Source organism: Panthera pardus, unplaced genomic scaffold (assembly GCF_024362965.1).
Source record: "Panthera pardus isolate Hobbes unplaced genomic scaffold, ASM2436296v1 HiC_scaffold_25, whole genome shotgun sequence".
NCBI lineage: Eukaryota > Metazoa > Chordata > Mammalia > Carnivora > Felidae > Panthera > Panthera pardus.
This window is the reverse complement of record NW_026526821.1, coordinates 31,760,281-31,904,459: the sequence shown is the minus strand read 5'-3', so window position 1 is coordinate 31,904,459 and position 144,179 is coordinate 31,760,281. Positions and strand designations below refer to the sequence as shown.

The following is a 144,179-nucleotide window of genomic DNA, read 5'->3' as shown; positions in this document are numbered from 1 at the left end:
GGAAAACAATGTGGAGGTTCCTCAGAAAATTAAAAATAGACCTACCCTATGACCCAGCAATAGCACTGCTAGGAATTTACCCAAGGGATACAGGAGTACTGATGCATAGGGGCACTTGTACCCCAATGTTTCTAGCAGCACTCTCAACAATAGCCAAATTATGGAAAGAGCCTAAATGTCCATCAACTGATGAATGGATAAAGAAATTGTGGTTCATATACACAATGGAGTACTACGTGGCAATGAGAAAGAACGAAATATGGCCCTTTGTAGCAACGTGGATGGAACTGGAGAGTGTGATGCTAAGTGAAATAAGCCATACAGAGAAAGACAGATACCATATGTTTTCACTCTTATGTGGATCCCGAGAAACTTAACAGAAACCCATGGGGGAGGGGAAGGAAAAAAAAAAAAAAAGAGGTTAGAGTAGAAGAGAGCCAAAGCATAAGAGACTCTTAAAAACTGAGAACAAACAGGGCTGATGGGGGGTGGGAGGGAGGGGAGGGTGGGTGATGGGTATTGAGGAGGGCACCTTTTGGGATGAGCACTGGGTATTGTATGGAAACCAATTTGACAATAAACTTCATATATTGAAAAACAAAACAAAACAAAACTTCAAAAAAATATAATTTTGAGATAAAAAAAAGAAATTGTGGTTTATATACACAATGGAGTACTATGTGGCAATGAGAAAGAATGAAATATGGCCCTTTGTAGCAACGTGGATGGAACTGGAGAGTGTTATGCTAAGTGAAATAAGCCATACGGAGAAAGACAGATACCATATGTTTTCACTCCTATGTGGATCCTGAGAAACTTAACAGAAACCCATGGGAGAGGGGAAGGGGAAAAAAAAAAAAAAGAGGTTAGAGTGGGAGAGAGCCAAAGCATAAGAGACTCTTAAAAACTGAGAACAAACTGAGGGTTGATGGGGGGTGGGAGGGAGGGGAGGGTGGGGGATGGGTATTGAGGAGGGCACCTTTTGGGATGAGCACTGGGTGTTGTATGGAAACCAATTTGACAATAAATTTCATATATTGAAAAAAAAAAAGAAAGAAAGAAAATGTCCAGAGGGGTGCCTGGGTGGCTCAGTCAGTTGAGCGTCCGGCTCTTGATTTCAGCTCAGGTCATGATCTCAGAGGTGTTAAGATTGAGCCCTGCATCAGGCTCTGCACTGAGAATGGAGCCTGCTTAAGATTCTCTCTCTCTCCCTCTCCCTCTGCCCTTCCCCTGCTCACACTCTCTCTTTCTAAAATAAAAAAGAAAGAAGGAAAGAAAGAAACAAGGAAAGAAAGAAAATGTCCAGAAAGCAGATCCTCAATTCTACTTCTAAGCCTCTTCTCTTGCCAACCTCTGATGCAATCCTACTGAATTTCTTTCAGGATATGCTCCTCTACCTTCAAGCCTATGCCCATGCAGTTCCCTCTACCTGGAAGATTTACCCACCTAATACCTCATTCTCATGCCCTTACCTTCGGTTTATTCCTGCTACTCCCTCCCATCCTGAAGTCTCAGTTTAGAAGACACTTCCTTCAGAAAACTTCAAATTACCCCCACCAGAGCTGGTTATGTGGTTTTCATGTTTACTATATGCCATAGTAGAGAGAACAATGCCATGAACTCCCTCTAACCTGTCACTCAACTTCATTTGATGATGGAATATCATCAAATATTCTATCAGTGTTTAAATTCCCTTAATTGTCTCATAAGTAACTTAAACAAGTTTATTTCTTTGAATCAATATCCAGAGTTCACATTTTGCAAAATAACACTTAGAGTTTTTCACTGAATTAATATATATAATATGTATCGAGCGCTCATCCCTTGCTACATTGGTTGAATCACAGGGTATTGTCTGTACTTGCATACACCCCCGGCCACACACCTGGGGTGCAAACTCACGGTTCGCATTTATATTTGCAGAGCTAACTCCAGCCACAAACTACGACTGACGTTGTCCCCCCAGAACTAACTCACCCAAATGTATTGACAGACAGCCCAGATAGACCATCGGTGTGGTCACTGTCAGCACAAACTAGCTTCGTTGTAGTGCCCTTCAAAGCTGGAAAACAGACCGTGAGCTTTAAAGGAAAAGAAGGGAAAGGCTGTGTGATGCTGCAGTCGACCAGCACAGCCTCTGAGGGCATCTCAGGCAGTTCATAATAAGCCAGATGAAATGTGTGAGTGCACCCTGTGAGACATACTGCACCAAAGGCTGGATCTAAGTTTAGGTGGATTCCAAGATCTTCCCTCTCCTAAGATCCCCTAAAAATAGCTTCTCTGTTACTGAGGAAATCTGTGCTGCTCCTGAGCACAAACATGCTTTGATTTGACTCCAACAGAAAAAGGCATTACTGCCTGCAAGAAAAAACAGGGCTCTTAGTGAGGGTAGGGAACACGGATGGGTAACGTGCACGATCTGCAATTAACATTCCTTGCCTTTTAGAATATACGTGATGCTCCTCTACCCCCGTTTCTGTGTTTCGGGCTGAAAACACAGAGGATGGGGGCTTCACCATTGCAGTTTGGGGAGTGTTAGGAGGAGGGAGATACAAGCAGTGTTCCCAGTGCTGCTTTGTGACACAGAACGTGTCAGAGAGAGAAATGCTAGAAAACAGAGAGGAAATAGGGGAGGATTTATATTTCCATGCTGGCAGCTGATCACATTCAGTCTTATTCAGGAAGCTGCTTCAGTGCCTGTTGCCATGGGAACCAGACATGATTAAGTAGTTTATTGGATGCGGCTTCCATGGACCAAATTTCTGAAGCTGGGTCAGGTTTTGATCCTCACGTCAGGTGTTGTAAAGCTACCAGGGTGTTTTCTTCCCATAGGTGTGTTTCTCATTTCATCACCCGTGATGTTTGGATTCACATCCAAAACATCTGAAATAAAATGGCCACGTGCACGAACCTAATATCCGTAACATTTTTGACTATTTGGTCAGGAATGAAATAAGTTGGCAAATTTGCCCGAAGAAGGCTGCGATTGTAAATTTTGGCTGTGTACATGCTGCATTCTGCATCATGATGTACAAAACTCTGCGAGATCACCAAAGCCATCCCTGATTCGCGGTCTTCTCTTTCCTGACTGTGCTGGGTCAGAAAAACATTCATCACCGTAGTGACTTCTTTGTAACCTTTCCAGATTCTTTACGTGCCTCTTTTTTTTCAAAGCCAGCAGTTCTCTGGTGTGAGTCTGGCCAGTCATCTGGTCTCCCTACCCACCCAGGGAGGTGTAGCAACACTGATGTCCTCCTCACATCCTGCCCTCTTCCTTACTCACACGACACACACACGTGGATGGGCAGCTGACACTTAGATACTGTGTATCTGGGATTCTTTCCAGAAATACTCTGTAGCAGTCAGTGTGTAGAAATCTGCACACAGCAGACAGGAAGCAACAAGGTGAGAGCTGGGGCAATGCCGGCTAAAAGGCCTGCATGCAGATCTGGGCTTTGCTTCTAGAAGCTGGGTGAATTGCTTCCTTTCCCACACTGTTTCGTGATGACTGGAATGCACCGCCCAGATTCCTCTTCAGGCCAGAAGGACTTATTCTCCCAGCTGCTGGAAGTGTTGTCAGCTGACAGCCCAATCTCTCTCCAGGAATCGCCTTCTCCTGAGAAGAGCCGGCTCCCACAGGGCCCTGCTCCCCGGGCATCCCACAAACAAAGTCTGGTTTCTACAACCAGAGGTGAAGGTGGGGGTGGTGTGAGGGCCCCGCCCCTCATTCCCACTTACCTTATTCCAACTCAAGATACCTCTGAAGGGTCAGCCCGGCACCAGAGCTCCCTGTAGAGTTGGCCACAACCCTTGTTGAGATGTCTTTGCAGTCCGGCTTTTCCTGTGTTCAACCCTGCTTCTTCCTCTTCCCTTCCAAGTTGCTGCTCACAAGGACACCCCCTAACGAACGTGTACATGAATGTCCATCTCAGAATCTGCTTCTAGGATAAAAATCTGCAGCAACGCTAGACTTCCTTTGAGAAGTTCTCTCTCTTTTGCAGTGCAGTTTTGGAATGATTTCTTCTATACTCAGCCTCGAGTTTAGGGCTTTTGGAAAAGTCCATCTGCTCCTCCACCTCCAGGCCACGTTGATGTCTGAATTAGGGCGATGAAGGCTTGAGAAGAGATCTGAGGAAGACTTCAGAAAATGAAGCTTTCCTAATTTTCCAGAAGATCCACCAGAAGGGAGCTTACGTGTCAACGGATATGAACAAGGAAGTATGTGGCCTTTGAGTTGCTGACAGGCATCTAAAGATGATGAGGGGCGCCTGGGCTGGCTCAGTCAGGTAAGCATCCGACTTCAGCTCAGGTCACGATCTCGTGGTTCGTGGGTTCGAGCCCTGTGTCAGGCTGTGTGCTGACAGCTCAGAGCCTGGAGCCTGCTTCAGATTCTGTGTCTCCCTCTCTCTCTGCCCCTCCCTGCTCATGCTCTGTTTCTTTCTCTCTCTCAAAAATGAACCTTTAAATAAATAAATACATAAATACATAAATACATAAAAATAAAATGAAGATAACGAGACATACTTGCTGAGATTGTAGCCAGCATGGGGAAGTGGAGGCAAGAAATAATCACAAGATTAAAACCACTGGCTCAAACCACGTCTACACCAGTTACCAGGGCATTTCTCAACCTACAAAACAATTAATTCACTCTATTGTGTGAGTCCATTTCAAGTTCCCCAACTGTAAAATGGCATCGATGACTGTAGAACCTTCTTCATGAGGACGTTTTGGAGAATAAATTATCAATGTACCCAGCACATCGGAAGTGTCCCATGGATTTTAGTAATTCATATGGATTTCAAAACCCATAGCTAATTTACTTGATGGAAGCATGGGTTTTTCAAAGGTACAAGGGTCTTTACTGGACAACATCTGGGGCTTTCCTTCAACCTGTATTTAGGCTTATTGCAGAGCTAAGATTTTCAATTTTTATGCAGTGGCATTTTTTAAAAAAAAATTTTATATATTGATTTATTTTTGAGAGAGAGACAGAGTGTGAGCAGGGGAGGAGCACAGAGAGAGGGAGACACAGAATCTGAAGCAGGTTCCAGGTTCTGACCTGTCAGAGCCCAACCCGGGACTCAAACTCAGGAACCTTGAGATCATGGCCTGAGCCGAAGTCGGACGCTCAACCAACTGAGCCACCCAGGCGCCCCCATTTTTTTTTTAATGTTTATTTATTTTGAGAGAGAGACAGACAGACAGAGTGCGAGCAGGGGAGGGGCAGAGAGAGAGAGGGAGACACAGAGTCCGAAGCATGTTCCAGGCCCTGAGCTGTCAGCACAGAGCCCGACGCGGGGCTGGAACCCACGAACCGCGAGATCATGACCTGAGTCGGATGCTTAACCGACAGAGCCAGCTAGGTGCCCCTGCAGTGGCATTTTTAAACCTGAAATCTCCCGTGGAAACTGTGAATACATATACACATAATAATCCCCAAAATGTTTAGCACACTTGCTGTGTGCCAGGGACCATGCGTACCATTTCACTTTTACGTTATCTGTGCGTACTTGTGTTATGTACGAACTCACCGGCACCTCCCAACAACCTTGTGAGGTACACACTATCATTGTCATTCGTAGTTTTTGGGGGAAACTTCTCGAATGCATTCCCAATAGTACAGAGAATGGTGGAATTTGATGAGTATGACTGTTTACTCTGAATAATAGACACTGTGAATGCAGTTTGGGGGGGTGGGTCACAAGAGTATAAAAAGCAGGAAATCGAATATATGTAGCAGAAATAGCATAAAGTAATAGTGCGCACACACATTCACACACAGTCACACACACTTATCTCTGAGCTTTAGCTGGCTCTCCGTGTGGCGGAGAACAGTTATTGAGGAATGCAGCCACTCAGTCACAGATCTCTTTCATATTCCAAACAGGCCTGAAAAAAGCCATCTGAAAGGGGGAAAGGGAAGGGAAGGCAGATTAAGGAAAGGAAGGAATGCAACCTTATATAGAGATGTGGAGTTTTATATTCACCGGGGAAAGATAACTATGCCAATTATAGGGTATGTAGGAAAATGTTTAATTTCCTCGTTTTGGTTTAGACTAAGGACTTACGTCTCTCTTTGGGAGACTGTGCATGTGTTGTGTGTGTATGAGGCTTTAGCATCCTGAGGGGCAATGAGAGAATAAAGGGTTTTCTCTGTAACCAGACTGGCAGGGACACTTGGAGTTCAGAGTTAGGACTTAGGGACCCACATCCTTATTGGACTCTTGGAAGAGATTTGGAACACCGATACCTTCAAGAACCATCCTGACACCCATGTCCCCAACCTGTTGACCCAGACCAGATAAATCAGCCTTGAGGCCATGAAACACTCAGGGAGGGACACCTGATGAGGACCCAAGACAAAGTCATATGGGCAGGGGCTGGGTTTGAATGAGCAAAAGAGCTCTGTGTGGCAGTGAAAGAGACTCTTTCACAGACGGTAAAAGATGAGTTGGTGAGGGCAGATTTCAGAACTGGGGTGTGCCAACAGGAAGTCTCAGTGAATAACTGAACTGTTTGGAAAGTTTTCCCTTGAACTAGAGAAAACTTCTTGCCCAGCCTCATCTGAACTCATATCTTTCCCCTCCTATGTGATCTGAGTTTTCCTCAACAGTATGGTGAAATCTGACCCAACGGCATACCTTGTGAGCTGTGACAATCAGGGGGCACAGGACCTGGGGAGACCTGCATCCAAAGCAGAAAAGGGGAGGGGGAGGGCCTCTTAAGACTGGGGGGTTAATGGGGTCCATAATGGATATCGGGAACCTCTTGTGTCCCAAAAGAATGTGCTGGGGGCACCTGAGTGGCTCAGTCGGTTGAGAGTCTACTCTTGATTTAGGCTCAGGTCATGATCCTAGGGTCTTGAGATTGAGACCTGCTTGGAGCCTGCATGAGATTCTCTTTCTCTCCCCCTACCACTTCTCTCTCTCTCTAAAAAAAAAAAAAAAAAAGATGGTGCTGGCCCTCAAAGTGTCCAGAAAACCGACCCTTGAGTTACAATAAGCTTTTCTCCTTAGCAGAGTAATCAAAATGCATTCCAAACATTTCTCTACAGAATTGAAAATATTTGTTCAACATTTCCTGTGGTAGAAATGTGAGATCATGTTAAAGACTGATCAAAGAAGTTGTGGGAGCCATGTATTTCTTAAAGAGAGACATTCAGCACCAGTGGACCTCATGTTACCGTGTGCAGAGGATCCTTTATGCAAGGACCCCGGGTCCATGAAACACAAGCACATTTTAGCAAGAAAAGAGAGTGGTGTACGATGGGAAGCCAAGAGCTCCAGCTTCAACCCACCACCAGCCAGTAGGGTAACCTCCGGCACATCCCCTCAGCCTCTTGGAGCTTCAGGCTTCTCTTGTTCAAAATGAGAGGGTTGCAAAATCTGCCATTAGAGATTCATTCTTTTGGCCTAAAGTGTTTCCTCCTGCTAAAATATATGTACCCCTGAGTGTATGGTCAAAAACCATAATCAGGTATTTATGCTAAAGCGAATTTATTCAAGAACAGGCTTTTAAAAAATTGTTTTTAATGTTTATTTTTGAGAGAGGGGGAGAGTGAGCAGAGGGGGGCAGAGAGAGAGAGAGAGAAAATCTGAAGCAGGCTCAGCGCTGTCAGCATAAAGCCCAACATGAGGCTCGAACCCACAAACTGTGAGATCACGACCTGAGCTGAAGCTGGATACTCACCCCACTGTGTCACCCAGGTGCCCAAGAAACAGGCTTTGATGGAGGAGAAGGGAGATGTGGAGGAGGTCACTGAGTTGGAGAAAAAGTACCAACGGGGGAGGCCGGAGAGGCCAGCATGCGGTTTTGATTGGACCTAATGAGCTAAGAGAAGAACAATGAGGAGTCTTGACATTGTTTCCATGTCAGAGTGAGAGGGAAGTAGAAGGCAGACACACGGCACCACAGTTGAGTTTTACTAAATATTGGCTCTCTTGGTAAACAGTTGCTAGCTGTGCTGGTTAAAACCCCGGGGGGGCAAAACTGGGGTCGTCATATGACTGCCAGGTAGACCTCGGAGTGGGAGAATTAACTAATGCCTTTCTTTCAGATTTCCCCTCTGTAATGTATGTCTGGTGATAGTTTTCCAATTAAATCATTTATTGAGAATGTAGGAACGTTCTACTCTGTTTTATCAACTCCAAACTAAAAGATGAGTCAATGATTTAAAAAAGAAAAAAAGAAAAAAAAAAGGCAGCGTCAGAGGAGGTCAGCCCTCAAGTTCCTTCCTGAGATATTTGGGTTGCCTGTCTTGCCTTGCATCTAGAAAGTGGAGGTATTTGAAGAAGGCCCAGGCCCAGGCCCACAGGACCCAATTAAAGAAGGGGAATGCGCCGTGCTTGGGGCTGACCAATTTGGCTGACTCATGGAGAGCAGAAATTGCACACTGTCGGTATTTACTGAGCAGTAAAAGGAGAGCTGTAAAATAAATAAACAAATAAAAATAAATAAATAAGTCACTGAAGAGCTGTGTCTTGTAGCTGGTGGCATCTCCTAATTTCTTCCAGAAGCAAGGCAGACACTGAGGTAGTGATGAAGCCAATGTCGTTTTCTACCTACAAGTTAAGCTGGTCACCTCAGTGCCGGATTCAGTACAAACAGCTCCCTTTAGAAGCAGCCCAGGAAACGGTCTTAACAAATACAGCATGCATGGATCGGTTAGGACAATCTCTTAATCCAATCATCTGATCCTTACAGTTCACCAAACAAAACAAAAATGCTGCTCTTGATATCATTTAAAAATTTGAATTGGGTCCTGCATACCATAAGGATTGTAATAATTGGCAGAAGAAAATATAAAAGTGGCATTTTGGGGGGCGCCTGGACGGCTCAGTTTGTTAAGTGACTGACTTGGGTCCCAGTCATGACCTCACAGTAAGTTTGAACCCGCATAGGGCAGTCTGCTCTCAGCAGGGGGCCCGCTTCAGATCTTTCTTCTGTCTCCCTCTCCCTCTGCCCCTTCCCCGATTGCCCTCTGTCTGTCTCTCTCTCTCAAAAAACAAACAAACATTTAAAAAAACTTTTAAAAAGTGGCATTTTTGTCACTAAAATAAGCTTTCTTCCTCATAGAAACAAATACAAACTGGGCACATTTCCTCTTCAGAGTTTCCTCAAGGAAAAATGAGCTTAGGACCTTTGACCCTTGAGTATCTGATGACTCACTCTCTACAGGTAAAAATCTTTTTAACTGTCTGAAGATTGGCCAATACAAGCCTATTCCCTGGAAAATACATTTCTTCCCAGAGAATTTTATCCACACACTTTTTTATGATTTATTTTGAAGCACTTGAAACATTTTTGGTTCTTTGGGTGGGGGATTGGGGAGGATGACCTGAATTCACTTAACATAGGCTGAACTTTCCAGATCTGTAACTTGACAAAAGGGATTTATGGCTTTTATGAATGCTGGAAACTAGGAGTTTCTGTGGGTTAAATTCCACTGATAACTTGCCGGTAATTTGTACCCAGCATTTAGTGATTTATTAACAAAACAGAAGGGGAGCTGTTTAAGGTGTTAGAGCAGGATTCAAATCCTGAGTCAGATGTAGCCAAGTAAATGACAGCTCCCAGTTGCATAATTATTAGACCTGTTGTCTGGCTCAGAGAGCATAACACAAAGTGGCTGTAGACTTAAAAGCGAGACATAGGACTTTGAAGGGTCTATTTCCTTAATGTTAATAGCTTCTATGAAGGTGAGAGTTTAAAGTGCCAGAAGCTCATCTGGAATTTCATTCATGCGCTCATCCACATGAGTTTAAGCCGAGTTCGAACCTCCTTTTCTTACTCTATTTCCCAAGACTTCAATCTTAGGGGCAGAAAAAAGAGAACAACAGTCAACTCCAATGAGAAACACAGGAAATGAGACTTGTGAGAAAATTCTTTCAGTCTCTGCATGTTAAGTTGAACGCAGCTGTGTGTCACTGAGGGCCAAGACCGCAGCAAAACAGGAACTGCTTAGTGAAACACTTCCCACTGAAGGGCTCTCAAGAATGTCCTTATTTTCGCTTTCAGATGCTGATTCACCTTATCAATGTTTAGATATGGATACTATTGGGGGTGGCTGGTCACATCCAGCAGGATCCCCAGAGAGGAGAGAATTCATTGTTTATGTCGCCTTTGGTTTGTTTCAAATCTAATAAGTTTCCTTAAAAGTTTCCCAGTGTCATTCATGGAAAAATTGAGCTGGCAGTATAACCATGGGAATAACTGTGATGATGGGGGTGGGGAAAAGGAGCCAAGAAGAGAATATAGAGGAAGAGAGAGGCTTACTTTAGATAGAATGGTCTGGGAGGCTTCTTCGAGTGGACAATAATTAAGCTAAGATCCAAAGGAGGAAAAGAAAGTGCTAGGATAAGAAGAGTATGGGAAGAGCTTTCATAAGAAGGTATAGCATGTGCAAAGGCCCTGAGGCTGGACAGGGCCAGTATAGTGAGCCTGAGAGACAGAGGTGTGAAATGACTTGGGGAGGTAGATAGAGGTACTATAGCAGCTAGAGGGCACAGCAAGTTTATATTTAATTCTAAGTGTGGTAGAAATCCATTGAAGGATGTTACATAGATCATGGCACGATGTGATTTTTAAAATCAACCTATTGGGGCGCCTGGCTGGCTCAGCTGGTTAAGCATCCGACTTCAGCTCAGGTCATGATCTCGAAGTCTGTGGGCTTGAGCCCCGCATCAGCCTCTGTGCTGACAGCTCAGAGCCTGGAGCTTGCTTCGGATTCTGTGTCTCCCCTTCTCTCTCTCACTTCTTCCCCCACTCATGCTCTGTCCCTCTCTGTCTCTCAAAAATAAATAAATATTTTAAAAAATCATAAAACATTCAAATCAAATCAACCTATTTAATGTGTAGAGAATGGGTACGATAGGGCAAGGAGATTGGGTGGTAGTGGAGGTGGACAGGTGTGAAGTGGGCTTTGGAGATACAATCAATAGCCATTCTGATGAATTGGATATAGAGAGTGACGGAAAGGATGAATCAAGATACACTGAAGTTTCTCACCAGGAAGACTAAATAAGGGGTGGTACTGTTTACAAGGCAGGTTAGGATTAGGGTGTGGCAACAGATTTGGGAGGTGAGGAACTAAGAGCAGACACATTGTGATATCTGTGAAATTCTCTAATGGGAATATCAAGAAGGAAGTTGGATATAGGAGTCTTGAGTTCCAGGAAGAGATCACGGCTGGAGGTATTAATGTTGGCATTGTTGGTACCTACATGGTGTCAGAGCCGTGGGATGGATAAAGTTATGCAGAGAGACAAGAGAGAAAATTACCAAGTTTAGAGGTTGGATGGTAGAAAAAGAAATTTCAGACATGGTGAACAAAAGGGATTTATGGCCGAAGAGTATTTCCAGAAACAGTGGGATGGTCAACTGGGTCAATGATGCTTAGAGATCAGTTAATACAAGAAACAGAAAAATATCCATCAGATTGGGCAACCAGGAGGTTCGTGTTAACCATGATGAAAGCAGGTTCGATGAAATGATGGGGGCAAAAGCCAGGCCAGAGGGATTGGGGGAGGGGAAGAACTTGAGACAGCATGTGGAGGGCATTCTTCCAAGAAACCTGGCTCTGATGAAAGTAGTTAAAAAGATCTTTGCTTCCATTCATGTTGTGCAAAAACAAAGCTCTAAGATTCTTTTCATATTAGTCTGGTTTTCCCTTCCTGTTTTGATTGCAAAGTCCTCTTTGCTTCAATTTTCAATTAGCACTAACTGGAAAATCACCTCCTTTCATCGCAGCATGAAACCTGGACATTATTGTCCTGTGAAGTAACTACTAATTATGTCGGCAAAAGTAAACTTCCTAAAAGATTGTGTCTTTGCTGAATAAAGATATCATTTAGGCAGCCCTGATTTCTTGTTAGAAGCTGAAAATATTTATCTTCACAAAACCAAATAGTTATTCAGGAGAAATAGTCTCCTTTATGGATCAGCCAAGAAATTGAAAATGACCTTTAAGGGCAGGGACAGTTTGTCTCCCATTGTTAATACGATAATAACTTTGGAGGAGGAGAAATTGGTCTGTCATGCTCCCTTCTGTTTCACTTCTTATCTTCCACAAGATGTGTCAGGGACTATTAGCCCTCAAGACTCTCTACCCCATTTCCAGCTCCCACATGAAAACTATTGCTTGACTTCTCCTTAAAATGCTCCTGGCTTCAATATTACATACATCCTTTGTGTCTTTTTTTCTTTTCCCAATCATCTTTTCCTTAGTTTAACTGAGCTCAGTTTCCAGGATGGCTCCCAATGATCTCTACCTCCTAGTATTTATTCATGTCCTTATGCAGTCCCCTCTTTCATTGAAAAGGGCCAATGTCTGTGACCAATAGGATATTACAGAAATAACAGAGGATGACTTCTGAGGCCAGATCACAAAAAGCAATATGGCCTCCACTTTGCTGTCTCTTGGACTGCTTACTCTGGGAAAAGGCAGCCACCGTGTCAAAAGAACAGCAAACAATTCACTGAGAGGTCCTCAAGGAGAGGAACAAAAGATTCATGTCTATAACCAGGACTATGTGAGTGTGCCATCTTGGAAATGGATCTTCCAACCCAAGTCAAGCCTTCAGATGACGACAGCCCCAGACTACATCTTGCTACAGTTTCCCACAAGACCTGGAGCCAGAATCACCCAGCTAAGCTACTACTGAATTCCTGACCCATGGAAACTATGATATAAAATGCCTATTGTTTTACAACACTAAGTTTTGAAGTTATAAAGCAATAGATGCCTAGTACATCACCAGCCCCTATCTGCTCCAGCCACCCAGCCGAGTGCAAGTAGAGAAGCCATCTTGGACACCTGGTCAGTCTTTTAGCCAGCTCCAGCCCCAGCTGCCATGTCACTGCAACTGCATAAGAAACCTGGGCAAGATCCTCCCAGCTGAGCCCAGCCAGCCAAAAGAACTGAGGGAGATAATATAATGGTTGTTTTACAACACCGAATTGTGGAATGGTTTGTTCTGCAGCAAAAATAATTGGAACAATGAAAGAGGGAATTGATCAGAGAACACTAGGATGTGTTAATGCTGGTCATTAGTTTGTAATGAAGTCATTATCCAGCGGTGTGACCTCCTCCAGCTTGGCATCTCAGGTTCAGGAGTAGAGGGAATAAAGGGTAGGGTTATGCAAGATTAATATTTTGCTACATGGCATGAAGAGACAGAAAACATTCCAGGGGTGATAAAACGGGCATGTAATGACACTGAATTTGATTTAAAAAGGAGAGAAGGAATCCAGAAAATGGAGGTGTGGTTCCTAAAGTCTTGTTGTCTAGGGCCAGTGGTACCCAAAGAATCAAGTTGTTAAAAAAAAAACAACACTACAAAACAAAAAAAGACAAAGCTAATGCATTTTCTCTTCTGAACTCTTTGCCATCTCAGTTCATTCACATTTTTGTGTCTTCCACTGTAATTACTTAGGCACTGAGTTATTTCCAACTATGACATGGTGACTTTTAATAGGGCAATGACCATCTCATTCTTTTGAACATCCTGGTAGTCCCCTGCCTTATGCTTTAATCAGGCCTTCAATAAAAGTTTGTGGCTGCTAGGCATTTAGTTTTTAAGAAGAAACATCAACATCCTCTTAATATTAACATTTTTCTTGATCATGAAGCAGAGTGCTGGAAGCTGTCAAATCCACTAGAGGGGCACCTGGCTGGCTGAGTCAGTGGAGTCTGTGACTCTTGATCTTGGGGTTGTGAGTTTGAGCCCCACATTGGGTGTGGAGCCTACTTAAAACAAAAAACAAAAAACAAAACAAACAAACAAAAAACACTGGAAATATGCTTCCTATCACTGTCTTTGGTCACTTTGATTACTTCTCTTGGTCAGGTCAACCTCCTCATTCTTGGGGTAGCTCTTGACTTTGGTGAGGCTTCCAATGGCAAATATTTCAGACTTGGATATTAGGTACACCACTTAATAATGAAAATGCTTATTCTTCAGGGAGGTAGGGTAAGGCAGGATGTTTTGTTTTGTTTTGTTTTGTTTTGTTTTGTTTTGTTTTCAATATGAGCCTTTGGCAGGGCATCCGGCTGGCAACAAAGTGACATTTAAGACATTATAGAAAGGACCTAGGAGATGAGTGCCCCTAAGCTTATCAAGTGGATGGTTTCTACTAGACGGTCAAGAGTAAGGTGATTTATTTTCAGAAAGCAGGTACATGCTATTAAGAGAATCAATAGGACAAAAGTTTATTCTCTTGACTTGTACGCCTGCTATTTTGAAGGTATTCTACTTGGAGAACAAAATGTGAGACTCATTGTCTGGGATTTCCATAAAAGCAGTCTCAGTGCCTGCTGATAAGTTACAAACTCTACAACAACCACTCCCAGACCATTAAAACAGGCCTGAACCCATCCTGTCTGACAAGTAGCTGATATTTCACAAAACAAAAGTGAGAAAAGTAAATGCAAATAGAGCCCAAGATTGCAACCCATGACTGTGTTGACTGGGCATAGAATATGAAATACCCCTATGTCTACAGCGTTGGGTTTTTAATCTCACTTAATACCCAGAAACTCTCAACATATTTCAAGCAGAGACAATCAAATGTGAATGCCCTCCTGTATCTACCAAAGCCTAAGGATTTAGGGACAGGAGACACCAACTTTCATTTCCCTAAAAAAAGAAAAATACAAAGGTTATTTATTACATACTTTGAAAAAAAAATTGTTGTTTTAAAATACTTTTTAACATCTTAATCTTTTTTGAGAGAGAGAGAGACAGACAGACAGGGACAGAGAGTGAATGGGGTGGAGGGGGGGGGTGGCAAAGAAGGAGACACAGAATCCAAAACAGGCTCCAGGCTCTGAGCTGTCAGCACAGAGCCCAACACGGGGCTTGAACGCGTGAACTGTGAGATCATGACTTGAGCCAAAGTTGGACACTTAACCCACTGAGCCACCCAGGCACCCCTGAAAATTTTTTTTAGATGACTTAATATCTTGAAAAGCAAAGCAGCTATAATTCTGTAATCTCATTGTATCAAATAAATATGTAGGCTATTATATGAATTAAACATTAAACATACAAGTCTTTTTTCTGTCATTTGAAAAACACCTTAAGGGGCGCCTCGGTGACTCAGTCGGTTAAGTGTCAGACCTCAGCTTTGGAAGGTAAAAATCTTTAGTAAGTAAAATAAATTTTAACAGTTATGAACTAAGTGTCCAAATAAACTTTCACCTATCGATGGCAGTTTTTTGTTTTTTTGTTTTTTTGTTTTTAACGTTTATTTATTTTTGAGACAGAGAGAGACAGAGCATGAACGGGGGAGGGTCACAGAGAGAGGGAGACACAGAATCTGAAACAGGCTCCAGGCTCTGAGCTGTCAGCACAGAGCCCGACGCGGGGCTCGAACCCACGGACCGTGAGATCGTGACCTGAGCCGAAGTCGGACGCTCAACCGACCAAGCCACCCAGGCGCCCCTCGATGGCAGTTTTAATACATCACCTTGCAATTGCTGAGATTCTCAGCTATGATTATGCATAGTTTATAAAAATAGCTATCCTTTTAGCACCTGAGACTGGAAATGGCAGGGGATTTTTCCTAAATAATCAAGTTGTATAGAATCTGTAAGCTCAAAAGGAGATTTGCGTAGATGGAAACAACATGGTATAATTTAGTTCAGCCTAACTTCTACCTGACTTGGGGAATTTGTAGAATTTATCTCCGTATTTTTTTTTTTTTTTTCCTTAGAGAGATCACCCAACCCACAGTTTCACAACATCTCTGGTGGGTTGTAAATATTATTGTCTCTACTTACTGGCTGTGGAAATAGCATAAGAAGTTTGGGGATTTATCAAAGGTCTTCACAAACTTGGGGAAAGCTAAGTGAATTTGGAACCAAAGATGTTGAAGATCATCTTGATGTGTGTCATTTACCTTCTAGGCAAATATTTTCCCACTTTTGCTTTGCTTTCATGAGTCATTATGTAAAAGCAACTGCACAAAGGTGGGGTGTGGATTATCAGCTGGCCTCTGCTGGCGGGGTGACCTGATTGATGGCAGGGGTGGCCAAGCCATGCATGGCTGAGGGAATTCAATTCACCTGAGGCAGATCAAAGGCTCTAGAAGTTTAGTGAATACACCGCAAGGGAGCAGTGGCCCACTGGTCAGCTAGGGCTTATGGATATTTTGAGGTGGGTCATCGAATGGGCCTGTTTGCATTCAGCCAGGAGGTTGGGGGTCACTGTGGGGCCCTTTACCTTACTCAGGTTTCCATTGCTCAAGCCTATTGCCTAAAAGCAGCCTCTACAGGGGAGGCAATTTAAACCCAGGGTTGCAGGGGTGTCTGGGTGGCTCAGTCGGTTGAGTGTCTGACTTTGGCTCAGGTCATGATCTCATAGTTTGTGGGTTTGAGCCCCGCGTCCAGCTCTGTGCTGACATCTCAGAGCCTGGAACCTACTTCAGATTCTGTGTCTCCCTCTCTCTTTTTCCCTCCCCCACTCACACTGTGTCTCTCTCTCTCTCTCTCTTAAAAATAAAATAAACATTAAAAAAAAATTTTTTTTTTAAACCCAGGATTGCAGTATCAGGTCATGTGCAGGGACAAATGCTTTTGTTTAAGAGGCAACCCTATGATTTTAGGTGTTCATGTAATTTTTTCATGACTCGCATTGGCATCACCTTGAAAGCTAGTTGGTGTTCCACCATCTAGAGCTCCTGAAAATACCTGATCTAACCCAAGAACGTTAGGTGAGAGAGGAATCACAAAAGGCTTACGAAATGACCTATTCCTTGAGTATTACTCCACTGTGGCTAGACTGTGTGAACCTCAGTGGTGATTTGAGGGTAAGTTAAAGTTTGAGAGGCACTGATCTAGGCCCTAGGTTCCAGGCCATCCCATTATTGTATTTAATTGCCTCAAATTATCCAAAGACCCATGACACCTCTCTCCGTCTCACTTCCACACATCTCTCTTCTGTTCTCTTTATCTCTTCACCCTCCTTCTCCTTCTTAGTCTCTTTCTCTCTCGTCCTCCCGCCTCCCTCTCTCCTTTTTCTTCCCCCTCTCTCATCTATAGAACATATGCTAGGAAAATAGAGACCTTCAATTCAAGCATTTCTATGTGTATTTGCAAAGCCAAATAACCCAGCCCACATGGAGCATAAATCTGTAAAGAAACTGAGACTGGGGCATGGAAAGGTAGTGGTTCTGGTTGTTTCTGCCGAGTTGGAGCCTCTCTCTCTTCAGCAGCAGAGCAAGGAAGGAAAAGGCAGGTGGACCGTGGCAAAAGGGGGGTTTTGCCTCCCTCCTCTGCTAGCCTGACATTGGTCACTGAGATGTCATCACTTAACTGAAGTTATTGAAGAAGAGGCAAGGTATCATGACTCTGTACCCTTGCCCCTTTGTTTTCTTTTGTTACTGTTTTATTTTGATATAATTTCAATCTTAAAGAAAATTGCAGGGGCGCCTGGGTGGCTCAGTCGGTTAAGGGTCCGACTTCAGCTCAGGTCACGATTTCGCAGTCTGTGAGTTCGAGCCCCGTGTCGGGCTCTGGGCTGATGGCTCAGAGCCTGGAGCCTGCTTCTGATTCTGTGTCTCCCTCTCTCTCTGCCCCTCCCCCGTTCATGCTCTGTCTCTCTCTGTCTCAAAAATAAATGAAAACATTAAGAAAAAAAAATTTAAAAAACTTGCAAAAAATAATGCAAAGAACTTCTGTATATTCTTTATCCAGATTCTTTTTTTTTTTTTTTTTTAAGTAAACTCTATGCCCAACATGCAGCTTGAACTCACAACCCCAAGATTAAGATTCACATGCTCTAGTGACTGAGCCAGCCGGGTGCCCCCAGATTCACCTTTTTTTTTTTTTAACGTTTATTTATTTTTGAGACAGAGAGAGACAGAGCATGAACGGGGGAGGGGCAGAGAGAGAGGGAGACACAGAATCTGAAACAGGCTCCAGGCTCTGAGCCATCAGCCCAGAGCCCGACGCGGGGCTCGAACTCACGGACCGCGAGATCGTGACCTGAGCTGAAGTCGGACGCTCAACCGACTGAGCCACCCAGGCGCCCCAAGATTCACCATTTTTAACATTTTACTATATTTGCCCTGCTCCCTCTCATTCTCTCTGTACACACACACACACATGCACACGCACACACACACACATGAATTATTATCTCAGTAGGCTGTATCCATTATGTCTCTTACTCTTATCCCCATTTTTTTAATGTGGAGCAGACAAGGATCATACCATATTTTCGCAAACTTGTGATTTGAATTTTATGATTTGGGAGATTATCCTGATTGTTTAGTAGGAAAAAAGAAATTCAAAGTTCTCAACATTAAAAAGCTTGCCTTGTCCATGAATTCCACTCTTAGATTAATTAGGCTTCTGTTTTGTTTTTCCTCTATGCCTGTTTACATACTCTATCATCCTTGAGAACAAATAGCCACATTTAAGCTGTCTTTTCTAATCATTTTTATATGTATTTTTTTGATATGTCTGTAGGGAAAACTAGCAAGAGCTAACCACATTTTGCATTTGAGTGTGTGTGGGGTTTTTTTTCCAGCTTATTGAGATAACTGGCATACAACATTGTATACCTTTAAGGTATACACATTGTTGATTTGATACACTTCTATATTGCAAAATGATTGTCACCATAGCATTAGCTAAAACCTCCATCCTATTACATAATTACTATTCCTTTTTTGTGGTCAGATCTACTCTCTTAAAAACTTTTTTTTTCAACATTTATTTATTTTTGAGAGAGAGCGGGAGCGGGAGAGGGGCAGAGAGAGAGGGAGACACGGAATCCGAAGCAGGCTCCAGGTCCTGAGCTGTCAGCACAGAACCAAATTGGGTCTTGAACTCACTAACCGTGAGATCATGACCTGGGCTGAAATCAGACACTTAACCGACTGAGCCACCCAGACACCCCACTCTCTTAACTTTCAAGTACACAATACAGTGTTATTAGCTTTAATCACCATGCTGTACATGAGGTCCCCATGTACATCAGATCTCATAACTGGGAGTATGTTCCCTTTGACTAATAGTTCCCCATCTCCCACATTCCCCAGCCCCTGGTAAACACCACTCAATTCTGTTTCTCTACTCCTAATACTTTAGTGTGTATTTCCTAAAAACAAGAATATTCTCTTATGAAATTAAAGTATAAGTTATCAAATTCAGAAATTCAACATTGATAGAATACTATTACCTAATGTATAGTCCATATTCCAGTTTTATTAATTGTCCCAAAATGTCCTTTATAGAAATTTTTTTTCTGGAACAGGATACAGCCCGGGAGCACATGTTATGTTAGATGGTCATGTCTCTGTAGCATTGTTTAATTTGGAACAGTTCCTCAGCTTTTAGACAAAGAAAGATGGGGTGACATTTTAGAACAGTATAGACCAATCATTACTTTTACATTATTAGACTCAGATTATACATTTTTGGCTTGAATACTCCACATGCTATTATGCCCTTCTGCTTGTGTTTATTCTAAATGACAATCGGGAAGTTTTAGAAAGCTCACACAAGAGATGTTTTAACAACTTTGAGTCTAAGGTTTCAGTATAAAAATTTCAGATTCTCTATATCAATACTCCTTTCCCTGTAGGCTAAAATATTTTCCATGCCCAGGTTGGAACAACCAGAAAGTTCTGTGCAATAGTAGAAATGGTCTGCCCTTTAGATACCAGCATGGACTTGGGAAATGCAGAAAACTTGTGGGGCCAGACTCTTAACAGACATGACTCAGCAAGGCCATGGCCAGGCACTGGCCTCTTAGGAGGTGTCTTGGGGAAGGGAATATGAAGATTAATCAGAAAGGGTGGCCCTGGTAGTAGTTAATAGTCTTCAGGCTACTAATAACAAAAACCTGACTCTTCTTATCTTGTAAGAAAGGGAATATATTGGACTATACTAATGAATATATTAGAGCCTCACTACTTAAAAGTGTGGTCCCTGCACCAAGAGCATCACCATCACCCGGGAGCTCATTAGAACTGCAGAGCCTCAAGCCTCACCTTGGAACCACTAAATGGCAGTCTGCAGTTTAACAGGATACCCAGGTGATTCACCTTCGTGTTCAAGTGAGAAGCACTGACATGGGTGGGGCAGGGGTCTCAAGGAGATGGAAATAGCTGCACACCAAGCGCTGAGAGGCAAGAGCCAGGGCAATTCTGGAGCTGTAGGGGCACATGACTCTCCTGTTGGAGTCCACTGTCAGGACGACTTAACACAAAGTCACGGAGATGAAAAGCACAGCATAGGGAATATAGTCAATAATATTGCAATGATGTCGTATGGCGACAGATGGTGACTACACTTGTCGTGGTGAGCAGTAATATACAGAGAGCTGTGAAATCGTTATGTTGTACACCTGAAACTAATATAACATTGTATGTCAACTACACTTCAATAATACGATTTTTTTTAATTAAAAAAAAAAAAAAGACTCAGCCCAAGTACGCCCTAACTCTGGTCTCTGTGTTCAAAACTCCCAGTTCCCAGTGAAGTAGTTTCTGTTCATACCCTAACCATGGTCCTCAGCTTCTCCCAGAGATCATCTGCACACCATTCCCCAATGTTCATGGCTTCCAGCGCCTTCTCTTTGTCCAGAGGTGTTCTCTGGCCACCTGCCTCAAGTGCGGCAAGCCAGCAGGTATGCAAAGCTCATGCCCCCAGAAGCAGCCCTCAGAATGAGAGATGGACTTGGGATAAAAGCCTCAGCCTCCTCACCCCTCAGCAGGACAGGGTGGTCTTCTACACAGCCTCTGTGCACCCCAGGAGGATTGAGCCCTGGTTGCCCACAGCGGTCACTCCCTCTCGTGTGATGGGCTGGAGACATGTTCTACTGGCCCTTGAGAGCGAATTGTTAAATTTTCAGAAATGTGGCAAGCTTAGAACCATGATTAAAATAAATTATATTAAAAACAAAGGTAATACATACTCAAACTCACTTCCTAATTGCTTTCGAGGTTATTTACACCTATTGTATTTGTATGATGGAAATGCTGTATAAGGGCATGCAATTGTGTGTTTCATCCCAGCTCAACATTCAATGATGTTAAGTTGGTAGGTGAAAATGGCCATGGTGGGGGTATTGATACTATGGAAATTGGCAGATGCTGTAAATTAGATTTTCTTTTTCCTTCTGGAGGGTCAATACCATGAACTTACACATTCTTTACTGGCTCTTCTCCATTCCTTGTCCCCTTCCTCACTCCCTCATAATACTTTCTGAGATCACTATGCAAACAAACTACTTGTATACAAATCTTGGTCCCAGAGTTTGCTTTTGGAGAAATGCAAACTCAAACAACAGGAGAGAAGGGCGCCTGGGTGGCTCAGTCAGTTAAGCGTCCAACTTCAGCTTAGGTCATGATCTCAAGCTTAGGTTCGTGAACTCAAGACCCACATCCGGCTGTGTGCTGACAGCTCAGAGCCTGGAGCCTGCTTCGGATTCTGTGTCTCCCTCTCTCTCTGCCCCTCTCCCACTCCCACTCTGTCTTTTTCTCTCTCTCTCAAAAATAAAAATAAACATTAAAAATAATTTTAAACAACAGGAGAGAAAAAATTTTTCCAAGCTGACACCGCTGCTCATCTCTGGATCAATTAGCTATAGCCAGGGAGGCTGGGTCTCTTAACACAAAGCTGCAACCATGTATCCACCCTTACAGTTTTCAAGCAATGAAGAATCCTTGTGAGCCCTGTAGTCACTGCAAAGGAGGCCTGATGGAACTCTCAGCCTGGTGAAAATGTATTTCAAAGGAGACATTAAGGGGAAAAGGAGCTGATGTGGGCTTCATTAGAGAAAGGAACTGAATTCCCTACTCGGCAAAGCTTGTGGGTGTTATGTGTATGGAATTCATGGGTTTTAGCACAGGTCAGTGGCTATCAGACTTTTAGAAATTTTAATCCAACAAGGTCAATTTAAAATAAAATTCTGGATCTAGACATAGGATTGCCAGTTTTTAACATTGCCAAATAGAGCATTATGAAACATCTGCCTTTTACTAGCCATGTGACCTCAACCTCCTTATGCCTCAATTTCCACAGTATTATATGGTAGTAAGAATCTACCATTGGTAAAAGAAAAAAATATATATAAAACAAAACAAACTACTGTCATTTCAATTTTAATGCTATTTTAACCTTTAAAAAGTAGAATAAATAGTATTTATTACAGGATATCTTTTTGTGGGATAAATTTGGCTTCACGGAGAATTAATGACACTTCCTTTGGGTTTCTCATTTCTCTTCTGACTAGTGAACGTGCCTCCAAGGAATCATTGCTTGGGGAAATCATTCTTCTGATCAGAGTTCTAATGGTTTTACAATATACAAAGAGACAGTCTCTGAAGTGAACAAACATAAAGAAGGAAATGAGTGGTTTAATGGCAAGGATGCAGTGGAGATCACATGGTCCATATTTCAGACATTTTTCCTTCTGCTTCCTTCTGTACATCTATCCTGCCTGTCTGTTCTTTCCACTGCCTTCTCCTGTTGACTCATCTTGGACTCGGCCTGAGTATTTACAACCTCCTGGCCTAAATGTACAGCACTTGCTGAGGACTTCCTCCTCAGTGTCTGTTATGGGATGAACTGTGTCCCACAAAAAGATGAGTTCAAGTCCAACTCCCACATCTGTGAATGTGACCTTCTTTGGAAATGGGGTCTTTGCAGATAAAATCGAGTTAGGATGAGGTCGTTAAGGTTGGTATGAATCCAATATAACCCGTATCCTTAGAAAAAGAGGAGAAGAAACACAGACAGACACACAGGGGAGCATGCTGTGTGAGGACAGAGGCAGAGACAAGAATGAACCACCTACAAGTCCGCAATGTCGAGGATTGCTGGCAACACCAGAAGCTAAGAGAAAAACATGGAACAGATTCTCCTAGTGCCTTCAGAGACAGCATGGTTCTTCTGCTGGCTCTTCTGGCTTTCGGAACTGTGACAGAATAAATTTCTCTCATTTTAAGGCACTAAGAGTGCAGTACTTTGTTACAGGAGTCCTAGGAAACTATTATAGTCTGCTAGCCGAAGTTGCTGAGAGAAGCCTCTCGGGTGTCTAACTCTGGTCCACTCAGAGGCCAGCTTTGCTTCCCAGCCTGAGTAACTCTGAGTGGGGCAGTTTGACCTACGTGTCTAATATAGGAAGGCTGGCAGTCTAGGACCCACTGGAGAAAGACCAGTGAGTGTGGCCAGTGGCTTGAAGACATACGGGGAAGCAGGACTCTTACCCTCAATCTTCATTGACTTGCATTGGCTTTTAGAAGGGGACAATGAACCCCAAAGTCTCTCATTTCTTCAGCCATAATGAGAACCTCTCAATATTTTATCATGGGAGAAAGGGAAGCTTTCCAGGGTTGAATACCAATCGCTAAAATAATGCTGACCAATACTGCCTTATTTTGATAAAATACCTTAATTTCTCCATGCCAGGCATTCTTGCAAGATATGGTTCCACAGGAGAAGAAACACAGCCTGATTAATAAACTAGCTGTTCCAAGGCACAAATATGCCAAACAAAATGGACTATTCATAAAATTATTAATCTGGGCCCTTTCTGGCACCAATAAGCAGGGTAGAGAGTCAAAAGAAAAAGAAGAAAAAAAGCTCACATCAACACCCAAAGATACTGTATGTGGTGTATTGTTTCTCTAATCAGATTGAAGCAGCTGAAATGGGAAAAATCTTTTTCTGGGGCTTTTTTGCCATTCTTGAAATTCCTCCACATTGCACTGGGAAAATAGACCTCATGACATGCAGAGCCAAGTGATGAATCATTTGCCATAAATAAATAAATAAAACCTGAATTTGAGCCAAACCAGTAAATCCATTATCTTTCAATCTAGGAGCTGTGGTGTGTTGGTAAATATCCAACAACCAAGTCTCCAGAGGGAAATGCTCTGGTTTGCAGCCCTTGCTGGTTTCTTACTCCCACCATGACTTTATTTCCAGTCACCACCCTAAAGACAGTGAACTTGAAGTTGGGAAGAGGTGTCTACAACTGACTTGTGAGCTAGCTCCTGCACGCTATTGCTTAGGAGTTTATTTTAATAGTTATACTTGACATCTGTAGAGAACCTAAAAAAAGATGTTTTCTTTATACGGGGTGTTTCACAGAAGAACTCCTTCACAGTTGACGTCCTTTTTTAATCCTTATACTTGATGAGGTCGATGCTATCTTAGGTTTATAGGCCATAAAATTGAAAGCCTCAGAGAATGAGGTGTTTAGATGAAGCCAGGTAGCGGAGCTGAACCAGGCAAGTTATTTAATCTCAATGCCCTTTGTTTCCTTTGCTGCAAAGTGGTTTAATAAGAGGATCTCAAAGATGGTGGGGAGGGTTTAATAAAATAATGCATGTAAAATTCTTAGCACATTGCCTGGTGTGCAGTTCTTCTCTATTTCAAATGCGATAAATATTCATTGTAGAACATTAGAAAGTACCAATAGGCAAAAAAGGAGAAAACTTAAAATATAAAAATTCCCATTTAAAATATTATAACAACATTGGTGCAGAATTCTGGTTCTGGCTTCATACGACTTAGGAAGGGCAGGCTGAACATATGAAATATTTTTTCGGTGATGAAGTATCTGAACAATCGTTGAGTGCAATTCTGTTTGGTTCATCATGGGAGCTTAGGTCGCATACCGATGTATGCAAATTACTTTTTAAAATAAGTTAGAGCCGGAATAATAATGTTGTTGTCACTGGTGTGTGCTATGATGTCCTCTCTGGAGTGGGAATCCTAAGGAAGGAGATGTAGCTGGGGCCACAGGCTGGGACATGGGGACACATGGTGGTTGTAAACTATACCCCCATGAATATTGCAAGAGAGATGGGGAGAGAACAGAGTCAGCTAAATTCATAGTTAGGGGGAGCTAATGTGTTTCTTCCAAGCCTGCTCATTGGTAAATGCTCTGTATGCTGTGTGCTACGTTGCAAAGGACAGCAAGGCCTGTCCTCTGAGGGGGGCAGCAGGCTGTGTGTGCGGCAAGCTTACCATGGAGAGGAGGGGGAGCGGTGATTTGCATGCCAAGGACATGCTATTTTTGGTAGGTGGCAGTTCTCTCTCTGAGTTGACTGAGGATTTTCAGTGGAAACATGAAGTGATACTTTTCTTTTGTTCCCCAAATTTTACATTCTCTTGTCTCGCTTTTGTTTCCTTTGTTACCGTAACTCAGTATTTAGAAGATGGGCTGGTAGTTTAGTGTGCTTGTGTATGAAAGAATCTTTCCTGTTGTTCTCAGGCATGATAAAAAAATTAACACATATTCACATCTAATATTTGAAAAACTGAGAAAAATGAAAAAAAAAAGCAACAATGTCACATAGCTTCACTGCCTTTTTGTGCATTTCTTCAGCCTTTTAAAAAGTGTTCTAGCCACTAGGAGGAATTTATCTAAGGGATACAGGAGTGCTGATTCATAGGGGCACATGCACCCCAATGTTTATAGCAGCACTCTCAACAATAGCCAAATTATGGAAAGAGCCCAAATGTCCATCAACTGATGAATGGATAAAGAAGATGTGGTTTATATATACAATGGAATACTACTTGGCAGTGAGAAAGAATGAAATTCTGTCATTTACAACGATGTAGATAGAACTGGAGGGTATTATGCTAAGTGAAATAAGTCAGTCAGAGAAAGACAGATATCATATGTTTTCACTCATATGTGGAATTTGGGAACCTTAGCAGAAGACCATGGGGGAAGGGAGGGGAAAAAAATAGTTACAAACAGAGAGGGAGGGAGGCAAACCATAAGAGACTCTTAAATACAGAGAACAAACTGAGGGTTGATGGGGGGTGGGGGAGAGGGGAAAATGGGTGATGGACAATGAGGTGGGCACTTGTTGGGATGAGCACTGGGTGTTGTATGTAAGCGATGAATCACAGGAATCTACCCCCGAAGCCAAGAGCACACTGTATACACTGTATGTTAGCTAACTTGACAATAAATTATATTTTTTTAAAAAGTGCTATAGCGGGGCGCCTGGGTGGCGCAGTCGGTTAAGCGTCCGACTTCAGCCAGGTCACGATCTCGCGGTCCGTGAGTTCGAGCCCCGCGTCAGGCTCTGGGCTGATGGCTCGGAGCCTGGAGCCTGTTTCGGATTCTGTGTCTCCCTCTCTCTCTGCCCCTCCCCCGTTCATGCTCTGTCTCTCTCTGTCCCAAAAATAAATAAAAAACGTTGAAAAAAAAAATTAAAAAAAAAAATAAAAAGTGCTATAGCAACATCTATTTCTGTAGATATACATATATCAACATATACTTCTCAAAAAGCGGGATCATACTATGCACCTACCACTTGCTTTCTTTTACTTAAAAATAGACTGAACATCTTTCCAAGTCAGTTCGTAAGGAGTAATCACATTCTTTCAGTTATGTATCACTTATATATCCATTACCATACTTCCAACTGAAGGGTGTTTACATTGATCTACTTTTTTTTTTTGAAAATTTTTAAATATTTATTTATTTTTGAGAGAGAGAGATACAGAGAGTGAGTGGGGGAGAGGCAGAGAGAGAGGGGGGGCACAGAATCCGAAGCAGGCTCCAGGCTCTCAGCTGTCAGCCCAGACCCCAATGTGGGGCTCAAACCCATGAACCAAGAGATCATGACCTGAGCCAAAGTCGGATGCTTAACAGACTGAGCCACCCAGGTGCCCCGATTTACTTTTTTTTTTTTTTTAATGTTTATTTATTTTGAGAGAGAGAAAGAAAGAAAGAGCATGAGCGGTGGAGGGGTGGAGAGAGAGAGAGAGAGAGAGAGAGAGAGAGAATCCTAAGCAGGCTCCCTGCTGTCAGCACAGAGCCCACATGGGGTTCAATCCCACAAACCATGAGATCATGACCTGAGATGAAATAAAGAGCCAGATGCTTAACCAACTGAGTTACTCAAGTGCCCCTACATTGTTTTACTTTTTACTTTTGTTTTTCGTTTCTGTGTGTGTGTGTGTGTGTGTGTGTGTGTGTGTGTGTGGAGTTTTTTCTTTTTGGCAATTTCAAGCTATGCTACGTGAATATTCTTGGTATATCTTTATGTGCCTGTATTAGTATTTTTGTAAATATATATTTCTAGAAGTACAATTTGTGGGTTGAAAGCTATGCACACTTCAATTATTCATAGCTATGATCCAAATATTCTCCAAAAAAGGGTTATCAATGAATCTGATAAGGATTAATATGCCAGAACACTCATTTCCTCACATCCTTCCAACAATGGGTATTACAAACCCTTATCACAGAAACAGGTAAGTTTCCATGATTTCCTCCTTATTAAGGATTCTTGGAAAGTGAGGAGGTTGAAGGCCACAGAACTACAGATGGGATGGAACAGATTGCTGCATGGGCTGCTAGGAGAGGTCTTTGGACCTAGAGTCAAAGGGGGCCATCCTAGGATCTGGGACTCACGCTTGCCCTCAGACCTCAAGGACTAAAGCGCTACACACAGTGTAGGCCTGTGGTGGCAGTAGGGTGGCATCGTAAGATGGTAGGTCCCAGTATTTGGCTCAGAGCAGCATCTCTTGTACGAGAAACAGGATGGGGAGCTAATGTGTACTGGAAACAGGATAGGAGGAGTTTAGTGCTCAGTCCCGTGCCAAATTTAAGTAGTCCTGTGAGATTAAAGATCTGTGATTCTGAAATCCCTTTAAACTCTATTAAAGATTAGATGATCCTTTAGGTGACTGAGTCTAAGTACAAGACAGGGTGGGCTGGGCTTTAGAAGGCAATCTTTTATTTCCTCAGGCAACATAATCCATCAATGCTATCTTATAGGCATTGTTCTAGGTACTGGGACTTCAAAATAGAAATAAGATAAGGTTCCTGACTCCAAGGAGTTTCTACTCTAGCTGGGGAGTGCAGAGGAGATTGAAAACCAGAAACCAGTACCTTTCCTGGAGTTCAATCCAGGCGTGAGGAACATTTGCTTATGTAAACTTCTCCCATATAAATTTTTGTCACACCCACAGAGGAAGAACTAAGGAGGGAGGAGGATGTTTGGAAGGATAATGCTTCCAAGATGAGTAGCAGATCACTCGATTGCTTCTTGGAGCTAATTTTACATTGGTTCAAGTAGGTGGGTGGGTGGCCAGTGAAGAAGGGTCTTGTAAGAGATTTTCTCAAACTTTGTACACGTGAATCCCTGGAGTTCTTGTTAAAATGTAGGTTCTGAATCAGCAGGTCTGGGGTGAGGCCCAAGAACATTTCTAACAAGCTCCCAGTGAATGTCAATGCTCCTGGCTCAAGAATCATACTTTGAATGGCAAAGTTCTAGACTGAGGAGGTCCTGAATCCTTTAGTATGACTGGGAAGGAAAGAAGTGGCTTGGGTCAGATATAAAGTTTGAGAGGTAGGTGGGAGATAGCTGAAGAATAGCTATCTAATTGTGGGGAGCCATTGAGACACTAAAAAGAGGAGTGATGAGTTGGGGAAGGTCGTGGAATCTAATTCAGAGAAGCAGACTATGGAGAATAAATCTCCTGCTTCCTCCCTTTCTCCTTCTCCGTCTAAGAATTGTTCTTCCTCTCCTCCTCCTTATCTTCCTCCCTTCTCATTATCATCATCATCATCTTGCACTGAGGCCATAAAAGTGGAGAATTACTTGAAGCAGGCAAAGGAGATTTCTAAAACTATAGATTCAACTTGGCCGATAGAACACAGACGACATATGCCAGCAGTATTTACAAAGAGGTGAATAGATACCCTGGAGGGAACCTTGGTTTGGTTGAGTTTGGCACACAGTGAAATCAGCACTATTGTGAAGACAAAAAAGAGATCTTTGGCTATTACAGGATTCTTAGGTCTCTGAATTCCTTAAAATTTCCAAGGTGAGTTTTTACCTATAAAACAATTTTGGGCTATTTGCCTTACACACTGGGTGTCTGCTTTGAGTGTAATTCTATGATTTGAATAGTGAATTAGTGAGTCGACAGTGGCTTCTCTGGACTGTGATCTGATACCTGAAATAATCACTGATTTTACTGACAAGTTTTCTCAGACTCTGAGTCCATTTTCCTATAGAACTTTTCTGTAATAAACTCTCTACCTGGAACTTCTCTCCCCAAACTCAGTAAAATCAACATCTGTACAACCAAATAGTTGAATTTATCAATGCTCAATTTCTGTAGTTGGCTGGGCAATACAATAATTCGGGAGACAATTTCCATTTCTGATGGTCTTTGGTTGACACACTAAAAATTAGTCCTCTAACCATGAATCATAGACATGATGTTTGTATTAAATAAAGGAAGGCCACTTACTCAGATTAAACAACAAAAAATGCCTAGTAGTTTGTTAAATCTGGAGGAAAAAGATGGCCTCAAAATTCTAGCTTCCATCACTTTCATAGGTCTTTAGAGTTTTCTTTCTTTCCTTTAGGAAACGATTTTGATTACTTTAATCTTTGATGGCTTAGCATTTTTATGTACAGTCACATTAATTGATTGCATGGTGAAGCTGATGAATCCCAAGTGGTTTGAATGATTCTCACCCTCTATACTCCTTGGGTTGGGACTTATAATTGCTTTTTTTTTTTTTTTTTTTTTTTTTAAAGGAAAATGCAATAAGGAACACAGCCATAGCATGCACTTATTTCCATGAAAGGAAGACAAGGTTCTCTTGAGCCCCGCTGGACTAGGATAATCCAGCTGGGTTGCCTTGGAATCCAAACTCAGAGGGCTATCTGGGCCAGGAAAGACAGAAGTTGTAGGATGAGGACAATGGATAAGTAATAGGGAAAGGTGGGGCCTGTGTCGGGCTGGGGTGTGCATTCAAAATTTAAAAAACCAAAAACCAAAAAACCAACACTGTATGAGCCATATATCCATGGCTGTAGGTCAGAATGTTATCTAACTAAATGTCAGTGTTGATAATCAGAGCAGTAATCCTGTAAGACAAGTGAGTGAGTGATGTGAGTGCAAGGAGAGGCCATACAATGGAACCCATAGCAACTGAATCCCTGCTTCTCCGGTGGGTATACACAACATTGCTCATCATTAAATACTGACTTCTAGAACTGATAAACTCACTTAATACTTTTTCCTAAAATTTTCAGTGATTTCCATAAGCGTGTTTATACCTGTTATGTGCCAAGCACTGTGCTGGGATATGAAGGTCGATAATACGTAATCCCGGCCCTCGAGAGCCTGATTACAGGAGGGCAGAATAGCACTATCACAGATAAAAGCAATCAAGTGGAAGTTCTCACTCTCATTTTCGTTTTATAGGAAAAATAACAATGGTATGGTGTAAGCCAACAAGTCAAGAGTAAGATAAAGGGCAGAATCATTGCCTCTAATCTCCCCCATCTAAATCATTCACATAATAGATGCACCACTATTGCCAAGAACCTCTGCCTTCCTGACTTCAATCCCGGCTCTCTGGCGTGTTGCCAGCCTCCAGTGAGCAGCTGGGATTTTGAGGCTGCTGTGTGGTAGCAGTGCTGTTAGAGTCCTTTTGTTCAAAGTAAGGATATGCCCTGAAAACAACAGCTCATTCTGTGGACAGTCATCAGTATTTTCACTAAAATGATAAAATGATAGCCAGTCGACTGCTGAACAATTTGAGCAGTAAAGGGAATTCCCTTGGGGAATCCATTCTGATGCAGAATGCACAAGACCGAGAGGCATTTAGAAAGACAAAAAATAATGAGAAGAGGCTAAAAACAAAATGGCTCAGTTCAGCGTTTTCTGAAATAACTTGTGCTTGTTAGTTTTACGAGGTCTTGTCTCCTAGAGTCCATAAGATAGATGCCTTCTAGAGTTGTAATCATGTTAAATTACGTTACATGTAGTAATTTTTCTTTAGACATATTTAGATGATATCCAGTTTTACCAATGTACATTTACAAATGGTATTCTACTCTCCTAAATATGAAAATTAGAGCTAACATTTATATAGGGTTGGTAAATGACCCCAAATGGGGCCCACACATGACTTATTTATAGATGAAAAGTTACTTTAGTCAAAATTGAATTGAAGATGTCCTCAATTACTTATGAAAAATGGTTATTTATATTCAATGATTTATACTCAAAATGTCAGATGGTGAGGGGTAGGTTTCAAGTTGAAGTCTGGCCCCTAAATCTAGAGCTTTTCCATCAATATCATTACCTTAACCCAGCAAACGTGAGTTGGCTCCTTGGTGAGTCACAGAAACTGCACCGGTTGAGTTGATACACAAAGAAAAAAACCCTTTATTTGCAGCAAATAAGGAGATCACTTGGAATAGCTTGCAAAGCCATGACTCCCCGAGAGAGGGTGAATGGGTACCTTCTGTGTAGGATTATGATGAATATTTCCATAGGGAAGCTTTGTCATCAGATGTAGAGGTGGACATAAGGTCAAGCATGCGCCTTAAGGAAACATCATATACATACATCGTATGTTATGTAAATGAGGCTGGGGCTCATTCCTTGGGAGGAGATTTACCTTTAATGAGTTAAAGGTCATGGTAGATTGTTCCAGAGGTCACTCCACGGCCCATCTGTGCAGGCTGGAGTTGGGGTTTAGCTCAAAGGGTGCAGGTGGTCTGGGCCAGTGGGAGGTCTTGTCAAGGCAGTTGCTATCACCTGAGGGGTGGTTTTGAGTTTCACTGGCCTGAGATAAGAGGTAAGTTGAAAGAAGAGCTTAAGGAAAAATGCAAGACTATGGTTTGTGAGTACAAGCAAGTGGGCAGTAAAGGTCAGGTGTTGGGATCTAGCTGATGACATCACCACCTTTAAAAAAATTACAGTATAAAGTGAGATCATGCAGTGTTGATTTTAGACGAATGAGGTACCATATTTCATTATGTAATCAAATAAGATGTTAATATTTTGTAATATTCAATATATATGGAGCTCTTCTGGAAATAATGAGTAAATCAATCTCATTAATGATGTTTTTAAAAAATAATAACATTCCACAGAAGTGGCAGGAGGAAAGAATGTTTTATATTCTACCTGAATATCTCAATCAGAATGGGGCATATATGATGTAATCTAAAATATCTTGCACTATTAAAGAGTTTTTAAGCAAGGTTTTTTAATGTGGCATCTCCAGGAGTACCTTCTTCCCCTGTGTGGGCCCAGGTTTTTCTGTCCTTATTCTTCTTCCAATCATCTAATGCTATTGGCTTGTTTTAGATCTTGTAGAAATTCAACTTCCAGCCCACTGATGGCATCTTTCGAATCTATGTAATGCTTCTATAATTTCAATAGGATTTAGGGAAGGAACACAGACTGGGTCCATCAACTTGAACCATGAACATCAGCCAATAATAACTTGACTAAGTGGTGATTACAGGAAAACAAAGATCTATTACACACATTTAAAGGAAGCAAACTTGGGGTGAAGAAATCCACCGCTCAAGTATGACTCACAACAGAAAGAAATGATATAAACTCCAAGCTATTAAGAAATGTACAATAGCAGACTTTAGCAGATAATGGTACATAATTAGGAGGAAATTTTAAGTCTTTAAGAAATTTGGGATTAAAATGAGCACTATCAAAAAACCACTGCATCCTGTGCCTAACACAAAGCAGGCACTTGATAATTATTTATTAACTGAATGGGTGACATTGTCATTAGAGCCCTGGGATCTCATCCAAGCTCAAACATCAAATGTGGTCGTGAGCAATTTGATTTATAAAACTAGAAACTTTCTAAAGCTAGCGTTTATCCGGTATAAACGCTTTTTTTCAACCAACTTGCGACTCGGAGCTATGTCTTAACTGCAAGAGTCCTTCAACATTCACTAAAAAGGTAGTTCTTTAATTGTCAGCACCTCACTTGATTTAAATGAAATCTGCTAACGTAATTTTGTATTAGAGGTTAACCAGAGGTTAACTTTGATGCCGGGCAGGTAACAGTTTAAGTTAGGTAAGTGGCAAATGCTGATTAATATTTCTGGGACCATCAAAGGAGAGAAAAAACTTCACTTTTTTTTTTTTTTCTTGTAGGGTCGATTTTTCAGAAAACAAAAAAGTACTACGTTTGCTGAGAGGGTCTTTCCTGCTCTAGGAAAAGTTCCTTTAAACTTTAATTTGCCTACAAATAACCTGGGGATCTCGTTAAACGCAAATTAGATGAGGGCTGAAAAGGTCCTGAGAATGCGAATTTGACAGTTCCCAGGTGACGCTGCTAGCTCTGTAATATAAACGCTCAAACATCTTAGGTCACCTAATTCTCGTTTTCAACTTTAAAGGTTTGGTCCAAATGTGCTTGCTGTTTTGTAACGAAAGAAAGTTTCCAGAAAACCTTAGGCCTGCTAATTTCCATCACTTTTGAATGGCAAAAAATGCAACTCAGAACTGCGGTTCCGGCCTCCACATTCGGTCGTCCTAAGGCGGCTTCGGGAACCGACTAAGGAACGCGTCTAAGTCTCGAGCCCGGGTGTCTGCGCGGCATCCCGCCTCGGCTCGAGGTCTGCGGAAAATGCTCACGGCGGGAACTCCGGGGATGCCCGGCCGCCCCCGGCCGCCGATTCCCTTTCCAGGAACGCGCGAGCCCGCCCCCCGCGCGCGGCCGCCGATTGGCCAGGACGGCGCCGGCGTGACGTCACGCCCCGCCCCGCCCCGCCGCCCCTCCGGCCCCGCCCCGCGGGGTGGCCTGGCGGTTTGGTCTGGAGCAGCTGAAACCGGTTTGAGCGGAGCCGCTTCCTGCCGCTCGGCGCCGCCGCGGGCTGCCTGGGGGAGCGCTGGCGAGGCGCTGACGGCGGGTGCCGGGCATCTCGGCCCGCGGCCCTCGCTCTCGGGCGCAGCGGTAGCGACGGCGACGGCGCGGACCCGCGGACCTGGCAGGTGAGGCGGGCCGCCAGAGGCCTGGCCCGGCGCTCGGTACGGGGGCCGCGGCGGCAGCTCACGTGGCGGTGGAGCTGTCAGGGCGGCCCGGCCGGGGACGTGGCGGGGCGAGGGGTGGGCAGGGTGCCCCGGCCCCGGCGGGCACTGCCCACCCCCCTCCCGGGGGGGGTGTGTGTGTGCAAACAGCGGCCTGGACCTTGGCGCCCGCACGTCGGTGGGCAGTCTCTGTTTATTCGACTTGTATTGTTTGCTGCCACGATTCCGCTGGCCTGCCTGGTGCTTAGTTCCCCTCTGAAAAATGTGTGAAGTCTCTTCCATGCAGCAGAAGGCATGGAGCGTAAGACCACCACGAGGAGACGAACTTAAGGAACGAAGAAACACAAATTGGCGCTGAAGGCGTTTGCGTACCCCTAACCCGCAGCGTGTCCCTCGCCGACCACCTCTCGATCCGTCCATAAGTAATTCCCGGTGTTTTGGCAGCTGCTTGTTTTCTGAAATTGCCCAACCGCATAGTGGAAGGCATGCTTGTGTAATTCAGCTGTATTCCAAAAAAAACCCCAAAGTGCCTTCCTGTCCTGGGAAGAGGTTCCAGGAATAGACATCTGTGCTGTCCATGCAGTTTTGGGAGAGCTGCACCTTGTCGCCAAATTTGTACTTTTCCCAGAGCTGTTCGGATTGCCTTGATGACTTCTGCGCCAAAGCCCCCCTCCTACCCCACTGCCCGCTTAGAAAGGGAATCATGCATGCGTTCAGTCATGAATCGTAGAGAATTGTTTCATTTTGAGGCCGCCGTGCCGTGCCGTCTGATGCAGTGATAACGTAGAACAAGATCCAACCAAGCAGGATGTTTCGACCTGATGATGTTTTCTTCATACTGTGCTGTGGGGCTCTCTGTGTGTCCCCAGCAGCTCCCCTCTCCGCTGCCCCTGCATGTGTCTCCATCTTGCTACATTTCTGACAGTTGTGACTTAGCTAAGAAGTGAATACAAGCTATCGGTCCTCTGTCAACTCCTGATGTTCTGGAGATGAGGAGTGAGTCAGGATGAAGCAAACAGGTCAACCTGCACATGGCCTCATCTGTTCTGGACCTAAGGACTAGGGAGAACCAGTATTCTGGACAAAGTAAGATTTAGGAAAAAGTTGTGTTCAGAAAAATAGTGACCACGAAAGAAGTCTTACAGCGGCAGAGTGGGTAAAATTTGATAATTACAGAATCTAGGTTGATGAATCAAATCTTTTTGTATGTAACTTCGCCAGGAAAAGTATGTGGGTTATACGTGAAATAATACCAAGACCAAGTGAGATGGAAAACATTTGGAAAAGTTTTACTGCATTGTTTACAAAGTTGAACAAGGAATTAACCTGAGTGAAATCTCCAGAAACGCTTTCTTTTATGAAAGTCCATTCATGTCTGCATACGTTTGATTAAAATATTGGCTCAACTGTACTGGGGTCAGAATAGTGGGGGGATCCTACGACAGGGTGAACAGAAATGAACTCTGAAAAACCTAGGCATTTCATATATTCCTTATGGCCAGTTATGAGGACCAGAGCTGCTGGCGTCTAAGAAAGAGCAAGACTTGGAAATGGCTTTTTTTTCTTTTTGAAGGAAAACAGAGATGTTCTTTTTGGCCAGAAAAACACACTTTAGCTAAAAATATCTATGACCTCAATTTAGCTCTAAACTAAATGTCCCTGTACCTTTGGTTTGCTTAACTATCCCTTTTGTTCCCCAAGCTGGTAAACCAGTAAGATCATGTGTTGGGATAGTTTATTTGACAAAAAGAATAGAGTAGAATTTATTTTGGCAGATAGTGTAAACTCTGAAGTATTTCTTGAATGTAAATTGCAATGTTATATTTTACTAATTGCTTGTGTCTTTAAAAAACTATTAAAATAGTGTTAAATGCTACTCAAAATCTCAGATAAGAATACTGTTTTATATTTGTCTTCAAAAAGCACAAAATGGAAGTTATATATAAAACAAATTGAGTTGGTTAAATAACATTTACAGTCAGCTCATACACATAAAAAGGACTAGGATTTTTCATCTTGTTTTGTGTATGTCTGGAAGACCTCCCCCCTCCAAGTTGGGGTGGTTTTTTTTTGTTTTGGTTTGGTTTGGTTTAGGGTTTTTTGGCTTGTATGGAAGAAGAAGAAGTGTTGGTGAGTGTGTAAATTTTGCGTTCCATGACAGGACTGTATTTTACTTTGTCACTGTTTTGGTGGTAACTGGGTGTCAAAATTGTACATGCCAGTCCTGCACCAGAATTTTGGCCTCTGTCCACGATCAAGTAAACTGGTGTAGGAGCAGCTCCCCAGGCTTTTATTTGGTATGATATTAAATTGTGGGAGGAAGGGGAGTGGAAATTAAACCAGACTATAGGACTTTTGGCAATCCAAGCAGAAAATGATGCTTTGGTGATGTCCAGGGAGGTTTTTTTGGGTGGTATTTTTGTGGTTGTGTATATAGGTTTGTATAGTACCTTTACTGCAGCTGTTTACAGACAAGTTACTATGGCCACTCTTACAAGCAGCCTTAAGATTGAAAGTCAGTTTTAATAATCAGTTGAATTCTTTTATTAAATTTATTGTGTAAGTTCCCCATTTAATGCAGTAGAAATTTAGAGGTAATTTTGTACTAGTTGTTGATTTTAATATATAAGAATAATTATATTTGATTTCCCTAAAATTGGCTGAAGTAGATATTTAAAAGTGATCAAAAATAGTTAAGTACCACCTATGTAATTATGTAGACGAGATGATGTAGTCTTAGTTGAAAATTGTGACAGTAAACACTGGGTGAAAGTAACAATTCTAGGTAGAGATTGAGGTTGGTTATTCAGCAGTTTTGCTGGATGATGGGGCTTTTTGCTGTGTCTTTAAATTAATTCAGTTACGTAAAAGCCAAGCTCTTTTGCTAGCCTTGAGGTTTCTTTATATTACATGAATAATTAAATGTAAGATGGCAGTGTTTCAGTCAACTATTTAATTATTAGAAAAGGATTATTCCTACTCTTAGAGTTATACTCAGATATGTCATGTTAAAGGAGAGCTAATAAGATGTTTGGATTGGTTGAGGAGGGGGTAACAATGTAGAGCTATTTTTAGATTTAGAACATTCTTTGCTAGAACTGGATGTATATGCTTTAAATAGATCTTGTTTATTCTTAGACACAGAAAGTGGATTAAGGCATCTTAGAAATTATTTTGATCAAGGACAGGTTTTTCTCCAGCGCACGGTCTTGGGTTTTCTAGCTGAAATAGTAGAGTTATCAAATAGGGAATTCTGTATATAGGTGATATGACACTGACGGGTGGTCTTGCTTAATATGCTTAACATTTCCGTCTTATAATTGATGAAAGTGGGATGATAAATAATACGTAGCTAACATTGAGCCTGGATTCTTGACCTTCATAGCAGCCCCCAATAGATCAGCTTTCTCAAACTCAGCTATATTAATATTTGCAGCTGGGTAATGATTTGTGGAGAGCTCTTCCGTGCACTGCATGTGTTTAGCAGCACTGTTGGCCTCTACTGACTAGATGCCAGCAGTATCGCCCCTAGTGAGAACTGCTGCTATAGATCCACCTTGACTTTGAAGTGTAGTTACTGGAGTAGCAGTGTTCATTAAATGCCCATCGCATAGTTGTGCATGTATTCATGGTGGGGGGGGGGGGTACAGAAAAATGAATAGCTGTGAAAATTACCTTATGATTCTTTAAATAATGTATAAATGCAAATAACATTTATGCTGGTAAATTAATGAAATGATGCAGAGTAGAGCCACTGAAATTCTTTTAGGAACACATTGGTTCACATTGGTGAAATTCAGAGGGAGTTGGAGAAATTATGTGGAATATGATCTACCTTTGTGTAGAGTATGGGTTTTTTCTCTATATAAATTGTGTAACCCATTTTAGAATTGATACTGTATATATTTTTAAAAATCTATTTGTCATCTTCCCTCAGGTACTTAAATTAGGGGATAGTAAACAGATTGGTTTGGGTGGGGAAAACAACCAAGTAATGAAAAATCAACTAAAGAGAAAATGAGGATAGGACATCAAAGGCTTAGGGGTTTAGATTTCTATAAGTAATCAAGCTAATTTCAAGCCAGGGACATGAGGAAGAATATTCTAACTGACATAAATATATTATTGGGAAGACATTTAGAAGCCAAAACACAGGTTATAACGGATACTTAGGAGTTTGAATGAAGTTCAGACTGTAGACAGATAGGCATGGATGTAAGAATCAACAGGATTTGGTAATAGATTGCAGAGTCGAGACTCTAAATTCCAGTCTATAGAACTAGAGTAATGACAGTCCTATGGTTAATACAAAGAAAATCTGAAAAGAATGATTTATGGGGGAGGGGTGTGTTTCATTTTAAGTTATTAGTTACTTAGAAGCAGAATCTCCCTCTTGTTGCAGAACATAACTAGTTTGTTTCAGTGAATGGTACTTAAGTTCTTCAGTTGTTTCCTTGTTATTAAAGTTGAAGCGTTACTGAAGTAGAAATCTTTTCTTGAGCCAAGTTTTTTTCTATCTGTAGTTTTTTTGTTTTTGTTTTGCTTTTTTTTTCTTCTTCATAACATGAGCCTGGTCTGGAAAGATAGGCTGAGTTCAGACCAGCTGCTTATCAGAAGAGAAAGTTTGTAACAAGAGAATCTTGAATCCTTAAAAAAAATGTTTGGACACACCTGTTTTGCAGTCTTTCTGGCCCATACACACAGACTAGGTTTTAACATTAGGCCCTAAAAATTGCTAGGTACTTCTTAAAAAGTCTTTATATGTAAATTTTCTGAAACCTTTTGCTCACAATTGAGATGTATTTTGGGTTTTTTGTTTGTTTTTAATTTGTTTCTTGGAGGTAGCTATCTAGAGATAAGATTTTTATATACTGTAAATGACGTTTTCTCTTCTTCTTTCTAGCACAACATTCTAAAATAAATCCATCAGAATGACACCTTCTCAGGTCACCTTTGAAATAAGAGGAACTCTTTTACCAGGTATTGTAAAGTTTTATTTTAAAACAAAATTTTAAGTTAAATGAGCATTTTTCTTATCTGGAATGTCTTAAATATAGAGTTTGTTAATACAATGGGCCTAATTTTTAGATGAAGATACCTTTAGGGCTTGTCTGATGTCAGAAATGTGCTTGGAGTATAGTAAAGTCATGGAAAAAAAACCATACTTCCCCAAATAGTAAATATCTTAGTCTCATGTTTTCCAAGAAAACTGTGAATGTATTTAATTTTGCATAGACAGTTGGACTATGATTTTTAAGTACTATGAAAATGAGGGAAGTTTTGCTAGTGCAAGAAGTTGGTGAAGTAAAATTAGTTGGCTAAGATAACTTTGTTCCTTTTTTTTTTTTTTTTTTTTTTTTTTTTTGGCTACTTGTATTTCTTGCTGTCTATTAAAGCAGTGTGAAATAATTTTAGTGTAAGCTAGCAAATCAAAACAGTATCATGCCTGGGATATGGATCTCCTTATTTGATATACTCTGGCTAAACTGACCATTTCTCAAATCTGTTACATTCCTTCCCTCTTTTGGGGGCTTTTTCAGATTATTACCTCTGTCTGTATCTTTGACCTCCCTTCTCTCCTTTAACTCTCCTTACTCTAACCCCACATTTAGCTAGGTTAGGATCCCTGTGAAATTCAGAATTTTAGTACCTTTAAGATTTTATTTGAGGAGCGCCTGGGTGGCTCAGTTGGTTAAGCATCCGATTTCGGTTCAGGTCATGATCTCACGATTCATGAGTTCAAGCCCCGCATCGGGCTCTGTGCTGGCAGCTCAGCCTGGAGCCTGCTTCAGATTCTGTGTCTCCTCTCTCTGCCCCTCCCCCACTTGTGCTCTGTCTCTGTCTCTCAAAAATAAATAAATGTAAAAAAAACGATTTTATTTGAGATTGATAGATTGTAACCACTGTGAAAATTTGACCTTGTGTTCATGCTGAGTGCCTGCACTTAACACAGTACCTGGCTCAGAGCTGGTGTAAAATATGTGTTCAAAGAATGAATGAATGGTTCACTTGTGTATATCCAGCATCTTTGGTATAGCAGCCATCAGAGCAGTTGACAGAGTGTGTGTTTGTCCAAGTTCAAAGTCTTAGCCAAGAAGATCTGGTAAAGCTCCATCTCTGGGCAGGATTCTGCAGATTAAAGATTGCTAGTCAGCTGATACGTTGGCTCCTTTGGGTCAAGAGCTCACCTCTAGTCCAGTGTGGAGCCTTCTCTATGGGTAGAAGACTGCAGAAGTGTATTGTACTCTCTCAGGGAATTGTTCACAGGCAGCTTAAACTAGGAGGAGGAGCTTGCGTATACCAGGCAAATGGACCAAGCACAGAATTAGCCACAGAAGGGTCAGCTTGATGAGGGTCTCAATCTTAATGACTAGAGGAAAGATAGTGGCGGATGTGAATGTAGATGAATCTGTAGGTGCAAAAGGGAATATTTGTATTTAGCAACAGTGTTTATCTTTTCTTTTTGTATCAGGGAGGGTAGTGATAACCTAAGTTTACTGCAAAACAAAATCTGGTTACCCTAAAGGATTGGTAAGTATTTTGATGTGAAATCTCTATATGTAACCCCTCTGTGCTTGACAAACATGTATTTAGAACCCCGAAAACTCCTGAAGGACTATCGCATTTGAAACTTTAGTTAAGTTTTAGACAATCCAAGCTTACAGAGTACTCATGCAGGTGGCTGAACCCAACTATAGTTCTCGTTTTACTAGAGTAGTGCCTAGAAGTTACTCAGAATGTGGAGGAGTTTGTCTTGAACTTTGTTCACTTGGGCTCAGTTCATCTTTTTCTTTCATGAATTTTAATTGTAGTAATTCAGAATGTATTGATACATAAGTCAAAGACTTCTTCATACTTCTATCCAAGAAGTTGTAGACTTTTACCGAATATACAAAATTCAGCAAATGTAGGCAATAGCTGTATTTTGGTTTGTCTCTTGATGATAAGTGTTCAGGTAAAGCAGTAGTCATTATTTTAGTAAGGAAAATTAGATTTGTCACACTCTGAGTCTGTTTTGAGTAGTTTTTGTTATTGTTGTTACATCGCTGCTTTCCCATTGATCATTTTCTTGACATTTAGTGTGTTAATAGCCACTGTTTGTCCCTGGAAAATACTGGTTACTATTTCTCTAGAATACTTAACATGCATTTAGTATTTGCCTTTTTAAATTGGAAGCTGCCTTGAAGGTAGGAACTGATCACTCGGACTGATCACTCTGTCTTCTTGGTGCTTGTTATTGGCTCAGTTAAGGAGTTGAACAAACGAAGGATAGTTCATCCCTACACATCCCTCCTTTTCTTTGGCTTTGGTTCTGTAGAGGTAGGTCAAGTTAAGAACGCAGGGTCCGACACATGTCTCTGGTGAGGTTCCTCCATCTGCTAAAGGGGACTCTGTATCCAGGTGATCTAGTGCAACGGACTGTTCTTTTCTTCTTTAAACTGAAATTTGAAACTTTCTTACTTATCCCACTGTAACAGGTTGTTCTGTTTCTTTAGGAGAAGTTTTTGCCATATGTGGAAGCTGTGATGCTTTGGGAAACTGGAATCCTCAAAATGCTGTGGCTCTTCTTCCAGAAAATGAGACAGGTGAAAGGTAAGCAGGAAGACAACAGTTGACAGAGTACTTGTGACATTCACATTATAAACTTAGGGGGGTTATAAGATACCTTCGTATAGTTTCCTCTTCTAGTTTTAATTTTTATCAGTTCTCACATGTGCCAAAGAGTGAGGTAGTTGTACAATATTGGTTGTAAACAAACAAGTTTCTCTGTTTCTCAATTTCTACCTCTCAACCATTTTCAGCTTTTGGCTGGTTCTTTTGGTAGTGACTACCATTTTTCTAAATAACTGGCTTATATTGCTATTTCTTTCTTTTTTTTTTTTTCTTTTTAACTTTTTTTAGGTATTACCTTTTGGCTCTCAGTACATATTCTTTTTTTTATATTTTTATTTTATTTTTTTTTTTTTTAAATTTTTTTTTTCAACGTTTTTTTATTTTATTTTTGGGACAGAGAGAGACAGAGCATGAATGGGGGAGGGGCAGAGAGAGAGGGAGACACAGAATCGGAAACAGGCTCCAGGCTCCGAGCCATCAGCCCAGAGCCTGACGCGGGGCTCGAACTCACGGACCGCGAGATCGTGACCTGGCTGAAGTCGGACGCTTAACCGACTGCGCCACCCAGGCGCCCCTTTTATTTTATTTTTTAATGTTTATTTTTGAGAGAGAGAGCAAGAGTGAGCACGAGCAGGGGAGGGGCAGAGAGAGTGAGTGAGAGAATCCCAAGCAGGTGCTGAGCTGTAAGCACAGAGCCCGACATGAGGCTGAAACCCATGAACCATGAGGTCACGATCTGAACCGAAGTCAGATGCTTAATTGTCTGAGCCACCTAGGTGCCCCTCTCAGTACATGTTCTTGATAAAAGATCTTATTTTTGCTTTAGCCTATAAAATAATTTTCTGTAGCAGAGAGTGGAACAAGTATGTTAGCTAATGTACCAAAATGAATTCACAACCAATATTAAATACAACACTAAACTTAGCATGGGTGTATTGGTGCATTGCCCTAGGGAAAGGAGGGTCTGGGTACTGGTTTCAGTTCTGTAGTTAACTGTGATCTTGGGCAGATCTGATTTCTCTAGGCCTAGGTCACATCTACACAGTAAAGAATCATGAATGTCGATAAAGGTGGGACTTGTTCAGTTGGGGATATTTGGAAGTGTTATGGGTTGTTGAGATGTTATGTGTGGGAGGTAAGGAGATATGAAATCTTAAATAGTATACAAACACATACAATGGCCTTAGGGAGAAGCACCAGATTGTGTGATTATTAGGCTCAAATTCTGTTTTCCTGTCGAGCAGTGCTACTGAAAATGTGGCCTGTGGGCCAGTGCTAGAGAAAAAACTTTATTGTCAGTGCATTATGGGAGAAATACAGAAATTAAGAGCAAGCAATGTTTATAGCAATTTGACATTGCTGGGACATTCATGCATGTCACTGTGGATTCATCTCTGTTGTACTGGATACATAGACCAGAAGTGTTGGTTGCAGGACAGGCAAGCAAACAAAAATTGGTCCTTCGCAGCAAATAGTTTGAGGAGCACCAATGGCGAAGCAAAGGAAAATAACAATACAGTATCATAATGTAAGCTAACAAAAAGAAAAAACATCTATAAAACACTCTTCCCTATTTGTCATTAGTGTAATACATTTTTCAGCCAATTCTCAGCTTTTTTTTTTTTTTTTTTAATGTTTATTTTTGAGAGAGAGAGAAATAGTGCAAGTTGGGGAGGGGCAGAGAGAGAGGGAGACAGAGAATCCAAAGCAAGTGAAGTTTTATTGGTAAATACTGGGATCACAGAGGAATGAGATGTTCATTCCTGTTTAGTGGCTGGTTTTTCCTCCAGTTTCAGATCAGCCATTCTGATCTGAAGTAAAACCTCATGTCTTTCTGAACTTGTTCCTAAAACACAACTCTGCTCTGGATGCTTGAGCTGCCCTGTCACCTGTCTTAAGTCCCTTTCCGCCAACCTGGCCAAAATTATGTGAACAGACAACACTTAACTACATAACTTCAAGGGACCAGCCACTTTTGCCTTACTGAAGTACACTGAAATGTAATTGATTTATATATGTAGGTAAACAGTGTTTCACATGAAGGAAAGAAGATGATGATGATACAAGATGATAGAAAAGACATTTGCCTTGGACACCATTCTTGTATTTTAGAAGAGCGTTTGTTTGGATTTCAGTGTGCTCTGCATTTTTGTTTTTTAAGTAAACTTCAGCCTAGCACGGAGCCTAATGCAGGGCTTGAACTCATGACCCTGAGATTAAGAGTTGGCCGCTGAACCCACTGACCCACCCAGGTACCGCCTCAGTGTGGTCTGCATCTAAGCTCTCTGTACCTCTTTTTTTAGAATCTCTTAAGCCTCTCCATACCTACAGGCTATTAGGATTTTTTTTTTTTCAACTTAAAGATAATTTGAAGGTTGTAGTATTGTTTTCTAATAATGCAGAAAATGTGGGTCACTTGTGGTTTATTTGCTCTTGTAGATTTTATAGTATTTTGGGGCAGGATATGAGGGGGCTATTCAAAATCAGGCAGGTATACTAGACCTCATTGTCCCTGTGTCCTCCCTTTTCTTGAATTTCATCAGATTATGTTCATTTTTGATGTCACTGAACAGTTCTGGTTCATTTTTAACTTTGCAACCTTTATTTAAGGGAAATGGAGTAAAAAAATTCATTGCTTTGTTCTCCCCATCTCTTTTCATTCAGTGGTTCTTAACCAGGGGTGCACATTAGATCCACTTGTGAGGGCTTTAAAAAATACACGTCTAGATCCTACCCCTGGGCAATGAGGAATAAATAATGCTTGAGAGAGGGGCCCAGCACATTTTTCAAAGCTTCCCACTAATTTTATTGTACACATGGGGCTAGTTTCACATAGTCCGGCTGACTATGAATGAAATAGTATTAGAGATTTGCTATTTTTTTTGGAGCAGAGGTGAGAGAGAATTTCACCTCAGAGTTGGTAGAGTCTGCCTGGGGTGCTGTGTTGAAAAGATTCTGAGGCTTACCAGGGAAAAGTAGTGGGGCACGTATGCCAAGCATTTGCTATTCTCGTTTTATAGCAGTGCTTCTCAACCAACCTTACGTGTTCAGATACTCTGTGAAGTTTGATCAGACGCCACATGACCAGGCTCCACCCAGACCTATGAAATCAGAGTCTCCTAGGGTGGAGCCAAGGCATATGTATTTTATTGCTACCAGATGAATCTAATTGTTGACCATGGGTGACAGCTGGTTGTGGATATTTTGTTAGGAACCAGGATTGAGTCAGAGTGAGGTTAATGCCCTAAAGCCTGTGTTGGCAGAGCCAGGTGGGGAGCCGTGCTAGCCATCTGGTGTCATGGAAGAACGTTTGGAGCTGCTGTTTATTCACCGAACTATTCATGCTGAATTAAGGTTTGGGTAACGGCCTATGACGGTGGCTCTCAAACTTAAGTGTTCATCATCAGAGTCACCTGGAGGGTTGTTAAATTACAGATTGTTGGACCCTCCTCCAGAGTTTCTAATTCAGTAGCTCTAGGTGTGGCCTGAAAATTTGGATTTCTAACAAGCTCCAAGGTGATATTGATGGTCCTTGGGTCACACTTTGGATACCACTGGTCTATAACTGGAAGGTAAAAGTCAGTTATCATCATGAATTGTAGTGATTTCTTTCACTGTTGAGTCAAAACTTTTGAACAGCAATAGACTATGTTAGCGTAGCATTGTTCGGAGGAAGACGTTGAGTTGAGACAAGTAAGATACAGATACTGATTGCTTGGCTAAGGGAATGAATAGCCAGAGGCTGGGCGGGACAGTCAGAACAAGGGACAGTTGGGAACATGAGTATAGCTTGCCTGCCTCAGCCCTAAAGCCTCTTAGGCCTGTAACATCTCTGAATAGGTGGCAAGTCAGAGAAGATTCTGACTCTGGCTTCCACCTTTGGGCTACTTTTTCTGTTTGGAACACTCTGGCTCTTTTATGGCTGATTCCTTCTCATCACATAGCACTCCTGTCAGACAATTCTTCCTCATTGAGGCTTCTCCTCCAAAACCTCCTGTCATGTCAGAAAGGTCAAGCAGCCTTACTGCGTATGTTTGGTTATTTGTCTACCTTCGCAAGAAAGCAGTCTGCTTGAAGATAGGGCTCTTTCTGCCTTATTCATCACTGTGTTCCCCCCCGTGCCTGGTGCAGGGTAGGCCTGGAGTAAAATTTTGTGTGGGAATAAATAAATGCTGTTGGTCACAGACCTTGCTTGAGGGATTTTATGAATTGTGAAATTTCTGTGCACTTTAGCTTCGTCTTAATGCTGCTGCTCTAATTCTTTTTTGTCACAGCATGTTATGGAAAGCAACCATTGTACTCACTAGAGGAGTATCAGTTCAGTACCGCTACTTCAGAGGGTGCTTTTTAGAACCAAAGGTATGTTTTCTTTATCTAGTTTCCAGTTTCGTTAACAAACTTACTTCTTTCAAAAGCAACTAATTTAAGTTTGGAAACATTCAAAGTAATATGAGTTTGGATCAAATAATGAAAACAGAACTCTAGCTTAATAATATTTTAGTACTAAAAATCAAGGAAGTAGCCACTTCAGAGGCAGACGATGTCTGCAGTGGAGTTTTAAAAGACTAATAGTAAGTATCTTCTGCAGTATTCTTGTTATGAAATTGGTTTTAATGATAAGTGAATGTTGTCAGTAGCTGTACATTTTCTGTTACTTTTGTAAACCTGTTAGTAACCAGTTACAAGGGTTTTCTTTTTGTTTCATTTTTTTAATCCTTATGTGGTATGAATACATTTGGAGGAATATATAGCCAGCCTTGAGTAATTCTTTAAAAAAATTATTTCATAACAGCCATCTCTCAGTGGCTGCGTTGTTTTAACTCCTATCAAAACTGAAGTCATTCCTCTTTAGATTTTTTCAACGATGGTGTTGATAGATTAGGATCTTTTCTGAAGGCTTTTGGAATATCTGTTAAACCTAATCTGCTTGCTCACAATGATTTATTATTTGGGGATTGTTTTCATATTTGGAAAAGAAAAAAAAATTGATTCTTCCCTCTTATTTTAAAGATGCTTATTTCCTGAAAGGATTCTTTTCCTTCAGATTTTTATCTTTGAGCACACTTGGGCTGCATGTGAACAGGGGTTTAGGCAGGAGTCTAGGAAGCAAAACATGGAATAACCTTTTTAAAAGTTTTATTTCCCTTTGGGATCATTTAATACTTGTTACATGTGAAAAAATGCAAGCAGCCACTGTTAGCTCATTCTTTTAGCCACCATTACAGAAAAGAAAACTGACAAAGCCACTTCAGCTGTCTTTTGCACCTATTACGTTTCTTACTCCAAGAATATATTGTAAATACTCAGTGATTAAAACTACATTATGGTTGATCATTGTGTTGGCTTATCTTGACAATAGTCTCATTTTAATGACTTAAAAGATCGTTTATTTGGCATAGGGGTTATGCATTGTGGCAAAGTTTTTTAGTATAAATTGAACAGTTGTGCAGGGGCAGTAGGTCATAACACTCGTATCATCGAAGGTTTATTTGAGGATCCTGGTATGTGAAATTTGTAATATGTGAAATCAACTAAATTTTACTTACAGGGGTATTTGGACAAGAAAAATCATGAGTCTTTTGGGTGTAGTTTTCTAAAGTAAGACTATTGTCAACATGGATCAAATTAAGCCAACCTACAGTATTTTTCCTCTTCATTAAAAATGTAACCAAAAGCAGCAAATCAGTCCAAATTGCCTTTCTGAAAAAATTGGCAAGAAGTCTGCTTACAGTAAAAAACAAGTTTTTCCCCTTGTAATACTTGCAAAAGTTCACAGTATGTGTTGGTGAGTGTGTTTCTTTAAGTAGGTGCTCTGTATCGTGTACACATGTACCGTGTGATGCAGGGGCTGCCATGGTAAGTATGTTTTTCATGGACTAGAGTAAATAGCTACATAAAATCCCATGCATTATAGCTACAGGGTTTTTTTTCCCACATGCCAGCTTAAAGTGACACTTCCTTTCTTTTAAAAGTTGGTGGCGCTTTTTAAAGTGAAACATTTTAAATAGAAATAATTATGAAACTTTGTCTCCATTGTGCATTGTCAAATGATAAAACTAATGTGCAAAGAGCCTTAAACTGTAAAATGATACAAGGTATTAGGTATATATTTTATGAATATAAAGGATGATAGGAAAGCAAAGTGATTATGAAACATTGAAAATCTGAAATGAGTAATGAGATTAATTTTGCTGAGTCACAAGTTTTAGGAGGTAGTCTACCCAAGCATTTGTAGAGCCTAAGCTAGAAATCTTGTGATCTTGTCACTTGACCTTCATATTTCAGTTTCCTAATTTATAAAATGAAAGGCTTGAACTATAGATTTCCTAGGTCCCTTCCATTGCTAAAATTTTATTGCAAATAAATAAAATTTTACCATTCATGCTTTTTCGTCCATTTTTGCTCTTTCTAGCATATTCCTTTTAGATTAGAGGTTAAGAGTCTTGAAATCCCTTTTCTCTCAATTTTTCATGGCTAGCTATTCTCTTTCACTTTGTAGAATTCTAATAACATGTTAATAATGTTGAATTTTAAAATAATGTCATAAGTGACAAATCAAAATATTATCTTAAACGTAGCACACAAAGGTGGTAGATATTCCTGGAATGAAAACACGGGTGTGAGTCTGCAGATGGTCCATTAATTTCACATCTTCACCTAAGATGATTTTTCAGTGAACATGTAACATTTTTTTATCCATGTCTGTCCCTCTATATTTGTGGCTGGAATTAGGAATGTAACCTTATACTGAAATGTTACCCAATTTTTTATTATATTGTCTTAGAGATTTTTCCTTCATTTCAGTGGAAATAGCTATTTTTCAGCAACTCATCTGCTTCTGATTTTTATAGGTGTTAATGTTTACTCATAATTAGGTCGTTACAATCTCTTACTTTGTTCTTAATCTCCCTAGATTTTTGTTTAAATCCTGTAACAAAAGAATCATCTGTGATAGGCACCTGATTGTTTATTTTTGCAGTAGCCCAGATTCTTGTTTTGTATAGTAGTTTTCTTAATAAAATTTTCTTGGATGTGAAATACCTTCACCTGTTAACCTCAAATTTGAACCATCTCAGAAATGTCTGTCTGCCTCGCTTTCTTCACTTCATGCTTACTTACCCATAGGTGACCATTTTCCTATTGGTCTTATTAAAAATAATTACTAAATAGCTATAGGTCTAGCCTCTGCCATCATAGATAAAAATTGCTCAGAACCCCTTTTTATATGCATCTTTTTTTTTTGATTTTTCAAAATGTGGAAAAACAATAGTCAATAAAGTTTTAGAAGTTTACATTTGCATTTTTCATATTTGAAAGCAGCGATATTGCATGACTAGTTGATAATTTTGCTACATGGTTTGTTCAGAACAAAACAGACCAAAAACCTCAGTCTGCATGTTGTTTCTCTCCATGCTTTTAATATTGCTGAGTGGTGTCAGTCACTGTTTAAGAAAGCAGTCATTATACTTTTTTCTTTCTTTTCAGAAATAGATTATTGGTATTTTTGTTAATATGTATGTTTGGAAACATTTCAGCAACTATCTGATTTAATATATGCTAAATTATGAAACAACTATCAGTAATGGAATACTGTCTTGGACTGATGATGTTATTTTTTTCTTCAAAGATCCACGTACACTTGACTCCAAAGTACTTAAAATTGTGGCAGCCTTTTACAGAATGGAACTGTTCTTTTTTTTTTAAGATCTTGAAGAATGAGTTTATTACAGTTAGCATATTAAAAAAGATTGCATGTTTTGGGGTCATTACTGAGATTTTTAATTTCCCAGTGCTTAAGTCTTAAATTTCTTAAGAATTTCAGTAAGCTAAAATTTAAGATTACCTTCTAAAGTTTAATAAAGAGTCACAACAATTTTGAAAGTTCAGTGTATTTTGAAACTTGGTGGATTTTTTTCTATATTGTAACATTTTGTTGTACCAACCAACATGGATTTGTAGTGTGAACGCTTGTATACACAATAAGTCACCTGTTGAATCAGCTCTTTGGACTGCTCCTCAAATGGTCCATTCTGTCAAGCCTAGGTTATTTTATGCTGGGAGTAGTGGTTTGCTACTAAAGCAGATGAGGGTGGGGTTATTAACATATTCTTAAAATATGTTCTTTATCATATATATTTTATCCATAGGGCTATTCTTACGTGATTAAATGTAGATATTGTAGCCAACACTTTGTAAAGTTCCCCCCCCCCCCACACACACCTGAATTAATACAAAAACAAACTCTTCTATCCACTTCTTATCCCTGCTGATATTTAATATTATGTTCCTGGCACCCTTTGAAGTCACCTGTGGTTTAGTAACTTCTATAAGACTGTAGATGGCACCATCTTTGTAGCAAAGAGGGTATTTTCTGGGAAGGAGGGCATGCAGGGGAACTGAGAAGAATGGAGGAAGGGAATACGTTAGATCTTTCTGGCTGCTGTTTATTGCTAAGAAACATTGTTCCTTTTTTGATATATACATTTGCATCATCTTTTGAGGATTAGAAAGTTTGATGTTTAAAACAAATACAGAAAAATGTGATAGGGAAAAGTTGTAAAAAATGTCTAGCGGATGTAGGGTTAAATGTATCTCCTTTTTTTTTTTTTTTTTTTAATTTAGTGGAAATGAAATTCACCATATTTAAGATGAATAGTTTCACATTAAAAAAAAATTCACGAACATCTGCCCAGTCTACCAGTTCATAAGTGAACCCTTAAAACAGGGAGGTATTCAGCTAGAGAAAATAAGTATTTGCTATATTATCCCAGCATTAATGATTTGAATGAATACCTAATGCTATTTTAGTTTTCAAGTTCAAAAGTTTGCAAGTTTTAAAAAAGATTTCAACCTCTGGTTATTTTTAAGTGGCAGAATTATCTCTTGTGTTTAATTATTTTCTGTGCCTAATTTGTCTCATGCTCATTTGTTCTCATTTGGCACATTTATTACTCATCAATATTGAAATTCTATAAAATGATATAGAAGAGTATTTAATGTTATCTAAAAGCGTACAGTATATAGAGTGAAACTTATATGTTCTGTGCTTTTTAAGAGTATGCTTAGGAAAGGGCTTGAAGATTATGTATGACAACATTGACAGTGATTATCCCTAAGTGGTATGATAATGAATGATTTGTTTTTTCTTTTTGCTTCTTTATATTTTATTAAATGTCTTCTGAAGATGCGAAAAGAAGAGAAATGTAAAATACCTTATGAAGTTACAGTTTGAAATTTTGCTTCTAAAATGTGTACTTAAGGGTTTTGGCACATAAGTTTAGTCAATTTTTTTTTAATTAAAGGGAAATTAGGAAACAGTACTTCAGGCCTTTAGGTGTTGATAGTTCATTTTTTTTTTAATTGCTGTAGATATTAACACATAAAGCTTTATTTTCTTTTTTTAGTAAGAGAGCTTGATAACAGAAGACAATATTAGTTGTCACACTGTATGAGTTTATAAACTCTAAGGCATAGAGTAAAACTAGATGTTAGTTCCCCTTTTATCAAACTTACTCTTCAAAGTTACACATGTACATGTCTTCTATTTTAGGGTTTTCTGTGCTTTTTAGAAACACTGGTTTCTATGAGAAATCTTACGTTCTTCTTGCTGTTTACTTACTATAATAAAGCACTTTATTCCCTCTAGTTCCTTGAGTAACTTGTGATCATTGATCCTGAAGTACTTGTACCTACTGTTCCTACTATCACAGTTTAGGCTTTTTCCAAACACTTGGAGAGTTACTTACGATGAGCTACTTTATTCCTTGACTGCTGACATAACCAAGCCTAAATTATATTTGGTGTTAGTTTAACTTAAGACAGAACATCAGCTAAAGATGAAAATTTCTTTTAAAATATTTTGAATATTGTAGGCAGATTTAAGAATAAGGTTAAGATGGTTTTATGTGCCAGTTTCATCTCATTTTTCTCTGTTTACTGCCTCACCCTCATTTTCTTCCAGCACTCATCATGTTTTGTGACCTGGTACATTCCTGATTTCTGGCATATAACATTGATAAATAACAAGATGAATCTCTTGGTTTCATATTTAGTATAAGACCTAGGCCACAAACATCTAATGGAGTCATGGGTAGAAAATAAGATCTAAGAAATTATTGCAGACGTTTAACTTTTAAATTGCAGACTATCGGTGGTCCATGCCAAGTCATAGTTCACAAGTGGGAGACTCATCTACAACCACGATCAATAACCCCTTTAGGTATGGGCATTAACTGCATCTGTTTGAGGCATATGCATTAAAGTTACTAATATGCTGCACAATGGCTTAGTGGGATTTAATAAATTTTTATTCTAAAGTTTAAGGTCAATGCATTGTCAGTACTGCAAATTTCACTTAGCATATCATGGATCTTTTAAAACTAAACAGTTCTTAATTGCCTTTCTTTATAAACTTTGTTAGAAATGCTTGCCAAGTTATTTGGGGGGTGGTTAGATTGATTTATTGTGGAATATTTATTTTCATTTGGAGTAGTTACAGAGTTTGTAAAATACCATTCTTCTTGACTGAGCATCCATGGCTTTGATTACTTGCTCAGAGAGCTTCAGAGAACATTTGAGGAAAGAATTAATCCAAAACAAAGATTCTTAAATTTTTAACTTTGAATAGTAAGAGCAGTAGAATAAGTTATCCTATTTATTGTGTTTTGTTTTGTTTTGTTTTTAACTAGTAAGTACTTGAATAAGCTTGTATGATTCTGAAATCGCATTCAGATTTCTTGGTGGTAGCAGACGTATTTTCCTCCTAATTTACTTAAATACCTGCTGGCTATGTTTAAATGGATAATCAGTTTTGTTTTGTTTTTTAAACATCATTCAGTTTTCTTGTGCCTAAAAATGGCATTTCTCTTCATACAAGTATTTTTGAATTTTCTTTTCCATACTGAGATTATAAAATTTGAAGTTCATTTCACATACGTAAATTCCCCACTTGGATTCATCTGTAAATTGACTCAGTGCTGAAAACTGTTTCTTTTAGTTTCTAGAGAGAATTAACACTTAAAGATAATAAATGGCTTGCTAGTAGCTATCTTAGATTAGAAAGTAGTGAGAGATCCTGCTTTACCCTGTGGCAAGGGCACATCTTTGTTTAAACAGATATTTCATTCCATCCTCTTTATTGGATTTTCTTTTTTTGTTGTAATACATTTTTGATAGTATATTTAGAATTTTCATGATAGTGTACTTTAGAATTATAATAGTCCCATACTGAGGTTGGAAAATAATTAGGTATTAAAGATTAAAAAATAATTTGCGTTTGGAAGCATCTTGCCGTTAAATATATATTTACTTATTGTGAGAAGTGAGATGTTTGTTTCTGGTCTTCTAAAAATTAATGTTATACTTTTAGAAAACATAACTTCTAAACTTAAGAGCTGCGTGAAATCTACCAAGAATCTTTATTGGAAACTATCACACTTATTTTAAGGAATATATCAGACTTACGTTTATCGTAAAACTGGGAAAGGAAGTAGAAGGGGAGATAGCCTTTTACTCAAGAGGGTGGGGCTTACCAGCTTTTCTTACTTAGCTGAAATTTCTGTTAGAAGGGAATGTGCTAGCACTTATTCTTTTGGTAGTTCCTCACAGCTCTGTATACGCAGGTAAGTTTGTGCTGTTTGTAAAGCTTGTAGCCGGCTATAGAGAATAGTTGGGGTTTGAGGAGAATTACCTTTTAGATAAGTTCAGAATATGCACTACATAAGAATAAGCATTTTAATTGTGCCAAGACCTTTGGTTTAAACAATCAGCCGGGAGATACTGTTGTCCAGCAGCCTGTCTCATAAATTGGTGGGTGCAGAGGTTTGCCCCAGAGCCTCCAGAGCACCTCTCTGAGGAGTTTTCTTTCTCTTCTTGTAACACCACGAATCATCACCAAGTTTGTAAGCATTTTTACCGTTTGAGAGTCTCCTTAAAAGGGAATTCTTTATTGAGGGCTACAATAAATATGCTTATTCACTTTGGGCTGCTTGTAAATTTTAGATTTAATATTTTTAAAAATCCTTAAGGTGGGTGATTTCTCAGTTGTTCACTCTGTATACATCATGAATTTTAACTAAGTTTTTTTATTTTCCTTCAATTCTAGAAAGTGAAATTATTATTGACGACGGACAATTTGGAATCCACAGTAAGTGAGACTGAGTTTTGAAGATCTTTACTACTGATAATTGAGATGTTACTTTACATTTCATTGGAAACAGCACAGGGAACTATGACAGAGCATGATATTGAAAACAGAGACAAGATCCAAGAAACAAGTACATTCTCTTAAGTAATAGTTTCCAATATAATTCTTAAACTTTAAAATTTTATCCTTTCGGTTTGTATTTGACTGATGACTTTGGGTATATGAGTTAATGTACTTAACTTGAAAGTATTATACCTAACTGTTAATATATCATCACTTTTTGACATTTATGTTTGATATTAATGTTTCTAAATGTTCTAAACTCTTCAGCTAAGTTTGTGCATTTTGTGTATGTGTATATGCATTTACAGTAAGATCCAGATTAAACAAAATGTTCCAGTAATTCTCCTGAGATTTTTAACAATTAACTTACAGTATAGTAGACAACGCTTTTTCTTCTGAATATGTTGAAAATGTTACCCATTCATATATTTTTTTGCTTCAGTAAATACTTCATCCTGAGGGTTTAAGTTGTCTTCAATGACTGGAATTCTCACAGTATAATAGCATTATCATGCTAAACTGCATTTTTATTTTAGAACCTATACTGTAGAAGTCAAAGATAGAAGCGGGGGGGGGGGGGGGTGGTGAGCAGAATGTGTGCTTGCAGTGACTGTGAACCAGAGATAAATTGCTGATCCTAGATACTTGTGTTTATGCATTTCAAAAATATACATGCTTTGACAGTATTTGGATAGGAATTTAACTTCTTTTCCTTAATTTTATTTGGGATTACTGTATTTATATTACATTGTAAGGTAGCCTAAAATACTTGAATAGCTTTAGCATGTAGTGTTTTAGAGTCTTGTCTTCTTTATTTACAAAAGATTATATTTTTATGTCACATGTTTTAGAGAGCTTGGTTTATGGAGTAGTTTTCTCATGTCCTTAACTATAGTGCATGACATTACATCCCTCTATTGTATGTTAGTTACTATGTGTAGTTATAAATGTATGGCATTTCTTTCCTCCTTTGTAGTTGTTATTCTCTTAAAACTCAGCTTAAGTTAGCTTTCAGGATGAAAAGCCATTTCTCCAACTTTGTCCATTTCTGAGAAGAGTTTAAAATTAAAAAGGATAATGGTTTCTCTTTATTTTTAAGATTTGAAAATTATTAAACCTTTTAAAGTTATACCTAAAGGAAAAGGTTTCGTCTTTTTTTTTTTCAAGTCCTGTTGATAAAAAAAAAAAAAAAACAACAAAACAACTCACGTTCAGAACAGTTGGTAACTCTCTGGTATTTATGAAACTTTCATTACATATGTTAGCAAGAAATTTCAAGTTAAATAATGCTAACACAGTGTTACCATGATCATGCAATTTATTTATGGCAGAAAATATAAATGTGAGAATACACAATTCACTCACAGTTTTGTCCTTACCTTCTCATGTTTGGAGCTTCAGCTGTAGTGATATGACTAGTTTCACCTGCATAGCTCATGTGAAGCTTTGCAAGTGTGATCCCCAGTGAAACAGCTGCTAGATTAGAGATATTTGGAACATATATTCTTCCAGAAATAGATTTGTATAACTTCGATAATGGATTCAGTGAGAATTTACTTAAGTTTAAATTTAATTTACGTAAGTTGTTACATATGGTTAGTTGTTAATATTCATTTAACTTTTTTCCCCTTAATATAAAAGTGTTTTTCAGTGATAAATTTAAGACTATCTCTGTGTTTGCTTTGGAGAGAACTTCCAGTGATATATAACTTGAGTGTATTAAAATGTGAACATGAACTAGAATTATCAACGTGTGTTGTACTTAACAGATTGCTTCAAAACATATGTATAATAATTACTGTTTTCATATTTACTCTGCCAGATGGTGTTGAAACTCTGGATTCTGGATGGCTGACATGTCAGACTGAAATAAGATTACGTTTGCATTATTCTGAAAAACCTCCTGTCTCAATAACAAAGAAAAAATTAAAGAAATCTAGATTTAGGTATTGCAATGTGTGTATGTTACTTAGACCATTTGTTTTTACTAATGCTGTAGATTTCTTTTTCTTTTTTTTTTTTTTTTTTTAATGTTTATTTTTGAGAGAGTGCACGCACGTGAGAGGGGGACGGGTAGAGAGACACACACAGAATCCAAAGCAGACTCCAGGCTCTGAGCTGTCAGCACAGACCCCGACATGGGGCTCAAACTCATGAACCAGAGATCATGACCTGAGACAAAGTTGGACACTTAACTGACTGAGCCACCCAGGTGCCCCTGACCCATTTGACTTTCAGCCTTTAAGTGTATAAACTAAGAACATAACACACCTATAGATAATGTTACATTTTCTAATTGAAGGGTCTTGTAAGAGTGAACTGCCTCCCTGACTCAGATTGTTACAGTTAAACATACTAGTCTTTTTTTTTTTTTTTTTTAATGTTTATTTATTTTTTGAGAGAGAGAGAGACCAAGCATGAGCAGGGAAGAGGCAGAGAGAGAGAGGGAGACACAGAATCCAAAGCAGGCTCCAGGCTCCAAGCTCCAAGCTCCAAGCTCCAAGCTCCAAGCTGTCAGCACAGAGCCCGACATGGGGCTTGAACCCACAAACCATGAGATCATGACCTGAGCCAAAGTTGGACACTTAATCAACTGAGCCACTCAGGTGCCCTACTTCTCTTAGTCTTAACTGCTAAATTTGAAACCAGAAAATTTTGGTTTTATATAGATAAGTGATTTCCAAGTGTATGTATCTTTGTAGTTTCTACTGTTTAAAATTTCTTAGTGTTGCAGTATTTAAATTTGCCATTTGAACCCTGCGTTGGGCTCTGTGCTGACAGCTTGGAGCCTGGAATCTGTTTCAGAGTCTGTGTTTCCCCCTCTCTCTGCCCCTCCCCTGCTCGAGCTCGCTTGCTCTTTCAAAAACATTAAAAAAAAAAAAAATTTTTTTTTTTTTTTTTTTTAAGAAATTAGATAATTAATGGTTGGGGTTCTGCTTGGATTGCAAATGCATACGGAGTTCTATACCATTCTTGTTTATGTAGAAGTTACTTTGAGTATTTGTATATATTATTGTGTTACTCAGGCTTATATTGGGATCTTTTTGTATAACCATACTTTGGTGGGCTCTACTAATTAAGTAACTGATTCCTATTGAAATAATTGTGTATGGGACACCTGGCTGACTCAGTTGGAAAAGTACGTGACTCTTGATCTCAGGGTCCTGAGTTAGAGCCCCATGCTGGGTGTAGAGATTACTAAAAAAAAGAAACTTAAAAAAATTCTGCATAACTAGAAATTTGTGTTTGTTCTGACCACCTTTCCCCCACCCCCCAATTCATGTTAGTGATAGACTAAACCCTCATGGCATAGGAAATAAATTTACCTGCAAGAATATCAGGACTTTAAAAATCTAGCAAAGGTTAAACATTTTAACACTTTTTTTTTTTAATGTTTATTTGTTTTTGAGAGAGAGAGAGAGAGAGAGAGAGCGCGCGCGCGAGTGGGGGAGGGGCAGAGAGAGAGGGAGACACAGAATCTGAAGCAGGCTCCAGGCTCTGAGCTGTCAGCACAGAGCCCGACGCAGGGCTCGAACTCACGAACCATGAGATCATGACCTGAGCCAAAGTTGGACACTCAACTGACTGAGCCACCCAGACACCCCAAAAGCTTGTACATTTTAAGTTAAACACTAGACGTGTTGTTCTGTCTCATTATCACTAAGTTTTAAATACAAGTTTCTCTTTTATTTGACTTCAATAAGGGGAAAGCAGTGTCTCTTTATGATAGATTATAACCTTCATATAGCTACTTGAAGAAAACCTTTAACATAAACGACTAAAATTCTTTCGTGGATCCCTTTAAACTTGAAATTTTTTATTTTATTAAAACTTTTTTTTTTTTTTTTTTTTTTGCTAAAACACATTGCTGTTAACAAAATTGTCATTTTTTATTTTTATTTTATTTTTTTTAATGTTTGTTTATGAAATGGGAGAGACAGAAAGTGAGCAGGAGAGGGGCAGAGAGAGGGAGACACAGAATCTGAAGCAGGCTCCAGGCTCTGAGCGGTTAGCACAGAGGCTGACGTGAGGCTCGAACTGACAGTCTGTGAGATCATGACCTGAGTGAAGTCGGTCACCCAACTGACTGAGCCACCCAGGTGCCCTAATAGTCATTTTTAAAAAAATCTTTATGCCTTTCTTGCCCACTTATTACTATGCAGTTGTGATCTCTTTTCATATATCCTGGTAGAAAATGTTTGTTCCTTCAGGCTAACTAATAGAGTCAATTGTCCAGAACTCTTAAGAGTTAGACTTCTGAGAAAAGATGATTTTTGTTTCTATTATTAAAATACTACTCTTGATTTTACTGTGTGATTATAGAACAGTATTGCTAATTGAGTTGTGTAGATATACCCTCTGAGAGACCTTGGGCCTCAGCAGTGGTTGGAGGCAGTAGGTTATGTAGAGAGAGCAGGCCCCACTAAAACAGTTCCATTATTTGTGTTATCAGATCTCATTTAAATCTAGAGTGAAAAGTTTTCATACCTTAACTGTTACTCTATACAGCAGGTAACATCACTTCTATGTTAATAGTTTATAATTGTTTAATCTATGTACACTGTTTTCTTTTTTCTTTTGTAATGTTTATTTTTGAGAGAGAGAATGAGAACGAGTGGGGGAGGGGTGCAGAGAGAGAGAGACACAGTATCTGAAGCAGGCTCCAGGCTCCAAGCTGTCTGCATAGAGCCCGATGTGGGGCTTGAACTTGTGAGATCATGACCTGAGCTGAAGTTGGACATTTAACCAACTGAGACACCCAGGCGCTCCTAATCTATGTACATTTCAATTGGTGCAAGAAATATTCTAGAATTGAGTTGACTCTTTGGCATTACAAGTATGCTATGCAAGTAATTGTTTCTCATTGGGAGGAGACTGGTTTTTGTGGCTCTGTGGCTTAGACAGTTTGGTCTTTGTTTTCATTGCTTGAAGCCTATAAAAAGTTTTAGACTCTTGGTCTGTTTTTTGTTCATTTGTTTCATTTAGAAAGCACATAAATATAAATACATAACACATGTAAAAAGTATGCATACACACAAATAGATTTAATACAATATTTTTCCTTAATAATGTGCTTTTCCCAGAGTACCTGGACTCACTGTGGATAAGGTAGAAGAAAAGGGAAAAGTTTTAATTTACAGCCTCCAACTCTAGTCTTTTAATGTACACTAACAATATGGTTCAATTTTATGCTTGTTTTACACGTATGTTCTTTAGTAAGACATTTCAGAAGAATTTGGCATGGCCAGTTATAAATGAGATAATAGTAAATGCCTCTGTAGATTCAGTTTTTTAAAAAACAATGAAAACAACTTCAGGCATAATGAGCATGTATCTTGTTTTTTTTAATACTTTGCAGAAATATATGTAAATAAAAACATAAGTATTTTATGAAACAACTAATGCCATAACCTGTAGTATGATGCAGTCTTATATAATATGGTATTTGTGTTATTTAAAGAATTAGCATATTCAAGGAAAACTTGTTTTTTAATTAAAAAAATTTTTTTAACATTCATTTTTGAGAAACAGAGTGTGAGTGGGGGAGGGGCAGAGAGAGAGGGGGACACAGAATCTGAAGCAAGCTCCAGGCTCTGAGCTGTCAGTGCAGAGCCCAACGCAGGGCTGGAACTCACAAACTGTGAGATCATGACCTGAGCTGAAGTCAGGGGCTTAATCAGTTGAGCCACCCAGGTGCCCCCAGGGAACACTTTTGAATTTAGCATTTAGGTAACATTTGTATGAATTTTCCTCTTCCATTTTTGTTTTTTGCATTTCATTATTTTTTCCTTTCATGTAGGGTAAAGTTGACACTAGAGGGCTTGGAAGAAGATGACGATGATAGGGTGTCTCCTACTGTTCTTCACAAAATGTCCAACAGCCTGGAGATATCCTTAATAAGCGACAATGAATTCAAGTGCAGGCATTCGCAGCCAGAGTGTGGGTATGGCTTACAGCCCGATCGTTGGACAGAGTACAGCATACAGACAATGGAACCAGATAACCTGGAACTAATATTTGATTTTTTTGAGGTAAGTGATTATTTCACTGAGGGGATTGAGAAAGAATGCAAGCATGGGCTTATTTTTATATGTTTTAATTTTTGTAGTCTGATTTGTGTAAACCCATGATCATACATCTTTTTAGATGTTTATTCTCTATACATTTTAGCAGGCTTAAAAAACTTGGAGTTGATAGACTCAAGTACTATAAAGAGAATTTCAGCTGAATTGATTAATGTTTTACATCAATGTAAGTGCCTGTTTTTTTTGTTTTGTTTTTTTTTTAAGATTTTTAACGTTTTATTTTTTATTCTTTTTTTGTTTTGTTTTGTTTTGTTTTATTTATTTTGAGAGAGAGAGCAAGGGAGAGGGGCAGAGAGGGAGTGAGAGAGTCCCAAGCAGGCTCTGCACTGTCAGCACAGAGCCTGATGCAGGGCTCGATCTCACAGACTATGAGGTCATGACCTGAGCTGAAATCAAGAGTCACTCAACCCACTGAGCTACCCAGGCACCCCAAAGAATTTTTTATTTTTAAGTAATCTCTGCACCCAACATGGTGCTTGAACTCACAACCCTGAGATCAAGAGTCACATGCTCTTCCAACGGAGCCAACCAGGTGCCCTTGTGCCTGTTCTAAATGTAAATGAATAATATCCAAAGGAGCCGCTAAGGGTAGAGGGACAAGCAGACTGTATAACTATTGGTGGGCAACCCAGTGTAACCAGCATGATTGTGTCCTCTTTATGACTGAAGTCTGTGGTTTATTGAGGCATTTTATTGTAAGAATGCATCATAACAGTGAACTCATTTTTGCAACTTTACTTGATATTATAAATACGTAGTAAAAAATAGTTACTGTGAAAATTGTGCCAGGTTGTTTAGAATCTGCTACCAGCTTTCTAGAGCTGCTTGTGACTCTCAGCATTAGAGCTCTCTGGCTTGCTGGCTGTACAGGTGCTCTCCTCTCCACAAGTCATGCAGGGTCCTCCACTGAGGTCCTTGCTTTATTGTGCCTGGCTAGTAGTTATGTGTACTGCTTTCCTGACACTCTTGCTCTTTGTCATTGCACTCCCATTTCCATTAGATTAGAGCACCTAACCACAGTTTTGTGAAAATAGCAGAATACAGAATGGATTTAAGCTCACAGGTAGCGTTACCCATAATTAAAATCATTATAGTCTTCAAGTTTTAATAGTCTTTATGCATAGCTGTTGCAACTGGCATTTTGGCTACCTTGCATTGTATGGGATTTAAAGTGTTCCTTTCAAAAAACTACAATAAAGAATTCTATTTTTAAAAAAAATCTCTGATTCAGTGTTCCCTAAGTAATAAGATCTGTGGGACTTTATTATAAAATGTGAGGTTTTGGTTGACTGTTTCCTTATTTCTTCAGGACCTACCTTTTAATACTTTCTTGAACATCCTAACTTCCTTTTCATTTGGTGAGCAGTTTTGGAAATACTATTTCTTTCATAGATTAGGCTGATAAAATATCCAGTGTAATCTCAAAGTGAGTATTCAGTTTCCTAGAGAGTTAACTATCCCTTTATGTCACCTGTGTGGATTCATTTTTAGAGAATATAATACACATTAACAGCCCACTACAGATACTTATTAGTCTTTGAATGTAAAAGTACTTAGAAACTTCATCAGTGTTTTAAATTCATCTAATACATGTTAGAGGATCAGAAGTGCAAATCAACAGTTACAACTAATCAAGTACCATATAAAATCTTAAAATATTATATATTAAAAGAAAATGTATCTTTTATATTACAAAGAAGCTATCTGAATTACTTGAATATAAGTTTGATTCATATTTTATGGATCTTCCTCCATAGGTTCTGGATTAATAGAAAATATTGAAGTGTAAGAAATTGAATTACTTCATACCTCTTTTTTTTTTTTTCCCCAGGAAGATCTCAGTGAACACGTAGTTCAGGGTGATGCTCTTCCTGGACACGTGGGGACAGCATGTCTCTTATCATCCACCATTGCTGAGAGTGGGAAGAGTGCTGGAATTCTCACTCTTCCCATCATGAGCAGAAATTCCAGAAAAACAATAGGCAAAGTGAGAGGTAAGCCTGGAGAAGCAGAGGGTCCCTTTACAAATGAGCAAAGATTAAGTTCAAATTTTAGCTAGGGTCAAATTGAGCTTTTGCGAATGGTGGTGATTAAATTAATAATTTGTTTTAGAATATTTACTACTATAGTAACAAGGGGCATCAATTACATTTTCTGGAAGCTTTATTTGAATCAGTTTTGACTTGTTATTTTCTATTTGATAGAGATAAAGTTGGTTTGATTGGTATTGAAATGTAGTGCCATTTAAATGTTCATCGTGGCCTTTTTAATCATCTTTGTTTCTCCCCTTTTTTTCTATGAAAGTTGACTATATAATTATTAAGCCATTACCAGGATACAGTTGTGATATGAAATCTTCATTTTCCAAGTATTGGAAGCCAAGAACACCATTGGATGTTGGACATCGTGGTGCAGGGAATTCTACAACAACTGCTCAGTAGGTTGACTATTTGAGTGGTATTAGCATTTGGTAGCTTATGCATGGTAAGGTTCCATTGGTTTGGACCACTAAAGGTCAAATGAGCCTTTTATTATTACCTGGGATTTAATGTAATTTGGTGATTAGGGTTCCCAATTCAAATTAATTGGAGACTCTCTCCTAAGACTATCTGGTTAATCTAATGTCTGCTGAACTGATGTCGGGAGGGACGTTAACAAGAGAAATCCAGGAAAGCTTGATGTGGGGAGGCAGCCCAAACTTCAGTCTGTTGTGATCCCAGCTTTTGGCATGCTTCCCTTTCTGGGGCTCAGTTTCCTCACCTATTCTCAGTATCATTTCCATACTACTGCCCTGCTGGGTGTCAGCCTTTCCCCACTCCCCCGGTCTGCCAATACTTAAGTCCTCTGAGGCACCATTGCAAGGAGCAAGTATCTGTGTCTCTCATACTTCATGCCGCTGCAAGATTGTTTTCCTTGATAGGTCAACTCGGGGAGGTATGCGTGGGTGTGGGATATGTTTATATTAAGCTTGTAAATACCTGTAATCATTAGAGCTCGCATTTATGGAATAAATGCATACACCAACTAAGTGATGGTCACAATCTTAATTTGGTGGTGGCAGAAGTAGCCTCAAAACAGGATAAGAACTGTTTCCATTGTTGAAGATAGAGTTGGCTTATCACATTTGTTTTGTCTTTTCTATAGTGGATGATAACTATATATATTTCTTCTCTTTCAGGCTTGCTAAAGTTCAAGAAAATACTATTGCTTCTTTGAGAAATGCTGCTAGTCATGTAAGTGACCCTCTCTTCTTTTAAACAACTTGGGAATATTGGTCCAAAGGTAGGAAAGTAGAGAAATGTGGGCCTGGGGAGTCTCTTCCATTAGTAGCTTAAAAAAGTTAAGTAGGTTGAAACTGTATGCTTCTTCTGAATGTATATCTAAGTGAAGATAAAGTATCTCTAAGCATTTGTTTTTAGATTCTTGGTGAAGATTGGCATGAAAACAATGGAATCATTAGCATCTTTGTTTGAGGTTACAAGTTTTGAGTGATGGGGGCAAGGAAAACATTCCCCAGTAAGCATTCGTTTTCATTAACTCAGTAATGTGCTCATTCAGATACTTTGGAAATAATGCTTATAGAAGGATTTGATAGTGGTTTTATGTTAACATTTAAGTCTGTCAGTTTATATCCTGCCTACCATCTTGATTATGTTAAATTATGTTAAATTAAGAAATTTATCCAGTTATAAAGTGTCCATTTTTTAGCTTGTAGTTTTTTCCAGCAACTGCAACTTGACATATTTAATCAAGAACCTGAGATTCCCCTGTGGCTCCCTGCTGCCCTGTACCTGACCAAAAGGCCTCATGCTCCCAAGTTAGGCTAAGGTGAAAACGGAGGACCATCTCATGCTCTTATTATCATTTTTTTCCCCACAGTGTCCTCCACATGCCTTAAACTTTGCCTTTTAAAAAAGAGTTCAGCAAGTAAACTTGATTAGAGAGATGTTTAACTTTATCACTTATATGAGCACACTTATTCTAAGACATACTTTTTCATATTTTAGCATCTCTAAAATGGGTATGGGTTTTACAACTTTCTTAACCTTGCATCATGGTTTGGCACCATTTTTTTCCCTTTTAGTTGTATATAAATATTGCATTTTATAATTCATTACATCTTAACATTAATTATTTTAATGCTTAAAAATATTAATAGTGGACACTTCTATCTTTGTGTTGAAAGGATTATATTAAATCTATGAGTATGTTGGGCTCTAGTTCATCATTTGGAACCAGTTTTAGTTCATTGTAGCTAACTGTTCTAAACATTGGTTTATTAGCTGTAAGTACGTGAAGATCCCTGTTAAGGAACTTTAGCTGTCTCCATGCTTTTTGAGAGAGGATGTCATTAAGCCTTTTTTTCTTCCATGTTCTGATGAGATCCTTTGTAATTCATGCTGATCACATTTCAGAATGCCATATGCAAGTTATTAATGGCTTGTTTGTTTTAATGTTACAAATATCCCTGTAGAGGTTCTGGTACGTTATTGGCTTATTTCTTAGAGCTCACTCACACATGGATTTTGGGATCAAGTTTTATCACTTGGTAAAATTATCTTCCTGAAGAATGGTGATCCTGTAAAGTTAAACATTTAAACTAAAGAGCTACATAATTCGTTTAATTTTTGTAATTATTTAAGGGTGCTTGGGTTTGTTCTCTTCGGTAGAAAAGCTTTGTGTTATTGTCTTGTTTACAGTACTAGAAGAAGGTAAACTTATTTCCTGCTGCAGAAGTCATTAAGGAAATGGGCTCCTTCGATTCTAGTCTGGGATCCACGTGTGCTCACAAGTTGAATACCCTCTGTGACCTAAAGCTCGGGGAGGGGTGCAAGTGTATCATCTGTCCCCACACAGCACTTCTCTGGGCTGCAATATCGAACAGAATTCTCAGACCTTTTTTCCTTTGATCCCAACTGGCTTTCTTTCAGTGAACTCACACCTTTGTGGGTCAGTTTATGTTCTCAGCTTTATTTGAATTAATTCTTATGTCAGAGTGGGTCCGACTTGGAAAAATGCATCCTTAACTCATTCTTGTCGTCCTCCATCCTGTTGCGGCTCTGTCCGGAGATTGGGCTTGTGTGGTGCGGTTCTTGACCCCATTGCTGCTCTCTGTGTTTTCAGCAGCACCGTCCTTTCCTCTTGACGCTGCTTCTGGGGTTTTGCCTGGAAAGGCTGGAAGGTGTGCTGCTCATGTTCAGCAGGGAGCAGAGCTAAGGCACGGCAGTTTACTCCTTTCCCTCCTCATCTCCGAGGGCCAGCTGTCCAGCTCTGGGACCTAGGGGCAAGAAGGCACCAGTTGGCCCTGTACTCCTGGCTCTTGGTGGACTCCATTTCTGCTAATAGCAGTAGTGGAGGTGACAGGCCAGCCGTTGCCACAGAGTGGCCCTGGGATGTGTTCAAGAAGATCAGTGCCCATATTTTTGCCAGGAAAAAATTGCTGTGCTATCACAATGAAGTAAATACTTAAAATTGTTTTCAGAAAAGAAATTAGTTTTTAGAAAAAGCTTGAAGTGTAACATTAATTCATGAGGAGGTTTTTTGTTTTTATGTACAAGTCTGTAAGTTTATAGTGAACAGTAAATTTTTTACATCCTTGTAGTTTTGGATGTGTGGGCCAGGTAGTGTTTTTCAAATCCCTGTTTCCTTTATTTGTTAGGGTGCAGCCTTTGTAGAATTTGATGTACATCTTTCAAAAGATTTTGTGCCTGTGGTGTATCATGATCTCACCTGTTGTTTGACAATGAAAAAGGTATGTTGAAATTCCTTCATTTTTAACTCTTAGAGTTACTTAGGTTTGAACACTAGAAAGTTGGTTTTAGTATTACTGATCCTATTGTTAATCAGATTTTGTCTTGCTCTTCAGTTGAACCTGGATGATGAGTTAGGGAATGAAAGTATCAAATTGTATATATTTTTAGTTTTAATTTTTAAGCAAGTACTTTAAGCAAGTTTTATTTCATAAAACAAATTCATGTTCATTATAAAACAGAAGGGGCGCCTGGGTGGTTTAGTCGGTTAAGTGTCCGACTCTTTATTTCGGCTAACGTCGTGATCTCACGGTTTGTGAGTTTGAGCCCTGCTTTGGGCTCTGTGCTGACAGTGCAGAGCCTGCTTTGTGTTCCCTCTCCCTCTCCCTCTCCCTCTCCCTCTCCCTCTCCCTCTCCCTCTCGCTCTCCCTCTCGCTCTCGCTCTCGCTCTCCCTCTCCCTCTCCCTCTCCCTCTCCCCCTCTCCCCCTCTCCCCCTCTCCCCCTCTCCCCCTCTCCCCCTCTCCCCCCCCTTTCAAAATAAATAAAAAAAAAAACTGCAAAAGATTATGAAGAGTAAGCCTTCCTTTTTCCCCTTTTTCCTTGGTCACACTCTCTTACTCTTAATAGTTTATTTTGTATCCTTCTAGAAAAGCTTTATGCATACATGGCTTCATACCATATGTACATGAATGAATATACATGTAAAGGATTTAGCATATTTGTTGAAGATTTATTGGTGGTCCATTAACTCATGCCTGAACAATGTGACATATGATATGGTATTAAAATATAAAGCATTTGCTCATGGGGAAAACATAATAGATTAGAGTTCCTATTACATATTACTGCTTAGCGCTAATCAGACATTTATTTCCCGTGACCATTGATTTCTGTGGCTGTTTTTAACCAACTTAAGTATAAAAGATTGAGAAAAGTTTAGAAATTTACTGACAGAAATTAATCCTTACATAGTACTTGTACATGTTAATTGTGTAGTCATGTAACATGGATATATAGGTCAAATAAAATGTGAACAGAATGACAGGAAGTAGGGGAAAATAACTGATTTCTGGCTTTGTTCTCTGTGTCTTCAGGGCCCTATCCTCCCCCCAGCTGTTATTTTCTTCCAGGCACTCCCACCTACATCAAAAACAAAAGCCAGAATTTAAGAGCTGGAAGGTGGTGCTAAAAGAGAGGAGCTCCCCTACGTGGGCTCACTGTGGCCACTGAACAATTATTCTCATCATTCACTAAGTTGGGATGTTAGGCCTGACTAGGGTCAACATTAAGTAATAATTTGAGGCTTATTTTTCTCTTTATTTTCTTTTTAGAAATTTGATGCTGATCCAGTTGAATTATTTGAAATTCCAGTAAAGGAATTAACATTTGACCAACTCCAGTTGTTAAAGGTAGTCACAATAGCATACAGTGTAAATGATCTTTCAGTTTTAGAACGATTTATACTTATTTGTTTATGATAGTGTTCTCTTTGTGCATGGAGATGACTATATATTTAGCATGTATAGAGCGTATGCTTTGATTTTCTGTTCTGTTAGGAAAAATGGGTTTGTGCTAATCCATTTGTCTTCTCTAACAGTTTCCATGGACCCCACTGTTTCTGCATATGTGAAGGGGCTTGGCTCTAATCCTTTGTAGGTAGACCATAAGGGCTAGCCCTTCTTTCTCATTCGTAGTCTCAGGTCGCCTCTGGTCGGCATTAGCCCTTCTTTATCTAACTGTCTTTATTTTACAGTTGGCCTTTTATGCTGTCCTTGGTTTTTATATTTCTGTTACTATCTAAGCTTTGTGTATCTTTTATACCGTGTAATTTTATATGATGACTCTTCCTGTTCTCGTTAGATACCTAAATAAATGGTTGATTGAATATAAACACTTTCTTAAGAATTTTTATTTATATTCTTCTCCCCTACTTGGGTATTTGATCATGATCTGATGTGTATGTATGCACATATAAAATATATACAGTTGTTAGTGATTATTCTTACTGACTAATAATTCTACATTTTACAGTTTTCTTTAACTTGCTAGCTTTTCAAGTTACAGTTCTGTTAACCATACACCTTCATAAACTAAGACTTTTTTTCCAATTGCATTTTGTGTGTGTGTGTGTTTTCTAGCTCGCTCATGTGACTGCACTGAAATCTAAAGATCTGAAAGGTATGTACCGATATGGAAGCGCTGTTTTCATTTCATAGTTAACATATATATGGTATTTCCTTATTCTTTTTAACTACTGTTGGTCATTTTAATGTGTATAATACTGGGCTATCTAAATAGTTTTATAGATATGAGGTCTTTACGTATATTAATTTTCAAATGCATTTATGTCGTGTGTATAGTAATGACATGTTTTTACTGTTACGAGTTTTCTTAGCTTGATCATCAAAGTTCTTTATGATTTTGTACCTATCATTCTTTTCTAAACATTCTTTTTCTTTTCTCTTTCCAAACATTTGTAACCATGACAAAATAGAGGAAAAATCAAGTATAGAAGCTGGATCCAGAACCAGGAGTCTGAATCCAGTTCTAATATTTACCTACTGTAACCTTGGGCAGGTTACTTTAACCACTCTGTGCCTCAGTTTCCCCAAAGCTTGTCCTGCCTGTGGAATCCCTTTGTAACTCCACTTTATACTCTCATAGAACTTTATAGTTTATGTCATTCATTTGAAATTTAGTGGATCCTTTTTTTAACCCTTTATTCTGTACATGTCCTGTCTCTTCAACTAGAATGTAAACCTCTCTAGGGTGGGAAAAATGTTTTTGTATTCCCTGAGACCCTTACAGTGCTCTGTATATAGTAGGTGCTCGTTAGATGTTTACTTGCAGTTGTGATAACAGGATAGTTGGAATGCCTTTATGAAGAAATTGTGAAGTGCTAAAGACCAAAGTGTATCCCTAGAGCATAGATAGGACTTTCTAAGCTTTGTAGCTATTTCATGACTGTTAAAAATAAAATATATTTTATTCATTTAATTTATTAGTATTACTTAATATTTACATGGAAAATATTATATGACTTTAGTCTTTGTAATACACTTCTGTTTTTTTTAAGAAAGGAAAAGTTGAAAAGTTTGATATTAAATTTTTTTGCCCTCTTGGAAAAAAATTCTTACATGTTTTGAGATAAAATTTGAATTAAATGGTAGTGGTAACAAAAGCACAATAGTAGCTTTAGATTCTCTTAATTTCTAGCTTCTAAACTGATTTTGATATTTCAAATAGAAGCCTTAGCAAGAGGACCCTGCTGTTTAATTCCATTGAGAAATAACTAATCACTGCTGGTGATTACTTTGTAAAAGTAGTAAGAAATAATCACTGTTGGACTCTCAAACTTGGTGTTTCTATGAAATGTTGCAAACTAGTCTTCATAAAGGATGCTTATTTCAAAATGGAGGTTTTATAAACATAATAAATATACGAGTTTTCAAAAAATACTGCATAAAAAGGATCTCCTAATTACCTCTACATCTCTTTCTTTGTCCTAAGAGTTTAGGAAAAGATCTTAGTGATAAAATGGTGTTTTATCTACTGAGTTTTTATAATTTAAAATTTCAGAATCTGTGGTTGAGGAAGAAAATTCTTTTTCTGAAAATCAGCCATTTCCTTCTCTTAAGATGGTAAGTTTCTTAGGAAAACTAGCACAAGACTTACTTCATTCATTCTGTTATAACTTGAATAATTTATTTTGGGCACTAACAAGGCTGTGTCAAGGACAACATTTATAAAAACTTGTTATTGATTCCTTTTAGAGAAGATACATTTTTGGTTTGTGTACCTATCCTACTTTTTTTTTTTTTTTTTAAGAATAATTCACCTCAAATGAATAAAAATGCTCACCTCAATGGGTTAATTTGGTAAGAATAGGAAATTCACACATTTCTGTATATAAACAAGAAATAGAAGGCACAGAAAAAAGGGGTGAGAGGGACATGAGATGGTGGGAGAAGTATTTTTACAATGTTTAAAACTGTTCCTGGGACATCTGGCTGGCTCACTTGGAGGAGCCTGCAATTCTTGATCTTGGGGTCGTGAGTTCTAGCCCCACGTTGGGTGTAGAGATTATTTAAATAAATAAAAACTTGAAAAAAAAACAAACTGTTCCTTAGCGTTTGGAGAGAAATGAGATTGTCCAACCAAAGAAAATGAGTACCCTGGTTACATAAAATGAGACACAAATTTCGAGAACTCCCCTGAAAAAAACATAAATACTAGCATGAGGATTTAAAAACTAGACACAATTCATACAGGAATCCCTTTAATATTATCAGGCAAGCCTATATGGATGCCAGGCACTCCTTGGTCATGCTAGGTCTGCTTTTTTTCCCACTGGCTCCATTTCCTAACTTCTGCTTTTCTCCATTGTCTTTTTCTGGTGATGTCAGGTACAGTAGATATATCTTAGGCAACAATATATCATTTCAGTTTATCATGATTATTCACCCTGCAGAGGAAGCTACCAGAGAGCTCCTAAAGTGGACATTGTTGTAGTGTGTTTAAAACCTGATTGGAGTAATTTTTCAGTTATTTATGAAGCCCAGTTAAGTTACGTCATTTCTTCTAGTTCAGAATTCTGAAATCATTTGGTTCTGAGAAATCACATGATTCCTAGACTTGTGATTAAATACAATTATTAAAAAATTGTGTATTAACAGTTTAACGTTTATTTAACCAGATAAATTAAACACACATTTATTCACTCTGTCACCATCGCTGTAATTTAATCACAGATGTTTTAAAACCGAAAAAGGCTAATAAATACAATCCTAATTTAAAGGAGAAACTTTGATGTTTAGGAGTCTTAACACGAATATACAGTATTTTCCTTATTTTTCTAATTTTGTATTAGCTCGGTAACAGTGTGATAGGTACATTAAATAAAATAAGGCTAAAGATACCAGAGAAGAAGGTCAAACAGCCACACATGAAATTGTTTACAAACTGTTTAAGGTACTTGTCGTGCAGCTGGTTAGGGCAGACCCAAGATCCCTGATGGCGAAAGGACTTTAGGTTAAGGATGTGTCTTTTGTAGTGGTAGTGTATCTGCCCTCCCAGATCTTGCCATAGACCACTGCTTTTGCTGCTTGATCTCTTGTTTAACTTAATCACCAACCGTGTTGTAATTCGGGGTATGGGAAAAGATAGTGGTTTATGCCGAAGGCACAAAACATTTTATCCTTACTTAGTGATATGTTTTACTATCGGTTGCTTTTTGTAGTAATTCTGTTTTCCTTTTTTTCTTCTCTTATTCTACCATTCATCTCACCAAAAACAAAACAAAATTCACCTCCAACAAACAAAACTCTAGGTTTTAGAGTCTTTGCCAGAAGATGTAGGGTTTAACATAGAAATAAAATGGATCTGCCAACAAAGGGTAAGTAATCCTTGACGTAACACATTCTTCTTCCTCTTTCTCCCCATTTCTTCAAATGCATTTGTTCCTCTCTCCTTGTTTTAGTGGAAAGGTAAGACTGAAATCTTACTCTGGCTTCTTTCGGCAAGCACAGTGCTTGTTGGACCTTTTTAATAAAAGCATACTTTATCCTTATATGTGAGTACTTGAAAGGAGTGATGAATGTATTGTAGTATAAATTTCAGTTTCAACATGTCTCATGTGGATATTAATATGGTGGTTTCTGGACATACTTATAAAATGAACAGTGGAAACTAAGAACTTTATATAACTGATGAGTTTTTGTTTTCTTATCCTCCATTTAAACATATATTTTCAGTAATTTCCTAAGCAGTTTTCTGTTAAGTGGCAATAGTAGCTAGTAATAGTTAACCAAGAAAAGAAATTTTCTGCAGGTGTGTTTTAGATCAGTCACAGATTTAGACTTTTTGCTGTTGTTCAACAGTTATATATTGAAAAGCTGCTATGGGTGAGCATTTTGTTGGTGCTGGGTTCAAGTACTGAGCAAAACAGAATAAAACTTGCCTTCTTGGAATAGTGTAGTTGAGGAAAATAATTCACTATTGAATATATCAGATGGAGATGTGTATAAATGGTTGGGATGTATGGTAAGAGGGTTGTTGGGGTGGGGAGGGCACTGTAAGCGGTTAATTCAGGTATGATTGGGCAATCAGAGCAATATCCTAGAATTTGTTTTGATCAGAATAATCTACAACTGCCCTCAAATCATGCCTTCTAAGTAGCTGTTAATGATAAGCTGGTCCTGGTTAACAGTGATTTTTCTTAATAAGTGATTTTTAGTTTTCTGAGCTCTTAGGGTTATTTTATTTTATTATCATTTTTTTTCAATATATGAAATTTATTGTCAAATTGGTTTCCATACAACACCCAGTGCTCATCCCAAAAGGTGCCCTCCTCAATACCCATCACCCATCTTAGGGTTATTTTAATGACTAATATATAAAATGCCTAATATTTGAATATCAACAGGACTCTTGGTATCTTAGCTATATTTAGAGACTATTTTTATTACGTGTTGAGGGTACTTGATATGCCTTAGAGCCAAAGAATGAGATTTTTAACTAGTAATTCATAATTACCTGGACTTTTTGTAATGAGTTAGCAAGTGAAGTAGAGTCCTTTTGTCTTACAGTTCATGAAGATTATATAAAAATATTTTAAAGTTAGGTGCAGATTTCCAGAGTTCTGGTTTTTATTCTGTTAAACTTATTAAAGCAAAAGTTTATTGATGATATAATCACTTTGCATATAAGTGTCTCTACCTGAAATATGACAGCTGCACCATCACTAAGCAGCTGTGTGGTCTTGGGCAAATCACTCAATCTTTTCAAGCCTTAGCTTTCCTCATGTAAAATAAGAGTTGGGTTAGATGTTCCCAAGATTTTTTTTTTTTTTTTTTTTTTGGCACTGTGATCCTAGGATATTTAATGGCCTTTGTTTTTCTGTTTATTTTTTCCATATAGGATGGAATGTGGGATGGTAACTTATCAACGTATTTTGACATGAATCTGTTTTTGGACATAATTTTAAAAACTGTCTTAGAAAATTCTGGGAAGAGGAGAATAGTGTTTTCTTCATTCGATGCAGATATTTGCACTATGTGAGTAATATTAAATTTTTTTCACTTAGACTCTTAAACCGTAGCTGGGATTTAGGGACAGAGGTTGTGATTGGAGGTTGGGAAGTTGCCCAGACTTCACCCTTCACTTGTCCTCTCAGTTAGGTTCTATATATTCTCACACCTCTTCAGAACTACCCTCTACTCCAGCAAACCTCACACCCACAGGGTCCTAGTACCTCATACTCTGTGTTCATTTTATAGGCAGGTAACATCCTCCTTACCAAATATAAACCCTCAAGGGCTTTCTTGTTGGCCATTTCTGAAAATATTTTAGCTTTTTTATAGAATAATTAAAAAGTTTTCTTTTATTGATTGAAAGATGCAATACATGTTAATGGTGATTATAGCTCAGTAATGGGATTATGCTCTTTTGGGGGGGGGGGGGGGCGGGGGCGGTTTCTTTATATAGTCACAGTTTCCTAAAATTCTAAAATGATATATAAGAATTATCTCCCTGATGAAAAGTACTTTCTTATTGTCTTCTTTAGGGTTCGGCAAAAGCAGAACAAATACCCCATATTATTTTTGACTCAAGGAAAATCAGATATTTACCCTGAACTCATGGACCTCAGATCTAGGACAACCCCCATTGCAATGAGCTTTGCACAGTTTGAAAACCTACTGGTAAGTTACATTTGAATTTTTTAGATTTTAATTTTTTAAGAAATGTCTTAGAGCAGTAGTGAATAAGTTTTTGTGTTATTTTACACATCTGATTGGTTAGTTTTGACCCATGTGTAGCAAGCTGATAGCTCTACTTAAAAATGAGGATATTAGATCTCAAAATAAAAAGCAGTTAAATGAACATTAAAGTATTTTCTTCCAGGCCTAGGTTAAGTAAGTTCTTGTAGTTTAGTTTTCTGAGTGGATTTTATGAATCATCTAAAATGGCTAGACTGTAGACTTCTTTGATACATAAATTGCAAGAAAAAGTCCAAACAGTTTTTTCCCTGTGCATTCTACTTTGGAGAACACTGATGTAGAGTACGACCAATTAGTATTTGCAGTTAATAAGTTACTTTCTCATGAGTAAATTATTTTTCTTCTTTTAGGGAATAAATGCACATACTGAAGACCTGCTCAGAAACCCATCCTATATTCAAGAGGCAAAAGCTAAGGGACTAGTCATATTCTGCTGGGGTGATGATACCAATGATCCCGAAAACAGAAAGAAATTGAAGGAGTTTGGAGTTAATGGTCTAATTTATGATAGGTATTTGTCTTTCATGAAAAGTTTTCATGTATTGTTAGGAAAAAAATAGTTATAAAATTAAAAATAATATTAAACTTAGTTAAAATTCTGTAGTTCAGCCTGAGGTTTAACATTTATTTGTAGAGTTTTTCAAACTTTGGAGTATAGCACAACCACTTGGGAAGCTTGTTAAACATTCAGATCACTGGGCTCCATACCAGATGTACTCTTGTCTTGGTTGGGGGGCTCTCTCCCCCAGATGCTTCTCTCTCTCCACCAACTTTCTTGGGGGTCTCATCCAGTTCTGTGGCTTTTCATACCTTTATTCTTAAGTTTTATATCTCCAACCTTTACATCTCAGACGTTTCCCCTAACTGCTTAAACTTTTGTATCCAGCTAGCAACACCTGTTCTTTCTGTAGACTTCTGATTTCAGTATGACAACTCTGTCTTTCCAGTTTCTCAGGCCAAATCGTTGGAGTCTTTCGTGACTGTACTTAAACTCATACCCCAAAACCAGTCAGACAGAATCTTGTTGATTCTGTCTTCAGAATCTACCCTGAATGTATCCACTCGCCACACTTGCTATAGTGAGTCTCCACTGAGAAGGACACCTCATTTCTCACGTGGATTATTGAAGTTGTCTGCTCACTGGCCACTGCCTTTACTCATGCCTCCCTGCTCTCTGTTCTTAGCACAGCAGCCAGAGGGAGCCTGTTCTAATTAAAGTCAGATCCTATTACTGCTTATAACTTGCACGGTTTTCTGTGTCACCTAGAGTAAAATCACAGGCCCTTCCAAGGCCCCGTGTGAGCGGATTCCATCTCTTTTCCCCCCTCCCCCACCCCAACACACCCACATAAACAAGCTCCGTGAGGACAGGCTCTTTGCCTGTTTTGTTCACAATTCTATCTCTAAAAATTAGAATAATGTGTGATACACAGTAGGGGTTCAAATATTTGTTGAACTTTTTTTTTCTTTTTTTTTTTTTTAAGCTCCCTAGGTGTTTCTGATGTAAGTTTGAGAGCCACCAATCTGATAGATGAAAAGATTGCTTAATATAAAGAAATTTGGGGTTAGAAAGGATGTCATTTAGTCCACTGAGGGGTGGGCAATCTTACTAATACTTGAGCAACATCGTACAAAGAGTAAGTGATGAAATTCTTACCAGGGTTGTTTTAAAAAATACTTTCCTTGGGGCGCCTGGATGGCTCGGTCGATTAAGTGTCCGACTTCAGCTCAGGTCATGATCACCAGCCCCACGTTGGGCTCTGTGCTGACAGCTCAGAGCCTGGATCTGGCTTCAGATTCTGTATCTCCCTCTCTCTCTCTCTCTCTGCCACTCCCCTGCTCATGCTGTCTCTCAAAAATAAATAAACGTTAAAAAAAAATACTTTCCTTGATTTTAGTTCACTTTACTGTTTGTCCTGTATAGTTGTATCACTTATAATAGACCTTTCCAACTAGTTCAATGAAGATAAAAATTTTACATCACTTATATGAGACATTTCCAACTAATTAAAGGAAGATAAAATGTTTACATTAATCATTTGAAAGAAGTGCTGGCTTTAGCAAAATTTTGGAGAATATTTCTTTCTTTGAGGAGAAGGAAGGGATGATTGCAAATATTTTCAGGCAAGGAAATGTATTGTGAGACATACCATGTATAATAACTTCCCTTCATCTGAAGGGCCTTACTTAGAGCCAAATTGTGACATGTAATGGAGAACAGGAATATACTTTGTGATAAAAAGCCCCCAAGAAAGAGAGTTCTTCCTGGCTAAGGATCAATAAGAGTACCTTTTTTAAAGTTTATTCATTTATTTTGAGAGAGTGAGAGAATCCAAAACAGACTCTGTTGGGGCTCGAACTCATGAACTGTGAGATCACCACCTGAGCTGAAATCAAGACGCTTAACCAACTGAGCCACCCAGGTGCCCCAATAAGAATGCTTTCAAAGAGGAAGTGTTGAGTTGGTTTTTGGGAGTGGCTAAGTTTGCTTTGACAGGATTTGAGTTTCATGCAGAAGCAATAGCATGACTCAGGGCAGGACTATGTTGAAGACATTGAGGAGATAGCTCAGGGTGGGGCTCCTGCTAGGATCTGTTAGAGTTGGTGTTTACCCTTGAACTTTTTTTTTTTTTAACATTTTAATCTGAGAACTACATATATAAGTATGTATGTGTGTTTTGTATGTGTATACAAGATTTACAGTGAAAACCAGCAGTCCCCTGTGCCTATTATCCCTTTCATTGTTTTTAGCTGAGTTCCTGTGCCCTGATGTTTTTTAAGCTATTTTTTTCTGGTATGTAATGTGCTTATGTTACTATTTTTTTTTTTTAATCATCAAATTTAGACATTGTAGAGAAGTTTTTGAATGATTAGTGATTTGGGAGCCTTTGATTTATTTTACATTGGGGAGAATTATTGGTAAGACGAGGTGTTTTAGTGGGTCAAAAACCGATTTAGTCTCCTTTTACAAAGGTATTAACACACCGTAGATTTTACATTTAATCATGTTTTTGCAATACGTTATGGCATATAAAGAGCTGTGTTCGATTTGGTGATATTTGGAGTTTTTGCAGTTGTGATAAGATGACCTTTAATTTACCTTTCTCAACTGGTTGTTTCTCATTTTGGTATGTGGCAAATATTTGCCAAATAGAGTAATTAGGCAATGTTCCTATTTTTATAAAATAATTACTGTACCTGCTCAAATGGTTAAAAAATTAAAATATAAATTCAGTAACAGACACGCATGTTAAAGAATATTAGCATTAGATTTGAAGTCTGCCGTTTGCCTCTCCCTAATTCAATTCCCTTATCTCCTCTCTCAGATACAACTTTATCAAATTATTATTCTCTTTTTAAAAATTTTAAATTCTTATTTCGATCACTAAATAGTATCATTTAGTTTCTCATGGCTTTAGACTTTATTTGTACTTTTTTCCCACTTGTTACAATGTTCTTAAAGTCCGTCTGTTTATCGTGTATAATTACAATTTATTCGTCTTTGTGACTGTGTAATATTCGTGGCTATGTCTCTACCACCGCTTATTCTACTTGAGAACATTTAGGTAATTGCCAAGTTTTTGCTTTTGCAAAACTTTTGCTTTTGCTTTTGCTTCCTATCATCCTGAGTGAAGACTGCTCCCTGACCCTTCCTGTGTCTACGCTTCCATTTCCTGTGGCCCAGATATTTTTTGCTTTATGGTTATTTTTATGGAACACACCCTTCAGTAACTTCTTAAGAAAGGAAGACATGGAAAGTAAATGTGTGGTCTTGCATGCTTGGAAGTATTGTGGCTGGGCATAAATTTTCATGTTAGAAACCATTTTCTTTCAGAATTTTAAAAGCATTTCTCCGTCAGCTTCACAGTTTTCAGTGTTACTGTTGAGGAGTGTGAAACCATGTTGAATCTTGTTTCTGCACGAGTGGTTTCTTTGTTTCCTGTCTGGAAGCTTGGAGAGTCGTCTTTTGGTCACCAGTGTGGTAAAATTTCATAGAGATGGGTCTTGTTGTGGGTCTGGTTTCATCCCTTGTGGTGGGCACATGGCAGCCCATTTAATCTGTTGATGCGTGTCCTTGAAGATGCCGAAAATTTTGTAAATTATTCTTTGATTTTTGTCTCTCCCATTTTTCTGGGTTTTTTTTTTTTTTCCCTTTATAAAAGAAATCCTTTAGTTTACATAAGACACACTCTTGGACCAGGCTTCTAATTCTTATTTTTTCTTCTATTTTCTATCTTTGTCTTTTTGCTCCACTTATCATCCACCCATTCTCTTGACTTTTTTGTGTCTTTAATTTCTAAGAACTGTCTTTATTCTCTGAATGCGCTTTTTTTCCTCTATATATAACATTCTGTTTTGGCTTAATGAACTATTTCTAGGAAGGCATCAAGGACTGTGTGTGTGTGTGTGTGTGTGTGTGTGTGTGTGTGTGTGTGTGTGTGTGTGTGTTTGGAATTTTCTTCTCTTTGGCTCACTATCTTACATGTTAGAAGCTTTCCTCAAGTTGCTTAGAAACCCTTGACTGCTTCTCGTGATAAGAAATAGGGATCTAAAAAGCTTGTTGGAGGCTCTGAGTGTGTGCATGGGGCGTGTTCACTTGGATTTCACTGTGGGATGATGTGAGTGGCCTGTTTGGTCATACTTCTGATGTCAGTAGATTCAGAACTTTACTTTTTGACTGACCAGATTCCTCACAGAAGAATCTATATAAACTACCTAGAGGATCCAGATCTGGCTCCCAGGGTTCTTGGGAATCAGGTAAGGGACGAGATTGGGGAAGGGAAGGCATGTCTCTGAATTTTGCATGTGTGATATGTGTGGACTGTCTCCTGGTGCTGGTGGCTTTTGTAAAATGCCCAAACCCTTACCTGGTTGTCTTGTCCTCCATTCCAAGACATTTCCTGTTAAATTCTTGAAATACCAACCTCAGGGGTGTGGGGCAGCCTCCATGGCAGGAAGTTAGGAAGGGAGATGCTCACTGCTGCTCAGGCCCTCACCTCATCTGCCCTGTTTTAGTCTCCCCTCCCCCTAGTTCTAGGGGGAAACGGGTGCTGCTTTTAACTCTGCCTTCTCATGGTTTCCACTACTGGCTTGTGATTTGGTGATTTGGCCTTTTCCGCTCGGCTAACTGAAATACTTTGTTATTACTTACACATCTATTTCCCAGCTCCCAAAACTGTGTTACTGTGTCTCTTTGTTTCTGTTTTTCCCTGTATGCATGGATTCTTTTTTAATCCCTTTATTTTCTTTTTAATGGGATATACAGGGAAAGTAAACATAGATGCTTCAGTTCAGTCTTCTGTCTTGACCCAGAGGTCACTTCTCATTTTCTTGGAAATTGTTTCCTGCTCTGATACCACAACGACCTCTGTCATCGCACCTCACGTGAGCTGCCCGGCCCTCACGTTTAGGCCTGAGAGGCCGTCCTCTCTCTGCTGATGGGCAGTGCAGTGCTGGCATTGTCACATGGGCTTTTTCTGGGCTCTCAACTGTGAGTGCGTGTGCCTGTGCCACACAACTTCAGGACAGTTCTCAGTGCACATCTTCAGTGCTTTGAAGTCACAACTGGGTATGGATTCCAGCTCTGCCTCTTCCTAGCTTCCCATCATAAAATAAGGCCTTGTCGATTGATTCGCTTGGAGAGAAGATACCTGAAGAATCAGTCACTCAGTAAACTACAGATTTATTTCATTTTCTGTTTCAGTTGCTTTATAATCAGGCTTTTTCATCACGGGCCCAAAAAGAAATGCTGTTATTCCGCATTATTAGAAAGATGGAGAAGTATTTTTAAACAGAGCTGATAACTTCCATCTTGTAAAAAGTTGGGGGAGGGTGTGCTCCTGTACTATGAATGTTCCAGGCGTTCTGTAATCAAATTCTCCTGAAAAGGTTAAGTCAGGTCTTAAGTGAACCATGAAATTACACTATTTTATGTGTTTGTTGTTTGTTTCATCATAGGATATATGATTGGATGCCTGAACAGCCAAATATATTCCAAGTGGAGCAGTTGGAACGCCTGAAGCAAGAATTGCCAGAGCTTAAGAGCTGTTTGTGTCCCACTGTTAGCCGCTTTGTTCCCTCATCTTTGTGTGGGGAGCCTGATATCCATGTGGATGCCAACGGCATTGATAACGTGGGGAGTGCTTAGTTTTTACTGGGCAGAGGCCCTTTTGGGGCACGCACCGCTGTTGTGGGGGTTCACTTTTCATCACTGAGCATTGTTTATCTATGCCTTCTAGGTTTCTCAGTCCAATGAAGCAATAATGAAGTATTTTACTATTTCACTACAATTCTTGCTAGAATTTCAAGTATGCTATTTAAATCATTTGGCCAGGTATAATTACCAGTCAGTCTCTTTACAATGAGAAAATTTATTGGTTGGCAAACATTTTAAACTAAATATGTAAACATATAATGTTAAACGTCCATTAAAACCATAGTGCTTGGAAATTAACTATATAAATATCTTATATTTACAGTTCTTACAACTTTCATTTGATCAGGTCTGAAATATTTAGCACTTGAGGAACATGACTATGCATAATTATACCTGACCATGGAAAAAATAAGTACCTCAAATGCATGCATTTGCACTGGTGATTCCAACTGCACAAATCTTTGTGCCATCTATGTATATATGTATTTTTTACATGGATTGACATGCACACACACCATTTTCATTCAGTATGAACCTTGAGGCTGCTGCCATTCTCCCACTTAACCAAACCAATGCCTGTGTAAACAGCCTGGAGGTGATCCTTGAAAACTTGTCTCATAAGTCTTTCAAAAGTTGTTTTGCATAAATGTTAAAGTTTCAAAATGCTGCAGGGTAATTTAATGTATAAAATATTAGAAGTATGTAGTGCATACTTAATAGAGTAGGCCATAATGTGTAAATTCTATTCCATGCATGCTTTAGGTTTTAAGCATGAGATTGTACATGTTTACTGTAAGTCCTTGCATCTGTGGTGCTAGGTGAGTGTGAGAAGGTGTCAAGGACTGAAAATATTTTGTTGCCTAAAAAAAAAAAAAAAAAAAAGCCTGTTTGTAGGCATTTTAAATATGCTTATTTTAAGTGTCTCTCACTACCTATTACACACCGTTGCTCTGTGGGTTTGTTGTGTGTGCGTGTGTGTGTTGTACAGCAGTTAAATCTCCATGCAGAAAAATAAATGTCCTGAATTCTCACATTGGTATTTTTTATTGGTTAATGTATATCAGGCATGTAACTTATTTAGGAAATGTAGACGATCCTTCTAAATGTATATGCATGTATTTAGGATTATACTAAGGTTTCTTTCCTTAGAGGCTGATTGTTTTGGCGTTAACTGTAACTTAAGAATGAATGTTGAATAAAATACACAGATTTATTTTCCTCCTTTTAAAACAAAATTTCAGGAAGGTATTACTTTTATAGACTTGGTTCTCTTACTAAGAGACATTGGACTCCTGCTCTGAAGTAATGCCCTACTTGCATCTACCTTTTACTGCATGTTCTTCACTTAAGCAGTTTAGTCATGCATTGACACATTTTAGTACTAGCTGAGAATCCTAGCTGAGAACCTAAGACTTGGAATTACATGGTGTATCTTTTTATTTTTTAAGCCAAACAATGCAGTTTTGGTTCAGTCTTAATCGTGTGAAGATAGGCTTTGAAATCCTATGTATGGTGTTGTGCTGTAACACTGATATTTAATGGAAAAGAGTTTAGGAAATGCAGTCTTCTGCAAGTGTTCTATATACTTTTCCCACACTGAAAGATTTTCCAACACTTTGGTGTGACTTTGGTGTGAATTAGGCAGTTTTAGAAAACTCCTGAAAAAATTCATTTTGTCTGCAGACCTGTGTACAGTACAGTGACCGTTGACCTTATGGTAACTCGGTTAGCTGTAGGTGTGCGTTTTCGGTCCTGTTCACTTGCCCTCCTCCCCTGTGCCTTTCCAGTCCCAGGGCAGTGCGGCTCCATGTTGAAGACTCAAGATCGTAAAGGGAAAGGAGAGGTGGGAGGGGCGGGGGGGGGGGGGGGGTTCCTGAACAATGTAATTTGCAAAGAGCTCGCAAGGACTGCTTATGACACAGAAAGAGCCTCACTGCTCACTTCCTTTGCATCCCTTCCTGACCTTATAAACCAGGGTTAGTAGAAAATTAAAGCATAGCAAGCAGTAGCTCCCCCACTTTTCTAGGACTAAGTCCAGGCTTCCATACCACTAGCCGTTGCCCTGTGCAGTGCTCTGGCCACACTGTACCCACTGTGCCCACCATTCCCCTGGCCACGCCATGCTCCTACACTATTCCCTGTCTGTAGCCGTGCGCCCTGTGCCTGGAAGCCCTCTCCTCCCCACAGACACTTTCGCCCTGCCAGACTCTTTGCTCCTTGAGCCATCGGCCTCTCCTCTGAGTCCTTGCTGAAACTTGTTCAGAAGGGATGAGTCCATCTTTTACTCCATAGCCATGTCCATACCTGGATCATGCCATGCATTCTAGGTAGGCATGGTGGTTTGTCTCACCAGGCTACAGTCTCTTCAAGGGCAGGGACCTTGGCTTTTTATTTCCACAGTGCATGGAACATAGAAAAATGTTGGAATTATTGGGATAATAATTTGTATCAAATGTCCTTTCGAATTAAGAGATTTAATTATGTTTACTAAGAATGTAAACTTTGGCTTACATTTTGACAGTGGAAACAGTTTGTTGATGTCAATTTTCAATGTAGAGGTATAATGTTAAAATCGTTTTATATTTTCTGGAAATTGCAATGTTTGATAAAATGCCGCCATTGTTCTCTGGTGTTTTCTACTCTCTGGAACTCTGTACTGTAACTGACTGGATGTGAATGTGAGGAATACAGTTCATTCCTGTGTCGGTAGTGCCTCAGGGCTACCACAGCCGCTCATTACCTCACTGCCATTGTTCCTTGTGTCTCCTCTCCTCCCAACCCCTCCCCACCCCCTTAGGCCTACCTCAGTACCCCTTTCCTTGTCTGAAATGCCTTCTCCGTCTTCCTTCAGTGTCCAGCTCAGGTACCGCCTCTTCCATAAAACTTTGCTCAGCTTCTGATTGGAATTATGATGCAAACAAATGCGTGCAGCCTCTAAATCTCACTGCTTCGTTTTGTAGCTGGGCCAGTAAACCCAGAGAAGTGAACTGACTTTTTTACCAGGTTGGGACTAGAACTGGGTTTTGTGATTCCTAATCCCGTGTTCTTGAACTATGCTGCCTTCTGAATTCTCGTGGCGTTTGTTAGCATGTGCTTTCTTACCGTCTCTCTATGTGCCTGTTCTATTTCCCTAAGATTGTAAGCCCCTTAAGGGCAGGGACCTCTTTGCATTTCTAGCACTACTATAGTGTTCCATACTTAGTCATGAACTAGACAAATAAATGGCGGTGGCAACGATCCTAGTTTCCTAACTCAGATTGTTTCACAGTATACATACGGTTTTGTACGGCATGCTTGGCTATGTTGTCTGGAGTGTGTGTGCTCGTGTGCATGCGTGTGCATGTGTGTTTGCATGTGTACTCTGCCCCAGTTGCTTGGGGTCTCAGGTGGGTTATTGTAAACCAATTTTCTACTTCATGCTAAGTGAGGACAATTATGAGACTGAGTGGAAGATGAGGTACAGGTCTCCCCCCCAGGCCCGGCTGCCCCTTCCTGGGGAGTACACCTAAATCCTGCAGCTGGTGGCCTGATAGGGCAGGGTACGTGGCCTTGGATAGGACTTGGGTGACCTGCAGAGTGGCTGTCTCAGTCCCGGTGGAGTGTCATTGTGTTTTGTGCCTTGGCTCTTTCTCTTCACAGCTGGACCGCATTTCTGTCTTTCACGTTATCACTGGCTTGGTATTCTAGGTTGGCAGTGGAGTCCTGTTCATTTAGATTTGGCTACAGCCGACTCCTTTGCATTTTCGGTTTGGATTGTGTGGTGTTGGGGTAGGAAGCAAAGTAAACACAGGAGGAACACTGCATTATTTTGGTGTTCATGAGTGGAAACTTACTCAAATATCTCAGTGGGTTTGCATAGTTTGAGAAATAGATTCGAAATGTTGAAAATGCAAGAGAGCATATGATTAAGACCGTACAAGTATGTGTTAGAGATGAGAGAAAGAGGTTAAGTTGAAACAAAGCTCTCGAGCCCTTGCAGAATGGGGTAGAGATCAGGGTGGTTGTGAAGCCACTTTGGGGCATAATCATTGTAAACTCAGGCCAAGGTAGTATTTGTAGTATGTTTAGGGAGAATGAAGAAGCTATCCTGACAGTGTGGAGGATATTTTTTTTTTTTTTTTACTGATTTTAAAGGGAAATGAGAGAAATGCATTTTAAAATAATGAGGAAAGTAGTAGTAGTACAGGAGTAATAAAAGAAGTACAGAGATTAATTTATCTAATCTTGTATGAAATTGGTCCAAGCATACGTCTACCTGTTTGCTCAGAAAACAAATGCAGACAGGATAAGTGAACTTCTGAAACTAAACTTGCAAAGCCAAACTATGTAATGTCACCAGAAGATAACTAAAAGTCTAGCAAATGTTCCACCCCATGGCTTCAAGTGTCTGCAGCCCAGACTTCTGTAAGCTCAGATTCACACATCCAGCTGTCTGTGCACATCTCTAGTTGAAGGTTGAATGGGCACCTCACACGTCATGTGCCTCCAAAAAACTCTTCCTCCTTCCTTCCGCTAAAACTTCCCATTGTACCTCCCGCAATGATCCGAGTCTTAGTAAGTGACATCCAGGAGTATTACACTAATCTCTCGTTACCAGGAAGAGAAAAATCATGGAAGTTTATGTTATGGTATGTGATAGGTCAATTGCCCATTTGTTTTTAATTAAAAAAAAATCTTGCACATATTCTTTTAATTGCATAGAATTACCTTATCAAGTGCCAGAAAAGTCCCCTTGGGATTTTGATCAGTGTTGGGTTGATTTTCTGGATTAACATGTGGGAAGGATTTAATGTTTTACAAGTATGAAGTCTATCCAGAACATAGTGTGTGTCTCCATTTTTTTCAAGATTTTTACATCTTCCAGTAAAATTAGTTTTTCACATAGGTGTTTTAAACTTTTTAAAGCTTATTCTTACATTAGAAAAACTTAATAAATTTGTTTTTAATTCCTATTTTCCGTAAGTATGTTCTTCAGTAATCAGTTAATTTTGGTTTACTGCTCTCATCTGTAGCTACTCTGCTGAATCCGATTAGTCAAAACATTTTGTTATTTAACTGGGATTTTCTAGTTGATCATATTATCAAATACGTTTTCTACTTTTTAATGACAGCTTTCTCTTTATCTTGTCTTACTTCAGTAGCTAATAACAATTGTAGGCGTCCTTATTTCTTTACCGTCATGGGAAATAATATGATGGCTGCTGGAGTTTCTAGTTATAGAGGTGACCCTTACGAAATTAAGGAAATTTCTTTTTCTTCTAGGTTAGCTAAAGGATCCCTTCTCCCCAGCCCCTACCCACCCCCAAGGAATAGGTGCTGAATTTATTCTGTGGGTTTTTGAGGAGTTAGAAAACAATCATAGTTCTTATTTTATCTGTTAATGGAGTGAATGATGCTAATATATTTTCTAATGTTGAATTACCCTTCAATAATTGGTGTAACACTTATTAATGTTCTTTTGACAGGTATTGACTGATTTGTTTAGGATTTATTATCTGTATTCATTAATGAGATTGACTTTGTTTTCTTTTGCTATTTTTGTCTAGTTTTGGAGACCATTAGGATAATCTTATAAAGTCAGTTGAGTAGCTTTTCAGGTTTTTCTGTCTTTGGAACAGTTTATGTAATGTTAGTATAGTCTGTTCATTGGCACTTTGATAAGTACTCCTATAAAACTATGTGCATATTTTGAAGTATTCCTACCCTTGCAGTTACTTCTTTAGTTAGAACCTGTTAATGTTCTCTCTTTTTTTTTTTTTTTTTTACTTTTTAAAAAAATATTTATCTTGAGAGAGAGCATGAGCAGAGGAGGGGCAAAGAGAGGGAGAAAGAGAATCCCAAGCAGGCTCTGTCCTGTCAGTGCAGAGAGCCTGATGGGGGCCTGATTGATTCCAGGAACCATGAGATCATGACCTGAGCTGAAACCAAGAGTTGGATGCTTAACTGAGCCACCCAGGTGCCCCTCTCTACTTTTTTTTTTTTTTTATTAAATTTATATTTTTTGGGCACATCAGCTAGTTTTCCTAGATTAAAAAAAAAATTACTTGTGGGGCGCCTGGGTGGCGCAGTCGGTTAAGTGCCCGACTTCAGCCAGGTCACGATCTCGCGGTCCGTGAGTTCGAGCCCCGCGTCAGGCTCTGGGCTGATGGCTCGGAGCCTGGAGCCTGTTTCCGATTCTGTGTCTCTCTCTCTCTCTGCCCCTCCCCCGTTCATGCTCTGTCTCTCTCTGTCCCAAAAATAAATAAAAAACGTTGAAAAAAAAAATTAAAAAAAAAAAAAATTACTTGTACATCCAGCTGTATAGTGTGTATATATTATACATTATATACATTATATACATTATAATACTAAATACTGGATATCATAAGTGTATGTAAACATACATACGTGTATATATGTATGTGTGTATATATATATATATATATATATATATATATATATATATATATGTATGTATTTGTATATACTTCCAAGAAGTCTTCCAAGAAACAATCACTTTTTCTTAATATTTTCTTTGGTGTGAAGGGGTGAGTTATCCTTGATTAGATTGCTAAAGATCTACTTTTCAAACTAGGCTTTACTAGTATTGAGCAGTGTTTGTTTTTGTTTTTTTTTTTTTTTCATTAATTACTCTTAAATTTAGTGTGCAAAATTTTACCTAATGTAGATTTATTTGGTACCTTTTCTTGGGTTGAACCTCCCTCAATACTATAACAACATAATAGAGTTGGCCTTGGAAAAATACTGTTGTTGTTTTTAATGTTTTAATGTTTATTTCTGAAGAAGAGAGCCATGAACTGGGGGTGGGAGTGGCGAGAGAGGGAGACACAGAATCCGAAGCAGGCTCCAGGCTCTGAGCTGTCAGCACAGAGCCCGACACATGACTCGAACCCATGAACTGTGCAATCATGACCTGAGCCAAAATCAGATACTTAACTAACTGAGCCACCCAGGCACCCTGGAAAACCATTGTTTTAATCAAAGGGGAACAAGAATTTTACTTTTTGAAAAAAAAAAAGTCTATACAAGGAGCTATTGTTTCTATCATGATGGAAGTATGTATAAAGTGTGAACCTTATGTTTTAGTTTCTAGCTAGACTGAGGGCTTAGGAGAATAAAGTAGCTTCTGTCTTCAACATGCTTATTACTTAGTTGAGGTATAATGTATGTTTTAAGATTGTAAAGCAGTTGTCGAAGAGGGCAACAGAAGGAAAGTAACTAAGTGTTAGCCTGATATTAGCTCATTTAATGACAGATAAGTCCTACCACACTTCAGCCACAGTGACTCTGTTCTGACCTGTTTTGGTTCTCCTAATAGAGATGTGATTTGAAGGTAGGATTTGAAGGTAGGGCTCCTTGGCTAAAAACACTTAAGATGCCTGTCAGACGTGTAAGTGGAAAGGTTGTGTGTGTGTGCACGTGTGTGAGTGAGATGGTTGATTTCCTCAGTGTTGTATTCCAATTGTTTGCTTCCACTGTATCTCATTTACACTTCTTACTGAATTTTTAAATATTAAACTATATTTTTCATTTCCAGGATTTCTAATCAATTCTTTATGTCCATCTGATTTTATTTCATTACTTCCCATTTTTATTGAATAATTTGCAGTTCTTTTTTTTTTTTTTTTTTTTTTTTTTTTTTTTTTTTTAGTAGAAGTGTAACTTCCACTTATCTCTTTAAACATTCTCAACCTATTTAGTTTTACCCTATACTTTTTAGGCCTTTCTGAAACGAATTCTTTTTCTGATTTTGTTGGATATCTTTATTTGCATTGAGTTTTCTGGTGTGGTTTGGAGTTTTGGTGCACGAGCTCATGCTCTTGTTTCTTTCCCGCTTCCAGCTTCTCTCCTGGTCTTGTGGTTGGCTCCCTTAGGAGTTCTGGGACCTCAGTGTAAATCCAGGTATATGATTGCACCTGGTAATTACTACCCAAAAGGAGAGTGGGGACATTTGTACTCCATCCCAGAGTCTCTTGGTAGCATCATTTTGATTTCTTGTCCAAGGAGTTTTTTCTATTTTATTTTATACTTTTTTCCCCCCTCTTTTTGTGATTTGCCTATTTTTCCTGTGTATTTGTTTGGTGTTGTGTTTTGTTTTGGCACAAACTCACCAAATCATCATCCGGTGCTAAAAATTCCCACCATCCCAGAGGATTGTGATACAGGTTCCTCCTCTCCAGAGGGGACCAAAGTTCGTGTGTGTGGTGTATGTGGTGGAGGTTTATGGGTGTCTAGCTGCCCAGCACCCACCTCCTATCTCCTGAGAGCAGTATTTTGGGGGGTTGTTCTCTCTCCTCTGTTGGGTACAGTCTTTGGGGACCTGTAAAATAAAGCATTCTCCTTTAGCCAAGGGGCTAGGTGCATGAACAAAGGCAGACCAACTGGACCCTGTCCTGCATCATTGTCTATTAATCAGAACAACCATAGAATAGAACAAGTGCTTAGACTGTTTCCTTTCTAGAGCAACTCTAGTACCTACAGCGAAGCCCATAGAATCTTCCCGCTTGCCCCTTCTGACCTCTGCTAAGGCCTTCCCTTCAGTTATGTGAGATCACCTACATCCCTCTAGTGAATTCCTTTCTTCTAATATTAGAGGCAGGTTTTGTTGCTTTAACACCCAGGAAAACTTGACTGGTAGACCATGTACCCTTACACATGTATATGCACCTACAAGCATGTAAGCGCCCAAATATAATTTTTACATACTATGCTTTGCAGTACAGCAGCCTGCATTTTCCTCACACACGTCAGACCCTCCATGTACTTGGCATTAAACAAGCAGTAAATAATTCGAGTAGGTTCTACTCTGACTTGGTGTAGGGATAAATGAACAAGGGGTAGGTCATATCTTAGTTAACCAGGCAAGTGTCGTCTTGCTCCCGTGAAAACAATGTGGCTAGAGTGGCTTTATCCAACCTCATGGATGCTCTCCTTCCCCTGCTGCCTCCCAGCCCTTTCTCTGGCCATTCTCAGCGCAGGCCCTCCTCTCCTGTCACATTTCTTTCCTCGCTGTCAGAAAGCTCTTAAGTTCTCTCTTCTGGGTGTTTGCTTTTGCCGTATTTTATTGTTTCACTTCTCCCTTCCTGCATGACCACCTCAAAGGCCTGAAGTGTTTTCTGAATTCTGAATAGCCTACAGGGCAGTGCCCTTTCCCCTGCCCTGAATTCCCCGAGTAGCTAACTGCTGTTCACTTCACAGTTGCTTGCCTTGTTACTTGTGTGTCTGAGTCCAGGATACAAAGAACACTCTGACGTTGCTTTGATGGCACGTCAGAGAGGCTTATCTCAATGCTTGGTACACATATACTTGCTTTCTGTCTTTTAAATGCCCATCATGGTGTTATATGTGCACTGTTTCATCCACTAAGCAGGACCCCACACACACACAGGAAATTTATTTCATTACCCAGCACCAAGGGTGAAGAAGCCCGCTGCCCCCCAAATGATTTGATTCTGCTTCTGCCTCAGAAACCTTGTGAAGCCAGTTTTTTCTATGGCTGGTTCTAGTTCTTAAGGAGCTGTCAGAAACTCTTGTGCGTTATAAATTGGAGAGACCAAGGTGCTGTATGTCCTCAATGACTAGAGCCTGGACCTCTGGTTACAGATGTGGTGGTGGCCCATAGGAATGTCTTGTTTGTAGGGTACATGGACATCTTTGTTCACCTAATAAATTTCTTGTTTTGGTAGCATGACAGACTCAGAGACTTTAATTTCTGAGAACCAACAAAAGCCAAAATACACCTACATCAATCAGAGGTGATAATAGTCTCTTGAAAATTTCTCAGATTGCCAGGGGCTCAGCAATATAGTAATATTTAAATACTGAATACATTTTATAACATGTGAAATCGTTTCATAGTAATGTCCCTTAGTTAACATCCATAGGAAATGAACTGAGCTGAATATATGAAGTCTCCTCTGAGAAAAGTTAACTAATAGTCTGAAGATGAGAATGGTAAGTGGCTGCTTTCTGCCAAAGACAAGCAGGAAGAAAATATTTTAAAAATTGGAACAGAGTTCATATTGTCAGTAAGGAAGGGTTTCCTGTTTTAAGTTGCTAAACACGAACAGGTAGCAGTTAATTAGTGAACTAGTCAGGACTAGAACATTAAAATGTCAAATGACCCATAAAACGAGCATGAACAATGACTAGATATTCTTCTGGCATATCTAAGCCATTTTCATGGTTTCTTTAAAAGTTAACATACACTTACCAGTCAGCCATTCTACTCCTAATTGTTCACCACAAGAAATGAAAGCCTGTGTCCGCATGAAGACTTGACCGTTCATAGCACCATATCTGTACCAGCCCCAAACTGGAAACAACCTATGTATCTATTAAGCGGATGGATGCAAAAATTGTGGTATATCCATAGAATAGAATGCTTTCATCAAGACAAAAGAGTTCATGCCACATAAGCCCATTTATTTAAATTCTAGAATACAAGAACTAATGTAATTAAGCAAATCAGTGATTCAGAGGAATGGGGGTGAAGTGGGGAGCGAGGAAAGGTTACAAATAAGGCTTGGGGAAATTTGGGGGAGTGATACGTTCAGTATATCGATTGGAAGTGCTTGTTCTTAAGAAAAAAATTATTCTTTGTACCCCAGCTCCTCCTGGTGCACTAGTCATGCTTGGAAGATAAGCCAGATCTCACAAGAAAGTCTGTTAGAACTGACCCCAGACCACAGCCTATTGCTATAAGGTAGCAAAGTATATACTTTGACTCTCGAGAGTATCCACTGTGTTCATACAGGGAGGCAAGGAGGTAAGGGTTGTTCATATCTGAACTGTCCAGCCCGCTTACCAGTGTCATTTGCTGGTGGTGGCAGTCAAGGAGGGTCTTTGCCCAAGATACCAGCCTTTCTGCCCTCTGGCTCCATTGATTCTCCATTTGGGAATTTCAAAAAGCATTCTAAAATAAGGGTCCAAATAGATCCAAATACTGTTTGGCTTCGGTAGTTTGGAACCCACACTCACATAGCAAAAGTGAATATAACCTGGGGTTTTCATATGAAGGGAAGACACTAGTCGAAATCAAATGGTAGGAAAACAATTTTTTTTTTCAATTATTTCCAAAGTGATACATGTTCATTATTTTAAAATGGAAAATAGAAGTAAACAAGAAACACAGATATTATCCACAAGTCTATGACCCAAATACTACTATTATTGTAATTCCGTATACTGTATACTTCTAGTCCTTTTTCTGTGCATGTAGTACATTTTATTTTTGGTAAAATTGTAGGTCTTTTTTTTTTCATTTTTTGATTTAATATATAATGAAAAATTGGACTCCTTCCAGAAAAATGGAAGAGACGGACTTTCCATATTCCTGCTGTTAGTGCAACTGAAAACCTCATCAACATTATATGTAACACAAACATAAGACTGAAAGGCAGAGGGAAGAAAGATGGCTAGGGACCTTGGGACTCAAGGAACAACACGGTGGTGAGTTCCCTGGGTTTTCTTTTTGCTTCAGCTATCCCAGAGAATACTGGAGAAGCTGGCAACGAGGAAACACTGAGTGTAGAAAACAACAGCAAAGCTTGCTCTCTACAGCCACAAAACCAGGAAAAGGAGAGCCTAGCAAGACAAATCTTTTAGGCAATAACGGCTCTATTCCAATCAAATGCCATGGGAAAGACTGCAGCCCCATCCTCCCCCTGCAACCAGTAAAGGCCAGGTGGAGAGCCTAGATTCCACCCATGCCAGGCTAAAACTGCCCCGCCCCCCAATCCCTGACAGGACGGTGCCAGAGAAGGCCTAGAGGGGAACCTGTACTCCACCCTCACCTGCAGTCGTGAGGCACCCTCCCCTTCCCTCCCGGGATGGAGGCAAAAGAGACCCAGGAGAATCAGGGTTTTTACCACCACACGGGTAATGAGGCAGCTCTGGCTACAGTGTTCGTGGAAACTACACAGGGAGCCCAGACTTCATCTCCTTCCTGTGGTAACAAGGTGCCTCCCTCCCCGCCCCACCCCTGTCCCCAGTGGGCGGTGTCAGATGAGGTCTAGTGTGGAGCCTGAACTCCCAGCCCTTCCAGTCTCCAGGGGCCGACAGGAACCTTCTCCCTGGCAGTAATGAAGCAGTGCAGGGGCAGAAGAGGCCTGTTAAAATACAGGATGTAAATAAGGTCCAGAGTCTTGTAACATACTGCTAAAAATGTCCACCTACCATAGCAAGCACTAGGAAGATCTCAAACCACGTGAGAAAAGACGATTGTCAGCACTGAGGTGACACAGACACTAGAGTTATCTGTGAATGATTTTAGAGTACCCCATCACAGGAATGCTTTGACAAGCAATTAGAAACACGCCCGAAACCAATGAAAAATACTCTTAGCAAAGAAGAACTGCATACACATTTTAGAACTATGAATATAAACAAATTTAAAAACTCAACAGCAGAATAGAGAGGACAGAGGGAAGAATCTGAGAACTGGAATATAGAATAAAGATTACCCAATCTGAACAGAGAGAAAACGGACTGAAGAAAAAAAAAAAAAAGAACGTAGCCTCAGGAGCATGTGGGACTAAAGCAAAAAATAAAAAAAATCTAACATGTCATCAGAGTCCCAGAAGGAGAGGAAAAAAGAGGGTGGGGCTGAAAAAAACGTTCAAAGAATAAATGACTAAATTTCCCAAATTTGGGGAGAAAACCCCATAAACCTAAAGATTTAAGAACCTAAGAAAACCGCATACAAACCCAAAGAAATCCACACCAAGACATCATAGTCCAACTCCTGTAAATTAAAGACAAAGTCTTAAAAGCAGCAAGGGAGAAATGGTCCATCACCTACGGGGGAAAAGCAGTTCAAATGCCAGCACATTTCTCTTCTGAAACCATGGACGTTAGAAGGAACTGACATTTTCCAAGTGCTGAAAGAAAAGTACTTCCAGCCCAGAATCCTGTATGCAGCAGAAATAATATCCTCCAGAAATGAAGGGAAAATCAAGATATTATCAGATAAAGGAAAAGTAGGAAAATTTGTTGCCCAAAAAACTACCCTGAAAGAATGACCAAAGGGAGGTTTCTAAACAAAAAGTAAATAATGAAAGTAGAAATGTTGAAACACCAGGAAGAAAAAAAGAACTTGGGGGGCACCTGGATGGTTCAGCTGGTTAAGCATCCAGCTGCGGCTCAGGTCATGATCTCACTGTTCCTGAGTTCGAGCCCAGTGTCAGGCTTTGTGCTGACAGCTCAGCGCCTGCAGCCTGTTTTAGATTCTGTATCTCCCTCTCCTTCTCTGCCTCTCCTCTGCTCCTGCTCTGTCTCTCTCAAAAATAGACATTAAACAATTTTTTTAATTAAAAAAACTTGGTAATAGCAAAAATATAGGCAGATACAATAGAATTTCCTTCTCCTATTGAGTTTCCTAAATATCATTTGATACTTGAAGCAAAAATAGCACTAATGTTCTCAATGTATGTTGAAATATTTAAGACAGTTATAAATGGGAAAGAGAAAATGATGTAAAGGAAATGTTTCTACACTCAAACTGGTAAAATCATGGCCCTGGTAGACTTTGATAAGTTATGTACATACAAGGGAATAAGTTAAGTAACCACTTAAAAAAAAAGCTATACAAAGCGATAAACTCAAACGCTATAGACAAATAACAATGTGATTGTGAAAAATGTTCAAGTATTCCATAAGAAGGCCGGAAAAAGAAAACAAAGGATAAATAGAAAACAAAAAATAGCCAATTTAAGCCTTAACATATCACATCATGATATCAATAATCACATTAAACGTGAACACTTCTAAACATACCAATTAAAAGACAGATTGGCAGAGTGAATTAAAAAAGACCCAACTATATACTATGCACTTCAAATACAATGATGTACATAGGGTGAAAAGAGATAAACCCTGCAAAAGTTAATCAAATGCAAGACAGGAATGACTCGATAAAGTAGACATCAGGGCAAAATAGCCCAGAGTAAGAGGGACATTTACAAAATGAGAAAACAGTCAACCCACCCGGAAAACTCAGCTGTACTAAAGATTGTGTATATATCAAGCAGAGCTACAAAATGTGAAGTATAAACTGATAGAACAGAAAAAAGAAATGGACACGCAGTTATACTTGGAGACAACAATATCCTTCTCTCAACAACTGATAGACCAACTAAACAGAAAACGGCAGGATATGAAGAATTCAACATCACCATCAGCCAACAGGATCCAGCCGACATTCGCAAAAACATTCCACTGAACAGCAGAACACGCATTCATCTAAGTGCCAAGAGAAACGACATCCTGGGCCATAAAACAAACTTCAACAAAGTTAAGTGAATCAAAATCCTACAGAGCAAGTTCCCTGACCACAGTGCAATCAAACTAGAAATCTGTAATGACAAGATAACAGGCAAACCTTCCAATACTTGCAAACAAAACATTGCTAAATAATCCATGCATTGAAGAGGAATTTTCAAGCCAAAATTTTTAAAAATGCATTGAACTGAATGAAAACCAAGCAGCATCACGTCAAAATGCGTGGAACACAACAAAAGCAGGCAGGAGAAGGGAGCCCACAGCACTGGCATGCATCTCTTGGAAACAAGGAAATGCCTCAGGTCAACAACCAAAGTTTCCATCTCAAGAAACTAGAAAGAAGATCCAGACAAACCCAAAGCAAGCAGGAAGAAGGAGGTAATAAAAGGTAAATCAGTAAACCTAAAAACAGAAGGAAGAATAGAGAAAAACCAATAAAACAAAAAGCTGGGTATTTTAAAAGATTGATAAAATTGACAGCCCTCTAGTAAGACTAACAAAATGGAGAGAAGATATAAATTATTAATATCAGAAATGAAACAGGTCCTACAGACATCAAAAGGATAACAAGGCTCCTATGAAAAACTCTACACATAAACTGGACAACTTAAGAAGAAACAGGCCGGGGCGCCTGGGTGGCTCAGTCAGTTGAGCATCCGACTTCAGCTCAGGTCACGATCTCACGGTCCGTGAGTTCGAGCCCCGAATCAGGTTCTGGGCTGATGGCTCGGAGCCCGGAGCCGGCTTTGATTCTGTGTCTCCCTCTCTCTCTGCCCCTCCCCCGTTCATGCTCTCTCTCTGCCTCAAAAATAAATAAACGTTAAAAAAAAAAATTAAAAAAAAAAGAAGAAACAGGCCAATTCCTCGAAAGACTACCAGAAGTCACCCAAACTACCAGAAGTCACCCGAAATGAAACAGATAGTTTGAATAGCCCCATATCCATTAAGGAAATCAAGTTTTAAAACCTCCTGAAAAACTCCAGGCTCAGACATTTCCCATGGAGAATTCTACTGAATGTTGAAAATAGAATTAGGACTGACTCTACAAAATCTCTTCTAGAAAATGTGGGACACCAGGTGAAAGGTATGAAAGACTTCTCTTTGTAACATCTTGTGAAACTATAATTATTTCAAAATGTAAAGTTAAAAAACATACATATATGCAATGACAAATTCCCATGTCACTTTCCTGTATTTTACAACTTCATCTGAAATGGCTGCTTGGGGACCCTGACACTTCTGATCACTATTTTAAGTGTTTTACTACCTTTTATTTTTTTAATTAAAAAAATTGTTTTTAATGTTTATTTATTTTTGAGAGAGAGAGACAGAGCAGGAGAGGGGGTCGGGGAGAGAGAGAGGGAGACACAGAATCCGAAGCAGGCTCCAGGTAAAAATGCAAAAACTTCAGGACAAGTTTTCCATAGTGTGTGCGATGGCATTCTGGAGCCAAAGGTAAGGTGGAAGAGGTATTATACAAGGCTCTATAAGTGAAAGTTTAGGGAGGGGCACCCAGGTGGCTCAGTCGGTTGAGCATCCGACTTCGGCTCAGGTCATGATCTCACAGCTCGTGAGTTTGAGCCCCGCATCGGGCTCTGTGCTGACAGCTCAGAGCCTGGAGCCTGTTTCGGATTCTGTGTCTCCCTCTCTCTCTGCCCCTAACCCACTCACATTCTGTCTCTGTGTCCCTCAAAAATAAAACATTAAAAAAAAAAAAAAGAAAGAAAGGTTAGGGAGACATTCCTGCCCTCCAACTTCACAAATTCTGACCAACAGCCCATCAGAAATTCTGGGGAATCAGTAATCAAGAAATCAGGAATAAAGGAGTCAGTCATACAGAAATATATTTAACCTCAAAAATCATTTGTATCTTTTCTTGGAAACGCAGCTATAGGAAGATTTTCATCTGATCAGTCCTTTACCAGAGTGTGGGTTGATTTCCAGATGTAGGTGCTGGTGAATGTTCTGACCAGCAAGGAGAGCAGGCAGAGAATTTTGGAGCACAGGATATCTGGGCCTTGTCCTTCCTTCCAGAATACAGGCGTGCCAGACAGTACGAGGGACAAGAACCCAGGGAAACAGGATATAGAGGAGGGTGTGAGAGCCTGTTAAAGAGAAAAAAAACTAATAAACAGCATTTTGCCTGGTGTGGCCCTGTACCAAGAAAGAGACAAGCCTCTTGTCTTCCTCTCCCTCCTCATCCCCATGACCAGAAACTCAGACTAACAGTTCAGCAGTTCAGCAGCGTTCATCGGTGGTGGGCTAGCCTCCACTGCCTTGTAGAACATGCCCAATGGGTAGATGGTATCCAACAGTTTCAAAGAATCAACTCATAAGTAACTTTCAGCAACACAGTTTCTTGTGTCAAGTGTCTCTATTCAAGATGGAACTAGGAATCTGTCTCCATTGACTTTCAGCAAGGCCAAGGGCCAAGGCTTCGGGACTAAGTGTGATGAAGCTATTCCAGGCTTGACATTGGGAGGAGAAGGTGGGGAGGGTGGAGAGAGAGGGGCCCAGGCTCCAGACAAGTTTTAAGGGCTCTCTGGAAGTACAGGATTTGTGTATCATGACTCAGTCCTCTCCCATCTGGGGGAATCAGCAAGGACTCACCTACCAGTCCAGCTTCCAAGGTGAGCACCATCTTCCCCTCTGAAGGCATTTGATGGTTGTCTCAAGAGCGTATGGAGTCTGGACCCAACTACTCTATCAACATATTGATTAAGTTTGGGTGGCGATACCTTTGGCTCAAGAAGAGTCCCCAGAATGTTTGCACTTCTCACAATTAATTTTAAGCTTGGGAAACATTAAGACATAAGGAAGCCAATGGCTGGTGATGCCAAAAATGCAAAAGCAGCGACCCCTCTGCTGTGGTCCTTGTGATGTGTCCTGTGGTGGAACAGGTCAAGTATGGGCAGGGCTCAATGCTGCAGCTCCTGTTGTCGAGTCCTCAGTTTTCCTGTGAGGTATGCTTTGGGGTGCGGGGAGTGCTCCTGATTTTATATAATCCACAGACACCCACAAGATATCTTTTACCAAGTCAATGCTGGTGCTATGCCAGACACTGGAGCCTCAACAGTGAGCACCAGTTACTCTCTCATGAGGCACCACACCTACAACAGCTAATGCACTGGAATCCTGGTTCCATCTGTATGAATCCAAATCTCTGAGCCTCAGTCTACTTATCTGAAAAATGGGGTAACAGTCCCAAGCTGGCAGAGTAGGGTGTCGGTTAAAGGTATGTGTGTGGCATCTAGTTTAGTGTGAGATAGATGTTTGGTCGTTAGAGACCATTGTATTACCTGTGGATAGCTCCTGTGGGTTCGTGGTGCTGCCCTGCCAGAGACAACCCCAGGGGCGAGCATAGGGCCGATGCCACTCAGACTCCAATCACTGCTTCTGCGAGCTGTACCTGGGGCCAGCATGCCTGGGAAAAAGGGGTGTGGGGGTGAGATCCCTTCTTCGCCCTCTAAGAACAATTGCCTTGAATTATCCTCAGCCTTATTTTACCCAGATGAGTCCCCTTAAGCCACACCAACCTCTTTGTGCAGGCACATTGCCCGCGTGCTGATAAAGGTGTAGTTAGTGCCAAGAATGCTAAGAGCCCTACGCACAAAAGCTCCCTCCCCTTCCATCCTGTATCTACAGCCCGTTTCTGGGCATCTCCCCTGCACCCTCAGGGCACTGAGCAGGCTGCAGATGAGTAGGGGCTTATCCAGAACTTTCTGGCCTCATCACCCCACCTATGGCACTTGGCACACTGATTTGTGCTTTTGATGTATGTGTTCTTTGTCGTACTGTGCTCGGGCTGCTACAACGAAACACCACAGCCTGGGCGGTGGTGTAAACCACAGGGATCGATTTCTCACTGTTCCAGAGACTGGAAGTCCAAGATCAAGGTGCCATCACGGTCTGTTTCTGGTGAAGGCTGCCTCGCTGTGTCCTCGGCTGGCCTTTTCCTCTGTGCACACTTGGAAAGAGAGCAAGCTTTCTCTCTCCCTTTTCTTGTAAAGATACTAATCCCATCGTAAGGGTCCCTCCCTCATGAGCTAATCCAAGCCTAACTACCTCCCAAAGATCCCATCTCCAAATACCATCACATAGGAGCATAAGCTTCAATTTTGAGAGGATGCAGTTTAGTTCCAATAGGTACACAGGCAAATAAATAACAATGACCTTAATATAACACTGCAGGTCTGTCCCCTGATGACGGGGTTATACCAGGTCCCCCATGGTCCTGAGTGCCTGGAGAGGTCCCAGCGAACCTGGCAAGGCGGAGCCTTGGAAAGGAGCCTGGAAAGGAGCCCTGGTGAGAAAAAACACCTCCAAGCATATACCCTGGGATGGATGGTCCATTATGGTTCATTATGAGGTAAGGTCTCACTGTCTTTCTCCTCCAAAAATATCTTACAATCTGTAACTTTACTACCTTAAGGAAATTTAGAATATAGATAAGCAAAAATCAAAAATGAATGAAATAAGGGCCTCAAGAATCCCTGAACAAAAACGCTAATTTGGTTAGGCTATTTCAGACCCTTCTCTGAACTTAAGTGCACGGGTGGTTGCATGCTGTGTATCGCTTGGACTCTGCTTGTCCCCACTGGATGGTACATCTTGGAGAGAATTCAACCTCTTTGGTAGCCTTTTCAGCATAATGTAAAAAGGCTGCTTAGCACTTGGTCTTCCTTGCTTCAGGGAGGCAGCTCCTCACAGGGGCTGGCTGAGGACATGGACCCGGATTGTGGGGTGAGGGTGTTGCCCTCAGGGAGCTGACGATGTGACCAGGGCCCTGGGCCACCATGTTGGGAGAAGTGAAGAGCAGGAAGGGGTGAGGCAGGTGATGCTGCCTCGACTGCCTTCTGCTCCAAGGGAGGAGAGTCAACAGGGACCCTCTAGGCCACTCCGGGCTCTATAACCTGGAAGGAGTGGCTTCCCCTCCTGGGAACATGGAGGATGGCTCTCTGCAGTCAGGACAGATCTCCCCTGAAGCAGTGACATCACCCCAGGGCATGAAAGCCAGCAGCAAGCTCTGGGGAAGGCAATAAGGGAAGGAGGGGACAGCCCCGTTTCTCTTTATCTCATCAGAAGCCCCTGAGACTAGGTTGCAGGCACTTGGAAGCCATGTGGGTGGGAGAAGCAGTTCTGTCTGAGCTTTCCTAAGACACAGAAGGGGGGATGGGGAGACAGGATGCTTAAGATAAATGCAAGGGTCCAGCGTCACTGTCCTGACTCTTACACCAGGAGGACTGTCTCCAGTTTCTGCTTCTACTAAGAAAAGACATTGTTCATCCATTCAGTCATTTATTCTACAAACCTTTATTGAGTCCCTACAGTGTGACAGGCACCACAGAGTAAACGCATTTCATCTGTACTGTAAGAGGCCTTCACTGTCAGAACAGTTTAAAGTTGAGCTGCCTTAGGGGTAGCGAGGGGCTCCTTGCTTGTCATGAGATGGGATGGTCACCAACTACCTTCCTGAATGAGATGAGTTTCAAAGCTAATATTAAAATTTTAATGAGTGTTTGTTGCAATGAGTGAGTCATTGACTTGTTTTGACCCCATAATCTAACCAAGTTCACTCCTGGTGTCACAAATTCTGGGCTTCCCTCTAAAGTTGGGTGAGGGCTCTTGGGAGAGAGTCAGAGGGAGTGAGAAAGGAACTTATCTGTCTGGGGCCCGGTGCTTCCTAGATGGGCTGGTGGCAACACCCACATCCCCATGTCAGGCCTCATTAATCACCTGTGCTGACTCACACTGGAACGTCCTAGTCCTGACCTCCGGGCAATCGAAGGTCACAGCCGCTCACCCTCTGCTGAACTCCAAGCTCTATCCATCCTTCCATGCAAAGGCTATCATCCCTCCACTGGAGCTGGGTCACCATCCCCTCAGTACACTAAACTGGACTGCTAATGGTCTGATCCCATTTGGAGATACGAATATTTTGATATGCAAATGACAAAAGATGTAATCATCAACCTGAGCAATCTCAGGACAAAATTGTTTTACAACCACTTTGCTGTACTAAATAGACAAGGTAGTGGACTTTCAGCTTGTTCAATGGGACTTTTAGCTGGTATGTGCACACTGGGTAATTTCACTCCATCTTCAGGCCTCATTCTGCCCCCCATGGGCTTCCCTCTCTTCCTCATCCTCTCTGATTCCCCCCACATCCCTGAGCCTCACCTCCGGCCCTGAGCTTCACTCCCTCCTGCTCCAGCTGCTCCTACCTCTGCTCTCTGTCCCTTATCTCTGATCCTCAGAGACAGGGGAAGAGTCAGAAGTGAATAACAGTAGGCAGAAATTTGTTCTTTGGATGTTGGATGTCAAAATGCCCATTCCAGAACCTGCCTTAACTGAGCTTATCCACCTTGGGCCAAGGGCACCAGTGTTCGGTGAGAAGGGGATAAAGGAATGTCTGAACTGAGAGTGAATTCTTCCAACAGCAGACCTGAACCTCCAGAATGTTCTGATTTCTTCCCCTTCCCCTTTGTTTCTGCCTACGTGGTTATGAAGCAGCCATGTTAAAGCCAAAAGCAAAACAAAAAGCAAAGCAAAGCATGAGATCTGGGTATGCAAAGGGCTCCCAATGCCTAAAAAGAAAGGAGCCATATAAACTCAGAGTATAACTCTCGAGGTATCTTACCAAACGTAGAAGAGTCTAAGACCAGCATCTAATGACCATGACTGTTAGCCAGAGGAAAGGCCCAGAGAAGTCCAAAGGAATAGGAGATATCAGGAGACACAGTGAAATGTCACACAAGTCCCACTAGACCAACAGAAAATAGAATTTAACAGTTTAGGGCAGGGCATGGAGACACGCATGGACATCTCACTCTGCCAAAAGCAAGGAAGATGTCAAAGGCTAATGGAATGAAGTCAGAGGAACACACTAGCCAACCTGAAGGGACTTTCACTTGCCTAAGATCAAACGGTTCTGGCACCTAAATGGATAGTGTCTACAATGGACTGAAACATCACAATGATACAAGAACAAAATGAAAGAACAGAAAACCCTGCGTTTGTCACCATTAGAAGTTTCAAGAGCACAACTGATAAATAAATGTACAGAATCAGGCATTTATCCTACCTTTACTGGACCAGCTGTATTTCAGGAAGTCTTCCTTTATGGAAGAATTCCAGCTAATAGAAGCTAAGAGAATGATAGAATCAGAAAACTTGTCATCTGCAAGCACCATGAAACAGTGAATGCAGGCAGTGATCATTATAAAATGCTGGAATCACAGTATGAAAGTTGATGGGGAAGGGCAGGGGCGGGGCACTTGGGTGGCTCAGTCGGTTGAGTGTCAGACTTCAGCTCAGGTCATGATCTCACAGTGAGTTCAAGCCCCACATCAGGCTTGCTGCTGTCAGCCTGTCAGCGCAGAGCCTGCTTCAGATCCTCTGTCCCCCCTGTCTGCCCCTCCCTGCTTGCAATCTCCCCCAAAATAAATACATATTAAAAAAAAAAAAGAAAGAAAGTTGTTGGGGAGCTTATAATGGGAGGTATCAGACCAGTGCAGAACCTGCAGAACGGTCTTAGCACCACCAGAGGTAGTCAGGAGCTAGTATATGGCCCCCAATGGGCAGCCACAGCAAATTCCCAATTTGCCTCCTCTCAATTCTTCTTGCCTCAAAAGCTGAATCTGAATATGAGCAAGCGTTTACACCTGACTTCCAGTATACAGGCAATATAGGGAACAAAAAGCACCAGGGTACATGGAAGACACCATGGATGTAAAAACAAACAAACAAACAAACAAACAAACAAACAAAAAACCAGAACAGGGAACATTCTAGAACACAATTGATCCACTCTCTCTAAGGAATTAATGGCATTAAGACAAAAAGAGAGATAAGATTGCCATGGACCAAATAGTTAGTAGACATACAACCAAATGCAACGTGTGGACCTCTTTAATCCTGGTTGAAACAACCCAACTATTAAGCCAACTTTGAGATAAACGAGGAAATGAATATGGACAAGCATTAGATGATATTAAAGAAGTCACCGTTAATTTTATTGAAGGCTTAATGGCATAGGTTTTTATTTCTGAATATTCTTAGATGAGTTAGAGAAGCCTGCCAAAGTAGTACAAGAGAAATGATGAATCTTGGATTTGCTTTGAAACAATCCAGTATAAATCTAAGTGTGTGTGTGTGGGGGGGGGGGGGGGGGGGTGGATAGATAAAATAACACCGGGCAAAATGCAGCTAATTGTAGCTGAGTGATGAGTATCTATGAGTTCATTAGGCTATTCTGTCTACTTTTGTATACACTTGAAATTTTCTGTAACAAAAAGTTAAGAGAAGGCAGAAACTGACCAGTTCTAAACTTGAGCAAGTCAGCTCACCTTTCTGGGCTTTGGTTTCCTTATAGGTGAAATCAGTTCTTTAAAATAACCAGCTTCCACCTCCTGACTTCTGTGGTTCTTTATCCTCTCTTTGATCTGGGAGCCACTTTTTTTTTTAATGTTTATTTATTCTGAGACAGAGAGAGACAGAGCATGAGCAAGAGAAGAGAAAGAGGGAGACACAGAATCCGAAGCAGGCTCCAGGCTCTGAGCTGTTAGCACAGAGCCCAACACAGGGCTCAAACTCATCAACCACAAGATCATGACCTGAGCCGAAGTCAGACGTTCAACTGACTGTACCACCCAGACACCCCTGATCTGGGAGCCACTTTTAAATGTTTTCCCAGTTATGTCCATGAGAAGAGGCATCTGTAGTATCAGTTGCAAGGGAAGTGTGGGTGTTGGGGGTTCCAAGGGAAGGAAGTGGAATGCAGAACCAGCTTAGGGTTAAAGGGTGATAAACAAGGGTTTATTGGTGTTCTGTTTTAGATGACCAAGGAACTGCAAAAGAGAAGAAAGCTTCATCTGATGCAACTTCCTTTTTTAATTTTGTTTTTGTTTGTCAGTGTATGTATGCTGTTGGTCAATTTCTCACAGAAACCTCTACGCTGAGAGTCTGGACAGGAGAATTGCTTGTTTACCGGTTGGCCTAATGCAGAGGAAATGGCTTTCTTCAGCTGGGGTGATGTGGCTGGTTCAACCCCAAAACTTCTTCCAATTTTAGTATATGCACTGCCAAAGTGAGCACTCAACCCCAAAACTTCTTACCCAACATTTTATGCGTGTGTGTATGTATGTATGTATGTATGTATTTTAAATGTTTATTTACTTTGGAGAGAGAGAGCTCAAGCAGGGAAGGGGCAGAGAGAGACAGAGAATCCCAAGCAGGTTCCATGCCATCAGTGCACAGCCTGACACAGGGCTCAATCTCATGAACTGTGAGACCATGACATGAGCCAAAACCAAGAGTCAGACACTTGAACCAACTGAGCCACCCAGATGCCCCAAATTGGGAGTTATTCATATCATGGTTATTCATCAAGCTATAGGAAGATGGCTGGATTGATCTAGAAATCATTGATCTCAGAATTCCCATCCCAGAGCTTTAACTACAATCTAGATGCAAAGACCCTCGGCTGGATTTCTCTCTCTAGCTTCCGCTCTTCTGTGAACTGCAGACCCCTGTAGTCAATTGCCCCTTCAAGATTCCCACTTGGAGGTCTAGCAGGGTCCTCAAACCTCACATGCCCCCATATGAAGTCATGGCGTCCACTACCACCCCCAACATTCTACTTGCTGTCCCCCTTTTCAATAAAAGGCAACTCCGTTCCTCCAGTTGCTCAGGCCAAATCTTAGAGTCACTCCTAACACCTCTTAGACTTCCATGCCCCGAATCCAATCCACTGGCAAATCCTGTTGCATGCTTCCTTCAAAATGTTTCTGACAGAGTAAATGGGAGTCCCTGACTAGGACTGGATCACCTCCTTGCCTCCCAAGTCACAGCTTCACCATCCGTATCTACCTTGAGAAACTCAGGACTTACCTCTTTCTGACTTTCTCCTGGCACCACATGTATCTCTGGACTCCCTGGAGATCCCTCAGCCCCAAGACACTCGTCCTCATGTGACTATGCCTCAGCCTTTCGGACTCTTTCTGGCAGCCCCCACCAACCCCTGGAGCCATTCACTATGCCTTCAGGACATGTGGTCTGGTGACTGCTAAGTGCCCTGTGTCCTCTATTTCTTCACTAGCTGTCCCTTTCATCATCGTTCTCTAAGCCAGCACTGCCCAACAGAAATGTAATGCCACATATGTAATTCTAAATTTTCTAGTATTCACATTAAAATAAGCAGAAGATAAAGCAAGTAAAACGAATATAGCATTGTATGTCAATTATACTTCTATAATAAAAAAAAGCAGGTGGGGCACCTGGGTGGCTCAGTTGGTTGAGCTTCCAACTTCAGCTCACGTCATGATCTCACAGTTTGTGAGTTCGAGCCCTGCTTGCTCCAGGCTCTGTGCTGACAGCTCAGAGCCTGGAGCCTGCTTCGGATTCTGTGTCTCCCCCTCTCTCTGCCCCTCCCCTGCTCACACTCTGTCTCTCAAAAATAAATAAACGTTAAAAAAGTTAAAAAGGGAGCCTGGGTGGCTCAGTCAGTTAAGCGTCTGACTTTGGCTCAGGTCATGATCTTGTGGTTTGTGGGTTCGAGCCCTGCATTGGGCTCTGTGAGGACAGCTCAGAGCCTGGAGCCTGCTTTGGATTCTGTCTCCCTGTCTCTTTGCCTGTTCCACCACCCCCCCCCCCGCCCCCAGAAATAAACATTAAAAAATTTTTAAAAAGCAGGTAAAATTAATTTTAATAATATATTTCATTTAACACAATAGATCTAACATGTAAAAACATATTTTATGTAGCCCAATATATTTCAACAAGAAAAAAGTATAAAAATACTAATGAGATCCTTTACATCTTTTTTTTCTTCATACTGTCTGAAATGTGGTGTGTATTTTACACTTAGCATATACCTCAGTTTCGTGGGTTTTTAAAAATTTTTTTAGTGTTTATCTTTATTTTTGAGACAGAGAAAGACAGAGCGTGAGTGGGGGAGGGGCAGCGAGAGAGGGAGACACAGAATCCGAAGCAGGCTCCAGGCTCTGAGCTGTCAGCATAGAGCCCAACACGGGGCCACAAACCGCAAGATCGTGACCTGAGCCAAAGTTGGACACTCAACTGACTGAGCCACCCAGGTGCCCCTTAGTTTCGTTTTTTGATGGTTAAAGTGAAATGTAGTCCTACCAAAACACTAAAACTGTGTTTAACAGAAAACATAATTCATAGTGCTTCGATTTTTAACTTAATTGGAATTCAATTCAATTAAATATTCAGTTCCTCATTTCAAAGTGCTCTGTATCCCCGTGTGGTTCGCGGCTGCCATATTGGACTGTGCAGATCTGAGTGAAACCTCACTTTCCCAGCAACTGTTTCAAGGTGTGGGCCTTTCCTAGATCTTTTGTGTTATCTGTGGGCCCGAAGGTGGATTGGGGTCTTCCTCGACTCTCCTTGTTGCTTGGCTGGGACATTCTCCCTACTTCCCACCGCAAAGCCCAGGTAGATACCTCTCTTCCTTGAAGACTTTGCTTCCTGGCTCACTGCTACTTTCTTTAACACACTTCAGTCACGATCCTTGGAAATATCAATATCTTTAAATAATATTTCCAGCATAAGAGCTATCAGTTCTCTACCAATGATCTTGTCTGCTCAGCCATTCATTCCCATGATCATACCCTAGACCTGTTCTGCCCACTATGGACAGCCCCTCAAAACAGAAATGTCAAGCATCACCCTCTCTTGTCACTGTCCACCCCCTTACACCCTCCCCTCAACAAGATCACCAGTGCATTGATTCATCTCCTTTAACTACAGCCCACCCCCTGCCTCACCAAGCTTCCATCGTCAGAATCCCTTCCTCACCCATGCCCTCAAGGCCCTGCCCTGTCTTGCTTCATCAAGCCCCTCTGATGACATCCACCTCACCTCCAAATCTGCGTCTGCACCCACACAACTGAACATGCGGGGGGAGGGAAGCAGCAGTTCTGATAGGATTTGGTTAGCTTTCTTTATTCCTTCTTTTCCTTTCCTCTCCTCTCCTCTCCTCTCCTCTCCTCTCCTCTCCTCTCCTCTCCTCTCCTCTCCTCTCCTCTCTCCCCTCCCCTCTCCTCTCCTCTCCTCTCTCTCCTCCCCTCCCCTCCCCTCTCCTCTCCTTTCCTCCCTTCCTCCCTCCCTTCTTTCCTTCCTTCCCTTTCTTTCTTTCTTTCTTTCTTTCTTTCTTCTTTCTTCTTTTTCTTTTAAATTGAGATATAATTGACATATAACACCGTGTGAGTTTTAGGTGTACAATGTATTGATTGGATACACTTCTATATCCCAAAATGATTACCAGCATAGTGTTACCTATCACTTCCATCGTATCACATAATTATATTTCTTTTTTGTGGTGAGAACATTTAAGATCTATTCCCTTAGCAACATTCAAGTATATAACACAGTATTGTTAACTGCAGTCGCGACACTGTGCGTTAGATGGATTTGGCGCTTTCAATAATACTAATAAAAAGACAGGAACTTCTTTTTTCTTTTTAAGTTTATTTATTTATTTGGAGAGAGAGTGCAAGTGGGGGATGCAGGGCTCAAACTCATGAACTATGAGATCATGACCTGAGCCGAAGTTGGACGCTTAACTGACTGTGCCACGCTGGTGCCCCAAAAGACAGGCACTTCTGATTTCCTATTTGCTTTCTCCTGAACTGAATCTTGTTCCCTTCCCCCAGCTGAACCAGGTGCCTGAGTGCCTGAGTCAGATGGGTGTGTATGAACTGCTAGTCCTGAAGTGGCAGGATTCCCCACGGATGAAGACAAGGCACATGTGCATCAAGCAGACCTCACCTGTCTCCCTCCTACCTGCCTGCCTACCTGTCTTTTCATCCATTCACCATCTTATCACTTACATACTATGTGTTGTTGAATATCTTGAGCCCCTCCACCCATTGTCATAAATAAGAATGGAGAATAGCCAAATTTCCAAAATTAAAAAAAAAAAAAAAAAGGTGTTACTATTCATGTCCGGCCACCTCACCTGCCCCCTGCCCAGCACCAAACTAGCTGTGCGTCTGGACACGGGCCACACAATATCAGCTGTATATACTTACCGGAGATCTGTCACTTCCACGAGTCTTTTGCCAACCTATGGCGCTTTGGGTATCAATGTAATTTTAGTCCTGCAATTAATGGAGTGAAAAAAAAAAAAACCATCAGGTGCCCTTGTAATGTTATGATGCTTTTTCATCATAACAGTTGCTATTTAGCAAGTAGTTGCTAATTAGCAACAGTTGCTAATTAGCAAATAGTCTCGCTATTTCAAACATAGGGTTCTTCTCATTTGGGGTTAGATGGAACATACCAATGATTATATTTGTTATGAAATATTTCTGATGGAAGGAGAAATACCCCCCTTCAGTTAGCATATTGGTGCTAGACTTGTGGGAATCACGAACCAGTAAAAGCTCAGACATGAGCGCCACCTAGAGGAGTCCTCGTGTACTGGGTGGCATTGGGTGTCAGACTGGCTGAGTTCAGAGTGCACCTCAGGCTTTTCTTGCTCTGTGCTGTTACCAAAGTTCTTAATGACTCTAGTCCCTGCTTTTCGCGCCTGTAAAATGAGGCTAATAATAGCTACTCCAAACGGCTGCACTAAAGTTTGATGCATAACGTGTGTAGGACATTGCCAATATGCCCAGTGTCTGGCTAAACTCTCAATAAATGAGATGCAAGGACAGTACCCTGCACATCCAGTCTCAAGCCATGAACCCAAGCAGGAAACCTGTGCTTCACAAATCCTTTCATCAAATATTGTTAATTTTTGGCTTCAGGTGCAAGATACATAGTCTAACTACATGATCTATGGTCATCCTTTGAATCTATGTATCTACCTAAAGAAATTCTTCATGCATTTGCAACATATTATCATAAGAACATGCTTCATGGTAAATCAGAAAGTGTAGGGTTTCCCAGAGGGCGGGGCCGTTTCTGGACAGTTTAATTGCAAGGTTATGTGTGGGTGAAAGAGCTTGAATGTCATGTGCATGTGCTGCCATCTTGTGGTACTTGGGGGAACATGTCTCTGATGCATTCTGGAGCTGTTAACTGACTCCATCCTTTCTGGGGATTACATAGACGTCTATGTATTACACGGATGCCCGTAACTCCGCACACACACAACCACAACACTGGGTTTCACAAAGTGGGTCACTTTGCCCATGAAGTTATTCAAGGTTGTTCTAAATGTAGGAGAACAGATGGCAAGGCATTTTTATTCCCTTTTTACTCTATTTTTACTCTATTTCTACTCCCCTGAGATTTCCTTTTTGATTCACACATTATTTAGAATGTGTGGTTTAGTTCTCAAGTGTTTTGGAGGTTTTTCTCATTATCTTCCTGTTATGATTTTCTTTAAAAGAATTTTTTTAATGTTTATTTATTATTGAGAGACAGAGAGAGATAGAGCGTGAGCAGGGGAGGGGCAGAGAGAGAGAGAGACACAGAATCCGAAGGAGGCTCCAGGCTGTGAGCTGTCAGCACAGAGCCCAATGCAGGGCTCCAACTCACAAACCGAGAGATTATGACTTGAGCGGAAGTCGGATGCTTAACCGACTGAGCCACCCAGGCGCCCCTCCTGTTATGAATTTCTAGTCTGATTGCTGAGCAACTAGTCTTCTGTTCCCTTCTGTGCTGTCCTGGCCAATCCTACCTAGCTCACCTCCTGCTGTGGGGGTAGAGGTCACAAAGGGACCCTCATGCCCTCACTGCCCCTCCCTGAGGTACTTGATTCTGGGAGTTGCTCCCTGCTTGCCCCAGCGCACCTGAGGCTGAGCCAGTCTCAGAAGGACCCATCAGCGACTGTCCTTCCCCACTTCTACCTCTTGCTTCCCTCTCTCCCCACCCACCCTGATCTGTCCACAGTGAAGTCAATTACACATCCCAGGTTTGCACAAGAAGAAACATCTGAGATTCAAAGAGGGTAGCATTGCCACAAGTTGATAGCCAGGTGTGCAGATGTAATGAGCAGGAACACAGAGGGCTGGAGCCTCCAGATGCATGGCCAGGCTTCGGGGACTCAGACAAGAAAAGGTGAGGCATTGAAGCCCAGGGCTCTGGACCCGGGGATCAGGCTGGCAGTGATGCAGAGCACAGGAAACCAGGGTCTCAGCAGCTTAAGTTGGGGAATATGGGTAGAGGTTTGGCTGACGCATCCCAGATTATTTCTGGGCCCTTGGTGGCCAGTGCTAGGACCAGCCTGAGGAAGACATAATGTGGTGGGGAGAAGGGGGTCTGTTTATGGAAGACCTTGGTGGGATTGTCCTGGAAGGGACTCAGCGCTTTGTCAGCAGAGGCCTGAGACCCCCGCAGGGGACAGAGTCTATGGGTCAACACAGGCCAATGGCCAGGAAAGGGGCTCTTTTATATTATTTTCTATTTTTTAAAAATCAAACTTGTTTATTCACATAGATTGGGCAAAGAACTTCAAAGAGGTTTTATTTCAGGAAACCTCCTCCCTGACCTGTCCCCCATTGCCTGCCCAATCAGAAAGCCATTTTCTCCTGTCTGAGCTGAGCTGCAAAGATCTTCCGTCCCATTCCCTCCCTCTCCCCATGCCCCCAGCTCTGCCAGCTCCTGTTCACGGAGTCCTGCTGTCTCCCCTTCTGTTCTGAGAGCTGTTACATCTCAAGATTGCTGCCTGATAACTCGTGGCAACAATTTGGGTCATAGTCGTCTTTGCTCTAACATTCTGGTGAGTGTTCTCAGTAGGACTTGCTTTGCCCTTTCTTTTCTTTTTTTCTTTTCTTTCCAATTCTTCTCCCCACCCCCCCCCCCCCGTACTTCTCTCCAGCTCTTACCACTCTTATATATTCTTGAATGATATAAGCTTTACCCAGATCGGTTTTTAGCAGGGGGTCTGTCCAGAGGAGGACTGAGCACTGTGGCCCAGATTCTCACAAATCTCACCGAGACTAAGGTTTTTGTGTGTGGGATCTTTTACTCCATCTTGAAAAATGAAATGCAGTAGCCAAACTCAAAAGAACATCGGTTGCATACATGAGGCAGGAAGGGATCTAATCACGAAATGTCTCCTGGTGGAGCTATCCCTGAGCCCCAGAAACAGTCCCCTGTGATGATGTCCGCAGGCCCCTGTGCACTCTCACCACCAGCCACGTCCTCGGAAACCAACGTCCAGAACTGTGGTTCTCAATCAATTGCCTTTCTTCTTTCTTTCTTCCTTTTCTTTTCTTTTCTGAAAATTTTTTAAAATGTTTATTTTTGAGAGAGAGACAGAGAGACAGAGAACGAGCTGGGGAGGGGCAGAGAGAGAGGGAAACACAGAATCGGAAGCAGGCTCCAGGCTCTGAGCTGTCAGCACAGAACCCCATGTGGGGCTGAAACTCACAAACCGTGAGATCATGGCCTGAGCCAAAGTCAGAGCTTAACCAACTGACCCACCCAGGCACCCCAATCAATTGCCTTTCTTTGTAGTTTGATTACAATTCTTGTATATTTGCAAGGATTGCATTGAAGGGTTTTACGTGTCTCTTCACACCGTGCTGTTCTTCTGGACTCCTTGGCTGCTCCACCGTGTTTGTGACTTGCTTGCACACTGAAGTGTAGCGAGCTTGCACGTCTATACCTCTGTGGATATGCCTCTGCCGTGGTTCTACCACAATTTATGTCTCCATTCTCCTGTTAATGTACATTTGGATTGTTTTTAGTTGTGCTCCTTGGAACAAGATTCACCTGTCCTATGGGACACGTGTGCAACATTGTATCTAGTAGTGGAATTGCGGGGCCAAAGGGGCAAAGTTACACGCTCGACTTCATTGGATGAGGCCAAACTCTCTTCCAAATTGGTTGTACCAAACCCAGTGTAAATAAGTTCCTCCTATTCTACTTCCCTGCAAATACATTAATTTTTGCGTTAATATTAACCCTTCACTTCTCACCCAGCTGACAGTGACAGGTAACTGTCAGTTACAGTAACGGTGACGCTGCTTACCAGAAAAGTCTCCCCTTCCTCCTCCATCCAAGTGTTTTTCCTAGTAGCGATTTCACCACCTAGTATCACTGTCTTTTTATTGTTGTTTCCCCTTTCCTCTTAAAATGTAAGTTCCAGGGGGCAGGGATTTATTTCATCTTCCTTTTCAAAGCTGTTCCTTGGGGTTTAGAACTGTGTAATGCACGCAGTAGGTACTCAGTAAATACTTGTTAAATAAATTAATAAGAACATGAACTAAATCAGAATTATTAAGGTAAAAACACTAAAACACAGAGCCTTAAAATTACACAAACACTTAGGAAGAGGCCCAGAGTCAAAAAGAAATCCACAGAATTGCCTGGAAAGTGTTCTATTACTCTCTCTCTCTCCCTCTCTCTCTCTCACAGGTTACGTTCTCTGTTTAGGCACTTATTTCTGGCCATCATCCCTCTCTACCCACTTTCTAGTCCCTCTTCCAACCACAGGCAAATTTCTTGAGGCGGCAGTTGCAAACGCTGAATAGCTTCAGTCCAATCCCATCTGGTCTCAGAACCCTTCTCCCTGTGGTTGCTGTGTCTCCCATCCCCATTTGACCCTTCACCTCTGGACAGGGTACCCCGGGTCGAGCACTCTGTTCTTCTGAACCCCTCTTTTCCTGAACCTCAACGGCACCACATCCGCCCAACTCCAGCTTAACCCATTACATTTCCTACACTGGATCCCCCCACCTCGTTTAGGATCCTAGAGACAGAGCTGGGCACGGGATCACATGACTAGTTGGGGGCTGCTCCCAGGAGAAACTGAGAGAGCAAGTGGGGGTTTTGCCCACTGGTGGGTGCGGTGAAATGGAACCTCTGCCCGATCCTGGGGTGCTGTGGAGTGTGAATTGCACTCTGTAGTCTGCCCCATCTCTAGACAAGGGACGTCCACTCTTGTCCCCCTCACCCCAGGCAGGCCTTTGATGCAGGCCTACAGGGAGACAGGCGGCACGCGTGGTCGCCCAGCAGCAGGGAGGATTCAAGCGTGATCCTCCAGGGGAGGTAGGTAGGGCGAGCCACTCAGCCAAGCCCCCAGAGCTCCTGGGATCCCAGGGCATCTGGGTGGGCACAACGGACCTTCTCTTACAGGAACTTCTGGGGAGCACCTCCGGGTCAGCCCTGGGTTTTCTCCTCATTTCCCACTCTCCACTTCACAAGCAGGTCCCTGCACACAGCTTCAGCTGCTGTCTATGTGCCAACCACCCCTAAAGGCTTTCCTCTCATCCATGCCTTTCCTCCCAGTTCCAGACCTAACAGCAAACCACTCCAGACCATCTCCTCCTGATGCTTATTGAACATCTCAAACTCAACCTTCTATTAAACAGGGCTTTTTTTTTTTTTTTTTTTTTTTAAGTCTGTGCCACAGTGAAAGGGTGCAGGGGACCTTGTCCGTGGCTGTGTCTCAGGGTGAGCACAGTGCCTGGCATGGTAGGTGTTGAGTATGTATGTAAACGGGGGATGAATGAATAAAGCAAGATGCTGGGAGGTCGGACAGGGCAGGGCCAGGTCTGGGTGAGGGGAGAACCAGCACCTGTGGAGAAGCAGTGAACGGGCCTCCAGGCAGGCTCAATGGTAAACACACTGAAGAAATCTCTCATATTTGAGTGGGGTCTCTGGGTTGGAGATGGGATAGCTATCAAGTCTTAGGGAATAGCTGGGTTTGAGATACGGGATTTGGATGCTGTTGGGATTGAGGATGATACACTGAGGGCTTGGCGGTGGAATTCTTAGGTGTTGGTGCAAGGAATCAGGTGGGTTGGTGTGGCTGAGGCTTGGGACTTTTGAGGGACACCAGGTGCTCTGGTGGAGAGGTGGTGTTCTGTAGAGTCACGGGGCCCCCTGAAATGTGTACAGGAAGCGTGTAGCAGTCACAGGTGAAGAGAGTCCTCATTAGGGGAGCAGGGATGTGGCCACACAGCTGGTGATGGAATCACTCCAGTGAGTGGAAAAGAAGAATGAGTTTGAGGGTTGGGATAAGAATGGGGGTCACTGAGGATAGATTATGGGGTTGGAGGAGGATGTGTGAGGCCCTGGTGCAGGGGAAGGTGAGGCCGGAGCTTGGGACTGCTATGTGAGGCCAGAGCTCGGGACTGCTATGTAGCAACTATTCCTTCTCTGGTGAACCCCGACAAATACAGCTCCCCGAATTGCTCTCTAGGTGCAATGCAATGCCTGTCAAAACTCCAGCTGGTCTCTTTACAGACGTTGACAAGCTGATCCTAAAATTCATGCGGAAACTCAAGGGGCCCAGAATAGTCAGAACAATATCGGGAAAGAACGGCAAGGTCGGAGGAGTCGCGCTTCGTGATTGCAAAACTTCCTACAAAACTACACTCATTGAAACAGTATGGTACCAGCATCAAGGATGGATACATAGATCAATGGAATAGAATTGAGGGCCCACAAAGAAACCCTGATATTTATGGTGAATTGCTTTTTGAGAAAGATGCCAAAACAATTCAGTGGTAAAAAGATAGTCTTTTCAGCAAATGGTGCTGGAATAACTAGGCAGCCACAGGCAAAGTAATAAACTTGGACCCCTACCTCACATCATATATAAGAATTAGTTCAAAATGGGGGCGCCTGGGTGGCTCAGTCGGTTAAGACTCGGACTTTGGCTCAGGTCATGATCTCGTGGTTCATGAGTTCGAGCCCCGCGTTGGGCTCTGTGCTGACAGCTCAGAGCCCGGAGCCTGCTTCGGATTCTGTGTCTCCCCTTTTCTCAGTCCCTCCCCCACTCGCTCTCTGTCTGTCTCTATCTCTCTCAAAAAAAATAAGAAACATTAAAAAATTTTTAAGAATTAGTTCAAAACAGATCAAAGACTTAAATGTAAGTTCTAAACTATAAAACTTTTAGAAGAAAACATCGGAGTAAATCTTTGTGATCTTGGGCTAGGCAATGATTTCTTTTCTTTTTTTTTTTTTAAGTTTATTTATTTATTTTGAGAAAGAGTGTGAACAGGAGAGAGGCAGAGAGAGAAGTAGAGAGAATGCCAAGCGGGCTCTGCACTGATGGTACAGAGCCAGACCCCGGGGCTCGAACCCACTGTGTGAGATCATGACCTGAGCCGAAATCAAGAGCTGGACACTTAACCGACGGAGCCACCCAGGTGCCTGGCAACCATTTCTTAGCTCTGACACCTAAAGCACAGGTGACTAAAGACAAAGAGAAATCAGGACTTCATCAAAATTTAAACTTTCGTGCTTCAAAGGACACCACCTAGAAAATGAAAAAGACAGCTCACAGAATGGAAGTATTTGCAAATTATATATCTGATAAAAGACTTTTTTCTGATAAGAAACTTTAGGATACATAAAGGACTCTTACAACTCAACAAAAAGACAAAAAAAAAAAAAACAACTAAAATATGAGCAAAGCATTTGAATAGACTTTTCTCCAAAGATGATATACAAATAGCCAATGACACATGAAAAGATGTTCAACACCATTAGTCACTAGGGAAATAGAAATCAAAGCATATACTTAAGATACCACTTGACTAGGACAAATGAGATACGGTCCCACTAGGGGTCTGTCAAGGAGACAGGTGATAACCAGTGTTAGGTTGGGGGACAAATGGAGTCTCATGCATATATTACTGGTGAGAATCTAAAATGGTGAAGTCACTTCAAAAAAAAACAGTTTGGGGGCTCCTCAAAAGGTTGAACACTTTGACCCAGAAATTCCACTCCCAGGCATATGATACTCAAGAGAAATGAAAACCTATATCCGTGCAAAAACTTAGCACAAATGTTCATGGCGGTTTTATTCATAATAGACAAAAAGTGGAAACAATCCAAATTCCTATTCAATGAGGAACAGATAAATACCATGTGATGTATATGTACAATAGAGTATTTTTCAGAAACAAAGGAATGACTTTTTGAGACATGATTTAATAAGGATGAACTTGGAAAACATACTAAGTGAAAGAAGCTGGTCACAAAAAAACATGCATTGTATCATTCCGTGTATATGAAAGGTCCAAATTAGCAAACCTCTAGAGACAAAGTAGATCAGTAGTTGTGTCTGACTGGGTGCTGGTGGTGAATAGAGAGGACAGCTAATGAGTACAGGCTCTCTCTTTGGGGTGATAAAATGTTCTAAAACTAGATCGTGGCGATGGACCCATGACTCTGAGTATGCTAAAAACCAGTGTACATTTTAAATGGGTGAATTGTAGGGTATGTGAATTATATATCAATACATCTGTTAAAAATCAAAGAGGGAGAATAATAACAAGGTGACTCAAAGAGCCTGTGGTCAGCCTCCGGGCATTCCCGACCAGCCTCCCCTCTCTCCTGTCCACCCCGATCTCTCAAGCTCTCCTGACTCCCAGGGCCTGTCCCTCTGACAAGCAGCTGGTGACCAGTTAGCCAGCTGGGCCTATGCTGCTCGGCCAATCAGCATCATCCAGCAGTTGGTTCCCTGGAGACAGAATCAGTTAAACTGACAAAGCTTCTGTCAGACTCCTCGGTGAGTCACGACTGTTTGTTGATCTAGGCTCAGGCAGGAGGGCAGTTACTGGAATGTTCGGCGTCAGGGAGGTGGCCGACAGTTGGCAGGGTCAGGCCACGGAGGGACAGAGTGTATACAGCCTGCCATGCGCCCTGGAGACATGCAGACACGTGCTGCTCGTGGTGGATAGAGGAGCAGGTGAGGATAGGAAAGTCACTCCCCTGGTGAGAGGTGACAGCACGCAGCAGGGCTGGGCAGCATGAGATCCCTTTGGGGTCAGCTCCCCCCCCCCGCCCCCCCACCGTACCCAGGGGCTGGAGTCCCGCCTGTGACCTGAGGTCAGGCCTCTTTGGAGCCAACTGAGGACAGGCTGGGGACTTGGGAGGGGGCAGGGGCGGGAGCTCGGGCACAGGGATTAGGGTAGGATCCTGGGATGTGACCTATCAGGGTCAACAGGGAGCTGTCTGTCCTGTGGGGAGTGAGAATAGCACCCACCATGGTTGAGGCTGGAGATGATGGTCTGAACCCTGGTATTACTTCTTATTCTGATGGGTACTGGTGAGGGTGCCATGGGAGCCGTGGCCTGGGTGGGGAGGGGCCCTTGTGCTGAGCTCAAGTTTAGCCTTAAGTGAGTGCCTCACTGTGCTATCTGCCAAAATGTGGCTTAGAGGGTGGGCGAGGGGTCTTAGTACACCTGGGCCACATCCCACTTCTGACATGATGACAAAGCCACCCTGTGCAGGTGACAGCACACCTGTCTCGGCCTCCGGTTCCTTATATTCCAATGCCACGAGCAGCCCCCGCACCTGAGAGCACATGCATTCAGGAGGCCCTCGGAGCAGCTGAGCCTCCGCTTCCTGGAGGGGCTGCCCCTGGGGAAGGGACCTGCCATGCTGGTCCACCGGGGGGCCCCAGTGCTGGCGGGTGGTGCCCAGGGGGGCACACCTCTCCCCCGACAGCCCCAGTCACCGTCCCATCCAGGCGTCTGGTGAGGCGATGGTAGCTCAGACAGGTCCCCAGGGCTTCCCCCTTGTTCTTCTCCGGGAGGCCAGCCAGATGCCTGTTGTTTGGTCTTGAAGTTAGCAGAGGAAGACATGTGATCTAGAGAACACTCTCGCTTTGATCGGTTCTTCCAACTGAAAGCAAATCGGACACAGTTGGGGAATTTGGTGGGGAGACACCTCCCTCTAGCTCTGGGAACTGCAGTGACCAGAGAGGCCCAGTTTGGGAATCTCTGGGGTCTGTGTGTGGGGAGGCTGGTGAATCTGGGAAGGCGATGGACACGAGGACTTAGGCTGAGGTCTGTTCTAGGCGCCTCAGTCGGGCCCTGGCCCCAGGTGCCAGAATGATCCGAGGTAAAGGCTTGACCTGAATGAGCTCTCCCTGCTCTTGAAGTGGCTCCAACGGTCCGCACAGAGGGGAAGGGTATGTGGTGTTGGAAAGTCCGCTCTGGGTGGATTGCTGAGTTCCAACACCAGCTCCCCCCTGTATGCACCCCGTGGTCCTATTTACTCCACTTCTCTGTGCATCCACATCCTCATCTGTGAAGCGGGCGTGATGATAGCCTCTCTGCATGGGAGTAAGTCCAGGATGCAGTTAGTCAATATCATGGACTTAGAGTGCTGCCAGGTACCCAGGAAGCACCCACACGTCAGCAGGTGGCATAAAGGAATTTGGCAAGCACGTGGCGTCCTGTTAGCAAGGCAGACACCTGCTGATCAGTTGTGACCTGGGAGTCATCCTGGCCATGGAGATATTGGGCTCTGACCCCTGTGCAGGAAGGTCCTTTGAAATGTCTTTGGGCAGAGTGGAGTGTTAAAGGGACACAGCAAGCCCAGGCTGGCTGGGGGCTCTGTTAGCCACTGGGCGGGGTAGACACAGTGCCTAGGGCCACAAACTTATGTGGTCCATGAAAATGTTTCAATTTATCTATTTTTAAATGTTCAGTCATTTATTTTTGAGAGACAGAGAGAGAGGGAGCACAAGTGGGGGAAGGGTGGAGAGAGAGGGAGACAGAGAATCCAAAGCAGGCTCCAGGCTCCAAGCTGTCAGTGCAGAGCCCAATGAGGGGCTTGAACCCACAAACCATGAGCTGAAGTCAGATGCTTAACTGACGGAGCCATCCCGGCGCCCCTGTTTCAATTTCTTTAAAATTCATGAGGAAAAAAAGATAAACTTTTAACTGGAAGAAAATGTTTTAATATATAATATATATATTTATCATATATTTGTATATATAATATAATATACAAAATAGTATAATATTAATTATATAATATATAATATGTAATTTTACCATGTTCATATTTATACCAATAAATTATAAAATCAAATTTAAGTTTTGTTTTTTTTTTTTTTTTTAATGGAAAAAAGGGCTCAGATGAGCACAAGTGCCCAGGACCCACCTGTGTCATAATGCAGCCCCGTGTGGGTGTGACTGAACAGGTTGGGAGTCTGGTAATCAGACGTTGACAGGGGTCATGGGCTCTGCTTCATTTTCAACCATGGCTCCGCTGCCCTGCTGTAGATGTGCAGAAGGGGCACCGTTGGTTTATCGAGGATGAATTTCATTTAGCAACACTGGGCAGACAGCACGCAGAGGGGTTTCTCAGCCAATGTGAATCCCCCCGAAGAGACCGGTTTTACTATGTTCACGCACATAATCCCTCAGAAAGAACAGAACCTGACAGAGCAAAGAATAAATATTAACATTTGATTAGAAATACTTGTGGAATGTGGGATGGGACAGAGGTATAGAGGGGAAAAGGTCATCTTCAAATTAAACTTGGTTACTGCTCACTTTTGCTCAGGATCATTCCCTGTCCTCAGGGGGGAAAGTGGTAACAAAACTGCCCGGTACCCGCATTTTCTCCTGGAGTCTAGCTGATGTGAGGGGTCACCCGGACACGTAACGAAGGGGGGTTTTGCTCAGCATGTACCCATGCAGATACAAGCACCTAGGCAGCCAAGGGACACACTGAGACACACCCACACTCAGACAAAACCCTGTACTTCTCCCTGCAGCTTAGAAGCAGCATGTGGCAGGGGTCTTGCCTGGAGCACATCCAGGAGGAATGTTCCAGGGGGACTCCCTTGTCAAGACAACCTCTCCTTGGCCATAATGAATTCGTGGGAGCTGGACCATTGTTTGGGGTGGGGGAGTGTCAGCTGGAAGGGGAAGGCGGGGGGAACTGCCTAGAAATGGCTCACAGGGACACTGGGACACCCCTCCCCCCCAAGAGTCCACAAGGGGACAGGAAACCCAGAGGGAGGGGAGGGGACCTCCATGTGACAAAGGGGCTCACAGACTCGCTCCATCAGGGTATCAGTTGCTATTGAACTTGGAAGGCTGCCAAGTACCAAGGATGGGGCCACCACCTGCTGAGCCCCTGGCCTGTGTCTTCTGCTCCTGCCTGAGTTTCAGGAGAAGAGTAATGCCTTGTTCATCTTTTTCTCTAGCAATCAGCCATGACTGTCTTTGCATTGCCAGCCCTCCCTGCCTCCTCCTTCCTCACTCTTGTGCTGCTAGCCTTTGGGCTGGGCCATGGGAGTGGCAGACACACTTCCCTGGAGATGAGGACAGGGGACTAGCCCCCTCCCCCAACACCCCTCAGCTCAGCACTGCTGCAGGGGCCGTGGCCACACCAAGAGCCAGAGACAGCCACCACCTGGAGCTGGGGCAGAGAGTCTCAGAAGAGGTGACAGGACTGAAGGACCCGGTCATCAGGCTCCACACACTCCCAGGGTCCTGCAGGTTCCCAGCACCTTCCTCCAGGCTCCTCTGGCCCCGCCCGCTTCTCTGAAAGTCTTCGGGGGGACAGAGAAGGCCTGAAACACTACCCTGGGCTCCTCCACGGTGCAGATGTTGGCCACTTCTGCTCTGGGGGCCAATTTTTCTGTACAAAATACCTGCTTTCCTCCACCCCAGGCTGCCCTAGGATGTCCAGCCTCCCCACCAGCCCACCTGGGCTCTGGATCTGCAGATTAAGGTCACTTGCTTTCCTGCCCCTTAGGGAACCAGAGTCATGGAAATGAAATGAAATGAAATGAAATTTCCATTAACCTCTTGGTGGTGATATTATTTTATATATTCTTCATACGCTTGAAAAAACAAACGCTGAGAAACAGGGAAGGAACTGCACACAGAACAGTCAGCAGGTCGTCCTCAGAGCTGAGCTGGTGCGCCTTTGCTCGTTCTCTTCCAGCTGCTGCTGGACTGCTGTGGGCATTGAGCGGTCAGACTCCCAGAAGGACTGTCAGGTGGAGAAATTCCAGAGGCAGGACCCATGTGACTCCTGCCCGAGGCAGTGGCAATGGCCACTCTGCCAGGGGACAGAAGGAAGCCTTGGGCTGACCATGAGATCCACTCTCCCTCCCACCTGCCCTGTCCCTCTGGGCCTCCTATTCTGAACAGGAAATGAACACAGAGCAAGACCCAGAGAACCAACAGAGTCAGCAAGGATCATAAAACTCTCAGGCCTTTCACTCTCTCCTTCTGCCAGTTCACAGGTATTGAACTGGTTAGGATGCAGACGGAATGGAAGGAGGAGGCCCCGTGGGTGGCTTCCACCTCCCACAAGATGACCCACACCCCTCCTGGGGTCTCGGGTTGTTTCCAAAGCTGAGGGTGGCCCTGAGTGCAAGATGACTCCTCTCCTCCCTGTCCCACCTGGGGCAGGACAGGACTTGCTGATCCCGGAGAGGTTCTGTGTGCCTTGTGGCTTCCCCTGGAAACTTGTGCCCACCAAGGCTCCCCTCTGCTGCCATCCTGCTCTTAGCCCTCACATCTGCCAAGAGAGAGCCTGGGCTCGAGAGAGAAACCTGGAACCTGCACACAGCCCCTGAAGGTCCAGCTGGGTCCATTTCCTGAACTCTCCGGGCCTCAACCTTGTCGTCGTCCTCCTCCTGAGTGAGGCCCAGGGGAGTGTGAGAGCAGGGCAGAGAGCTGGGAGGGAGAAAGTCCAAGGAACCAGGATTTACCAGATCATGCCCTTCAGATGCCTGGGATCAAAGGCCAGCTGGGCCACCTGCTGGCCATGTGCTTTGGGCAAGTGTAAGAACCTCTCTGTGCCTTTTTTGTCCTCCTAACATGTTGATAAGAGAACCAATTCCACTCATGTCTGTGCAGAGACCCAGGGCAGCACCTGGGGCCTCTAAGCAAGGACCGCTCCTCATCACAGTTTGCTGCCAGGAGCGGCTCGGAGCACCATGACGTACGTCTCAGAGCCTGGCCATCAGCATACACCTCCTGCCTCAGTCCGGAGGGTCAAATGAGGTAAAGGTCAGAACTTCCTTCAACAGCCATCCAGCTACCTCCCTCTGGACTTCCCACATCCGAGTCCTGTTGACATGGCCAGTGGGTCCATTTCCCAAGACTCACCAGGTGAAGTTGGTGGTGCTCTTTTTGGTGTTGCTTTTCATTAGAGAAAACAAAAATATGGGAGTATGTTTCATGTAGCCTCAAGCTGTAATCACCTGGGGAGGAAGTGAAGGCCCGTCTTCAAACCCAAGTCCATTCTAAGCCCATCTCTGTCATGAAAAGGGAAGAAGGTCATTGTAGGTGGCACACGATTGTGGTACCAGGCACCTCACCAGTGTCGGTGCTTGGCCCAAGCTGTGGATTTGGCTCTGAAGACCTCTCTGGAAGGGTTTCATGCCCAGATCGTCCTGGAGATGGCAGCACAGGCTTTGGTCTTTGAAGTATTTCTCTTGCTGGGCCCTGACTTTCTTCTCTGTTCTCTTCCATTCTGTTGTCTTTTTGAGCTCAGTTGCTGGTTGTTCACAGGGTCTTACAGAGTAACTATCTTCCAATGGCTCACATCTCCAGAGAGTTTATGCTCACCTCCTCCCATTCCTTCTGGAATCTGCTGCTTTGGAGGAGCCATGCTTGTGTTTTCAAAAGCTTCCTTGCCGCCTTGTCTTTTTTTTTCATGATCTGATCATCTTTTAACCCCTTTTTGTTTTTTTGTGGTGACATTTTTTGAACTTTTGCTAAATCCATTGTTGATCCCCTGATATTGTGGGTTTATGGAGCATGTCAAAAGAAAAATATGATCATTATGGGGTCCCCTGCCCCTTCAAAAAAACCCTGGCCCAGGTCTGTGAGCCTGGGTGGGGCAGCCAGTACCAGCCCAATCTTATCCTCTCCCATCTGTGGCTTTGGCTATGAGAGTTCTTCTGAGGTTACGGTGGCACTTTAGTGTTTTAGATCCAGTGGGGTCAAACAAGTCAGAACTGGTGTAGGCACTTCCTTTAGAAGACCTATTTTCTCATGACTTTTCATATTTCTTCATGAGTAACGAGCTTCATCTATTTTGCTTATTGATGTTTCCATTCCTTTCTTGTCAGAATCTCATTGATTAAGGAGTGTCACTAAGTAGTTGTCATCCAAGGTCCAAGGAGTGGCCAGTGAGACACGAGCCTCCCCTAGAGAGGGTTTGTACCTGATTGGTTGGGCCTTACTTGAGGCACTGACCTGCTGCCTTCCCCATCCCCATGGCACCTCATCTTCCCACGCTGGCTATGTCCCCATGCCCCAGGGGTACCAGGTAGACTCATCAGTAGATTGAGTTTGTAGCGTGTTAGGAAGAAATGTGTCAGAAGAAGTGCAGGGGCGGGAGAGTCTCTCTGGGCCCAGGCTTCTTTATGCCTTGTCCCCAGGGGTTTTATCTCCTCTCGGTGGCTGCCTGGCCAACAGCCAGCTCCTTCTGTCATTGGATCTCAGTGAGACCCTTGCATCCACCCGTTCCCTCTCTCTATGACTCATCCACAAACATCTCCCTGGATCTGCTTGCTCTCTGAGTCCATGCTGCAGAGGGAACCATCCTCACATTGTCCCTTGTCACCTTCCAGCTTGGCCTATCTCTCACTCCATCCTACCTGTTCACTATTCCCTATTGCAGTCAGAAAATGCCTCATGCATTAGAGGTAAAGAGAAAATTGGGCTCAGAAAGAGTGATTTTCATAAGATCAAATGGAGTTGGCAGTTGGTAAGACCTCCGATCCAGGGTTTATGATCCTGGGCTGCCTCCCAGGGATTCCTGATGTCCAAGAGTCGCCAAAGAGATAAGATAGACATGGGGCCCAAGAAGGGTTGTCTGACGCTGCCACCTCCAAAGCTCCACCCAGTGCACCTGGCCTGAGGTTTCCATGGTGATGGTAAATAAACTTTACCTGTTGCCTCTTCTATTACTGCCATGTCTCCTCTCATCCTAGTCCATGATGAATGTCCAAATATTATCAACAGAATTGGGGAATGGAACCCAAAGGTGATGGCCCAGACCCAAGGAGTGGCATCATTGGAGTCAGAACAGAGTCTGGAGGGTGCCGGGGTGGCTTAGTTGTTAAGCATCTGACCTAAGCTCATGGTTTGTGAGCTCGAGTCCCACATTGGGTGAGCTGGAGTCCTGCTTCAGGTGAACATGAGCCCCACTTAGGGTGAGCCCCACTTGTCTCGCTCTCTGTCTCTCTCTCTCTATCCCTCTTGGGATTCTCTCTCTGCCCCTCGCTCACGATTGCACCCTCTCTTTCTAAAAAAAAAAAAAGGGGGGGGCTGGAGGCTCGGAGGTTCTTGAGTTCAGGGTCTTCAAACCTTGGGAGTTGAGTAGCAGTGCCCAGGGGAATGGGGGTGTTGGGGGCCAAGTTTATACTGGGAAACAAGAATACAGGCATGATTTTAAGAATGATATTTATGTGGTCCTAGCACACAGAGCTAGGACTGGCTGGATTGAAGACTGGGTACTAGAAGGTTCCCCAGGAACAGGGCAGACACATGGATCAGCATGGGATCTCCCAGACACTGGAGGCCCAAACTTTGCAGCAGGGACAGTGTGAAGGGGAATCAAACATGAGGGAGGGGTAGGAAAAGGTGATTTTTATAAATTTGCAGAATCCAAATGAGAAATTCACATTTTTAAGAAACAAATAGTTCTGCATGGTGCACAAAGAACTTCCTCTTCCTCTTCCCATTGTCTGCTCTCACATGGAGCTGCTGTCATTTGGCCTTTTCCTATTTTTAAAAAACCTCCTTCAGCTCTCTTTTCATCTCATCCTTTACCCCTGATATTTCTTCCTTAGTCTCTTGTATCTCTACATTTGCCTCTTGTTTTTAGAGATGACTGCTTTATTGCCTTTATTAACTGCTGTATTAATATGGTTGACAATATTTGGTCATACTTTTCATTCGCCTTGTGGCAACCTTTTTTTTTTTTTTTGGATCTTCCCGTCCTTTTTCTGGTCTCATCTTGGATTCAATTTTGTGCTCATCCTTTGTAGGGAACTCATATTTGAATGAGTTGAGTTTACTTATACTCGATTTCTGTAAACATGTTGTGTGGGCTCACCCGATGTGGGACTCGAACTCACAAACTGTGAGATCATAACCTGAGCCAAAGTCACATGCTTAACGACTAAGCCACCTGAGCACCCTCCAGACCCTGTTCTGACTTCAATATACTTTATTGCGTCTCGAGGTTTTGTGTGTGGTTATGTTTACCCATCTGAAGGAGAACGAAAGGCATAGAATGTACGAGAGGTGTTACAGAAGGTATAGTAAGCGATGGTGAGTACTAATAAAACAAGCTATGTGTCCAACTCTCAGCTTAAGAAATAAACTACCATCGGGGCACCTGGGTGGCTCAGTCAGTTAAACGTCTGATTTTGGCTCAGGTTGTGATGTCTGTAGTTCATGAGTTCCAGCCCCGTGTCGGGCTCTGTGCTGACAGCTCGGAGCCAGGAGCCTGCGTCTCCCTCTCTCTGCCCCTTCCCCGCTCATGCTCTGTCTCTCTCCGTCTCTCAAAAATGAATAAACATTAAAAACAATTTAAAAAAAAAAGAAAAAGAAATAAACCACCATTATACTGAGCTCCTCTCTGTGCCCCCAAACACTGTATCTCCCTCCCTCACACGCAAGGTAACCACTATCCTGAATTTTACTTGTCACTTGCTTTTCTTTATAATTTTACAACATTTCTGGTATATTCTTAGAATTCATTAACTGCATTTGCGTGTCCTAGGACATTATATAAAAATGATTTTCATCTGTCTTATCTACATAATAAGCTTATCTACATAATACTAGCTATTGCTTGACAACGCTACATAACAAACCATCCCAAATCTCAGTGGGATGCCACAGTAAACATTTATTTCGCAGCTGTGTGCCTGGGGGGTCAGTGACACTCAGCTGGGCTTGGGTGCAGGATCCAGGCTGTGTCCACATCTGCTCCACATGTCTCTGAGCTGTTTGAACCTAGAGCTCCCTGAGGCATGCTCTTTGCGCTGCAAAAGACAGAAACACAAGGCAACAAGACCAAGCACGCAAGTTATTTTAGATTTAGGTTTGTGTCACATCCATTAATCCCAGTGGCCAAAGCAAGACCTATTGCTTAGCCCAAAGTCAATGGTCAAAATTATGTTGTGGAATTATTCCACATTGGAATATTCCACGTTGGAATATGGAATACTTTGTTTTTTATTGATGGAACATAGTTTATCGTACAGACTATTTTTCCATTGTTCTCACAATAAACCTTTGAGTGGTTTGCAGATTTTACTAATGAAGATAATACTATTGTGAATAATCTGGCAAATGTGTACTGGGGCAGACGTTGCAAGAATTGCTGTGGATTATGTAACTATTTAGTATAATTATCCAAAATTTTGAACCAAGGTAGGAAGATGATTTTGTGACATTAAGTCTATTTAAAGGTCATCTGACTCCCACGGACTGGAACTTTATTGACTGGCTTTTGCAGTTGATTGTTTTGTAACAATCAACTAATTGTTACAAAACAATCAGCTAATGTTTTGTAACTCCCTAATGTTAAAGGTTAACTGGTAGAAAACTGATTAGGTGTGTTGGTTCTTTAGTCAGTAAAGGAGGTAACATCAAAAGTTACAGTAGTTTCAGGGGCGCCTGGATGGCTCAGTCGGTTAAGCGTCCAACTCTTGGTTTTCAGCTCAGGTCATGATCTCACGGTTAGTGAGTTCGAGCCCCACATTAGGCTCTGCACTGACAGCATGGAGCCTTCTTGGGATTTTCTCTCTCTCCTTCTCCCTGTCCCTCCCCTGCTCATGCTGTCTCTCCCTCTCTCAAAATAAACTTAAAACAAAAAAATACAAATGAGCCTCTTTCTTATTATAAATGCCTGAGCCCTTAGGGCTCAGGCCCCACCTGCCTGCCCTTCTAGGAGGATCCCATCAGCAAGAAAGTCTTCTAGTGCTTCCTAGAACTAAAACTTCCTAGAACACTAGTGGGTGTTCCCTCGGCTGGCCCTAGCTTTGGGGACATAAGGAACCTCTGGGCTCTCTCAGCCATGCTTCCTTCTGAGGTCCCCAATCTCTGCACTTGAGACTCTGTGGCTGACCACCTCCTATGGGGACATAATTGACTGGGTGGCTGCTTCACATCCCCACCCCAGGGGCATTTGCTTTGAAGATGCCTTTGTGTCTACTCTCCCTGGTAACTGACTTCCTGCTAAGAGGCACCTAACTTTGTTGCTTTTGTTTCAAAGACTCCCCACAGGCTCTGCCTGAATTGAAGTCTAGGGCACTCCCACAGGGGATGAGACCCACGTGGAGATCCCCTAGCCTTGTGTAGTTCTCTGGTTTTCTTTTTACACAGGTATGTCCTCTCTTAACTTTAAAAATAAAAGTTATTTCACTAGCAAAAATAGGTTTATTTGTGTATAGCGGAGACTTGCAATCCAAGACCTGTAAGCTACAGCAAAACCACAGGCAAGTTCAACAAAGGAGAGAAATAATATTTTATGGAAAAGGAGGAAGCTGGGAGGAGTTGTTTTGAATGAAAGTCCATTGGAGAAAAGTTCAGGGTGATGATGGTTTCTCATTCGCTGAATTGCAGGGGCAGTTGGTTTCTTATAGAACATTCAGTTCAATGTACATCTTTTCTTGCTGGGGCCTGTAACTGATCATTCTTTCTTGTTGATAATTCTGTTGGGGTTTGTAATTGACATGTCTTCCTGTACTCAACTTTCAGTGCTATGGCTCCCCCTTCTGGCCTCCCCACTCCACTTTGGTAAGATTTCCCTTCATTAAATCTCACACCCCTGATAAAAATCCTTCGAAATTTAGTCTTCATGTCTGCTTCTCAGAGGAGATAGGTAAGAGACACCCCTACCCCAACCCCTCTTGCAGTGGTTTGGGAGAGAGGCCTCAAAAGGATGACCCCATCTCTTGGCACCCTAGTGATGATCCCTGGCCCCTGGGTGTGTGCAGTTTCCAAAGATTGTACCACCTCTCCTTAGATGCCAGGATGGTGGGTTTAGGAGCCGCTTCTGCCCGGAGAGTTTTACCTCCATTACTGGTGCCTGCCTGGGGAATCCCCAAGAACTGCTCTGCAAAGGTGCAATCAGATGCTTTTTGTCTTGTCTCCTTATTTACTGTACCTTTGAAATCATTCAGTAACCAAACGTCTATAAATTGACCTGTCTTCTGTGTGTGACTTTCTATGTTCCAGGTATGGAGGATGAAAAACCAAGGTAAGAGACTGTTCCTTTCCGTCAGGAGCTCACAGTTCAATCCCTTGTCACCTCTCTCCTTGCTCAGCTCAGCACAAAACAGCGACTCTCCAAATCATGATGCTCAAAACCTTCACTTCATGGGGCACCAGGGTGGCTCAGTCGGTTAAGCGTCTGACTTCGGCTCAGGTCATGATCTCACGGTCTGTGAGTTCGAGCCCCGCGTCGGACTCGGTGCTGACAGCTCAGAGCCTGGAGCCTGCTTCAGATTCTGTGTCTCCCTCTCCCTGTCCCTACCTGCTGGCACTCTGCCTCCCTCTCTCAAAAATAAATAAATATTAAATTTTGTTTTTAAAAACCCCTCACTTCTAAAAAGAACATCATGTTCGGTGCCTCTGCTCTTCCTGACTCGACCTCCCTTCTCTGCCTCCTCTGGGTCTCATGTTCTTCCCACCCACCCAACTCCTACAGTCCTGAGACAGCTGATGAAAAATTGCATTTCTGAATCCTTCATTCGCTTGTGGATGATAAGAATTCTTTGTGAATTGAAGTGGTGAACATATTTCTCAAAACTTTGCCATGAAGGATTAAGAAAGTCTAAAACAGCCTCTGCCCCTTAGAAGCATATTCACCTACAGGGAAAAGGAAAAGGACATCCGCCCACCCTTCAGACTACTCAGTTTCCATATTCAGCCTTCAAAACATATTAGAACTTACATAAAACAATGCAACATCTCTATTTCCACCAAACAAAATCCAGATTTCTTGTTGTGTCTGAAGATGTTCTCAGTCTCAGCTATGTACGTAGTGGAGGGACCCCCAAACTCCATTCCCAAAGGAGTCAAGTCCTCAATCATCTGGCTGTCTTTTTTTTTTTAATTTTTATTTATTTTTGAGACAGAGAAAGACAGAGCATGAACGGGGGAGGGTCAGAGAGAGAGGGAGACACTGAATCTGAAGCAGGCTCCAGGCTCCGAGCTCTCAGCACAGAGCCCGAAGTGGGGCTCTAACTCACGGACCGTGAGCTCATGACCTGAGCTGAAGTCGGAAGCTCAACAGACTGAGCCACCCAGGCGCCCCACATCTGGCTGCCTTTTACTTCCCGTAGTTCTATTAACCTTTACAACTGAGCAGGGAAACACAAGGAGGCACCCCAGACAATCCCCTGGGTTTCTAACATAGCCCTCCTTGCCCACTGGGTAACAACAACCTCATTACCCTTGGAATCAGGATCAACCACACTAAATAGTAATCTTTGTTCAATGGAATAATGTCTATTCAGGTAAAATTCAATGGAATTATTTTTTTAAATGTTTGTTTTGAAAAAATATTTATTTTGAGAAAGAGAGAATGTATACACTTGAGGGAGGGACAGAGAGGGAGAGAGAGGATCCCAAGCAGGCTCCACACTGTCAGTGCAGAGCCCAACGTGGGATTCCATACCATGAATCATGAGATCATGACCTGAGCCAAGATCAAGAGTCCAACACTCAACGACTGAGCCACCCAGATGCCCCCAATGGAATAATTTCTATATCCCTTGATATTAACCCCTTGGGGATTAACCCTCTAAATGAACACAACCCTAAGTTGCTGGGACAAGGTGCATATATTCTGCAGGTGTGTTGCTAGGTGTAATCGTCAAAGGAGCCACACCCAATTCTACTCTTTCATAGTCTAGTATCCTGGCTATGGGGAGACAATACCATATAATGGTCTCTGATTCAAAGCATCTACTGCATCACGTAAAACAGAGCCCATCCTTGTAGGGTTCTCTCCCAACTGATGCTGCAATAAAATCTAAGCCAGTCTACCTTTCAGTTAGGCAAGCCACTTCTGGGTGATGGAGAATGTGGTAAAAATTCCATGGACATGAACTCACTGCTGACCATCCTTTGTTGTGAAATGTGCTCCTTGATCAGACATAACAATGGGTTGATTGCCGTGACCGTGAAGAGGCATCCTACAAATCTGCAGATGGTGTAGCTGGCAAGGAAGGCAAATCCACTGTCCTTCAGGGTCACCCCATAATGCTGCAGCTGGCTACTTTTGTGTCACAGCTTATTGTGCAAACCCAGCTATAAATCAGATTCAAATGGTTTTCTCAGCCAGGTGGTCATAACGAACAGGTCATGAGGCCATAGGCATGGATTAAAAGAGAGGATCAATGCAACAGGTTCAGGATCAATAAACAGGGGTTCATGTCAAAGGAGTCCGAGCCACCTGCTCATTCAATCTACTCATGTCTTCCCCACTTCCTCAAACCTGATCTCTTACATACCATTCCCATTTGATGATAAATGCTTCTGCACTTGCCCACCCTTTTGGATATGTGTGTTCATGGCGGGGAGCTCAGGCCACAGGATTACATGATGTGCTAGAGTTAGATGTTCATTATCTCAAGGTCCAGTAGAGCAAGCCAGAAGTTGCTTTCAAAAGGAGAATAGCTATCGGCAGAAAGGGTATGGATTTCCTTAAAAATCTTAGAAATCAAGCCATCATTCTATCCAAGCTTGTGAGAGGCTCCATGCATCAATTATATTTACCACAAACACTTTGTGAATATTATTGGATCTGCTGGATCATAAAGAACTGGTTATAGAGAAGCGTGTACTACAGCTTGAACTTACCGCAGAGTCTTCTCTTTCTCTGATCCTGCTTGACACTGGCGGGCTTATCAATGTCTCTAGAGATGGGTCAAAAAAGCACATGCATACGTGACATGTGTTGCATCAAGAATCCAAAAAGGCCCACCAAGAGCTGTTCCTTTTGTTCTTGGTAAATGGTACAAAGTGCAGAAACCTGTCTTTTGCTTCTGAGGCTATCGCTGCATACGACAGACTACTGAACCCCCTGAAATGTCACTCAGGTGACAAACTGCTGAATTTTCATGACCTGTGTCTTCCACTTCTGCAATGTGGTTCACACATCTTATTAAAGGCATGTAAAGTACTTGCTACTTCCCGCTCATCAGATCCAGTCAGCATCATGTCAATATAGCAGACCAGTGTTCCGTTTTGTGAAGTGTCAAGAAATCAGTATCTCTGTAGACTCTATCATGGCAGAGAACAGAATAGGCCAAGCCCTGTGGCAATTCTGCGAAGGTATACTGTTGGCACTGCTAGGTAAAAACAAACTTGCCGGCGGACCTTGCAAGTCGATACAAAGAAAAAGGTATTAGCCTGCTCAGCAGCTGCGTATCAAGTCCCAGGGGCCATATGCATTTGCTCCAGTAAAGTTTTTTTTTTTTTTTAATTTTTTTTTAACGTTTATTTATTTTTGAGACAGAGAGAGACAGAGCATGAACGGGGGAGGGTCAGAGAGAGGGAGACACAGAATCTGAAACAGGCTCCAGGCTCTGAGCTGTCAGCACAGAGCCCAACACGGGGCTCGAACTCACGGACCGTGAGATCATGACCTGAGCCGAAGTCAGACGCTTAACCGACCAAGCCACCCAGGCGCCCCTGCTCCAGTAAAGTTTTTATATCTGAGCCTGCCATCACAGGTCCCTAACTGATTAACTTAATGATAACCAGTCACTTTGCACAATTCGTCCAAGTTCTGCACAGGCCAAACTGGTGAGGTACATGTTCAAGTCTTGGACTGTGGCATAAATCTCTACAATTCCCTGAGTAATGCTAAGTTTGGCTTCGGGTCTGCAGTTTGGCTTCTCGGTACAGAGGGGAAGTTGCAGGGCCTTTCCTTTATCAAGCATGCACACAAAAAGGGCAGGATTTGGCTAGTAAAGACACAAAAGCCGCCCCTAGGTTCAGCCAGTCTATTATGTACATAGACAATGAAAGAAAGAGTAGCCAAAAATTCCAGCTCCCTGTTGTACTTGCACACACATCCAAGACCCAGAAATAAAGGAGCCAGGGTGCCTGGGTGGCTCAGTCAGTTAGGCATCTGACTTTACCTTAGGTCATGATCTCACAGTTAGTGAGTTCGAGTCCCGCATCAGGTGAGCTCGAGTCCCGCTTCTCTCTCTCTCTCTCTCTCTCTCTCTCTCTCTCTCTCTCTTTCTCTCTGCCCTTCGTTGGATTCTCTGTCTCTCTCCCTCTCTCTCTCTCTCTCCCTCATTCACTTGTGCCCTTTCTCTCTCTCTCAAATAAAAGAAAAGAACTAAAAGGAATCAGGTGACTGCAGCACAGGCTAGGGGATTCCCATTACTGAGGAGACAATTCTAAACTGCCATCAAGCATTTCCATATTCTGTGACTATTCTGAGGGGGGTTGCAGAATGCCTTATACCTCAGCAGAACCAAAAAGGCAATGGTGGTCTTCAGGGCATACAGGGTAGTGAGTAGAAAATGGCCCAGAGCAGCTCCTCGCACATACCCCATCCTTCTGTGTTCCAGGGAGATCACAAGGTGTTCTGCCAAAGGTCAGATGACCTGTGGTTCAAGCCTTTACCTGTGAGGTCTATGTTGATATGTACAAGGTTGCCAAGGTGCCAAGGTGGAGCCATTTCTCTTCATGTCCACACCCTTGGCCTTTCATATATCCAGCTAAGAATTCTTAGCACAGGCCATCCCATCACACGCTGTAAGTAATTGCACTGATTGGGGCTCAGACCAAGTCTGTTGTTTGTCTCGGGCAACAGTGAAGGAGAATGTCCACGCTATGACTCTCATTAGTGTAATAGGCCTAATTTGGAAGATGGTCCGCAGCCAGATTCTCCATCTGGGCCGAGTCAGTTAAATAGGACGTTAACCCAGATGCAGCATGAGGTATTGGCAACCACACACACCCTAGAGTAACTGGCAAGCAGGAAGCCCAGGGCTAGGTGATTGTCCATTATTTGTGCTACAGCATTTAGAATAATCAATAGTCAATGAGAAATGTACAAAACAAAGGTCTCCCAATAGTATCAGTGTCCATACGTTAATCTCATTCTGTTGTTTCAGGTGGAGGCTATTCCTTTTGGGAGTCGGTGGCTTTTGGGAGATTTCTTTGTTTCTTTTTAAGTTATTATTTTGAGAGAGGCAGAGACAATGCAAGTAGGAGAGGGTCAGAGTGAGAGGGAAAGAGAGAATCCCAAGCAGGCTCCATGCTGTCAGCACAGAACCTGATGAGGAGCTTGAACTCACAAAACCTCGAGATCATGACCTGAGCCCAAACCAAGAGTCGGACACTTAACCAACTGAGCCACCCAGGTGCCCCAGTGAGGAGGTTTCAGAAGAATCTTTTGGTCAGCTGATGAGGGTAACGGTGGCGGTCTGGATTAAGTTGACAAAATGCCCTGAGGACGGCGTTCAGAGCGAGATTACGGTACCTCCCTCCAACCCTGATATCCCAGGTTCTATAGGGTTCTGTTCCCACTGATGGGGTTGCCCCTCTCCTTCCACAGCCAGGTGATCATATGACCAGCGCCTGCAGCTGTCACTCCATCACGTCTGCAATCCCTCTCGTGTCTTATCCACACCATACATGTGGACAGGCCCTTCAATGGTTCCAGTTTGTTTCCTTACTTTGTACTGTCTTAGAAAATCTCTGTCAGCCCCCAATGTGTGGCTCACACCAAGACCACTTTAGGAGTTGTCACCTCGCATTCCTGGTCATTGCCATATGCATAATTGCCCAAATTCAGCGAGCGTAGCCAGACGGCAAAAGCAGCACCAGATTACAGTCACCCACCCCCTGGCTCTTGTTGGCTACTCTGAAATTCCAGTAGCCCCGTTTCTCTACCATGTCAGCATGAGTGGTAGAGCACGGGCTAATTATGTGGTTTGGGAATCTTACAACTAGTCTGGGCCTCTTCCATCTCCCAACCTGACCAATATCCTATTTAGATAGGACATACCACTTCAGGGAATTGCTTCATTTTGAACCCAAAGTGCTTGTATGAGGAATATGCTCCCCTGGGAGCTGAACCTCCGGTGTCCGTTATCTTGGTCAGTTTCTCCCTTCAGAGGGGCCGATTCCATCCTTTAATGGCACCTGCTACCTGAAAGCACAGGTCTGATGAGCTGGTGGATTCCAGTGACATTCACCCTCGACGCTGTTTGGTATCCACACGGGTCACCAGCACGGGGGTTGGGGTCTTGGGCAATATGCCGCCATAACGTTTGTCCCCGCAGAAGATGAAACTTCTTCATCCAGTTGTCCCACCATGTGGCTGCCCACAGGTCAGTGAAAATGTAAGAGGGTGCATTTTGGGGGATGTTTCTGGGGCCAGCCTCACCGTCTACAATTCCCTGCACTGGGCAGAGTTCCCTTCTCCAGGCACAGTTTTGAGTTTTCCTTGGGGTGTACCCCATTAGCCTTTACCTAGCTCGCCCATTGGTGAGCCGGGGGCCAGGTGTCTTCAGGAAACTCAGTGTACTGAGGCCCCCAAGAAACCCAAAGCACAGGCACAGACCCTGCATGCGAGAATGCCATATTTGGTGAAAGGATGGGCACTTCGCACGTGCTGTGAGATGCCACTAATGCCTCGTTTACTTGCCCGGATCTAGATAGCCTTCCCCCTAGTAATGGATGCTTGTTGGGCAATATGCCCTCTGTTGGTGCTCTCATTTCTTTGTCTTTTTTTCTTTCTGGTGTTCTCATTTCTGACTCATCTCAGGATAGGGATGTCAGGTGTAACAACAGGGGTCCACCAGGGCCTAATAACAAGCAATGACTTCCTCTCAGATGGCATCTACCAGGTGGCAGTGTCGGGCACAGGTACTGCAAAGTGGCATTCTCGGGTTGTTACAGACAGGATTCTCACCCAAACAAATGGCGAGCATTTAAAATTTTAATTCCATAATGAAGGAAGCAGAAGAATGACAAGACTTAATGAGGATATGTGAGCCTAGGATTTATACAACCAGAGGAAAAAATGACTAAATATAACATTATTGTACAAGACATCATTGTACCAAAAGGGGCAATAAAACTGCAGATTTCAGGGTTACCATCTTTACCGCATACAAAAATCACAACTTAACTGTTTTCTACAAGTTCACCTCTCCCTATACTGAGTTGTAACACTTCATCTATAATATTTCTTTATGAAATTAACCATTAATAAGTTACATCCTTGAGGGGCTCCTGGGTGGCTCAGTCAGTTGAGTGTCCAACTCTTGGTTTTGGCTCAGGTCATGATCTCACAATTCATGAGTTCAAGCCCCACACTGGGCTCTGTGTGACACTGCTTGGGATTTTCTCTCTCTCTCTCTCTCTTTCTCTCCATCCCCTGCTTATGCTCTCTCTCTCTCAAAATAAAATAAATTACATCCCTGAGCATTAGAGGATCTTTAGGAGGCTTGATGAAAATGCTCTTAGAATACTATCTAAAGCTCATGTGGTCTTTTTGATTTCAAAGTTCTGGGTAATTTGATCTACAATAGTTTAATCTTGAGCAACTCTCAGACACCTGCCCTGGAGACATGTACCAATGCACTCAAAGCAGCATTGTTTGTATTAGCAAAACACAAATGTCCACAGAATCATAGACACATAAAATACAGGGGTGCCTGGGTGGCTCAGTCGGTTAAACATCTGACTCTTGATTTCAGCTCAGGTCATGATCTCACAGTTCGTGGGTTTGAGCCCCACATTGGGCTCTGTGCTGGCATTGTGAAGTCTGCTTGGGATTCTCTCTCTCTCCATCTCTCTCTGCTCTCTCTCTCTCTCTCAAAAATAAATAAAATAAACTTTAAACAAATAAACTGGGGCGCCCGGGTGGTCAGTCAGTTAAGTGTCCAACAGTTGATTTCGGCTCAGGTCACAATCTCACAGCTTGTGGGATGGAGCCCCCCACGTCGGGCTCTGTGTTGACAGGTTGGAGCCTTCTTGGGATTCTTTCTCTTCTTTCTCTGCCCCCTTCCCTGCTTGCACACACACTCTCTCTCAATAAACATTAAAAACAGAAGAAACCAGTTCTCTCTCTAAAAAGTAAATAAACACTGAAAAAAGAAACATAAAATACAGTCATTGTACAACAGAGTACTACTCATCAGTTAAAATGAATAAAGTACATGGGGTGCCTGGGTGGCTCAGTCAGTTAAGCGTCCGACTTCGGCTCAGGTCATGATCTCACGGTCCGTGAGTTCGAGCCCCGCGTCAGGCTCTGTGCTGACAGCTCAGAGCCTGGAGCCTGCTTCAGATTCAGTGTGTCCCTCTCTCTCTGACCCTCCCCCATTCACGCTCTGTCTCTCTCTGTCTCAAAAATAAATTTAAAAAAAAATGAATAAAGTACAGCTACATAGTTCCTAGATGGAATCATATAACAAATATGATCGTATCATTCTGGTAGGTTGAGGAACAAACTCCAGTTGACTTCCAGCTCTTGTATTATAGATCCCCATTCTTCCCAAAGCCTCTTGGTAGGCAGAGGGGAATTCCTCATCTCTAGATTTCAAGCTAAGCCATGTGACTCACTTTGGCTATTGGGATGTTGTGAATGTGACATAAGCTAATGCTAAAATTGTGCATCTGTGGTTGGGCTTGCTCTCTGTGCTCCTGCCTTTTACCATGTGAAAAGAGTGCTTCAGATAAACACTGGGAGAATGGGACATACATGGAGCAGACCTATACCCAAAACAAACCAGCTGAACCTAGCCCAGTCAAACCCAACCAACCCCTAGATGCATATATGAGAAATAATTGCTTATTGTTGTGTGGTACAGAACTTTGAGATTGTAATACATGATTGGACAATCGTTAACTCAAAATGACACATGGTGTAAAAATATTTTTCCAAGAACATGTAAAACTCCTTAATAAATTTTTTGAGCATACAGAGATTTGTAAAAAATACTATAACGAGAAGCAACTGCTCAATAAAATTCAGGATAGGGATTACCTTTAGGGTGAAGGAGGAGATACGATTGTTGGAGGACACACAGAAGACTTCAGAAATTAAGGTAGTGTTGCATTAAACTGAAAGATGGGTATACTGGTATTCCTTAGACTCTTTATACAGTACATATAAGCCTTAAATAACCTCTTTATAATATTTCCTTTTATTTAAATTGGGGAATAATAATTACATGCAGAAACCCTAAATAAGATGATGTATAGGAGCATGGGCCTGAGCCATCCCTAACATGAATTCTTAAAAACAGGTAGAAAATATGAGTTAACAAAAAGAAATGAGCCAAAGATTTAATCAAAATTATAAATAAAGGAAAAGAAAGCCCAAATGACTGAGAAAGAAAACTCACCAGCAAGTCCACAAAGCAAGTTAAAAAAGACTTGAACGAAAATTTCAATCGGATTAAAAAGCTTAATGAATCAATTATGTCTATGAACAAGAGGCAAAAGTAGAGATACAAGAGCTCAGGGCAGAGATAAGAACTGATGAAGCTGGGGGTGGGGGACAGGGAATATCTCAGATTGTTGAAAATCATTTCTCCTGGGAGCAAGAAAAATGGAAAAGAAAGAATTCTTCATACAGAGGTATTTGACACTCAAAACCAAGTGAGTGTACAATTGCCTTACTGCAAAAAAAAAAAAAAAAAAAAAAAAAAAAAAGATAAAAAGTACCTTTTCCTACCTCTGCCCCACGTTTGAATACCCTTGGTGTCTCCCTGCAGCAGTGTTTAGGCCTCCAGTGACTGGGAGACCCCACATTGGTCCATGTGTCTTCCCTGTTCTCAGACAACCTTCTAGCACCAGTCTTCCCTAGCTCTGCATGCTGGGACCACTGAAGAATACTGAATACCAGGCCTACATTCTTGTTTCACAGTATAAGCTTGGCCCCCAGTCTCTTGTTCCCCTGGGCACTGCTACTCTCCTTCCAAGGCTTGAAGACCCTAAACTCAGTGCCTCAGAGCTCCTAGCCCCTGTTCTGACTCCAACACTGCTACTCCCAGGGTCTGGCCCCCTTCACCTTTCGATTCCATTCTTGCTTGATTCTGTTGATCACATCTGGAGGTTCAGCACAGAATAGGAATGGCAGTAATAGAAGAGGCACCAGATGAAGTTTATTTACCATCACCATGGAAACTTCAGGCCATGTGCACTGGGTAGGGCTTCGGAGGTAGCAAGGTCAGACAATTCTTCTTAAGCCTCTCTTCATCCCAGCTCATTGAGACTGGGACATTAGGAGTCCCTGGGAGAGAAGACAGCACTATGGAGCCCCCATTCCAAAGGTCTACCCCACTTCTAACTCAAAATGTGACTCTCTGAAGATCACTCCTGTGAACAACCATTTCTTCACCTGTAAAATATAAATTTTCTCCTTTATCCACACAGTGGGAAAGTGGAATGGGAGTAAGAGAAAGGACAGAGGTGGATGTAAGGAAGGAATATTGTGGGGATGATTCCTTCTGGAGCAGGCTATTGGAGAACATGTAGCCCGTGGGAAATTTTGAGGATGAATTTGGAGCACGTGGAGTAGGGAGGATGTGAAAATCTGATTGAGACATACCTGTGGCAGGAGTATTGGGTATTGGCCAGGCAGTCCTGAGGAGGGGATTTAAGTCTTGGTTAGCAGCCCCAAACCAGACAGAGTAGTCTGTGCAGAAAGGGATGATTCTCCAGCTTCTGATACTTCTGGATCCTTTCCTCCAACACCCTTCAAATCCAACTCTCCTGTCTTATCCAGTAGCGATGCCAGGGAAGCCAGGGTAGAAATGGCTGCTTCCAGAAGATGAGTCACTGTGGGGATGAGGAAGGTGGCAGCTGGGGACATGTGAAGAGTCGACTGTGTCTTCAAGCCAGGAAGAGATCCCTGATCAGAAACAAACCCTACTGTACCTTGGCATGGACTTTGCAGCCCCAGAACCATGAGAAATAAACTCCCATTGCTTAAGCCGTTCAGTATATGGCATTTTGTCACAGCAGCCTGAGCAGATGAAAACACCTTTCTCCTGCATGCTGAAAATGAGGGAACTGCCCCTTTCCCCCCACTAATGCCCTAGAATTCTTTAGTTGAGCTACCATTTAGTTTTGATCAGGCATTGTGGCATTCAGATTTAAAGTGTTTCAAATAATCTGGGAGCATCTATTCATAATAGCTCTCATTTGCTGAGGCTCTGTGTTAAGTCGTGTTTAGTAGGTACTACGTTGCCCGATCTCCACAATCACCCAATGAAGCAGTGCACCCATTAAACAGACAAGGAAACCGGGCCTCAGCGGGGTGAAGTGATTTGCCCAGGATGATCCAGCGAGGGACAACCAGAGCCAAGATGAGATTTCAAGGCTGCTGGGTTCAGAGACAATTCCGCTCTATTCTGCCTCTCTAGTGCAGAGAAACTGGACGCCAATTGCAAATAACTGTGACTTGTTCCCCAAGCAAATGAATCCCAAGTGACAGACAGTGGTATTCCTTACCAAACGCGTTCTGCTTCAGCCTTCTCTCAAGCTCCCCACCCCCCCACCCCAAACACTTGGGATGAATGGAACCCGCCCCTGGACAGCCCCCCCCTTTTTTTTGTCTCCCCACCGCCCCCACACTTTTCTGTCAGGCTCCCCCAGATTTTTCTAATTCCCTGAAGCTCCTGTTCAGGATCTGTTTCCCCCTTATTGACTCATACAGTACACAGACTAGTGCTGGTTTCAGGAATCCAGGGCGGAGGGCGAGAGCTTCCGAAGGGGACAGGGAAGGGGGCAGAGAGGGGAGGTCCATGAAAAGAGGCCCAGATCTCTGGAAAGTGGACCTTTTGCCTAGTGGTGATTGGGAGAGCAGCTGGGACAGTTGATGAGGAAGGAGGAAGGAAATGAGAGCAAGGGTTCCTGTCTCCCCCCCTCGACTCCCCCCCCTCCCCCTATGCCCAAGCGGTCTCCCCTCCCCCACATCAGAAATCCGTTTCTCCTTGAGGACTCCAGACGCTGGCTTCCCCAGAGAGGCCTCGTTCTTCCCTTCTCTGTACCCGCCCGGCCCTTTTTTGTTCGGTATTGGCCACTCCGGCTCTGCTTCTGGTCGGCCGCTGGCGTGCTTCTCTCACCCAATGAACCTTAGATTCCTTGGGGGGCAGAGCCATGCCTTACTCTCTAGGGTTCCTGCAGCACCAGTCACAGCGCGACTGACACACCGCGCCACTGTTGGTTGGGAATCAATTATTCCAGGGATGCAGTAAGAAGTGAATGTGCCCAGTACAGAGTGCGCACCGGGGAGCGGTAACGAAGGAGGGGCAGTGAAAAGCGCTTTGGCTACAACCACTTTGCATCTCAGCTCGGGGACGAGAACGTTGCTATCCAGTCGGCCACCGGAGGGCGCTCCGAGCAAAAGCTCCTGAGCCCGCTCTTCCTGCCCTTTGACTTCATCTCCCCGCAAGCTCTGGAATCGTTGCTGTCTCCCAGAGGCAGGGGGCCCACGAGTTCCAAGCCGGTTACCGCGGTCTCAAGGCATGGGTGTTTACAGTTTGCTGGCATTTTCCCTGGGAAAGTAGAGGCAAGAAAATCACCAAATTGATGGTGGCCTGTTTGTTGAAGAACAGGGCTGGAAAAAGGCAATGTGGTTAGTGCACAGGTGTCATGAGCCCTGAGCTGTCTAGTCTCCGCTTTACCAATCTCTGGAAGTGTGGCATTAAGAAAATCATTCTCTTCTCTGGGCCTGATTTCCTTCTGTAAAATGGCAAGGCGCAAGTTCCAGCCTGTCTGGGGATGTCAGCTCTCACAAACCTCCTGGGCGGTCAGTGTGCATGCAATTTAGTCCACACAGAAGCTTAGCCCCTGCTTTCTGCCTTTCTTAGGGACTTGCCGTCATGGAAACCATACAAGCCTGCAGCCCTTGCTGCAGTAGGAGCCACTAAGTCTTGGGCACTCCCCATATTCTTCCTGAGATGCCCCATATACAACCAGAGGAGTGAAACATTCAGAAAAGCAAACGCAGCCCAAGGCATCTTTCAGAAATGAGCCTAGAATGGGTTTAAGCAGGTGGAAACTATTCATGCAAATTCTTCCAAAACACAAAGATGATGGCATATGATGTAGACTCATTCTTGTGCATAACGATAGAACAACGTGCAAATGAATGAGGCAAATGAATCAGGATGGGGGCAGCCTTGGAAGGGAGGCAGGAAAGGCGAGGAGGGAGAGAATGAATTGTTTCTGTAGCATTTTATTTCATAAGAGACCGGTGGACAGACTTCAAGCATTTGTAGCAAAGTATCAACTCCAATAAATCTGGTTGGTTCTTAAATTGTTTTCTGTAATCCTACATCTGACCCATTCTTTTAATTGAAAAGAAAAGATGATTTAAGGTGATTTTTAAAATAATAGAGGCCACCAGCCCCTCAGAACACCTCAGGACAGAACCTGGTCTATGGTAGGTTTTTTTCCCCCAACACAACTTTCCATAGCTGCAGACGGGTTTATAGAGTATCTTAGGTTTCCCAGGCCCAGTGGGGCAGGATAATCGTAAAGGAGGATTATCCTTGGAATAACTGTGGGAGAAGGACCAGCCTCTGCTCTGGATCTAAGCAGCCCTACAGTGACTCAGATCCATGGGGCTTTGCCCTTCTGCATCTGTAAAATGGGGAGGACTTTTGTTCTTTCTACTTTACTAAGACTTGCATTCAATGAGATACTTGTAAAGATAATATGCTGCTTGAAAATAATGGTAGAAGCAGGTAAACAGCGATTATTGTCAAGCTATGAGTCCCCAGGTCTCATTAGTAACATTAGCCATAACAACAACAAAGGAAGAAACAATAGGAGGCTGAATTAAGGCGTATAGAGGGAAGAAACTGTGAAGAAGAAAAACCTAGTGATGAAAGCTAAAACCTCCAAGGAAATGGCTGGTCTTTCTAGATCCTGACTTGAGGCCTGTCTTTCGAAATAATGAAAATTATACTCTGTGAAAAATGATCCCAGTGGTCACTGCGATTAGAACTTAGAAGAATGTTTATATATCTCACCACAGTGAGTCAACGGTTATTTCCTATGAAAGCCACAGGGCTTCAATTTTCAAACTTTAAACAATGAGCATAGAGATATCACCAAAGAAACACTTATTAAATATCAATATAGAATGAACTGGAAGAAAAAGAGGAAAAACATCAAGCTGTTCACTGCAGTATTTCCAACTGAGACTCCGTTCTGCAGGACCCGGGCAAGGACACGGATTAGACAGTTTCCTGAAGCTCAGGTTAACCCTGTCAGCTGCAGACTTCCTGGGGCCAGTGACAAGTTAGTTTGTCTTCTAAAACCCTGGCACTAAGAAAATCCAAACCCATCAAATGGAAGCTTTGCAGGAGGATTGTTGGTGGTAGAGTGCTCAGAAATTCACCCACAGAGGGGCGCCTGGGTGGCTCAGTCTGTTGAGTGTCCGACTTCGGCTCGGGTCATGATCTTGCGGTTCATGGGTTCAAGTCCCACGTCGGACTCCGTGCTGACAGCTCAGAGCCTGGAGCCTGTTTCAGATTCTGTGTCTCCCTCTCCCTCTCTCTGCCCCTTTCCCACTCATACTCAGTCTCTCTCTCTCTTTCTCTCAAAAATAAATAAACATTTAAAAATTTAAAAAAAGAAGAAATTCACCCACAGAGACTTTCTGATAGTTGCTTTCAATGACAACAAAAGCAAAATGCACAGTGGGTGACAGTTATTGGCCTTTCCCAACTCTGCTTCTTGGTCCTGTCCTCTGCTCGGTGTCCACCATTTCCCTCCCCTTGTACCACGCCAAAGACCCAGGCTTCTCTACCTCTCTTATTACATTCTTAACATAATCAATGCATCTACTCCATGCTATTTCAGGCTTAAGGTGATCTCCTTTTCAGAAGGACCCCCAAATTTAAGGAGAATGCTGGAAGAGGGCAGCACAGTGCGGTCAAGGGCTTTGCCATCAGACAGACCTGGATATGAGTCCTAATTTCTTCATGTGGTAGTGATTCTCCATCACGGCCCACAGTGATCCTGCCTCCTGGTATTCATGACCTTGCTACTCACCCCACATATGGAATCAGGGCTGGTCCTGGGTGACCAATAGAATATGGTGGACGTGACAGTGTATGAATTTTGAAGGTAGGTCACAAAAGGCATTACAGCTTCTGCCTTGACCTCTTGGATCACTCTCTCTGGAGAAACCAGCTGTTACTGTGTGAGGACACTCAAGTCGCTCTGTAGAGGGACCCACATGGAGAACTGAGGCATCCTGCCAAAACCCAGTACGAACTTGCCGGCCTTGTAAGTGAACCCTCTTGGAAGCGGGGCTTTTAGCCCCAACTGACATCTGACTGCAACATCATGAGAGACCTTGAGTGTGAACCAAGGTCTGACAATACCTAATTGTCAGCTGAGCTGCTTCTGAATACCTCATTCACTGAAACCATGAGAGATAATCAATGGTTCTTGTGGTTTTAAATCCTAAATTTGGGGGCAATATGTTACATAGCCATATTAACAAGAACTTAACCTTTCTAGGTAGTGGGAGCAGTTAAGGCTGATATTCATTTGGGAGACAACTGTACAGCTATATCAATTGTTAAAATGTTTAACTGTCATTGAACATTGCTTAACTGCTTTGTAAAGAGCCCTGTACTTGAATTAATATGATCTTGGGTGGCTAGTTCCCCAAGGTCCTTTGAAAAGGCAAATCACATCCTCTTCAGAAGAAGGGAACATTTTCCTTGAGCTCAAATTATTTCAACAAATATTTTACAAATACCATGTCAAGCACACAACCAACGACAAACTGATACATGATCAAATGCAGATTTTTTTAGGCACCCGAAAGACATCCTTCACCCATAGCTTCTACATTGGAAAAATTAAGCATATGATGGCAATGGATTTAGTGTGGGGTGGGGAGGGAGAAACCAAAGTTTGGAAGGTGTGCAAATGGGCCTAATGAAAGAGGAAAGAGGCTCCCATTGTTTCCCCAAACTGGGATCCAGCTCTTGGAATAACAGAGAGCAAACCCCTCTCCTCAATGTTCTTCAGAGGGTAGCTGGACCTCCGATGGAGTATCCAGAGACCCCTACAGCCCAGATTTTCACTTGTCTCCCAAATCCCATCTCCAAACTTGGCTGGAGAATGGCAACGTTGCTTTTCAAAGTGGCCCAAACCACGTTGGACCCATGAAAGGGACCAAAGTAGTTAGAAGATCCTTAGCTGAGTGTTCCAGACTGCATGAGACCCAGAGACTCCCAGAAAACATGACTGAAGAAAAATGCTTCTTCATCCAGGAAGGTGAAGACTTGGAACAGCTATATGACATCTAGAAGGAAAAAAAGGTAAATGTGTGTGTCACATAATGTAAAATAAAATGGAAACCCACTCTAGGATATTAGCAAGATCTGTGGCAAAGTCCCTCGTTATACAGACGAGGAAAAGAAGAACCAGATGATTAGAAAGCAAGTCCTAGACTGCTGGTCCACACTGTGTGCAGCTCTGTCCTGGTGGCTGTTGTCACATCCTATTTCTTTTTTTTTAAATTAATTAATTAATTTTTAAATTTACATCCAACTTAGTTAGCATATAGTGCAACAATTGATTTCAGGAGTAGATTCCTTAATGCCCCTTACCCATGTAGCCCATCCCCCCTCCCACAACCCCTCCAGTAACCTTCTGTTTGTTCTCTAAATTTAAGTCTTTTATGTTTTGTCCCCTTCCCTGTTTTTATATTATTTTTGCTTCCCTTCCCTTCTGTTCATCTGTTTTTGTATCTGTAAAGTCCTCATACGAGTGAAGTCATATGATATTTGTCTTTCTCTGACTGACTAATTTGCTTAGCATAATACCCTCCAGTTCCATCCATGTTGTTGCAAATGGCAAGATTTCATTCTTTTTGATTGCTGAGTAACACTCCATTGTATATATACACCACATCTTCTTTATCCATTCATCCATCGATGGACACTTGGGCTCTTTCCATACTTTGGCTATTGTTGATAGTGCTGCTATAAACATTGGGGTGCATGTGACCCTTCGAAATAGTACACCTGTATCCCTTGGATAAATACCTAATAGTGCAATTGCTGGGTCATAGGGTAGTTCTATTTTTAATTTTTTGAGGAACCTCCATACTGTTTTCCAGAGTGGCTGCACCAGTTTGCATTCCCACCAACAGTGCAAAAGAGATCTTTCTCTGCATCCTCACCAATATTTGTTGTTGCCCGAGTTGTTTGTTTTTTTTTTTAATTTTTTTAACGTTTATTTATTTTTGAGACAGAGAGAGACAGAGCATGAACAGGGGAGGGGCAGAGAGAGAGGGAGACACAGAATCTGAAACAGGCTCCAGGCTCTGAGCTGTCAGCACAGAGCCCGACGCGGGGCTCGAACTCACGGACTGTGAGATCATGACCTGAGCCGAAGTCAGACACTTAACCGACCAAGCCACCCAGGCGCCCCCGAGTTGTTTTTTTTTTTAATTTAAAAAAAATGTTTATTGATTTTTCGAGAGAGAGAGACAGAATGTGAGCGGGGGAGGGGCAGAGAGAGAGGGAGACATGGAATCTGAAGCAGGCTCCAGACTCTGAGCTGTCAGCACAGAGCCCCATGTGGGACTCGAACTCACAAGCTGTGAGATCATGACCTGAGCTGAAGTCAGATGCTCAACTGACTGAGCCACCCAGGTGCCCCCTGAGTTGTTAATGTTAGCCATTCTGACAGGAGTGAGGTGGTATCTCACTGTCGTTTTGATTTGTGTTTCCCTGATGATGAGTGATGTTGAGCATTTTTTCACGTTTCAGTTGGCCATCTGGATGTCT

The 144,179-nt window shown here is 41.9% G+C and overlaps 1 protein-coding gene and 1 long non-coding RNA gene across 3 annotated transcripts; one reads left to right on the top strand and one right to left on the bottom strand.

The window, feature by feature from the left end:
* The first annotated feature begins 33,688 nt into the window (after window positions 1-33,688).
* Window positions 33,689-82,648, top strand: GPCPD1 (glycerophosphocholine phosphodiesterase 1). 2 transcript variants are annotated; one of them, XM_053890411.1, is made up of 21 exons: window positions 33,689-33,781; window positions 38,721-38,797; window positions 41,314-41,410; window positions 45,706-45,790; window positions 51,575-51,650; window positions 53,535-53,576; window positions 55,462-55,585; window positions 59,440-59,671; window positions 61,557-61,719; window positions 62,030-62,162; window positions 62,904-62,958; window positions 65,385-65,477; window positions 66,808-66,885; window positions 67,615-67,654; window positions 69,056-69,117; window positions 70,806-70,871; window positions 72,395-72,531; window positions 73,041-73,176; window positions 73,605-73,765; window positions 77,941-78,012; window positions 79,213-79,324. In XM_053890411.1, exons 2-20 carry the CDS (start codon window positions 38,749-38,751, stop codon window positions 77,963-77,965), a joined length of 1,854 nt encoding a protein of 617 aa, XP_053746386.1. In that variant the 5' UTR covers window positions 33,689-33,781; window positions 38,721-38,748; the 3' UTR covers window positions 77,966-78,012; window positions 79,213-79,324. The 2 variants fall into 2 exon arrangements, with proteins under 2 accessions (XP_053746386.1, XP_019318135.1); XM_019462590.2 differs by lacking the exon at window positions 77,941-78,012 and having other exon boundaries at window positions 79,213-82,648.
* A 12,855-nt stretch (window positions 82,649-95,503) lies between these two features.
* LOC109274832 (uncharacterized) lies at window positions 95,504-103,691 on the bottom strand. The gene is made up of 3 exons (XR_002083853.2): window positions 103,583-103,691; window positions 96,991-97,115; window positions 95,504-95,796 (listed from the first exon to the last, which is right to left on the bottom strand). It is a non-coding gene; the product is annotated as an uncharacterized LOC109274832 (long non-coding RNA).
* Window positions 103,692-144,179: the final 40,488 nt, after the last annotated feature.

Excerpts from the sequence above, each read along its gene's own strand:
- GPCPD1 (XM_019462590.2), top strand. The coding sequence starts at position 38,749 with ATGACACCTTCTCAGGTCACCTTTGAAATAAGAGGAACTCTTTTACCA. Across the intron at positions 41,411-45,705 it reads GAAAATGAGACAGGTGAAAG|CATGTTATGGAAAGCAACCA; the intron begins GTAAGCAGGAAG and ends TTTTTGTCACAG. Across the intron at positions 73,766-79,212 it reads AATGGTCTAATTTATGATAG|GATATATGATTGGATGCCTG; the intron begins GTATTTGTCTTT and ends GTTTCATCATAG.